Source organism: Malus sylvestris, chromosome 11, assembly GCF_916048215.2.
Source record: "Malus sylvestris chromosome 11, drMalSylv7.2, whole genome shotgun sequence".
NCBI lineage: Eukaryota > Viridiplantae > Streptophyta > Magnoliopsida > Rosales > Rosaceae > Malus > Malus sylvestris.
In genome coordinates, this window is record NC_062270.1 from 25448499 (window position 1) to 25592677 (window position 144179).

General features: G+C 36.9%; 6 protein-coding genes across 16 annotated transcripts; 4 read left to right on the forward strand and 2 right to left on the reverse strand.

The window, feature by feature from the left end:
- Positions 1-10293: 10293 nt before the first annotated feature.
- On the reverse strand, positions 10294-15079 carry LOC126591026 (protein TRAUCO-like). Of its 6 annotated transcripts, XR_007612220.1 has the most exons (4): positions 13972-15079; positions 11690-12246; positions 11481-11596; positions 10294-11366 (listed from the first exon to the last, which is right to left on the reverse strand). XR_007612220.1 is itself a non-coding variant. In XM_050256555.1 (2 exons), the coding sequence occupies exons 1-2, from the start codon at positions 14996-14998 to the stop codon at positions 11981-11983; spliced, it is 1293 nt and encodes a 430-aa protein (XP_050112512.1). In that variant the 5' UTR covers positions 14999-15079; the 3' UTR covers positions 10294-11980. The 6 variants fall into 6 exon arrangements, 2 of the variants coding, with proteins under 2 accessions (XP_050112512.1, XP_050112513.1); XR_007612219.1 differs by having other exon boundaries at positions 10294-11596; XR_007612218.1 differs by having other exon boundaries at positions 11481-12246.
- LOC126591029 (phenylacetaldehyde reductase) lies at positions 15061-87537 on the forward strand. Of its 4 annotated transcripts, none has more exons than XM_050256562.1 (7): positions 15061-15070; positions 82354-82475; positions 83441-83610; positions 84431-84622; positions 85700-85862; positions 86286-86472; positions 87103-87537. In XM_050256562.1, exons 2-7 carry the CDS (start codon positions 82355-82357, stop codon positions 87245-87247), a joined length of 978 nt encoding a protein of 325 aa, XP_050112519.1. In that variant the 5' UTR covers positions 15061-15070; position 82354; the 3' UTR covers positions 87248-87537. The 4 variants fall into 4 exon arrangements, 3 of the variants coding, with proteins under 3 accessions (XP_050112519.1, XP_050112518.1, XP_050112517.1); XM_050256561.1 differs by lacking the exon at positions 15061-15070 and adding an exon at positions 57586-57595; XR_007612224.1 differs by lacking the exon at positions 15061-15070 and having other exon boundaries at positions 82352-82475; positions 87103-87312; positions 87353-87537.
- On the forward strand, positions 30660-40192 carry LOC126591025 (NAD(H) kinase 1-like). Of its 3 annotated transcripts, XM_050256554.1 has the most exons (13): positions 30663-30840; positions 31455-31501; positions 31620-31773; positions 31875-31994; positions 34094-34231; positions 35147-35319; positions 36013-36126; positions 36233-36327; positions 36824-36930; positions 37853-37926; positions 38543-38621; positions 38786-39093; positions 39599-40192. In XM_050256554.1, exons 3-13 carry the CDS (start codon positions 31767-31769, stop codon positions 39905-39907), a joined length of 1524 nt encoding a protein of 507 aa, XP_050112511.1. In that variant the 5' UTR covers positions 30663-30840; positions 31455-31501; positions 31620-31766; the 3' UTR covers positions 39908-40192. The 3 variants fall into 3 exon arrangements, with proteins under 3 accessions (XP_050112508.1, XP_050112510.1, XP_050112511.1); XM_050256551.1 differs by lacking the exon at positions 31455-31501 and having other exon boundaries at positions 30660-30840; XM_050256553.1 differs by lacking the exons at positions 31455-31501; positions 34094-34231 and having other exon boundaries at positions 30661-30840.
- Positions 52913-57604, reverse strand: LOC126591028 (protein RETICULATA-RELATED 4, chloroplastic-like). Its single transcript, XM_050256559.1, has 8 exons — positions 56884-57604; positions 56717-56785; positions 55699-55830; positions 55537-55590; positions 55408-55452; positions 53871-54010; positions 53616-53741; positions 52913-53518 (listed from the first exon to the last, which is right to left on the reverse strand). Exons 1-8 carry the CDS (start codon positions 57421-57423, stop codon positions 53473-53475), a joined length of 1152 nt encoding a protein of 383 aa, XP_050112516.1. The 5' UTR covers positions 57424-57604; the 3' UTR covers positions 52913-53472.
- LOC126591030 (phenylacetaldehyde reductase-like) lies at positions 67754-71281 on the forward strand. Its single transcript, XM_050256563.1, has 3 exons — positions 67754-70228; positions 70587-70739; positions 70904-71281. Exons 1-3 carry the CDS (start codon positions 70159-70161, stop codon positions 71014-71016), a joined length of 336 nt encoding a protein of 111 aa, XP_050112520.1. The 5' UTR covers positions 67754-70158; the 3' UTR covers positions 71017-71281.
- A 15099-nt stretch (positions 87538-102636) lies between the features above and the next one.
- Positions 102637-104652, forward strand: LOC126590327 (NAC domain-containing protein 1-like). The gene is made up of 3 exons (XM_050255809.1): positions 102637-103045; positions 103506-103792; positions 104045-104652. The coding sequence occupies exons 1-3, from the start codon at positions 102637-102639 to the stop codon at positions 104573-104575; spliced, it is 1227 nt and encodes a 408-aa protein (XP_050111766.1). The 3' UTR covers positions 104576-104652.
- Positions 104653-144179: the final 39527 nt, after the last annotated feature.

Consider the following 144179-nt stretch of genomic DNA (forward strand, 5'->3'; position numbering starts at 1 on the left):
CTCATGTTGGATCGAATCAAAAGTTCATAGTCATCCTAAGGCCCTAAGGCAACTATATAGTCCATCAATATACTCTTGCTTTAAAAACCGTTTTACAAGAATAGTGGGAGTAGTATATACAACTAAATCAATTACATGGACCAATAGTTGTAATAGGACCAGATTGTTTTAATAAGATTAAAATGCATGCTTATATGTGATGAGACCTAAAACCCTCAACCAAACCATTATTAAGTTGATAAACGTGAGAGTGCTTTGAACACTCTTTCGTGGCCTTCCACCGTGGTAGGCTCCGATCGTTTGTGACTCGTACATCGACTTCACCCTATCATGGGGGAGTACAAAGTGCGTGCTTACACTCAGGAGGAGTTCTATATGCATACATGATGTTGTGAAGGTAGGCAACGAGAATGATCAACATCATATCATTGTGAGGTTGTTCTTGAACCCCTACTCGAACTTGCATGGTGGGAATGACTTAACTAAGTGCAATGGAGCCAACATCATATCATTGTGAGGCTTCATTCTCTAGAAGCCAAATAAGATGGGTACTTGCAAGAGATGCAAATGAGTAAGCGTACTCTCACATTATTATTGATGCTAGCCAACATCATATCATTGTGAGGTGGGCTTGGTAATGATGAGTCTCTCATACCCTACTAAGAGTTTCCTCCAAAACTCTCGAATTCCGATGAGGGATATGGAATTTGCCAAAAATAGTGGGTGGCGCTATTTGATTTAAAGACCCGGATCAAATGGCTTAAAATCAATCAATTTATATTCGTTATGTATTTATTTACCAATATATTTGCAAACGCTATCCAAAACTTGACAAAGAAAAAGCCGAAAGCTTTAGTTTCCGGACTTGGTATTAAAATCCCATAGATTGTCTATAATGGCTTGTATATGTACCTAAGTAGTCTCATCCTCACAATCTTCCTATTGATAATGTATCATTGGAAGAACATGTTACATAAGTCTATCATAAAGAGGACAACACTTTTAATGTCATAATTCTTCAATTACAAATTGTTGTATGAAGAAATAAGAGTTGCTTTGAACAACCCTTAGCTAACGCAAACATTAGTGCTTGTTTCTTTGTTACATGAACAAGGAACTTGAGAAGTAAGCACAAGGGCATGGACACTTTATGTGCCATGATTCTTCACTTACAAATTGTTGTATGAAGAAATGAGAGTTGCCTTAAACAACTCTTGAAAGTTTGTAATTATGTTTAGAACTTAATGGTTGGTTGAACAAAATAGTCCATCAACATGGACTTATGATGATTTTGAATCATTGAGTGTTGAAGTGTTAAACCTTCTAGAGACGGAAACTAGGCAATGACTTCACCTTTGTGTCCCTATCCAAATGGTTCACTAAGTTTATTGTAAACTATATAGTGAACAATAACCACACGCTCTCCAAATCGTTTGATGTGTATAACACAATTGAAATAAGTTTCAAGAGAGATAGTGGGAGTTTAGGGACCATGACTATTGTAGTCAAAGGAGTAGTCAAAGGAGAAGTTAAATGAAGAAGGGGAAATAACTCCAAGGGAACAAACTTTTTTTATGAAAGAATGGACTTTGGAAGGGGTATTTGCAAGAAATGTCTTGCAAGTGTCAAGAACACACCTTTCGAAGGTGTTGTAAAATTGTTCTTGAAAAGTTCAAAACAGTTGGTTCTTCCACTTTAATGCTTGATTTCGTATTAGTAACTATGTTTTACAATCGTTGTAAAAGTGTGGCTAATAAGAAGTAGAAGATTAATGAGAGAAGAGAAAGTACTTCACATTCGGAATGTGAATCAAATGTAGATCTCTGCGAAAGCATATCGTACATACTTCCTCATATGAACTACCAAAGAAATTGGAAAAACCAAAGATTGTCTTTACATTCCAATTTTAAGGAACTTAATTCCGTCACTATGAGAGATGGATGAATGTTTTGTTTGACAAAACATTGTTCTTTATTAATGAATGATTAGATTATTGTAATCTAATTGATTATCTCTATAGTAGAGATGATATGGTAGTGTTAACTGTTTAGAATATAACGATGCTTAAAACCCAAAAGGTTGCAAGGTAGTGACTAATCCCAACTGAGTTGTGATACCTTTAAAACATAAATTACGAGTTGGTCATAGATGGATGCTTTGGATCGTTAGATCCAGATTCAATGCCTTCTTGTTAAAATTGTATAGAGGCAAAATGTTTGAATCTTTATTCTTTTGGAAAGGAAGAAAGAATCACAAAGTTGTTGAGGTTAATTCACTTAGATGTTAGTGGCACTTGTCCATAACATAATACTACTCATGTTGTATGACATTCACCGAAGATCGCTCTCGGTTGGACTATCATTTATTTTGAATAAACACAAGTCCGAATACTTTGCAAAAGGTTTCAAAGAATTCAAGAAATGTAAGTTGATGAGTAAGATGTCTAAAGTATTTACCTCCTTAGATTTGATCCAAGGAAAGGTAACACTTTAGAACAGTTCCTTGAAAGATATCAAGGAAAGAAGCATCATAAGATAATGGATTTCTCCATTAAGAGAAGAACGAACTCAAATAAGATTTAGTTCGTTGGATGTTATCAATTACCCATATATAAGATATACACTTCTAAGACAATATGATTGTCAATTAGAAGATCTTCCAAAATTTTCATGACTTCATAGGATGTAGTTGGAAAGAAAGACAAATCTTAATCATGTTAAGATTTGGGGTTGTGTGCTAATAAGCAATATTTGTTTAAAGAATTATCTTGTGGGTATCCTTAAATTAACATTTGGATATCACTTCTATAAACCAACTAACAAAAGTTGTTTGTTGGGTAGTTCATTGTAATCCTACACTAAGATTTGCCTAAGATAGAGCAAATGAACGAGGGATAGAACTCAAAGAATGGGTTCTTTGAGAGACAAGATAGTGATCAACAAATATAACAACCTAGTTCCTATACCACAAGCTCCAAGGTAGTCGAGAAGGATTTATAAACTATCTCAGTTGAATGGTTTGAACTTTATGATTATGTCATAGAGTTACACCTCTTAATTTGAAAGAAATAAGAATGAAAATCCTTATGACTACATTGAGTGTATATACGACATATACTCAAGGAAATGGTAAAGTACCATTGGACCCGAAATAATGAAACATTTATAGCTAATTGGTAGCTTAAAGTGACTACAATCAAAGAGATTGGTTGACTTTGAAGAAACCATCTTTAACGTAGTCTTGGTTTTAATTAATTCGAAGATTGCTAGCTACAACTAACTGGTGATTCAATGTTTGGACATAATATGGGTTTCCGAAACCATTATCAAGATAGTCTTGATAATATATGTCTAAAACTATGAATCACAAGACATGTAAGTTGTAGAGATCCATCCATCATGAATCTTAGCAAGCTAGTGGGAGCTATAAGCGTCTTATGAGAGAAAAGATCAAATCGTTTGATTTCTCATAAAGATGTAAATGAATCTTTTGTTTACTAGGTTTACAAAAGATTAGTGGGAGTTAATCATGTTCCTAAATTTGAATATATATATATATATATATATATATATACACACACACATATATGATGTATTAATTTTGGAAATGAAAAGAATACTTCTTCGTTAAAGTTATGACTTTAAACATTCTATAACGATAGAATGGATATAGGAGACATAGTCTATATACATGGGATGGAAATCTACAATGATAGATTTCAAGATATAATTGGATTATATCAATCCCTAATAATAGACAAAAGATGCTAGGAAGTTTCTCATATGATGATAAACTTCAATCAGAAGAACAACTCTAGTGAGACTAGGAGGTTGCTCTTCTCAAAGGGAACGCACCCTTTGACTCCCAAAGAAATAATGCGTAAATAGAATCTTCTATGCATACGCAGAAAGGTGATTTACGTATTTCATTTTGTATGAAAAACGTTGATATGAGTTGTACCAAGATCGGTACAAGACGATATCAATGCAAGCCCATGATCAGAACCATGGCAACTGTCAAGTGAATCCTTAAGTATTTGAGAAATAATAAATGATGGATTCCTCAAGAATGAGGAAGAATTACAGTAACGTAATGGAAGCATAAATGTATTAGATTATAAATCTAATCCATCATTGGATGTTTCTTCATTATGAATGAAGAGATAATTAGATATCTCTTTATTATGACTAAAAAGATATTTGGATGGAAACATTAAAAGTAATGACTTTAGTGTGTTCCATTATGCATGCAAAATATATTGCCATAAAGAAGCTTACAACAATGTTGTTTGGATGAGAAAGTTCATTTATGAACTCTCTATTCGGTTCCAATCAGAAAGTGTCTCTAGTGTACCGACACTACGACACTAATGGGGCAATAGCTCAAGCCAGGGAATCAAGGTCTCATCATGATCCGAACTCAAATGAGAGACTAAACCACATGATTAAGAATCATGTATAATGGTGACGTCGTTATTCTCAAGGTTGCTTCTATGGATAACATATAGATATCCATTGTCTAGGCCTACTACTCAGCCATTTTTTAAATGACTACAGAAGAGGTATCATCATTGATGACCAAGTTGATTGGCTCTAGTGCAAATGGGAGATTGTTGGAAATGTGCCCTAAAACCAATCATATGATGATACTTTACGGACATTTCTCATGTTAAACTAATCTAGTTTAATATCAAGGGCAAAGATTATTGTTTTAAGCCATCTCATATAAATGTTATATGCTTAAACGATAAGTCCAAGGAATATGTAATTAGGAGAATGTAATTTAAAGAAGTTAGATTCATGAGACCATTCTCTATCGTATACATATCCTAAACGTTCCTGATCATATGATTGCCAATTCGGCATTGACAGTCCGTTAAGATCAGTACGTGATATGTCTTCTCTCAGGAAGAGTGACTGGTCTCGAGTCATTGGTGTGATTGACACCAAGATAAGCATGTAGGTGCTCAATAGAGAATGAGTCCACTGGACACGATCAACGAGGAGTTCTCATACTCATGTCACATGAGAACTCATGGTTGGGATAATGCAAAGTAGTCCTTTAACCTGAGGCATCATAGTTATCTTGTGGTTAAGTCTTTGATCTTTGACTATGTCAAAGTCACTCTGTCAGAGGTGTCCACGGCATAGTTGGGGTTAAGCCACTTAGCCATAGAGGCAAGTGAATGCGCAACAAGGGATCTCTAACCTTCAAACCGTTTGAAGGAGAATACTCTATGATATGATTAAGAATCTCTGGCCAGAGTATGAATGAGATTTAGGAAGTCGTTCCAAATCATATTCAAAGTAATCATATAAGTAAATGAATCACATTGGATAGTAGACATGAATAAATTATCAAACCAAACAATGTGGTCAAGAGTATTGTATTAGAGAAAGACCGTATTGCATTGTAATCCTAAACTGAATAGGTTATCCACCTCTTCTGATTAGCTTGGGTAACCATGACATACTGCTAGGTGTCACTCATGGTTTGTGAAAGCCCTAAACGTGTATAAACACTAAAGGGAGAATTAAAAGTAAGTTTCAATTCACAATCGATTTGAAAGAGTTCTAATCGCTCACTGTCTTGCTAAAAGGAACCTAATGGATCGTACACCGTGTAAGGTAGAGATTGAAGAAATAACGGAGATGAGTAAGGATAATTAAACGATTTAATTATTTATGGAAATGATTAATTAATATGTTAATTAATCAAACGAATAAAGTTCTTTAAAGACCTCGGGTTAGTTTTGGGCCTCAAGGCCCAATGGGCTTTAAACGTCAAGCCCATTGACTTAAGTTGTATGACAACTTAATGACTAAATATTCACAAAGGACCAAACAGCCCAATAACACCCTATGGCCGGCCATGTTGATAAATGAGTGGGTTTTGGACTTATTACAAGTTTGCCACTCCAATGAAGGTAGGTATAAATATGACTTTATAGCCTTTTCTTCATTAGGGTTTCTTTTAGAGAAAAAAAGATGAGAACACAATGTCTCTCCCTTTCTCTCTAAGATGCCGGCCACCCTAGAGGATTTTAGCTAGCAATCTTACTTCCTCTAGGTCACTCATCTCTTCTTCAACTCCTTCCTTGGTGTGGAAACATTAGAGGTTCTCAATTTTGGAAACTTGGAGAATCCCTTCAACCATCCTCATCCAAGAAATCCATGGATCTAAGAAGCAAGGAATGAAGGCCCTCTCCTTGGGTGATTAGCCTTTGCTTATGCAAAGAGGAATCAACATCAAATCTCTCGACTCACTTTGTTCTTGAGTTGAGTCTTGGTTCACCTTTCTACCAGGCTTTGAATTTCATGAGTAATGTTTTGTTTTTGAGTGCATACAAGCATGATTCTGCCTTTAATTGTTAATTGCATGTCATAGATGTTGCTCAAATGAACATGTCTTTCAAGAAATTTCCTTCATGCACCTACTGGAAACCACGAGCTGGTGACCCAGTGGTAAAGGGCAGATTACAAGGCTTCCTTAATACTAAAAACTGGAGGCTGCTGGTGTGGAAGCCAGACTTGTGACCAGGAGGAGGCTGAAATGTCTCTGTGAGTCTTCCCGAGCCCTGGAAGGGGTGGATAATCGTGGCTCGCCACCAGTTATCCCCCTTGAAAGAAAAAAAATGTGAACCTGCTGGGTGATTGCTCATCCTAGTATATTACTTGCTCTTCATGTGATTGTGTGTATGTTTATCTTTCTGCGCAATCCTTTTTATTGAAATCAACTCTTTTTTTTTAAATATTAGTGCTTTTTTTAATCGAAAGAAACTTATATAAAAAAAAAGGTCAAAAGCATACATACAACAGACATGTTAAACCTGCCTCTTACAACAACTCAAAAGACTCCACATGTCAAAAGAACATCATAACCCTACAATTAGAAACACTTAAAAATACAATACGATTCTTTTGTTAAAAATTTTGAGAAGAAATATCATTCTACATTGTCACACATCGTCACCGCCAAAATGTTCCCTTACTTTATAAGGTTTTGTCCTTATTAGAAAATGATTGGAGTGATGGACCATGAAAAAAAAAATTTGAGCTCAACATTGGATTTGAACTTTGGGGTGTGCTAATTAATTTATAATTAATATATATAATTAATTATCAAAAGACGGACCTTGGACCATGGAACCCGGGCTCTCATAATTAAATTCGTTAATTTATTAGTTATTTTTAATTATTTAATTTCGGATTTAATTTTTTAATTTAACAAACTCATCTTTTTAGATGAAGGCTGAAGCGATAGAAGAACTCCTCCCCTCTGAGAAGATGTCTACCAAAAGATGCATCCCATATTCATACATGTTGCGAACAGACATAACTTAATTATATATGTCACATCCCGGGCTCAACTCCGCCGTAGTACGATATTATCCGCTTTAGGCCTCTACCTCGCCCTCACGGTTTTGTTCTGGGAACTCACACGAGAACTTCCCAATTGGTCACCAATCATGGGATTGCTCTCGCGCAAACTCGCTTAACTTCGAAGTTCTGATGGAACTCGAAGCCAGCGAGCTCCCAAAATGCCTCGTGCTAGGTAGAGATGAGAATATACATATAACGCTTACAGGATCCACTCTCCTAGGCGATGTGGGATGTGAAAATATATACCTTCATCTGCAAGGCATTTAGAACATAGAAAAATTAAATTCATCTCTACAATCCCAAACCTTCTTACTGAGAGAACCACAAAGAAATTCGCCAGAAGTCTAGTTTTTCGATGCTAGAATCTTGACTTAGATCGTTGAATCCTGGTAAAGCAGACGTCCGTAGAACTACAAGCACAGTGTAGGGACGAAATTCTGTTTCAAGGATATTGGGGTACGCAAGCCTCGATCTTCAGTTTGTTTGTTTAATATTATTTCTTTTTGTTCATACTCCATTGAATTATTTATTTGCATTTATTATTTATTAGCATATATAAATTATCATTGATTGTTGATATTTATCCAACATCTTCAATCACGGAGGACCTTACTCCTAAACCCTAAACGCTAGTCACAAGGTCTAAACATTGCAAGCCTGAGAACTATATCATACATGCTCCATGAGGAGAACACCATACCAATCTCTGACTATTTTGCAAGTGCACAAACCACATACACCACCACCTCATATCTAAACCACTCTCGAATCCGAGATTGAACAAACTACAACCACAACCACAACCATGAATTGAAGGGCTCTCAATAGAATGAGAAAGTGACCACAGCTAGAAACAAAAAAGGGGAAAAAAAGAGATCAAGAAAGTTGCCGTCGATCTCAACGCCAAAGGCAGGGGCCTAGTGTTTTTTCGTTCTTTCTTGTTTTACTCTAGCGGTGGGGTATTTTTTTTTTTTTTATTCAAATGTTTATCCAAAGACAAATTTAAACCATATTTTTGCTAGCCCACTGTGAGGCTAAACCCACCCTCTTCTTTTTAGTGTAGATAAGTCAAGAAAAAAGTGTTAAAACTATTTTTACACAAGTGATAGGAGAAGACGGGAAATCGAAAACTCCGAATACATGAGTAAATGCTCTTAATCACTTGTATCATTCAAAAAACTAAACAATGACGCAATGCTTAGATGTATGATTTAAATAATTATCTTTTTATTTGGATTGGAATAAATACCATTTACATATAAGAGCCGAGGTTAAATTAGTCTAACAACATCAACAAGATGACATTTAAATTATGCATGCACGCTTCTCTTCCTTTTTCTGTTATTTGCAGGAATAAGATTACTAATAAGCTCCGTCAACTCGTACAGCTCCGAAACTGATCGAAACCTTTTCTTCCTCGGCCTGAAACTCACTTCCTCTTCCTCTTCCTCATCACCTTCAGCGATTAACGTTTTATATTTCCAGCACGAGGCCCCCTTTCCATTGCATTCATCTCCGCCGTTGTTTGTATCGCAGTCGGAGTACTCAGCTGACGCCGATGATCCGCTCAGTTGTACAAGAAGCTCTACCGCGTTCATTTCCAGCTCCGAGAAACCATTTGGGATCAACGGACTCTTTCCCCCGCCCTCGCTGCTAGCTGCTGCTGTAGAAGTTGTTGACTGCTCCATAAGTTAATAACTTGAATTACTTGATGTTAATGTTGTGTTGTATAATGTGTGTTAGTAGTAATTTAGTAATAACTTAATTAGTTGAGAAACGACGGCTATGAAACGAGTATGTGAAGAGGCTTCAGGTCCCGTTGGGTTTATATAGGCATAGACAGAGTCGGTTGGGATTTTGAATTTAAACCTTTTTTTTTTCTTAATTTTATTTAATTCAGCATTTCCTGCTTGCATTAGGAGGAGATTTATGATATCTTGTTCCTTACTCTTCATGCTAGCACAAGGAAAATGGACCCAGCTGGTTTTCAATCAAAAGACCATTTTGGCCCTGGGCTATTTTAGCCTCGTATGAGTTGTGGGACCATTGCCTTCTGCGCTCATGTTGGGTCAACTTTATTTTTTTTGTCCAAATGAGAGAATTTATTAAATACGAATTGAAATGTTTTACATCTTCTGCTAGAATGTTTCATCCTCGACGGCACAAAGACAAACTTGACATCTGGAATCCCGGAAGCAAGCCCCCATATATCGAAAATTAAGCATTCAATATTATCCGCGTCACAATCAATTTCCCGGTTTAGCATTTGAATTACCACCTTAGAACGAGATTCCATTTCCACACTAGTATAGCCCTGATTCACAGCAGCCACCCATCGCAGCTCTGACTGCAGCAGCCTCCGCTGCAATCGAGCTTAAAAACATCAGTTTCCCCGTGCCTCCCGCCACCTGCAAAAGCCCAGCAAAGTCTCTGGCCACCCATCCAATTCCTCCATGCATTGTACTTGCATTCCATGCACCATCGCAATTGAATTTGATCGAACCCAAGTCAGGTCGCTTCCATCTCACCGATTGACCAGCAACCACCAAGACTGCCATTTCTTGAACATACTTGCTAACAACATGCCCTGGTATTGCAGCTTTGAATTCATTAACCTGTTTTCTCATCGCCAAAGAAGCTGATCCAATCCATGGTGGTCATGTTGGGTCAATTTGAACTTACTCTAAGGAGATGGGGGAGTGGACTAAGCCTCACGATGAGCTAGCAATAATGTGATTCAAATTCAACTTTAACAAGAATCGAACGTAAGACCTCACTTACAAGTAAAGAATAATACTACTAAACCGTAGTACTAAGTGGCAATTTGAACTTTGCCTTTTAAAAGGAAAAGAGGGAGCTTATATAATGCAGGAGGTAATTTGTGGGGGTTCTAGGCACTCTAACATACGAATGAAGTGAACGACGATATAATAACCAAATATCAATGTGAACCATATCAACAATATCAACAAAACATTGATATCATATCAACAATATCTACCAAATGTCGATGCCATTTAACAATGACAGTTGAATATCGTTGATTCTGCTGAAGACTACGATAGTGAACACGAAGACGATGACAGAGGAGAACCCCAAAACGCAGCGGCATTCATATCAGATCTTGATCTTTGTGATATCAGCCACCATTGAAACCATAACCATGGCATTCTCATATCTCCATCGTTTCCACCTTCTCATATCTCCATCGTCTCCACCCTCTCATATCTCCATCGTCTCCACCTTCACCGTGACCACCATTCAAACCATTGCCACCCCGATCTTTAGCCACCATCAGGCCACCACGATCAGACTCCGCACCAAGATTCGGTTGCTTTGGGTTTTTTTCCCATGCGGTTGTAAGTGAAGCATCCATTGCATCTGCTCTAACAGCCTATATCAACATGGGGTAAATACTTCACGACTAGCCTCGGGTCGCCTATTGCAAAACTTAGGATGTGCTTCTCATAAACCGTTGTTAAAAAGGACCTTCAACCAAATCTTAGATTTAGAGAAAGAAAGCGTGAATCCGCCAATCTGATCATGTGCCCCGGGAGTAGCTTAAGCAAGGTCAATATGACGGAATAAAACCTAGCCACTAATGTTGCATATCTCAAACCAGAATACCCTCCACAAACAAGAATCCCCCTGTTCTGTAGCAAAATGTGCAGTTTCCTCGACATTCAGAGTTTAAAAACAATCATAGAACTACACCAACGATGGGTTTTGGAGCGAGGTTACCAGAAATTTGTTTCTCCAACATGACACTTGACTATGATTGCTCAGGAGAAACTGCTTAGAGTCCATCGATAGTTCCCAAAAATGAAACCAAACTCGACAGCTCTTCAATCTAAAAGAGATACGACCAAACGGAGGTATAACAAAGAATGTAATCCATCATTTTACTAGCCTCTGCAATACAGTTGAAGTAAGCGCTCAGCAATACAGTTGAAGTAAGTGCTCAGTGCTCAACGAACGAACCTCCTGTCACGAAAGGAAATATCCAATTAGATCAAAAATTGCAAAAAGATAACACAATAAGAGCATGATAAATATTCCATCTCATAGCAACCAAAAAGATCAATGACTAGCACTAACCAGTTACCAATTTCAGAACCGAAGCAGGAGTCAGAGATCAAGCTTTCTAAAGATAGACCAAACGAATAAATAAAACCATAGACAAGGTATAATTACTGAAACAGCTACGTTTGAGCCTGTAAGAATCCGAAAAGAAGTGTATATATATTAAACCAATGCATAAGGATCTAGAATCTGAAACATCATAACAGTAATTACAATGGACTTACATGATGCAAATGCACAATCACGAAGAACAGAGATATTTATCAAACAGAACAATCGGGACATTGTCTTGCTATGCAATATCATTATGTTTTCCATTAGAACTTGTCAGACAAAGGTCAAGAATACAATGATTATCAGTTCAGTTTAAAGATGTACTTTTAGCAGCAACTAAAATTACAAAGGAAAGTTAAACTCATATGCTTCTCCTAAATCCATGAAGGTTTTCCATTCTCTCATTTTGGCTATTGGAAACTCCAGAAACAGAAATATGGTTGAATTGTGCTGGTTTCTGGTTATTGTTTCTTCTCATCAGAAACTCCATTTTCAACTCGGTTTTCAAACCCATGATACGGAACTTCAAACATGGGCTGGGGCACTGGACGTCCATTGAAGTCTTCTGGAAAGAACTCAAAATCAGGGCCAAAGTTGAACTTGACAACACAATTTGGTTGATGTGGAAGAGTGTACATTGAAGCAGTAGGATAGTAACGTCCACCATATAGATCCTTAAAAGCAACTCCTTGACATACCCCATTTTTGAAAAATGATATCTCACTTCCTGCAAAGCAGATCAACAACCACTCCAATGTTACACTTCCAAGAAAATAAATGTAGGTTATATTAGCAGAATAGAAACCTTTCTAGTTGAACAGAAGTTTGAAAAAAATGCTCCTAAAACCCAGAAAAATTATTGAAGTAGCAAGTTGGTCGAAGAGGCGGCATGTACAATTGCATGCTTGGATCCTAAAGCAACTTACTATTGCACACAATATACAAATGGCAATGAATTGAATAACAAACTTGAGGACTGGTAATGGAATCGGATGGGAACACCAAACTGAAGTTTCCTTTTAATCTCAGGAAAAAAGAACGGTTAGGTAACAAATTGGCAAGAAGGAAGCGTTTTTCAACCATGGCAAAGCCAAAAATAATATATTCACTCAGATCAAAAGCAATTGGGATTTTTACTTGATACAGGCTGGCAATAATAAATGCAGGATACATAATGAGGAGTTGTTTTAAGATGGGTTGGGAAAAGCCCCACACAAATTCCCTACTTTTAGCCATTTGGAAAAGAAAATACAGATGTCTTCGGGTTTAAATAGCTGACGGTTTCCATTGTCTTTAAATTTTATAAATTTAAGTTAAATAATGTTTAGTTGCCTGGATCAGGTCCAGGTGTTCTCGGCTAAGACTATGCAAGCCCTGACACATAGATTCAATGTCCTGTCCCACAAAGATTCAATTTCCTGTTTCATTGAAGTAGAATACACATCTTTCACTATTCTAATTAGATTGTAACTGGATATCACATTCCAAGAGTCAATGCTTGCATGGCTTGTAAGTATATTATGAACTTCGAATAATTCTCATGCCGTGGAATCTACCAACGCCTACATACCCCTTAAACTCACGAATTACAGTTCAACCCAAGACTGCAGAGTCAGTTCTTCAATTTAATCATTCTGATTCCTCATTCCCAAAATTTTCCCATTACCTAGCTTTATACCAAGTTTTTAACTCATGCTATGACTTTTTGAACAAAGAGGGGGAAGAGAGACGACAGATTAAGATTCATAACTAGTTTCACTAAATAATAATATAGGAACAATAATACCATCCCCTGGAAACCATTTCGACCCCTTCGTACCTAGTTTGGCTAAAACGCACAAAGATAATTTCTCCCATCTCTTGCTTTCTTCTGCACAAGCAAATGTTACAATCACATGTCTCAAACCTCACTATAATTATAGTCTCTCTCGCAAGTAAAAGAACTAATAATTATAGTACATTCTCTTGGCTAATGTTGTTCCCCTGAACTTGGATACCGGAAACAATAAGTCAAATGTGCAGTTTAATGCTACAAACGTTATAGTGCAGAGATAAATAAAGACTAAAGTCCCAAGTTCAGTTGTTTTGATCATCTCTTAGTCTGAATAGGTGTAATTCGATCAGTCTTCATGCAAGGAATGTTTTGTTTTATGCTGAGTGGAGGTTTATCTTCTATGAACTACTAAAGACACTCATTCTATTTTCTATCAACCCAACATCTGTTCAGTTCAACTCGTTCATGATTCCAATTAGAACCATAGGGAAAGAGTGCCATAACAGTTGAACTGTGCAAGCGGATTTGTATTCACATTCATAAAACGAAACAAGAATGCCTATGCAAGAAACACAATGCTCTGCAATAAATTTCAGACCAAACACAACCACAACCACAAAATCACCGAAAATAAACACTTGAAAACATCAACACCACAAAAACCAAACAATCACTCACCAGGCACTACTTTCGGAGGATCCTCCTTCACGTCAGGGGCACAAGCATACCGCTGACCCTTGTACCAAACCAAATGGGGCGGCTTTGGGGCATACGAGCCCCCATCAGGCAAATTTATATAAAACCCAATAACATCACCTTCCTTGTACCCTTCCTCCCCATACTTCTCCCTCAAAGCCTTATGCACCTTACTCCCATCAATGTCCCTATACCCAAAACTATTCGCATCATAACCGACGGGTGCCTGCAAGTCCCCTTTCTCAGTGGACCAGCCAAGCCTTGTGTGGCCACTCTCTCCCAAGTTCACCACCTTTATTTCAGAATACCAAGCCCCCTCAGCCACTCCCCTGGTGGCCCTAACCATTCTGTACCCTTTTGTGCTACCGGCACTCATTCGGTCCTCACTCACCTCCACTTTCTCGGCCTTGTACACCTTGGAGAGGCAGATTGTCATGTCCGGAGTGTCGTCAGTTTTGTCCGGGAACCGCGTGACTGGAGTGATCAACACGGTGTCGTCCGCGGGGGCATTGTGGTTGTTGTTATTGGCCTTGCTCTTCTTTTTCCCCTTGCGGGTCGACTTAGTGACCCACACATTGTTGTTCTTCTTCTTCGATTTCTTCGAATTGGCGGCGGTTGGGGCGGCGGCGACAGCGATTCCGTTGGAGATGGGCAGGGGCAGTGGGGTTTGATCTTGGTCGGGAAAGGGCTCGGTGGTGAGGGAAGAGAGCTGCTTTTGCTTCTTGGGAGGCGGGTCGTCGTCGTCGTTGTCGATGTCGATGTCGATGTCGATTTCGATTTCTTGGGATTTGACGGACTCGGAGAGAGATTCGGAGGCTTCGGTTTCGGTTTTACTGCCGTTTTGCGGGTCGTTGGAAGGTGGGTTTAGGGTGTCGGTGTCGGGGTCGTCGGTGGTGGGTTCGGGTGGTTCGATGGGCTCGGCAGTTGGGATTGCGGCGGCGGCGGTTGTGGGTTTCGATTGTTCGTCTTCATCGTCGTCTTCGTCTCTATAGGTTCGAAGGTTGTCCATGTCTTGGGGACGAAAGAAAGAGAGAGATTGAAAATTTGAAATGGGGATAGAGGAGAGGGGGGGAGAGAGAGATGGAACTGAAAATTGGGAAGGAGAAATGTTTGAAACCAATGAAAAATATGTCGAAATATTGGATTGGATTGAATTGGGCTATATGGACTTGAAGTATTTTTGGAAGCCAATCTAAGTTTTAAGGCCCGGTTCCTGCCGACCCACCAAACGGGACCTTCATCCCCCCATAATCTTATTAAGAGAAAATAGGAATACAATTACGGGGGGACATAAAGTCAAATCTCGTTTATGAGAAAAACATAGCAGGTAATACGACAGGAGAATAAAAAATCAACCCTACTTACAAAGAAAATATATGATAAAAATCATTTGAAACGATAGTTGATAGAAGTAGAAAGATCATGAATATAAGCAGAAGCTACACATGATTGAATGTTAGACCTTAGACCACCAATAATATACATCGTGATCTACACCAAATTAGCTGAGGCCTCAACCCCAGTCGCCCTTGGGAAGTATATGGGAAACAGAAACAGCATATGCCTAATATGCCATAGGCAATTGCTCCAATCAACCAGCAAATACAAATTAATGATAGAACTATGAGAGTTTAACTAGTGAATCACCATACTTGAGTCCATCTCCAACCAAAAGTGATGCCATCCACGCACCCAAGCAACTCGAATAGCCTCAGCAACAATCGAACTATAAAAATTTGTGGACGAAGCAAAACAGCCCAAAGAGATACCTTGATAATCACAAAATACATCACCATAACTTGCGTGACCCATTAGTAATTACATTGGTCCACCCCACCATAGGAGGTTTTCAGACAACAGGTATGAAACACGGGGCAATAGACAACAAAGAAGAAACACCTAAAGTTTGAAAAATAGAAGGACTTGATGCAAAAGGAACCGAAGAAAAACCAAAGAGGCAAATTCTTTAGAACACATAAAAATATTGGCCTTGGTATGAGCGATACATAGCTTAGCACCTTCAAAATGGATCTTGTTTCATAGAGACCATAAATACCAGCTCAAATACTCATGATTAAAGAGGTCATTTAATAACTATTTCATTTTCACATTTTAGTTTTCACCTTTTTGAAATTAATGAAAGTGTTTTTTGTTAAAATGTGTTTGGAATCAATCTTTAGTAAAAATACAAATGAATTTTAAAAAGGCACTTGAAGTGCTTCCTACAAAAAACATATAAGTGGTGGTTCTTGCAAAAAAAATACTTTAAGTGCTTTTGGAACCCAAAAACATTTTTTCTAAAAATAATTTCAGTCATTCTAAAAGCACTTTCAAATTAGCCGTTCTCATTTTTCTTCTCGTTTTCATGTTGTTGTTGTTAGGCCTGGCAAACGGGTCGTGTCAGTCGTGTTCGTGTCGTTTTCGTGTAACACCTGTTATCTTAACGGGTCGTGTCGTGTCACACCTGTTATCTTAACGGGTCATTAACAGGTCGGGTCACTTTACCCAACGGGTAAAGTGACCCGACCCGTTATGACCCGTTAAGAAAAATATTATTTTTTTCTTAAATTTGCACATACAACACATTGTCACATAAATATTACTTCAAAACATTAAAACACATTTGTCGTTTAAGTACTATATCTACACTCGAAAATAAGAGCCTCATAAAAAATACATCCATACACTACTAATCTATTACAAATATTAAATGTGCAAGGATATGCAAAATGAAAGCGTTTTTGTTTTCAAGATTGTGAAGCCTTTCTCAAAAGTTTAAACCTTGCCAATGGAACTCAAAACTTAATGAAAGTGACCCACTAGTGTGTTTATTCGTACTTTCATTAAGTATAACATAAGATTTTGTGGTATCCACTAGTGTTAATATTTTCAATTGAAGATCGAATTCATTCATTGTATTCATATAAGGTCAAGGAGTGTAGTTGTAAAAAATCATCAAAATCGGAGTTTAAATAACCGTTAAATTGTGATTTTTCGTTTATAATCGTCGAAAAGTTTTGTCCCGTTACTTAATCTTTAAATGTTTGTTTTTTGCAATTTTTGGCGTATGCGATCTCGAAGCATATACAAACAAGTTTGACGGTTAGATCATTGAAACTAGTTTCGTAGAATGCGTATCCCATTAAAACAATAGATTCATTAACACTTAAGAGTTTATTCTTACTTTTATTAAGTATAACATAAGATTTTGTGGTATCCATTAGTGTAAATATTTTAAATTGAAGATCGAATTCATTCATTGTATTTATATAGGGTCAAGGAGTGTAGCTGTAAAAAATCATCAAAATCGGAGTTAAAATAACCGTTAAATTGTGTTTTTTCGTTTATAATCGTTGAAAAGTTTTGTCCCGTTACTTAATCTTTAAATGTTTGTTTTTTGTAATTTTTGGCGTATGCGATCTCGAAGCATATACAAACAAGTTTGACGGTTAGATCATTGAAACTAGTTTCGTAGAATGCGTATCCCATTAAAACAATAGATTCACTAACACTTAAGAGTTTATTCTTACTTTCATTAAGTATAACATAAGATTTTGTGGTATCCACTAGTGTAAATATTTTAAATTGAAGATCGAATTCATTCATTGTATTCATATAGGGTCAAGGAGTGTAGCTGTAAAAAATTATCAAAATCGGAGTTAAAATAACCGTTAAATCGTGATTTTTCGTTTATAACCGTCGAAAAGTTTTGTCCCGTTACTTGATCTCTGAATGTTTGTTTTTTGCAATTTTTGGCGTATGCGATCTTGAAGCATATACAAACAAGTTTGACGGTTGGATTGTTGAAACCAGTTTCGCAAAATGCGTATCTCATCAAAACAATAGATTCACTAACACTTAAGAGTTTATTCATATTTTCATTAAGTATAACATAAGATTTTGTGGTATCCACTAGTGTAAATATTTTAAATTGAAGATCGAATTCATTCATTGTATTCATATAGGGTCAAGGAGTGTAGCTGTAAAAAATTATCAAAATTGGAGTTAAAATAACCGTTAAATCGTGATTTTTCGTTTATAACCGTCGAAAAGTTTTGTCTTGTTACTGGATCTCTGAATGTTTATTTTTTTCAATTTTGGCGTATGTGATCTCGAAGTATATACAAACATGTTTGACGGTTAGATCGTTGAAATTAGTTTCGTATAATTCGTATCCCATGAAGTTCAATGGTGTGTGTGTGTATATTTATTTATTTATTAAGTAGATTTAAATCTATTTATTTTGTATGTATAATTATTATAGTTTTTAGGGGTATAAAATTTAATTTAAAATTTAATATATATATATATATATAATTATTATAGTTAATATTTTGGGGGGTATAATTATTACAGTATATATAATTATTATAATTATTATAGTTAATTTAATATATATATATATATATAATTATTATAGTTTTTAGGGGTATAAAATTGTTAAATTAATATATATAATTATTATATTATTTTTTAGGGTTATAAAATTGTTAAATTAATATTCTGCTTATCGTGTATCGTGTTACCCACGTGTATACCCAAACCAACCCGTTATCTTAACAGGTGCTTATCGGGTTACCCGATAACGACCCGTTTCGTTATCGTGTTGACCCAAACACCTGTTAATTTCGTGTCGTGTCGTGTCGGGTTATCGGGTCGTGTCAGAAATTGTCAGGCCTAGTTGTTGTTGCCTAATCTTATGTTTGATCTTTCATTAAATAAGGAACTGAAGCCATCTCCAACCAAAGGGTCTAGGCAACAACAACAACAACATGAAAAAGGGCCAAACATGGGATTAGGCAAAGGGCCAACCAGCTGGCCCAACCCATCCAACCCCTGGCTGGGCCACATTTTCAAACACAACGGCTAGCTAATGTCAGTTACCATTGGGTTTGAATTTTTTTTTTTTCCGGCCATAATTTTTTATTTTTTATTTTTAAATTCTCATTTTTTTTCCTATAAATACCTAAGTCATTCCTACACCATTTGTCACATAATTTTCACAATTCCATATCATCATTCTATTTCAATTCTTCACATTCTATTTTCTTACTTCTTCCAATAATCTTTCCTTCAATTTTTTCAATAATTTTCAAATGGCCTCATCTGCAATGAAAGGTAGGGCTTAGACCCGAAAAGAAGATGAAGCTCTTTGCAAGGCTTATAAATGGGTCTCGGAAGATAGTGTGAGGGGGATTTCTCAAACAAGTGAAAGTATTTGAACTCGTGTGTCCAAAAAATACTATTAGTTCTACGAAGGCACCACTCCACCGAATACTCGAAACCACTAGAGTTGTTTTTCAAGATGGAAGAAACATCTTCATCCAAGTTTGAATAAATGGTGTCAAGCATTGTTAGCAGCCATAAGTAGACATGAAAGCGGCGCCAATTACTACGACGAAATAAGTGTTTTCACAATTTATTTTAAATATTTAATTATATTACATTTAATTTTTGTAATTATATTACATTTAATTTCATAAATTAATTTCTTTTAATTTTTGTAATTATATTTTCTAGGTAGCAGAGGAATTGTATATGAAGGGCAGCTCGAAACCCTTTCAGTTTCACGGTTATTAGAAAATTTGTAAAAGGTGGGTGTTATTTGAAGATCCACCTCAACATAGAGTAGGTCCTACGCCGGTATTCGGAACTCAATCCTCAGATGTAGATTGGGATGAAGATGGATCTCCTACCATTCAAGAAACAAGGATAGAAAATTCGTCTTTGGGTGATGGGTGAAGATTCCATACCTAGGGCTATGGGACGAAACAAGGCCCAAATGTTGAAGGAAAAGGGTAAGGCAAAAGATGATTACGCCGCTCAACAGGAAGTGGCAACCTCATTGCGATTAATGGCGGAGTAAAATGTCTTTGTCGCAGAAGAAATGAACCGTAGGCATGAAGAACGGGCCAAACAAATATAAGAAGAGATGGATGATAAGAATATGCAAAGGAACACTTCGGATTACACTCCAATGAGTAAGGCTTATTTTGATAGGTAAAAGAGGGAAATTATGATCCAGCGGCAGTTGTTTATCTCCGACTATACTCTTACAATGGCGGATGATGAAGATGATGTTGATTATGGACTTTAAATTTAAGTTGTTGTAGTTTTTAAATTTAAGTTGTAGTTTTTAAATATAAGTTGTAATTTTTAAATTTAAAAGTTGTTGTAGTTTTTAAATTTAAATAATAAATTATGTTTGGCCCTCAGTTGGAGATGATTTTTTGTCACAAGGCTATGTTTGGCCCTATGACCCTTTGGCCCTCGGTTGGAGATGGTAAGAAATATAGCCCTGTATTGTTCATTAAAATATTAATTTCTTGGAGGGCCAGATGGCTAAAATGAGTTATCTGGTCCTCCTTCGATTGGAGATGGCCTGACTCATTCTCTTGAGTCATGACAAACATAGGGCCAAAACCCCAATAAATGGAATCAAAGTCCTTATTTTATTAGGCTTGTATTTGATTTTCTTCCTGAACTTTTGTACACTCAAAATCGTCTTTTTTTCATTTGTGTAAAATCCCTATTAAATAGAAATTTTATCCCTCCTTTAATCTGCCACATTGATACCAAATTGTAGATAGCATTAAATTTGCGCGTAGCTTGACTTACATGTATTAAAACTGCCATAACACCATCTAGAAAAATGATTGAATCGTAAAATTCTACAGAAAATACACATCCGTATCTTTCCAAGCATGTATGAATCATCATCTGGTTCTTCTTGAGTCGGTACATTTTATTTCGCGAAGTCAAGTGATCTGCACAGGCAATGCTAACGGCATAGAATTTTTAAAGCCTTTTAATCTCATTATTTTTTTCTTTTTAGCTCATTTTCTACTCTTTTCTTGTTACAACCTAAAAACCATAGAAGGAAAGTAAACCTATATAGAAAATTTCAAGGTATACAAGATACACTCCTAATTAGAACTTCTTTATATCTTGTTGATGCACAAAATTGGGTTGACTTTGGATCAACTTAAATCCGACCGTAAATTACATAAACATACAAAAACACATGATGTATCGTGGTTGACATCGAGTTTTCTACCTTCATTTTTCTTCCATTTTTAAGTAAAATGTTGTAAGTTCCGATTTCGACATGTTTGATATCAAATTGCTATCACTGTTTTAGGATTAATGAATAAATAACAAAGAAAAAGAACTTGGCACTCCATCTTTTTGGGTTAAAAATTCCCACGCCCACGCAGACGTCAAATTCAGATCTCCGGGGCTATCAGGTGGTTGGTTGACTAATTGGTCTCGTATGTGGGTTTGCCAAGGGAATGAGATGCAAAATTTACTTCTAACGCACGCACTGAGCTAAGCGCTGCCACGCGATAACTGTGGGCCCACACCTAAATCTCACTTTCTAGAGAGAGTAGTAGGTGGGAACTTTGAGTTTTAACGATAAAAACAAAATAAAGGATAAAGTGAATAATACTAGGATTGACTTTTTAGTGTAAAAATATGGTTTTTCATTAAAATGAGCTTTTCGTTAAAGTTCCATTGTTTAAAATGACGTCACACTTACTATGTATTATTATTGGGTTGTTTTATTTACATTCCATATATTGTTGAATACACTCCACATACTAAGTACACCCCACATCATCTTTTTCAATCAAAATTTATCTTAGTACATCCCACATACTTTCATATACTGCCCTCACATCCCAAACTTTCTACATACACCTCACATTCTTTACATACATTCAACATTCTCTCATTGTTCGTTCTCACCACACCTCCAAATTTCAAGACTCTCACTAAACATGTAAATGCTAATTATGAGGTGGACTACATAATATTCGATTGTTGGTTTATTTTACTAATAGAGAAAAAATCCAAAATTTGTATCCCTCTTTGTTACTCCTCTAAAGTTAATCTCACAAAATTTTGACCCAAAAATGAATGATAGGACATGGGTGAATTTTTTTTTTCTTTCAAAATTATAATGGGAAGATTATAATGGGTTCAATTCTTTTTACTGTACAAAATTTAAAAGAAAGTAGTGTCAACTGTCAAGCTTACCACTTAGAGAAAAATTTGTTTATGTTATAATGGATTCATTCAATTTTTTTTTTTAAATCAAAAATTTGTTTTGGAGTAGTTATATGTTTCTATCAATTTGGGGGTATTTGTCAATTAGGGGTTTTAGGATTTTAGGGTTCGGGTTTAGACAACCAATTTAGAGTTAGGGTTCATATTAGTAAATAATTTGTGTATTCAATTTTTTTTTAATTTATTTTGGGGCTAAATAGTCATTTCATGCTAAGATACATGAGTGATTTAATAATACATATTTATGTGGGGCGTGTTCAACAATATATAGGGTGCTAATAAAAAAACCTATTATTATTTTGTATTATCTCTTTAATAGAGATAAGTCGACTAACACATATGATTCTATCTCTATTATAAAAATATACGAATGATGGTACAAATAATCGGTAATAATAAAAAAATTTGTTTCTTATGGGTTGTAATGTTTTTTTTTTCTTTTCAAAAAGTAACAATCCACCATTCCGAGGGTAAGTGTGACGACCCGTCCCTAATTTTCCTATGTAATTTCTCCTCGAGTATGTGTATTGACGGTTATGCCCTTAGTGGCGAACGATGTGGACATGTTTATTTCCTCCTTATTTATTTTATCGTCTTAGTAAATAAATTGTTCACGTTATTACGAGACTACATAGATTTTATCAGTGTGAAAACACTATTCCGGATAGATTTTTGATTTCCTTTCTGTACAAAATCTAAAACCCTATCCCTAGCCTTCTATTTAGCCCATCCCATGCACTCCACCAATCTCATCCATTCCTTTTTTGCAGCAACCAATCAGAAAAAAAAAAAAAAGGACTTTCTCTCTCTCTCTCTCTCCCGTATACTCTCTTTCTCTGCAAACCCCTTGAATGAACCCTAAACCTCACATGTCGAACCCAAAAACCACTCCATTGTACTCCTTTCATCCTCACGAACACAACCATGTTCTTGAAACCCAGAATGGACGAGTTTTCAACGTCAAACTCGTGAGGTTCGAACTCAGTGATTTGAGTTCATCAGATTTCAGGCCGAGTTAAGAAGTTTTGAGGTAAAGGAAGCCTTCCCACAACTCCCCAAGGCCTCTAGGACATTTTTGAATAAGCTTGGATGTCGAAACAACCGAGTTTCGAGGAGTTCACTTTTGGCCGGAACTTTCGAGGCATATTCCAGCGACCTTCGTCCACTTTTTGGACTCCAAACAGGTATAACGCTATTCTACTCTTCATGAGCTTCAAATCCATATAAAGTAGGTCGAAAATGGTTGAAAATTGAAGAAGTTGTGTAACTTTGAAAATTTCCCAAAAATCCAGCAAAAATCAGGTTGCAGACGGCGACGACGACAAGGGTTGCCGGAGAATGTGATGGAATTTTCCGTCAAGGTTGACGGAATATTCCTGACGGCTTCAGGTAACGCTGTTAACTTCCGTTAGCATTTAACAGAATATTTATTGGAATATTCCTGACAGTGTGAGGCTAGCTGACGGCATTGGCCGTGGGGGCGTGTCTGGACGTGCCATTGCCGGCGCATGGGGGCACGTGAAGGGTCCAAAAAAATTTCTAAAAATTTGGGGATGTTCATGACGTCGAGTAGGTCACGGTGGTATATTTAAACCCTAAGTTTGAGCAAACTATAGGGGTTTTATTTAGGTTTACGTATATGTGCTTTAATTAATTCGAAATTAGTTATTTCACATATAGGGGAAACGTATCCCGAGGACGTTCGAGGCCAAGCTAGGCTCGGGGGCTATGACCCAATGACGTACTTGTGAGTGGGCAGTTTATTTTTTTATATCTATACGTATTAATAGTTTCCAAAATTGCATAAATACATCACTTTACGTTTTTAGTGCCAAATAATTGATAAATGCGATATAATTGTGATAAATGCTGTTATATGGTTGAAATATTATTGTCATGACATTCATACATATTTGTACATGCTCATCTTGTTGCATTGATGTTAGTACTTACCCTAAGGCCAGGACCAGTCTTTCACGTGTATGCTAACATCGCACCGTTCGCTAGTCTTGGATCCAAGTTAGGTGCCAGTCATGTTGGGTAGATTGCATTAAGCAATCCGACTTGTATGTGACCATGCTTCTGCACCAGCCTTCACGTGATCGTAGTACTAGAGCATATTGATTACACCTAGTCCTGTTCGCGTCAGAAATTATATGTTCGAACTCGTGTGTTAGCTTAGATGGATGAACACTTAGCTATACTTGATTATCACATGAGTATATTATTGTGGCATTTGATACATCACGACTTGGCATATTTATGGTTATAATATTGTTACAATGCTGTTGATTTATTGTTTACATACCTACGTAGTATGTTTTAAGGAAACTATACTTGTTTTACAGCGAAGGGTTAGTATATTCAAAAATAAAGGATTTCGTATAAGCATTCTTTTGTTGACCCACTGAACTTTGTTTTTCGCCTCTCCACGACCTAAATAGCTGTACTCTTTGTGGCACTTGAGGAATCTCGGCAGTTATGACATTCCCTTCTGTTTAAACGTATGAACTTATCACTGTTGTGTAATAAGTGTACTTTAGTTACTTTGACTACTCTTCTGTAGTCTCACTGTCTATTACGCTCTGAATAATTGTAGTGGGTTCATCCCACGATTTCGCCCTTCCAAAAATCCCATTTTCCTTAAAAAAATAATAAAAATAAAAAGGCCCGGTTCCAACTGACCCACCAAACGGGACTTTCATCCCCCCATAATCTTATTAAGAGAAAATAGGAATACAACTACGGAGACATAAAGTCAAATCTCGTTTATGAGAAAAACATAGCAAGTAATATGAAAGGGAAATAAAAAATCAACCCCACTTACAAAGAAAACATATAATAAAAATCATCTGAAACAATAGCTGGTAGAAGTAGAAAGATCATGAATATAAGTAGAAGCTACACATGAAGGAACGTTAGACCACCAGTAATATGCATCGTGATCTGCACCAAATTAGCTAAGGCCTCGGCCCCACAATTGCCCTTGTGAAGTATATGGGAAACAGAAACAACATATGCCTAATATGCCATAGGCAATTGCTCCATTTAACAAGCAAATACAAATTAATGATAGAACTATGAGAGTTTAACTAGTGAATCACCATACTTGAGTCTGTCTTCAACCAAATGTGATGCCATCCACGCACCCAAGCAACTCGAATAGCCTCAGCTACAGCAAGAACCTCAACTGCAGTCGAACTAGAAAAATTTGTGGACAACGCAAAAGAACCCAAAGCAATACCTTGATAATCACAAAATACATCACCATAACTTGTGTGACCCATTAGTAATTGCCTTGGTCCACCCCACCATAGGAGGTAAAAAAAAAAAAAAGAGGCAAATTCTTTAAAACACATAAAAATACCAGCCTTGGCATGATCGATACATAACCTAGCACCCTCAAAACGAATCTTGTTTCGTACAGACCATAAATACCAGCTCAAATACTCATAATTAAAGAGGACATTTAATAACTATTTCGTTTTCACTTTTTAGTTTTCACTTTTTTGAAATTGATGAAAGCACTTTTTGTAAAAATGTTTTTGGAGTCAATCTTGAGTAAAAATGCAAATGAATCTTGAAAAATCATTTGAAGTACTTCCTACAAAAAACACATAAAGGGTGGTTCTTGCAGAAAACACTTTAAGTACTTTTGGAACCCAAAAACATTTTTTCTAAAAATAATTTCAATCATTCTAAAAACACTTTCAAATGAACCGTTCTCATTTTTCTTCTCGTTTTCATGTTTTTCATATTTTCATGTTGTTGTTGCCTAATCCCACGTCTGATCTCTCATTAAATAAGGAACTGGCTCCTTCTCTTGAGTCATGACAAACGTAGGGCCAACAACCCCAATAAATGGAATCAAAGTCCTTATTTTATTAGGCTTATATTTGATTTTCTTCCTGAACTTTGGTGAACTCAAAATCGTCTTTTTTTTTCTTCATTTGTGTAAAATTCCCATTAAATAGAAATTTTGTCGCTCCTTCTGCCACATTGATACCAAATTGTAGAGAGCATTGAATTTGCGCGTAGCTTGACCTGCATATATTAAAATTGCTATAACACCTTCTAGAAAAATGTTCGAATCTTAAAATTCTACAGAAAATACACATTAATATCTTTCCAAGCATGTATGAATCAGCATCTAGTTCTTATTGAGTTGGTACATTTTATTTGGCGAAATCGAGTGATCTACACAGGCAATGCTAACGACATAGAATTGTAAAAGCCTATTATTCTCATTATTTTTTTCTTTTTAGCTCATTTTCTACCCTTTTCTTCTTACAACTTAAAAATCATAAAGAGAAAGTAAACCTATATAAAAGAGTTAAACAAGGGTGTAACACATGGAGAATTAATATGAATGAAATGTCGAATTTATGAGCAAAATAGCCCCTAATCTGAATTCCTAAGTTCATATGGTTCATATGAATATAATTTATGACTCTCTCTTAATTATATTCAATACTCTGACCATAAATTCTCAAATCATACCTTAAAATATTCTTTTTTTACCAAATATAAAGGTTCTTTGTTGTACACTCACATGCCTTCATAAATAAGTTAATGATCCCAACAATACATGCATGTGCCCTAGGTGGAGCATGGTCTTATTGAATTGTCAAATGATGATGACGTATCTATAAGATAACTGTGGTTTTTTAGGTCCAAGGATTAATTGCATAGTTGCAACTTTAAGAATTCCTTATTTGATATATTAGTAAAGACTTCCATAAATATATAAAAAATAAAAAAAATTCCATTTGGTCGAATTCAATAAACTCACTCTCTATTGAGTACCTACACATTTGTCTTGATGTTTTTTGCATGAATGACTCCAGACTAGTCATTTTCTAAAGTGAGAGAGCATATTATGTATTGATTTTTGGAATCAAATTTTTGCACATCCGTGTGTAGAAGAACAATTGCTAGAATCCTACAAGACAAACAAACAATTGTAAAACAACCTAGGCACCGTATGGTACTGGCCAAGGACTCTATAATGGTCAAGTTAGTAAAGTCTTTTAGAACTCAAACGATGATAGAGAGCGATAGTATGTAATACTTTTAATATGAACCCTAGGGGTGGATTTATACTAGTTCATATAGGATCCTTGTTAGGATGGTAACCCTTATTAAATCGGGTTTAGAGATCCTTGTTAGGATAGTAACCCTTATTAAATCGGGTTTAGAGGAAACATAGATTTCCTTCTTATTATGATTGTGATTTCTTGCATAGTATGCCAATCCTATGAATATATAAATTTAGTTCTTAATTGGAACTTAATTAAGTTCCCCTTTTGAGGAACAATATGGTCCTTCTGGATAAGACAAATCCTGCCTATGGAAAAGGGCTCATCGGAATGACTTGCTGCATAGTCCGTTACAATATATTCAATCGGGACTATGCGACGCGTTAGGAAGCTTATATGTCGCTTTGGTCATTTTGGCCACCTAGATTCAATAGTCTAAAAATTCACGGTTCCACACTCATCTTAGTAGATTGCCCAATTGGTAATCTTATGATCATAAACATTCATGATATGTGTATAAGAAAGAAAAGCCTAATAAATCCAACTTCTTTATATCTTGTTGATGCATAAAATCGGATTAATTTTGGATCAACTTAGATGCGACTATAAATTATATAAACATACATAAACACATAATGTATCGTGGTTGACATCAAGTTTTCTACCTCCATTTTTCTTTCATTTTTAAGTAACATGTTGTAAGTTCGATTTCGACAAGTTTGATATCAAATTGCTATCACTGTTTTAGGATTAATGAATAAATAACAAAGAAAAAGAAATTGGCACTCCATCTTTTTGGGTTAAAAATTCCCACGCCCAAGCGGACGTCAAATTCATATCTCCTAGGGCTATTGGGTGGTTGGTTGACTAATTGGCGTCGTAAGTGGGTTTCCCAACGGAATAAGATGCAAAATTTGACTTATAACGCACGCACTGAGCTAAAAGCACTGCCACGCGTTAACTGTGGCCCCACACCTAAATCTCACTTTCTAGAGAGAGAAGTAGGTGGGGTCGTCGGTTGGGTTCTTCGTTTTAAAATGATGGAAAATGATTCTAGCGGGATTTTTTTTTAGAAAAACTAATGAAAATGGTTTGAAAATTTTGAGTTTTAATGATAAGGACAAAATAAAGGGTAAAGTGAATAGTACCAGATTTGACTTTTTAGTGTAAAAATGTGATTTTTCGTTAAAGTGAACAGTACCGTGAGCTTTTCGTTAAAACTCCATTTTTTTTTTAGGATCTTAGGAATCATGTGATCACGTGATCGTTTATCGTACTTACGATCAGAAATTATTTTAAAATTTAAAATTTAAAATTAAATGTGAATATTACTTAATGAAAACTAACCGTACGATATGCGATGAACGGTTACGATCACTGTATATCTAGGATCCCTGCAAATCCTTTTCTTAAAATGATGTCACACTTACTATGTATTATTATTTTGTAGGGTTGTTTTATTAACCCTTCATATTTTGTTTATTACACCCCACCTACTGAAATAATGCGCTCACTTGAGGACTTCTTACTCCGGCCATTCCATCCCATAATTACTTTTGAAATTAAAAATTATATTAATATACCCCGTTTAATTTCCTATACTACTCATACACCCCACATAAGGAATAATAAAGGTGGTTGCTACCTTGCTGGGAGATTTATCCAGTCTTGGAAAGAATTGCTTCTGTTTGTCGAATTCCAAGAAATAAATTAGCCTAGCTTCTAGTTTACTGCTATCTATATAATTTAGATGTTCTTGTTATCGGAGTTAGTCTATGACTTGACCTCTTAGGAGGCGTTTGTTTGCCCTTACTAAGTGGGATTGGACTGGACTGGACTAGCTGTTAGTCCAATACTGTGTTTGTTTCATGCTGAGACTAACATTAATGAGACTAAAGGGGATTAGCATGGACAAAACCCTTCACTAAGAGGTCTTAACGAGACCCCCCAATAACCATGGGACTAGCTAAGACTATCCTCTCTCATCCTCATCATGCTCAACAACCACTCCCGATAGACTTCTCGTCATCTCCGGTCACCTAGATCATAATAAAATATTAATAATTTATATATTAAATAATATAATATTAGAATTTGTTATTATCCAGCTTTTTAGTCCAACATTGCACCAAATGCTTCACTAAGTTAGTCTAGCTTAGTCTAGTCTAAGCTAGTCCAACTTAGTCCTTGAAGCTACTTCAGTCCGAGATAGTCCGGCGCAACAAACGTCCCCTTACGTTTTTATCCTATTTTGCTCTGGGATTTCAAACTTCAGCTAGCTTTCATCTTTATGAAGTCTCTTCTTTCAGCCGGAAAAAAAAGGAGAAATGAAACTTTTTCTTCCAGGCGTTCTTAACTGCCTAATGGAATCAGTTTCTGATGCATAGTCACTGATTATGCATGTATCAACATCAATCTATTTCCCTTGCGAAAAATCACATGGGTTGCTTGCAACATTTGCGAATTGCGATGCGATACGAAAAATCCCATGGGTTCCCCCCAAAAAAATCTTTGGAAATTGGTATCTGAACTGTAGAAAATGTTTTCAAATTTGAACCCTTAGACTGCAACTCAAAAAAAAAAAAAAAATCTCAACATGTTCTTGAATTATTATTAGGTTTGCTGTTAAAAGAACTTGGGGAGTGTAATTTTTAGGGCTTTAATAGTCATTTTATAATAAGATATATGAGTTATTTAATATTAGAATTTAGGTAGGGGTAGTCAACAAAATGTGAGGTGTCAATAAAAAAACCCTATATTGTATTATCTCTTTAATAGAGATAAGTCGACTAACACATATGATTCTATCTTTATTATAAAAATATACGAATGATGATACAAACAAATAGTAATAATAATTTTTTTTTTTCTTATGGGTTGTAATGTTTTGTTTTTTTATCAAAAAGTGACAATCCACCATTTCGAGGGTAAGGAAGATTCACATAGCATTTAAGTTTTTATTAGTCATCATCGTGTGATTCACCATTACTAGAAATCGAATCAAAGACGTGTTGTATGAAATATGATGCGATATTTCTTCCTAAGCCTTGGACCCGTGATGGTTGTTTATATAATGTTTGGGTTGTGGGTGAGAGAGGAGGACGAGAGAGGTGTTGGCATTGTAGTTAGAGCATCTCCAAAGAAAATATCAAATGTTAATTGGATGGTTGACGCAGAAATATTAGATTTTATATTTTTCCAACCGATATTTTTTTTTGTTATAACTAATATGTGCATGACCTATTTTAAAAAAGAAATCAATAAAAATCAATTTTCAAGATCTATCCGCACAATAAAATAATTAAAAATTATTTAACATCACATTTTCTCATATGTTAAATTTGTTATATGAAAACTCATATATCAATTCACATAGGAGTGACATATCGGTTGAAATTTGCTCATACCTTCAAATTTAATTACATGACATTCCACTTAGGATTTGACATCTCTTTTAGAGATGATCGTAATAAATCAATCTCCAAAAATCCCATTTTCCTTAAAAAAAAAAATTAAAATAAAAAAAAATAAAAATTAGAAAGTCTGAACCTTTGTGTGTGGAAATACCAAACATGGAGTAACAAATCAGAAATCTCCTATCTCCAACATTTGTAGGCTCTTCCTTCCTCTTGGAGAAAGAAGAAGAAGAGGAAGAAGAAGAAAAAGAGGAATCTTTCCTCCTTTTTTTATCAGATATATTTTGTTCAACTCAGCCATGGCTCCCAGCAAGCTCAATTCTACTGTAATCACCTCTCTCTCTCTCTCTCTCTCTCTCAATTATGCTGTAATTAATTAATCAATCAATTTTCATTTTAAACTCCATTAGATTTTGAATGTGTAGTGTTGTTTTTGGTGCATGTTGCATTTCTAGGAGAAGCTAATGAGCTTATATATATATATATATATATATTATATAATTCTGAATTTTGTGATTGCACTCAATGGCCAGTATTGGACTGATTCTGCTTGAGTACTGGTGTTTGGGCTGAATTTGTTAATCATTGTTATCTGGGTGACTTTGGATCAATCCAAAATTCCAATCTTTGAAGGAAATTGCTTAATAAGTACTTTCGTTTCCTTCAGTTTCCCCATTTGTAAAAATTGAATCAAACAACTTATCCAAATCTCAATGAAATCTGAAGAAACTTGATTTGAGTGTATTGCATAATCAATGCTCAAATACGGACACGGTCATACGAGTTAAATAGATATGTAATTCTATTGACACTACCCAAAATGAGATAACTTATAGTCGGAGTGGTGGCGTGGCGCTAACAGTTCCTTCTTGTAAGAAGCCTGAAGTAGTGATAACGTGATTCTTCTCCATTGATTTATGACTTTGTGCTGATCTATTAGGCCCGAAACTAGGAAGTTTTCGCTGAAATGAATTTATCGGAAATTCGGTAACTATACTTACCTATGCATCATACAATAATAACTATGCTAGCTCTATGTTGTTAACAAGATATCCTCGGAGCAGACGAAGTTGTGCTTCTTATCTGATATGCTTCCTGTGGACAGGGCGAACCAAGTGTTTCATGCTCACAGCCAGAGAACGGTTTTCTCAATTCGATTTCGCTTTTAAGTTCAGAGAAAGCAGTCCAGGAACTTTTTCATCAATCTCCCTTTCAGAGCACAGATGACCACCTCATAGAGTTCTCGGACGCTATGAGAAGTATGGTTATGTTCTATTCTCAATTTTTTTACACTAGTCAGTGAAACAATTATCATTAATAATTAATATACATTGCTTATATTACATTCAACTTTCTCTAGCTGTTGAAAAGGCCCTGAGACGGGCTGCTGAATGGAAGGCTTCTGCTCAAGCTGAGGCAGCTGAATGGAAGCGTAAATATGAACTGGAGAGGGCTCGCAATCTACATTTGGAACATAAAGGTTTTTCAATGATTGAACAACATAATATAATTGTCATGCTGCTTTTGTTCTTTCACATAGATATACATATATTTGATATATTAATTTCTGGTGATGGAAAACACAGTTTTCAAATATTTGCTGATATTATTCTAGCACAGTTAGAAGCCTTAATACAAATACTTGGGTTCATCTAAAAAAGTACTTAGTTTCCGTCAGTTTTTGTCAAAGCCATTTTTCCTTTTATCCCTTTTTCATTACCTAAGAGCCCTTTTATTAGTGCAAAAGAATTCTTCTAGCACTTTAACCATTGAACTGGAGCATCTTAGTTGATCATTCTTCATTACTTTGGATTTTAGCTTCTTGCAGGCCTTTTCATTGCTTTTGAAATTCTGTATTTGTGTAGCTTTTGTTTCGATGGTAACTGAAAAAACAAGATTACACGCAGTGGCTGAAGTTTGAGAAAGGTCATAGAATAAATCTGTATCCTGGTCCCAGAATTAGGTAATGCTGTTTACACTTTTAAAAATCAATCTAGTTCATATGGAAAAGCTTTTCTGCTACGTATACTCGACCATAACCACAAATAGTACTACTTTAAATTGCCCTACATTGAGTCAGTTTGAAAATCATTTGGCCTCCCTGTTATCCTCTCTATCCCCTATGTTAGTTAAATGAGAATTAATTTATTGATGATGAATTTAAAAACTTCTCGACTCTAAAGCATATAGGTTTGCGTTCTTGTGTCATTTTCTAGTGATATGTTGTTAACTAATAGCTAATGATGTAAATTGACGTGATAGGGCCTTACTCTCATACCTTGTAGAAAGTCTTTTCATGTTTCTAAAGAATTGTCCTAGAGCACAGATTAGACTCTTCAAAGAAAAGTACCAGAGATTCAATGCTGGTATCTCAAGCCCTTGGGGTTAGTTCAAATGGTGATGGAGGGAAAATGGGATAGGATTAGGATAGGTCAAGATTCAATCCACTCCAATTTAACAAAAACAAAGTACCAGAATCTAAAACGACTCTTCTAAGAAAGACGCCTTTGTGAAAGAGGTTACTGAAATATTCCTTAACAGAATATCATCAACGTAATGTGAAAAATTACATGAGATTAAAGCATACAAGAAAAGATAAAAGTACAGAACTTTTTCTTCGAAAGTTCATGGCCAAAGTTACTCGTTGAAACAAAAGACAAAAGGAGAAACGCTCTAAGCATGAAGTGTCTTCTCCCCCCTGTAGCCCCTATCTTGTGGTAGCATGGAAGAAGATGTCTTTAAATGTTAAAGGGGGTTTCATGTTCTCAAAATATTGAAATGAAGTTGTAGAAACGAATCTTCATAAGTGAAGGCTCTGGATAATTCAATGTTCGATGGGTTTCCATTTTCCTAAACCAAATTGCTTCTGTGTTTAACACTTTGTATACAGTTAAGCCTGCAGCCTTAAGCTGTAAGCGCACCTTAGATATACATGTGTACATACGTGCAAAACTATACATACATATAGTTGATGTTACTGGAGAGGGACATAGTTAGCACCTGTTCAAATAGTAGAAACACTTTCAAACTATGCTATAACACATATAGGCAAACAACAAATCTCCAAGAGAGAAAAACTAATAATGTAAAATCTATTGTTGTTTTACCACAAAAATATGCTAAAATATTTCAAAAGTGCCAAGGGTGCTCCGCCACTGTATATACCTAGTTCAATAGAGTCACATTAATTCATTTCTTCTCCCATCATCTTTCTCCATTTTTGGTAAACAGGAAACTTTCGTGAAGCTTTATGAAATGATCTTGTCTTAGACGGTCCTTCATATCATATGTTTTCATTTTGCAATTTTCACAAACCTTTTGTCTTTTCTTCCCTTTCCTTCTGGACGAGATCTCCATTTATTGTTTTTGCTTATCCATTTGTAGTGCTTATCCCAGAAAAACCTTTTACTTCTCTCGGAATGCTTCTTGTGGTTGACAATCTTATTGGCCATAGTATTGAGTTGATTTCTTCGTGATACCTCTGCAAATGGTCAAAACTAGATCAATTGCTTGGTGTTGCTGGTCTTTCTAATCATATTTGGACTCATTATCATCAGATTGTGGGTATTCCACTATCAGGTGACAACTTTTATGAAAAGCTACGAAGTTCGTGGGCTCTGAGTTCTCTATGTAATGCAATGGGAATGATAGGATTTATGCTTCCATGTGTATTCTGCTTGGAAATTTGCAAGCAACCGGACAGGGAAGTTTCTGAAGGTACTTGCTTTGTCTTGTACACAAATAAAGTCATTCCGATGCGCCCACAAAATAAAACTGCACATTTCTAACAGAAAGTAATTCCCCTTTCTAGTTTTTTGGGGTCAATTTAAATAATTAAAATAAGTAGAGATATATAAAAACCTCTTTCCTTGAGATGCCAGGATAGGAGAACGTTGTTAAGCTTTGAGGTCATTTGATCTTTTACAACAATACAAATTACTAACTACAAACTGAGGAGCTGTTGTTAATTTGAGTTGATGGTGCTACGAGGACAAGGGCTAGTTGTGCAGGAAAGTATTAGTAACTGTCCCAGAGTAATTTCCAATACGCCTTTATTGGCTGAACAGACCATAACAAATTTTATTTGCGTAAACTTTTCCAACAATATATTAATGTGCCTAATATTTCTTTGTTACAACATAATGTGAATGAACCTCACGTTATTTTTCTAAACAGCCTTCAAAACTACTACACTTTTTCTCACATCAAAAGTTTTCCCTTCCATAACAAGAGACTTGCAAGAGGCTTGGAGTTAGTGATGTTTTGGCTTATATATTGTGAATGCATTTGGGGTTTTTTCGTGCTTAGACTCATGCATTTGTTGGTTAAAATTATGTAGTTCGTGGTAATTGATTTATTGCATTTTCTCCAAGATTATTAAAGTTTAGATGCCGAAGGGGTGTTTGATGTGGGGGTTTCCCCTGGTTACTGTGGTTGTTTCTCAGTTGCACCACTGTTGTGGTATCATTAGTTTTTTTCTTTTGTGCATGGTACTTTGTGTTGTGTGCTCATTCGCATAATTCGATGTATACTTTGTTTCATCTTAAACTAGCATATGTGATGTTCCCCTGAGCTTCTTTGTTTCACCTTATTCATACCTTAATAGAAGGGATTTTCTGGCTTATGTTACAGAGCAATCAAGTAAAGAGAATAACTGCATGGATGAGAGGACCGAGAACTTGGGCAGCCAATCAAATGAGCAATCTGAACAGTGTTGTGGGAGGAATGGGATATGCTCCCATGAAGTTCTTCGGGATGAAAGCTGTTCTGATTCCAAGGCATTTCTCAATATATATACCAGAAAGGTACCCTTTGTTTTGTGTCCTTGCCCTCCTGTTCAGCTAATCTCTGGCGTGTTTTGTACACCATGATTAAGGGGACTATTTAATTTCTAATAAAAGTATCACTCCAATTTGGACTTGGATGGAGTGAAAAGTTTTAGGTTGGAAAATGATTTTGCTGATCATCATTCTGCTTCCGACGTGAAGTGTTTAAACCATACAGAACCACAGTAAAGGGAAAGTAATAATCCTAGTAGTTACAGGAAATTAAAGCCAAGCAAAAGCTTTCCCAAACAATTCAGTCAACAGTTGGACCTAAAAAACAACTATTCAGTCAACTATACAGCTCTACACGTGCCAACAGATAGTAACCACATGACTTTTTGTATCATTTATTAACATTTCATTATGAACACAACTTAGCGTATATAGATAATGTGCCTCAACAATTCTAACAACTTAGCATATGGTCAAAACTTAAGATTTACACATGTTCTGTAGCCTAATATCAAATTATTTTTTTAGTAAGATGTTCTTAGTTACCATAATTTTTTTCTGAAATATTTTATATTTATACCACTGCTACTACCACCACCACCAACTGAATGCGATTTTCTTTGGCTGTCATAATGCATTGTTCATGTTAAACATGTTGACACATTATTACTGCAATTAATTTTACTGATTATATCATGACATCCATGTTTCTTGAGACAGGCATCATTTAAACTTTCATGGTGGTGCAATGGCGATGAGAGTGACCAGCACAAGCATGACATTGTCTCTTTTGAAAGGGGAAACATTACAACTGCAGAGCGTAGCAGTAAACAGGTATAACCTATTCTATATATGCATGTTGCTTGTTTTTTCCCACTGTTTTTGCGTCTTTCGAATGGCTCCCATCTACTATCTATTTAAGATCTCGATTTCATTTCAGATTGCTTTGAAGTGGGAATCTCAGCCACAGACTGTGATTATATTGACGAAACCAAATTCAACTTCTGTTCGAATTCTATGTGCAGAGATGGTCAGGTGTGGATCTTAAGATTTCTTTAGTCTGTCATCTCTGATACCAGATTTTGTTTCCTGCATTAGCTGCTTTTTCATATTATTGTAGCTTGAGCTCTGTGACCTCAACACATTATATTCAAGAAATGACGACTTGTAGTTAAATCTTAAGTATGGCAATGCTGCAACATTTTCATTATTACAATTATTGAGGTTGATTACTCTGCTTTTTCATCGCTAAGTTGGATATTTTAAAACGATGTTGCTTTTTCATTCACCTTACATATTAGCTCCCATATGGTTATTTAAAATAGCCCCCCGTCATGCACTGAAAAAAAACGCGCTGACGCACAATTTCTCAAAATAAAAAATGGTCATGTACATTCTTGTGAAGTCCCTCATGCCAAAATTCAATTTATAGATGATGCTGTATCTTTACATTCTTGCATGCCTATGTAACTTTGTACTTGAATGTTCGCACATGTTTTTCCTTTCCTCAGTCTTGAATTTCCCTCTCCAGATGGTTGAGTGAGCAGAAAAAGTTAAATATTTACGTGGAACCACGTGTAAGAGCTGAACTTCTAACAGAGTCATCTTACTTCAACTTCGTCCATACATGGAAGGATGGTGAGAACCATAGAAGATTGTTTCTTTTCTATTATATTTTTTAAGACACTTCAATCTTAGAGTACATGCAACAAATTCCGAGACTTCTTTTTGTTATGCTTTTTACAAAAGATATGTTTACAGACTTTTGCGCTACATGCATATTTCTGTGTATGAAATTCTTCTTCTTGTTTTCTTTTTTCTAAATAAGAAATAAATCTTCTATTGCTAGTAGAGGGTGAGTGTAAAGCAAGGAAGGACTATCTGAGGCTAACAGAAGAACGTTAAACAAAACAATTCAAATCATTAGGAAGATACTACAAGATCATGGGTGAAAATCATTAGAATTACACTGACCAAGTACTTGGGAAATAGCCTTCTAGGGATGCTTGGAAGTCATTCTACCAGCCTGGATCATTTTCGTGCAATTAACATGTTTCATTATTACATAGTCCACAAAGATCTGTTGTTAATCCTTATCGCATTGATTTTTTCATGTTGGACAGAGTTATACATATGCAACTTCACTTGTGTGAGTTGTGTCTGTTTGTTTTTTATTTGAGTAATGATCTTACAAAATGTCCAGCCACAGAGCGCTTTATGCATGCATATGTTCTTTCTTTAATTCCCAGTTATGGTTTAAGTGATAACAAATTGGGCATACATGTAAGACTTTTGCATAATATTGATCTCAGGTGCTTGTTTGTAAATTATAAATTAATAAACAAGTTTTGTTTAAGGGAACTGTTATTAGCACTCCAAAAATCTCATTCTACACTCCTCACAAGTGTATTTTTCTTTCTAATTATAGAAAGTTTGGAGTGCCAAATCAGATTTTAGGAGTGCCAGTAACAATTTCCTTGTTTAATAATATATTACTAGCTTGCTACTTGTGCTCGGGATTTGCTGTTTACTGTTTAGAGCTTCATCTTTTGCTTGACAGAGACCGAAATAATGCTCCTGCACACAAAAGTGGACCTTGTGGTAACTCTTGGCGGGGATGGAACTGTCCTCTGGGTAAGTGCATATAATTTTGAGCTTTAACTTGATTACTTCAGAATGTTTTAGTGCATTAAACTATTTGGGTTGAGGGAATTAAACATGTATCGGACCACCTTTCAGTTCATTTTAGTGCATGTGTGCTCCTGTTAATAGCAGATATCTGAGTTCTGATTCATGTATGTTATCCCTTGTTTTTAGGCGGTATTTATCTTCCAATATGGTTGATATTTTATAGTCAAAGAAGTTTCATAGACGGTTCATAACTTCAAAACCCAGCTACTGGAGTTTTGTGTCACAGATCCTACCTTCCCAATAGCATGCAGCCCCTTGGACCATGTCAAAAGGACAAAAAAAAGAAAAAGAAAAGGAAAATACAGAAACAAAATGGTTTGACAATATACATGATGCAATCGTGCAACGGAGGGGTTGGAATTAAACACGATCATATTGCTCTTTCGTTTTTACAGTTCACAAGAATTTATTGTCACATGTATTTATGAATCACTATGCCATGGTTAAATATGTTAGACGTAATCAGTTTGTTGATTAGAGAGATCAATCCATTAACAGACAGGCATACAATTGATTAAGATTTTGTTGGCAGTAACAACTGTTTTCATTTAATTTGCAGGCAGCATCTATGTTCAAGGGACCAGTTCCTCCCATTGTGCCGTTTTCATTAGGGTCACTGGGATTTATGACTCCTTTTCGTATCCTTTTGTCATCTCTTTTAGAAGAGTTCCTTTTTAAAATAAGCACTCTAAAATTAGTTCCTAAAGTTACTCTGAATGCTTACTTGTCTTTTACGGGATCTTATTGTGTTACTTTTTACTGTTCCTGTATCTCATTCAAAGTGATCTTTAACATGCTTCAGACAGTGAACGCTACCGAGACTATCTTGATTCAATTTTAAACGGTCCCATTAATATCACGTTGCGACACCGGTTGCAGTGCCATGTTATTAGAGAAGCAGCCAAAAATAAGTATGAAACTGAAGGGCCAATGCTGGTACTAAACGAGGTTACAATCGACCGTGGGATATCATCATACCTCACAAATTTAGAATGCTATTGTGACAATTCTTTTGTCACATGTGTCCAAGGAGATGGGCTAATATTATCAACAACTTCTGGCAGTACCGCATATTCATTAGCAGCTGGAGGATCAATGGTACATCCCCAGGTTTGTTTTTATACTACTATCAGTGCCTGTTTACAGCTATCTATGTTATATGGTAGTTCTGTACTTTATAGTGCCTGTTGCTTGGTGTATTGGTGGATAAGATAAGACTACTGATATGTGATGCTGATAATCTTGACGTTACTGTTTGTGTTGGAGACGTCACATGAGTGATTCTAAATCAGAGCTACCGGGAAGACAAAGCAAGTTTTTATCAAATATATGTTATACTGCAGCGTATATTAGCCTCTTAGCGCACTCTGCATGTTGTGGGAGGGTTTTCTTTAATGAGAAAGGGTGAAAATATAAGAGCAAAACAATCGTCGTTATAAAATGCTCGAAGGCGTGAAGTACAACGTAGATGATTAGCAGAGAAACAGAGTTGACGAAAACTGTTCCTAGGATATTTTAAAACTAATCTTGTTAACAATGAAATACTGCTCACAAGGTTATCTGGCTGATCTTTCGCTGCAACATTGTAATTATGATTTTTTCTTCGTAATTGCAGGTGCCTGGAATTCTTTTTACACCTATCTGTCCACATTCCTTATCGTTTCGGCCTCTGATATTACCTGAGCATGTGACGTTGCGAGTGCAAGTACCCTCCAACAGCAGAAGTCATGCGTGGGCGTCCTTTGATGGAAAGGACAGGAAACGGTTGGCTGCTGGCGATGCACTTGTGTGCAGCATGGCGCCTTGGCCTGTCCCCACTGCATGTCAAGTTGATTCCACCAGTGACTTCTTGAACAGCATCCATGACGGCCTCCACTGGAACCTTCGAAAGACTCAGTCTTTCGATGGCCCTCGGGATGCATAGTGCGTTTTTTTTTTTTTTTTGTATACTAATTTTCTAGTTCGCAGATCCCCATAGGATCAAAATCTAACGTGTTATTAAGGGAAGAAGGTGGAAGGTCAAGAGCAAATGTTTATCTTTCATGTGTATGGTCTCCTCCTCAACTACGTTTTCTCCTCGAATAAGTTCAAGGCTTGAAGCAGAGCACTTGTTAAATGGTTGCCAAAAGATTAATTTTACCGCTTTCGTCTTAGGAACTTGAAAACTGGATCTTGATCACTGAACGAATATATACAAGAAATTTAGAAATTGTCCAGTCTACGAATTCATACTCTCTTGCATGCATTTGTATTGCTTCACATTTATGCCTGGTTCGAGCACTTTTGTAAGCATTTATGCTGATAAGCGCTTTTACTCGCTTGCTTCAATTTTATTTGAATCGTGTCAAACAATTTTTAGCAAATCGCACCATAGCAATCTAACCACCACTTTAATTCAAGTGAGAAACATACAATAGTGGGACCAAAGTCTAAAATATCGATAATATCGGAAATATCGGTAGTCTAAAAATACGGAAATTTCAATGGAAATATCGGGATATTATCGATATCGATAAAAATTGAATAAAAACCACGGAAATTATAAGAAAAACTTGGAAATTTTTATTGAAACTTTGCAGGATGTTTATTTAGTCAATTATTTATTAGTTTATCACAAAAAATTGGAAGGAAATGTAATGCATGATGGATTTAATTGATTTAAGTTGATTATATAGCGAGCTGGCAAACATTATGAGTGTAAAAAATATGTAGTAATTAATGAAAGAAGTTTAAACACACCATAATCATTTATATATAATGAATTAGTACAATATTTTACACTTTATACATTGCATGGTAAGATACATGAGTGACTTAGTACCACATAGACTTCCTATCAAGGTCTAAAATATCGATGATATCGGTAGTCCAAAAACACAGAAATTTCGATAGAAATATCGGGATAATATCGATATTTTAGACCTTGAGTGGGACACACCTCTATTAAAGACGTGATCAATAATGTGATCAGTTTTGTATGTCAAATCAGCGTTATTTATAACTTACTATATTACTCAAAGGATTGTTTTACAAACCATAGATTTACTCTATTTTTATCTTTTGAAGAAATAATATTATCTACATTAATAAGAGGGAGAGAGATGAGCTTAGTCTCACAATGGGCTAGCAATAATGTGATTCAAATTCGTTTTTGGTGAGAATCGAACTTGAGGCCTTTAACTTACCAATAAAAAGGAATATAGTACTAGCTGACAGCTTCACGCTAATTTATCTGCAAGGAAATGCAAAGACCTGCCTAATGTGTTCATCTTATTTGAGGTATTTTGTTTGGAGAGAGAAATCACGTGCGTGCATGGGTCGAAACAGCTTCTTACGTCCTACTCCATGCATACACCACTCCAACTCTATAACTGTCATTCTCCAAACGTCTTTGCGTAATTTGTGTGAATTAAAATGTCGAATTCATGTGAATTTACCCTAATGGGAGTTTCCTGTTTTAAAATTAAACAAAAAAACATGTCAAGTGAAGTTGTAATGCACCATTATATTAAGATTATTAATAACTAAAACTTGTTTTATCTGGGCACAAAAGGGTGATCACCCTAGCTAGGTTGCCCTATCTTTTAACTTTAAGAACATGCGTGAATTATGGGATTTACGTTACTCGAATCCTACTCATCCGTACATAACTCAACATATGTTTGGATGACGGGAAAGTGGTGAAAGTTAAGAACAGAGTTCAATGTCCCAACCGGGAGAAACTATATTGTGTGTAACTGTAACCTCACGTGACATGCCGATATGGTGTTACCAATCTACCTGAGTAAAATATTGATAACTGTGTCAGCAAAAACCTTTACCTCTTGGAGCTTTATGCAAAGCCGTAGCTATCTCAGGAGTAACCCTATTGTTTTTCTACATATTTTTGTTTGAAAAATTATCACAAAACTACCAATTAGCTTCAAATTTATTCAAAACCTTGAAAGAAAGCTTTCCGGTGACTACTACTCCCCTGAGTCCCCCTTCTACCAATCTAAGCCACATTGTTTTCGGAATTGTTGGCTCCAAGAACACATGGAAGACGAAAAAACCATACATTGAGGCATGGTGGCGACCTAATGCCACCTGAGGATACCCCTTTTTAGACAGAGCTCCTACGCCGGAATTTCTACCTTGGCCCTTGTCTTCTCTCTCTTTTCGAGTTAAGGAGGACATCACTAGATTGAAAGTTTACCCGGAAGTTCGTATGCGGGTCCAAGTACGCATAGTACGTACAGTCCTGGAGACGTTTAGAGAGGGTGAGAAAGGTGAGAAATGGTATGTAATGGCGGATGACTGTACTGTCCTCTTTGTTGATAATTTAGTTGAGGTTCTAGCAAAGTAGGACCATAACAAGTACCAGTAGTGACGATAGAGGAGTCATGGAGATATATATATATATATATATATATATATATATATATATTGTTGTAGGCATAATTTACTGAACAATTATGGAGGCCTTAGAGAGAGAGGGGGTGCGGCAATAGAGAGAAGAATAGAGAGATGTGTAATTGTGGGTATGTGTTATCTCACCCCATTGTGCCTTTATTTATAGTAGTAGGAAGGGTAAAACCTTTCCCTTTAGGATTACAACATTTAATAGGTAATCTAATCCTAATAGGAATATAAGATACATTCCCATATTTCCTAGGATTTACACAATCACATTCCTATTCTAAATAGGACTGCAACACTCCCCCTTGAGTGTGTAAATACTCAAGTAAATGGCGCATCAAGTCTTCATTGATGAAGTAAGTACAGTTGATGAAGTCGTCGGCACAATGGGCAAATGCGAGTCTCAAATCAACGGAAGAATGCATAAAAAGTAAAACTCACAAAACCTCGCTATGGTAAAACCCAAGATGGGAGAAAAACCCATAGTCTAAGGAGAAAAGTGAGAAGTTGCATTAAGTCAAAACTATACGTTTTGTGGACGCAAGTAGAAGAGCTCTCAAGGGTATGATCAGCCCAGGATGGGTGCCTCGTTAAAACCTAGTTAGGTAGCAAAAACCCAGTGGGAAAAATGCTCCTAATCGTAGGGAAAAAGAGTACATTAAGATCAAGTGAGTATACTTCTGGATGCTCCCCCTAAGTTTGACATAACTTCCAAATGAGAACTACAAGCATTGCATATGAGTAGTTAGGCATACCAATTCCTCGGACAAGCTTCTGGAAGGTTGACTTCGACAGTGACATCGTGTAGAGGTCGGCAAGGTTGTCTGGGATCGGTTTGCATGACTTCAATCTCCTGATGCTTTGCTGATGTAGATGTAGACGCAATATGTCTTGGTGTTGACTTCGTTGATGTATCATAGCTTGGTCGGGTTGATACATGTGGCATAATCTTCATGGATCAACGTTGGGACTCAACGATGGATGAAAATATAGCAAGTACTTCGAATATGCTCAACAAGAACTCCTAACCATGTCTCACTTGTGGCATAGTGAAGTAAGGTGAGTCTTGGAACGATTCGAAAATTTTGCAACTAGGGTCATATCGTGGACCTCCAAGATATTGCGATATCCCTAACGGTAAAGATATAACCATTCGGGGATTTTGCCTTGTGCGAGTTTGATAAGTAACCAACGTCAGCATAACAAACAAGGCAAACATCATTTCGAGGATCAGGGGGGTTAGATCCGCTCAAGATGCGTTGGGATTTGCCCACGTAATACCTTCAGGGTACGTCTTTAATACCAATTCAGTGGTTGCGTGTAGGCGCGGTGCTGCATCTTTACCAAGATCAACAGCGAAGGAGATGTCCTGTCTAAATACAATGAGCTAAGTACAACGAAGTGCAAAGTTGAACTTTTAGATATGGAATTTCGGATTCCATAGACTATTCAAGAATCTTATTTGCATATAACGTATAGACGATCATGGGTATACTCAAAGGTGACGCATTCCGGGTGTAGTTCAACTGGTAGACCAAAATACCGTCAGAACAATGCTTCAACTTCAGGTCAAGGCATAAACGAGTTTTCCCAAGATCCTTCATCTCAAATTCCATCTTCAAGTGCGAGGCAGTTTTCTCAAGCTCTTCCAGAGTCTTAGTAAGATTCGTGTTAATGACATAAACCGTAACTCTAGCAATTTGGAATAAGACTTCATAGTTTAACACGCAAGGGCATAATTCATATCCTTGACTGATCAAATAATCACTTAGACGGGTATACCACATCCATTGGATTTTTCAATCCATAAGTGAACGCCTCAAAACGAGTTAAGAGGGTATTCCGTGGTTTGGAACTATTTGAACCAGTCCATGTAATTCTTCGGGAACTTACACGTAAATCTCCGTATTTATATCCCCATGGAGAAATACTAACCACATTTCATAATGCTGTTATCAATCACATGACGTTTTGAGATAAACCTTGCGTCGTAAGGCGTGCATCATATCGCACTATTTTATTCATCTCATAACGTTTCCTTTCCCACTTGTAACTCAACAGGGTTACCTTGGGTAGTGTAGGAACGACAGGTCCAATACACACTTTGGTAAGGAATTTGACCTGGATTGTAACTTTAGTTGTCCAATGAGTTCTACGTTGTCACTTAATCAACGGAACACGGTTCGATATCGTCACTTTTCATTTATGTCGGTAGCTACCATATAAGTGAAAACATCATCGATGATAATCTCATTTCAATTCCATTTTCTCATCCAAACTAGTATACTGGACCAAGAACTTCAAGTCTCGGGAGTAATTCGGATTAATCTCATGAGATAGAAATGATTTGAGACAGCGATCAAGTTTAGATTCATTGTTGTGCCGTGTCTTCCTTTTCCAGGGAAATGAATCCTACGAACCGAATGATATGTCGTGCTCCAGGCCAAGACATATTGATTGGCTATCCGTCGGTGTACCGGACCGTCAAACAGGAGCGTCCAAACCGTCCAACAGGGGCGGCACACCCTCCAGGGATGTTGACTCGACGTCCGTTAAGTACGTCTATCCTTGCAGGCATGTTTGCAGCTGGTATATGATCTCGTCACTTTAGCTAGATCAGAGGAATGCGTCTGGAGTAACATTATGAAATCTAGAATTCGTCGCACTTGCTTATCACACTTGTGCGGTATGGGGATCGAGATGAGACATAGTGGGCAACGTCCATGCAAATTCGCGCCGTTCTACAGGAACGTTGACGTTCTTATCTCCCCCTAACGGCGGGAAGACTATCTCATTAAAGTGACAACCCGTAAATAAGCGGTAAAGAGATCGTGTGCAAGGGCTCGAAGAGAGCTAGTGTGAAGGAGAATCATGATCGACAAAAGATACACATCCTTCTTTGAGGAACCATAGTGGTACGTTGCGGCGGTGCAACTTGGCACATGGAATGCGCACCCAAATGCGTAAGTACGAAAGTCGTCAGGTTCGTACCCAGTAACCAACTGTAACGTCATATAGGTTGGGTGGCAATGGGCCTCAAGGCGGACTAACATAGCTGCGTGCAAGATTGCATAGCCCTAGGCAAAGACCGAAAACTTGGTACGTTTACCAAAATTCGGGCGATCATTTAAATTGCGCTTTATGATCGCTAGGCTAGGCTATTTGGGGTGAACATGGGAATGCGATGTTCAATTAAAAACCCAAAATGACATGCAATACTTTATCGAAAATCGTCGATATAAACTCTCTAGCATTAACCAGTCTTCTAGATCTTAAGGGATAAGTAGGGTGGTGAATCCTTAATCGGCCAAGAGGTTTAGCAGTAATGTGTGTGGACAAACATGTGACCAGTTTTTCGATTCATCAACCAAAAACCATAAATATTTATATGGTCCGCATTTTGGTTGGATTAGTCCACATATATTCCCTTGAATCCACTGCGAAAATGGAGTCGTGTCGTTTCTTTGCAAGAAATGATATAGAAAATCAATTTCCCTAATGAGCAGGATTGGCAAAGTGTGCTTGTAGGCACAAAATCCTTACTTCAGATAAGGAGATGCGTTGTAGCATCATTGTTCGACCTAAGTGTCCCAAAAGGTCGTGCCAAAGCAAGTAAACTGCTCAATCACCAGGCTATAGGTCGGCCACATGTGGTGTATTCCCAGTTGGTAGACAACCCATTGGCCCCAAATCAAAGCTTCATGCTCATTTTTTTAGGTGGTGCAAAGATATTTCACTCTATTTTCTTCAGTGGTTTCATTTATGATCATTGTCACCTTGAATATCCTTAAAAACTCAACGTCAGGAAGAATTTAAGGTCCTTTAAATGATAATTCAATATCATTCATACAACAAGGAGTGTGCCAATGCTCTTAATCAGGTTGGATAGACCTGAAGTCGTTGTTAGATATGTGATTTAGGTGTAAAGTTAGCGTGCGTAGTACGCATTCATCCAGACAACTAACTTTCCCACATTCCTACCTAATCACGTGTTTAATTGAATCGGTCACATGTATTAAGAAACATGATTCAATTAACTCATATTCGAGGACAATATCAATAAGATTATCCATAAGTAAAACATACACCAAACTTGTATCCAAGAACATGGAAAAATGTTCACAAAGTAAACCAAAGTTACTTTGGTGGATTCGGCCAACAAGGCCATTCATGTCACAATTTTGCTATTCCAACGATATTCGGTGGAGCAAAATCAATCTCACATATTGACTACTAGAATGGTACTCCTCAACAACATTGGTAGGGGCACGGACAGGTGCATAACCAATGGTCTATTCCATCAAGACGGAAGTAGATTATGCAGGGTTAAGGTTTGGGAATATTATCCCGTATTCTTGAAGTTTTAGGTCTTGGGTGCCAAGGATCACACGTCGGGCATGATGCCACACCTTGGCAGGCCTTGATTCTACCATATGTTTGTCAAAACAAACTCAAAATTGGATTGTGAGAGAGTATGCCATTCAGTGTATCCTTGCCGAAGCAGTGCATCTCCATTTGGTAGGCTTTGACCAAATTGGGTCCATACCTTTCTCTCACGTTTGTGGTAGTAATCAGATCCGAGAATTTGATAAACTTCTGCTATCTACACTGCTGCTTCAGGAGCGAGCTAGAAACAAGGAAGGACGAGAAAAGTATTCTCCAGTCAAAATTCGATCGGATTTATAAACTTCAGAATTGTACTCATTCATAGACGTAATCATGGTTTGCTTTGGGTAATATCTTTCATGATTAGACAGTCCGTAGAAGCGAGCCAAAGAGCCATGGAATCCTCGTTCGGGAGGTACTTCCATTTGTAATGCTTTGAGCATAAGTCTTCGAATGAAGATCATGACGGAGGCTTATTCAGCTCTTCCTTGCCATTGTTGGCATCAATGGTTTCTCAGCTTCTTGATAGTCAAGTGGAGATTCACATCTTGTACCCCACCTAAAGTGGTTTCTATTAGAAAACGTCCAAATCAGGAAAATCAAACTTGTGACGGTTCGACAATCCACTGAATTTGAGGGAACAAGATTGTGATTGGTGCTATGGGAATGAATCATCCATAAGCATCAAAGTTAGAACATTCGAGTTCTAAGACATGGTTTTCATGAAAAACGTCGGGTTTTCATGGGTGTATTGTTTTATGAAATATTCGGGTTTCAAAGGCACTAAATTTGAAACTACAGGTTCAATTTAGTTTATGAACGTTTAGTTCATAAAAGAGAGGTTCCTGCAAGAAACTCAGAATGCAATATACTAACTTAGTGTAGTGGATTTGAGTTGTATTCGGGAACTCAAGTGTGAGAGCTTCGTTATTACGAAAGTATGTGACGATTCAAAGAAGAGAAATAAATTATTGAATCGTTAATGTCCAAAAGTGATATTCAGGTCAATAATTTTGGATTCATTATCAGATTAATGGACTGCAGGTCACTTTTAATTAATTCAATAGATCGGGACCATTCGGGGTCGATCGTAGAAGCAAAATAATATTAAAATAATATTATTGGATCGAAAATAGAGCCCCAAAAATAATTAGGCTTAATGCTGGGGGTTAAGAGGCACGGGTTGGGTGCCTTAAGCATAAGGTGAGGCCCAAATGTTCTTTTGGTGGTGGCTACAGGCCATGGGTGAGAAATGGGAGACCCTAGTCGCAGCTGGGTCGTGTTTTGGGCCACAAGGGAGTGCACGGATAGGTCTAGCGCAAGCTGGTTTGTGGGTTGTCATGGGGATCCCAGGGAAGGCTGGTTGCGTGAAAGCAGCCCCATAGTGATTGCATGTCACGGGCTTGGGTATGGGTGGCGCAATGACAAGCCCAGCATATGCTAGCTATATGTATGCGGGCTAGAGCAATAAAACCCAGCAACCAAAAAGGTTGCAGCATGTGTATGGGAGGACAGCCCAGACAATTGGGCAGGTTGGATGGTTGCGGGCCAAGGCTAGTGTGTATAGGCTCAGGGCTGCAGGCCCTACTGAGGTAAAATCCAGGCCTAGGCCTGGTGATTATTTGCACAATGATGGTGCGGTGGTGTGCCGCACCATATCCTGATTCTCCCATATTTTTTTTCAAATCCTTTAGGGTTTAGGAAAACCTGAAACATGCTTCTAATTTAATTGAATACTTTGACTCACAAATTCCACATAGCAATTATTGCGTAATGTATGAAACAAATATATATATTGACCAATATATGAACATATACAATATATATATTGGAAGGTAAATATAAATGTAGGGGTTCATGCATCATAGGGAATGTTTTCATGCTTCATGGGTCGTTTCAAATATCTTTCTTTATTTTAAGCGTACCTGAGTAGTAGAAAACAACAAAAGCCTTTGAATTTATAGAAGATCCTTCTTGAAAGCCGGAATTCTCCAATGCATTGTATTATGTTCAACACAGAAAAATTAAATTGAATCAATAGCATGTAGATCAATTTAATAAAATAATAAATTAATCATGAAAAGAATGATTAAAACGTAATACTCCCCAAATTGAAGATCAAACTCTCTTGTTAGCATAGTGTCAAGAGCGTGCTGATAACGTGTTGTAGGCATAATTTACCGAACAATTATGGAGGCCTTAGAGAGAGAGGGGGTGCGGCAATAGAGAGAAGAATAGAGAGATGTGTAATTGTGGGTGTGTGTTATCTCACCCCATTGTGCCTTTATTTATAGTAGTAGGAAGAGTAAAACCTTTCCCTTTAGGATTACAACATTTAATAGGTAATCTAATCCTAATAGGAATATAAGATACATTCCCATATTTTCTAGGATTTACACAATCACATTCCTATTCTAAATAGGATTGCAACATATATATAGGGGTATTTTAGTCTTTCAATGCCCAAAATTTCCTATAATATCGAGGAACGTGGAAATTTTCTACTTCTACACTGCCCTCTTTAAATTTGTTATATTCCGTCTAATTTCCCATTTGTTTAAGCCTAGTCGCGAAAATGATTATTATTATTATTTTAACCATCGATATAATTTACACTAAGGGGTGAGGGTGGGCTAAGTCTCACAATGAGGCAAACCATAATAATATGGTTCAAATTAGTTTTTGACGAGAATCAAACTTAAAACCTCTCATTTACAAGTGAAGAGGAATACCATTAGACTGTAGTACTAAGCGGCTAGTCATGAAAATGACTTAGATTGCAAACTTAAAAAGACATGTTGACCAAATTGAAAGAAATAAAAAAATGCAGTGACCGAATTAGATTCTAGCTATAAGTTCTGATCATTTATGGCCCTAAATATTTTATATTCCAGATAAGGGTGTGATGCTAGGGATATTAAATTTGTAGAACAAATTTTATAAATTAGATGACATGTAAGTTAATGATTAGATTATTATTAAAGTGTTTATTTCTTATTGGTGATATATCATTTGGTTTGCAAATTTAGTATACATCTAAAAATCATCTCTCCAAAGCCACTTAGTACTACGGTTTAGTGATATTCATCTTCACTTGTAAGTGAAAGGTCTTAGGTTTGATTCTTGACAAAGGCGAATTTGAACCACATTATTGTTAACCCATTGTGAGACTAAACTCACTTCCCCACCTTCTTAGTGTAGGTAATATTGTTTGTTAAAAAAAAAAACCATCTCTTTAATAAAGGTAGGATCCACAATACAAGAAGGTTCCACCAAGGAATAAAGTTTAGGAAACACGTTTTCAATTCCGATTTTGGATGACTCAGATCAAAAACAACATTTGTAATTTCCGTTCCAAAATTTCAAAATCAGATCAGACACAATTTTCCAATTCGAAAGTTTTGAAATCAGAGTAATCTTAAAAAATTTGAAACATAATTCGTAAACTCATATACTTTATAGATTTTTTTAATATTCTCAAACTTTTTTGTTCTTTCTTAATATTTGGTATATATTTATATATATTTAATTACTTTTTTGCTATACTAGTATATTTATCCTTTTAATATATAAGTGTATTCGGTCTGGTGATATTCTTCTTCAGTTGGAAGTGAGAGGTCTTAAGTTCGAACCTCGTAGATGGCGAATTCGATCCCAAATGAGGTTGCCCATTGTGTGGCTTAGCCAAACTTCCCCTCTCCTTAGGCCATCTCCAACTGACCTGACCAAAGGGCCATAGGAAAAAAAAAAGCTATTTTTGACACGAAAACTGTCTCTATCGACGGCTAGGCCTAAGGGCTCGGAGGCCCCACCCAACCAAAAATTGGAGAACCGCCCAGCGGGGAGCAGTCAGCCAACTAACCAGCCCTATAACCCATCCCAAACACATGCTACCTAACGTCATGCTGATGTCAGGTTACTGTTGGGTTTGAATTTTTTTTAGACGAAATTAAAAAAAAAAATTCTAATTTTTTTCCTATAAATACCTAACCCATTTCTTGTAACATCACACATCGTCCAGGAGAGTGGATTTTGTAAGCCTTATATGTATATTCCCATCTCTACCTAGCACGAGGCCTTTTGGGAGCTCACTGGCTTCGGGTTCCATGGAAACTCCGAAGTTAAGCGGGTAGCGCGCAGGAGCAATCCCATGATGGGTGACCCACTAGGAAGTTCTCATGTGAGTTCCCAGAAACAAAACCGTGAGGGCGTGGTCGAGGCTCAAAGCGGACAATATCGTGCTATGGTGTTGCGAAGCCCGGAATGTGGTGAGGGACCGGGCTGGGATGTGACAATTTGGTATCAGAGCCAATCCCTGGCCAGAAGTGTGCCGACGAGGACGTCGGACCTCTAAGGGTGGTGGATTGTAACATCCCACATCGCCTAGGGGAGTGGATTTTGTAAGCCTTATATGTATATTCCCATCTCTACCTAGCACAAGGTTTTTTAGGAGCTCACTGGCTTCAGGTTCCATCGGAACTCCGAAGTTAAGCGAGTAGCGCACAAGAGCAATCCCATGATGGGTGACCCACTAGGAGATTCTCGTGTGAGTTCCCAGAAACAAAATTGTGAGGGCGTGGTTGGGGCTCAAAGCGGACAATAACGTGCTATGGTGGAGCCAAGCCCGGAATGTGGTGGGGGCTCGGGCTGGGATGTGACATTTCTACCTCGTTTCTCACATCATTTTCACCATTTCATACTATCTTATCTCATTTTATTTCGATTATTCACCAAAATTTCACATCCTTTTCATCATATAAAGATAAGAAATCCGGTGGCTTATTAATTTAGGGACAATTGGCACTAAAGATATGTTCGAAAATTTTATTTTAATATGGTAGTTTAATTCAATTAAAATAATAAATTATTAAGGGGGCTAAAAAATAGCCCCCTTCAGTTGGGATGGGTTTTTTTTGTCAAATGGGCTATATTTTGGCCTATGACTCTTTGCCCCACTCAGTTGGAAATGGTATAAAATATGGTCTAGCAATGTTCCTTAAAAATAATTTCTTGCAGGGCTATAGGGCTAAACACGGCCCCTTGGCCCCTTTTCGGCTAGAGATGGCCTTAATGTAAAAATATACCGTTGTACTAATATATATAAAAGTGTATTTTAATCACTGTTCTAAAAATATCTGCCTAGGCGCTAGGCAGCTAGGCACCGCCTCGATTAATGGTTAGACGTTTGAAAATTAAGAAATGGCGCCTAGACCTGCTGAGGCGCCGCCTAAACCGTCTAGGCACCCACCTAGCTTGCCCAAACCTGCGCTAGACACCTGCTTAGGTTGCAACTCACTTAGATAGAAAATAGATCACTTTCCTTTTGCATTGTATTGTTTCCAATAAATTGTAAGAGACTTATTGAACACTTAAATAAACACACATTATATGTTTGCTCCCCATATTTTCATTATGTTCCAATACTTCATTATATATATATATATATATATCATTCTATTTTCTAGTTTACAATGAAATTATATATATTTTTAGTATAAACATACACTTATTTACACGAAATACAATAAGTTTACTTAAATCCGTCTAGTCTGTCTAGGCATTAGACCTCAGCTCGCCGCCGACTAGTGCCTAGCGTCTTTTAGAACCTTGATTTTAATATAAAAACAATGAACAAAAGATATCCAAAACCAACAATAAAACACAAAAATTGATTATAACATACATAATTTGAGTAAATAACTACCAAAAATCAGAATATTCACAACTTTTTTTATTGGAATAGGTTCAGAACACTTCAAGGGGAACAGAAGACGCCTTTTGTTTTCCCCCCTTCGTCGGGTCAAGCCGGACAGCCCATAAAGTGGCAGCCGGGATAAAAACCTAGGTGTCCCTTATTAGGAAGGAAGCCAAAAAATTCAATATACGAAAAATATTCTAATTCAAAATTTTCGAGCTCAAATTTAGAATGTTTACAATCAAAATCAGAAATACCATTCCGAACTTGCACCCCTAGTCCCAACTTTATTGGTGAAATGATTTAGATGTGATCTCCCAAGCATTTTCCCTCCACTAATTACTATTTTACATTTAATAGTACGGTCTAATTGTACTTGTAGTGAGATGTCTTATGTTCGATTCTCACCAAAATCGATTTGAACCACATTATGCCTAGCCCATTGTGAAGTTTAGCGCATCACCTCCTCTTCGTGTAGATAATATCATTTGTTCAAAGAAAATTACAATTTTACACAAGCACAATACAAATCTGTAAAGGGATGACGTTTCTATACAGCATTTTCACCTTCAGCACACCCTTCTTATTTTGACCCTTTGATTTGTTTAAACCAACTGTTGATAAACAAAGGGCATGCAAAGGTGAAAAAGTGTGCAGATATCATCTCCCAACTATAAAATCCTTTTCCTGCTGTTCAAATTCTTGTAGCAAAACCCTTACAACATCAAGGGAAGTAAAATGAGAGAATGTGTGAAAGAAAAATGCAAGGGAAAGTAAAAGAACCAAACACAAAAAGTTAGCTCAGCCATGAGCGGTATAAATATATTTGCGGAAAAAAACCAAATTAACCTAGCACTTTTAACCCGCGTTACTTCAATTATCTCAGTTCTGCCCGATTTATGCGACGAATTGAAATTCAGCAAACCGACAATGAGTCCTTTAAAATCCTTTGAAATCCAAATTGACTACACCCCCCCTTAATCAAATGTGGAAATGCTCCCATTGGTATACTAATGAGCCTTTTGAATTCCTATGAAACGAGCATAGTCGACCCACCTGCAAAGAAAAGTAGTAGTAAGAGGTGAGTCACAAGGGTGGTGGTGCGGGGAATAATTCGATGCAGTGTACAAATTTAAAGGGCACAAGTTCTCACAATAATGAACCCAAGAATGTGTTTCCAGTGCGAATGGCAAAGCAAATTGCGCTTAGCATGAGCTTGTTTTGATGTAGTAGTGGTTCCAAAAACCTTTGTTCAATAACACCAGCCAACACTTGGTACCTGCCAAAGAATTTTGCATTTTATTATAAGCTTGTGTTGGTGAAAAGCACAAGTTATTGTTCCTTTTCCATGAGCGTTGTTATTATATGCTTATGCCCGACAAAATAATACTGATAAAAATTTTAGTACCTGAGATTGCTAGAAACTGCCATGTAGACACCATATGCTACGCTAGTGGATACTATAGGCACATTCTCAAGTTCACCTGCTTTGTCCTTATCAACAGCTTTCCTTGCGTTGATCAAGGCATTTGTCACAGCTGTGCCAACCTAGTGAAAGACAAGATTCATTAGTGCTACTGAGTCACATAAGTTAGCATAGAAGTAAAAACTTCTGTAAGAGATTTGGATGGACTCATAATTAAAACTGCAAACGCATACATACTAGCTAAAAGTAGTAAGGCATCCAAAAGCCATGTCAACTTTCAATAAGATGTATGTTTGAGCGTGTGCTTGTGCGCTACATATCAAATACCCATGGCAGTTGGGGAACTGTGCAGATGTCGTAGAGGTTAAACGTAAGGCATTTGAATTCATTCCTCCCTCCCTCCCTCCCCGAAGAGGTTCAAATTGGGTTTCTCTAAACATCGTTGGGTCTTCTTAGAGGTTTTCTATGTTGGAATAGAACACCACCAACAAGAAATGCCCTCCTTAAGTTTCGGTTGCCTTAAATTATGTCTTGTCCACCTGCCTTCTCTAAACTCTAAAGATGCCTCCCCGAAGAGGTTCAAATTGGGTTTCTCTAAACATCGTTGGGTCTTCTTAGAGGTTTTCTACATTGGAATAGAACACCACCAACAAGAAATGCCCTCCTTAAGTTTCGGTTGCCTTAAATTATGTCTTGTCCACCTGCCTTCTCTAAACTCTAAAGATGCCACAATGGTTGGTATATCATTAATAGATAGGTGACCATGTGGACACTAAAAAGCAAGAAGACAATTACTCAGCTGTAGCAAGGACAAATCCATTATATATCTCAACCTAACCGAAGCATGAGGTCCATGGGCTTCCAGGCAAAAACAAAGGGGAAAGAACCTAAAATTGGGTCAAATGCTCAAACACAGTGCATGTCGGCTGACTTCACCTTGTGGACAGCCAAAGTAGGCTCTGTAGTACAAAAGATCACCACTGATCCAACCCAACCGCAAAAAAAATTACTCCTCATTTGCATGCTCTTAGGAGCAATAACATTATCGCATTGGGATCTAGGAAAAAGAAATTAATACGCTTTCATAAAGACGGAAAAAACAAACTACAAGTACCAGGGCTACACAAAGAGTTTTCTTTCAATCAGCTATACCTTCGGTGCTTCACTACAATTTTAACAATTAAGATGCCTTCTCACCACGTCCAGCACAAGGCAGAAGAATCGACTCAACATAATCTGAACATTTTGCTTCTTTACTTTATCCAATTGAATGTGATGTGAAAAAATGCACAATATGATAAGCTCGTTGTGAGCTTTACTTTACCAGCTTTACAAGATAATGAAATTTACAGGACGTGTCTATGATGCATGAGAATTGCTGTCACCTCAAATTGAAACAAACATGCAGAGACAAATGAACATGAAAACACACCAGTGGATGGACATGTGGATCACTTCACTAATCAATACGAAAACAATTCTCGGAATCACCATTTCCAAGGAGTTAAAAAGTACTAACCAGTGATGAAGCAGTACCAACAGCAAATAGCTTGGCCCCATTTCTCTGCCAAAACAATTTAAATATGTGATTTCATTCTTACCTTCAAAATTCAGATGAAATGAAGGACAGTTACCAAAAGTATCTTACCACTACTCCACCAATCCTCTGTAATAATGAGTATGATGTTCCAGACATAGCGATCTGCATAGAGAATTTCATAATCATTTTAAGTAACTGTATCTGGCTTCTGATTTGATCTAACGAAAAAAAAACTGTCAGTACAGATTCAGGAATTCATAGAAAATAAACCTGGAAGGCATTGTCGGGGCAGCCATGGAAAAACCTAGTGATTGCTCCTGCATTGAGCCCAAGTGGAGGTCGAAGAGAGACAGTTGGGGCAGGAAGATAAACAAGCATGAAATCTGCAAGTATGGCCATTACCTAAGAGAAATACACTGCAAACATAAATGACAGAAACTAAAACATATATAAGACGCATTATTGATGTTAACTGAAGATATTTCAACAAAAAAAGGCTATTTGCTGACGATTATGCAGCTAATACACAGTAAGCATCAAACAAATTTCTTGTCAATTAATCTTCACATAATCATTTGAATTCATCACTACGAAAGTCCAGTACCCACAAATGGATCGAAAAGCATCAAACTATCTCACTGTGGCTTACATTATTCATCTACAAATACAGCAAGGAATTGGAAGAAAATAGATTGCTTATGAGCTCATGCATTATAATCATAATTTGAGGACTATAAAATTGATCATGTGCTTCGCCTTCAATTATCATGCCGAATAAAAGGTTATGGACTTAAACATGCCTACTCACGACATATAATACATGGAAAGCAGCCAGCTCTACCCGAAAATACCCCGTAGCTAAGCAAGCACTATAAAACTACTTCCAAATCAACTTCCATAAGCTAGAATGTGTAGCTTCAAGCACACCAAATGCCGTTAAAAATTAACAACACGGCCAAGTTAATCATTGATATGCATATAAAAAAACAACGATGAATCACGAAAGTAAGGGCTTGTTTGGATGTGCTTTTAAAATGACTGAAAACGCTTTTAGAGAAAATATTTTTAGGTTCCAAAATCACTTAAAGTGCTTATGTGCTTATTCCAGGAAGCACTTTAAGTACTTTTTCAGGATTTACTTCTTTACTAATAATTGGTTCTTAAAACATTTTCACCAAAAGCGTTTTCAATCATTTCAAAAGCAAATCCAAATGAGCTCTATGTCGATATCGAAACAATGTGCAATGTAGCTAAAACCAATGTGATTGGCAAAAAGCAAAATTCGTACCACATCTGCAAAAACAACTTCCAGCTCGTTGAAAAAGTTCTCTCTCCGCCTCTCGTACTCTGCAGCAGTCTACAAAAACCGAAACAAAACCAATTAAAATCGAAAAAAATGAGAACTTGAATCAAATTTGAATTAAAGAAAAAACGGAGGAAACAGAGAGAGAGGACCTTAGTGAAGAGACCAACGCCACATTCCATGAAAACCTTAGCGAAGAAAAGATCATCAGCGAGCAACCTCTCTCTAAACCCAGCGAATTGCATCAACCACCGGAACAGACCAGACTTCTCCAGCTCAAAGTACCGCCCCACAACCGACCCGGGGATCCGACCGGCCTGGACCGCAGCAGCCAAGTCCTTGGGCAAGCTCTCCAACCCCCGCTTAGACTGCCCCAACACCATCAACGCCTCCGCCCTGTTCTTTCCGCCGGCATTGTCGGACCCCCCGTCGCTGTCGCCGTCATCTCCGCCGCCGCCTCCTCCTGAGGAGTCACGTCCGTTAATCCCACCGTCGTCATCGCCGGCGGAGAAGAGGATGCGGCGGAACTGGCGGTGGCGGTGGGTGAGGGAGGGAGGGGTGACGGTGAGGCGGAGGTGGAGGAGGGGCGAGGAGGCGGAGGCGGAGAGAGATGGACGGTGGGGATTGAGTTTGGAGAGAGAGGAAGAGGAGGCGGCGGAGGAAGAGGGAGCAAAGCAGAAGGTGATCGCCATTGTTGGTTAGAGTTTGTTGTGAGGTTTGGGGTGGGCGGAGATTTTATGCGGGAGGGCGTGTGGGTTGGCGGTGGGCTGCGCGCTCTCTCTCTCTCTCTCTCTGTTTCTCTCTCTTTTGTTTTGGTGGGTTGTGGGGAAAAGGCGTGAGTTCAGAGGCAGGGAGAGAGAGAGAGAGAGAGAGAGAGGAGGGGAGGCGGAGAGAGGTTTATTTAAGTAGGGGTTTTTGGCACGCTATACCGCCAAGTCAACAAAGAGCGCAAACGACTTTCTTGTAGGCGTCGAGCGCGCATTGAGTTACTCTGCAAATGTATGGAAATTTTGACTACCAAATTTTGTACTTTTTTTTTAATGAAAAAAATAAAGGAATTATTATTATTTTTTTAAATAAAGGAAGTAGTTTAATCAAATAATAAAAAAAAAGTCTAAAAGTACATTATTACTAATTTATTGCGAATATAAGCTCATCTCCGTCCTCTTAGAGCATTTCCACTGTGGGCAATGGCCTTGTGCATTGGCAACAAAGTAAATCCAATCCCCCCCACCTTAAACCCCTCCAGGCTCCAACCCACTTCGGGCAAATTGGGCTAAGGGGAGCCTAACTAAGAGGTCAAGCTAAAATCCAAAGCCGACTGCTTGGATGGATGTGATGCAAGGCTAGCGTCATGTGATGCAAGACTGACGTCAACCACATTATTAAAAAAAAATTGCGTTAGGTGTGTGGGGCTGCGTCTCTTACATATTTGCAGACGGTGGGGCCCCGTGTCAGCCCCACTCAGTTACAGTTGAACTTGGACCGTTTGATTTCTAGATCAACGGTCCATGTTTTTTAGCTTAAAAAAAAAAATCAGAAATGTTATGGTGGGCCACCAATTTGGACTGTTGGATTTCAAATTTTTGTAATCCAACAATCCAGATTAATAAAGTTAATAAAAATTAAAAAAGTTAATAAAAAATCTGAAAAAAAAATTCAATTTTTTTTTTTAAATTACAATTTTTTTTTTCTTTCTATAAATACATTACCATTTTCTCCCACCTTACACCACATTTCAATATTTTCAACGATTCTAACAGGTAAGTACACGTTGCTCGACGAAATTGGTTAAAAATCTTATCAAAATCTATCTACAAAATTGTACTTTCGGATAATGACACGTGTCATGACGAGATCGGTTAAAAATCCTATATGAAATTAAAAATAAAATTATTTATAAAATAAAAAAAATACTAATATTTTAATACGAATTGCCTGAGCTATTCAATATAGGGGTGGAGATGTAATATGCAATTATTGTTCATTAAAGACAATTACTATTCACTTGAGGGGATTGAATTGCTTGTTGCCAAGGGGAGCCTTTACACACTGAAATTGCTCTTATTGTAGATAATATCGTTTTTCAATTTTTTTTTTTTTAAGTCTCGAGAAGACACAAGACTTCTAGAGTCAAACAGAATACAGTTTTTGGCTTGGGAAGGGATAACCCCATCCCAATACACATAATACTAGTATGATGACTTACATAAGTAATAACACCCGCTATAAAATTCACTTCTTTGAAAACATGGTTTCATTCAGCTGACTCAAATGAGGATTCCACCCAAGGCGCACTTGTTAGCTACAATTCCCATCTGTTTTGTAAGGAACTAGAACTCGAACTACCCACAGTTACAGCTCGTAACTATAGTTACTCTTGCTCATGAGCTTCCAAATCCTTACTTCAAGAGATGCTTTTATGTCAGAAACAGAAGCCTAAGCTCATAGATTTGTTGATCTTGTAGCGACTGAATAAAAAGAAAAAATAACAAAAATTTCAAAAGAATCGGTGATTTGAGATTTTATCTTCTTACTAGATTTAATATTCTATTCATTAATATATTAATATAGCTTTAGTAGGAGTAGTGACTAGCATTATAGGTCATTAGGCGGCTAGAAGGTTGCCACGAGTAAGTTAGTTTGAGGATTGAAGGGTGCACCGGGCATGTAACTTATCGAATCCAGTAGCTATAAGAATGGGAATGCATGCTACGAAAGATAGAGTCGAGTTTTATATATCAAACGTCTAGTCAATATCATTCTATGAGTCCACAATCAATACACGAGATAAACCTTGGTTTGGTCCACATGCAGGGAGACCCGCACGTACGATTTTTAGAGGGGGATATCTAGTCGAAAGACAGGCCGGCGCCCACCCGACTAAAGGGACTGAGAAATTGATAGAGTACAAAACTTATCTTTAAGCTTTATCTTATTCTGATCATTTAGAGGGCAATCGTGGAGTCATTAAATGAATTCCTTTGTTTCTTTTAGAGGTGCGGGCCCGTGGCAAGGCAAAGATGACTAAGTGAGATATGTAATATGGTGACGACAACATGTCATAGAAGGAGATAACAGGTGCCTTATCGGCTACCTTGCTTAAGGAATAGTTTCACAAAATAGAGACGAACTGGCGTAACGTCCGATCTTGTTTCTGGGTTGAGTGGAAAAATGATCTCTGAAGTTCACTATGTTTCTCTGTGCATCTCTATGATGGGTAAATCCCCATGAAAAAGGGGCAACTTTCGTGTAGTTTGTGATTGGATGTAACTGTTAAGATTTTTTCGTGTAGTTTGTGATTGAATGTAATTGTTAAGATTTTTTCTCAGATAAATCTTTCTCTTAATAGATCTCTTCTTGCTCATCAATCTTCGGAGAATGTGGTGTTATCTTATTGTAAGTTCTCTGTTCCAAACATTTCCTGAAAGTAGATGACAAGTTTTAAATCTTAATGCAGGCACGACATATCTCGTTGAATCAGTTTTTATCAAACCTGAGATTCATCAATTTGAAACCATGTGGCTAATTTAATAGAAAATTTCCCATTAGTGAGGACCCCAAATAAATTCATCCTCCTTATGCTGCAAGGGAATAGGAATAGCCAAGATTTTCTCTGGTTACATCATTAAGAACAAGTTGACAAATTAACTCACTATTCCACATTCAATCTGTAATCACATCACTAACTTTAAGATCCCAATTTAAAGATCTTTGTAGCTGAGTATGGATGAGATTTGAAAGAGGGAAGGAAAAACTTAGTTATGGGTCCAGAACATAATATTTTGACCATTTCCCATAATCCATCTCAAACCTTTATGAAGAATAATTCATTTCTTAAGTACTTTGTTTTCACAATTTGAACCTACCAATTGTTTTCATTAGTTAGGATTTTTCAAGCAAGTTTTATTAAAAAAAGCAAGGTTAAAATGTTTAGCTTTTCTCCACTTAGTACTACGGTATAGTGATATTCATTTTCACTTGTAAGTGAGAGGTCTTAAGTTTGATTCTCGCCATAGGCAAATTTGAACCATATTATTACTAGCCCATTGTGATGCTTAGCCTACTCCCCTCCCCCTTAGTGTATATAATATCGTTTGTTAAAAAAACATGTTTAGCTTTCTGAATCCCCTAAACATCCTTCCAGGCTTTTGGAGAGAAGTTTGACTTTTTACTCCAAAGAGTAGTGGTGACTGTGGTGGCCACCGCGGTGGTTGCCATTGTAGAATCCCGTAGCGATGGTGCCGCTCCTAAGATCACATTTAGCCTCGTGGATCGTCGGGGACCCATTTCTTGAATATTGGAATTTTCATTTGTGGAATTTTCTAAATTTCTAGCCATTGTCTTTCTCTTTTACGTTTTATCAAGAAATGGGCAAGAAAATAGAAAAACCTTTTAATGCGGGAGTCTTCTATGAGTGTGTGACTCATTTCTCAATGAAAGCACCAATTCGTGGATGCAAATTTTCACCTTCTTCTTCTTGGACAAAAATGCACCTACAAAACAATTAACACCTTAAGTCAGGCCAAGAGCCTCACGCTCCCACGATGAATTGGGGGGGGGGGGCTTTGGTCAAAGAACCTCCGATACCAAAATTAGAATTTAAAGAGAAAGTGTTTGAGAATTTTAGAGAGTTTTTAGCTAGAGAATTGGAAGTGAGTTTTGGAGAAAATGTGAGGCTTTTTATATGAGAATGGCCGGCCTCTTTGGGTGAGAGAGGACCGGCCACCTAGCTCCCTTTGTGGGCTAGGTTCTTGATTTGTGATGATTTTGGGAGTTATGGAATAATTAGCTAATTAATTAAAATAATTACCTAATTATTAGCTAATCAATTTCATAAAAAAGGAAAGATGTAGTAGAAAAATAAAAGGTGTCCCTTGGGAGAGATGGTAACCGGCCTTTGGTGAGTTTTTTTGGGTATATTTGGTGATTTAATTGGTAATTAATGGATTAATTAGGTAATAAATCCATTAATTAGTCAATTAACATAATTTTAAAAGGAATGTTTTGGAGGTTACCTTGTGGATAAGATATAGAGGATGGATGAAATAGGTTTAAGAATAAATACCTATTTGGGCATCTTTAACTTGATTAAGGGATGATTGTCCACTGCTCACGTGTAGGAATCCTAATGTGCCTTGAGGGTAAATTTGTCCTTTTAAGCCAAAAATCCACGTGTCGCCTTGTGATTATTTTTGGCTCCACAACATGCACATCTTTTAAAGTTCAGTTGACTCATTCATTTTCTGATATATATAACCTTCTGAAATATATGGGTACATATATATGCGTATGTATATATCTTTACATGGAACATGAAACTATGGTTTGCAACAACTGAATTAGTTGGGCCTTTAAGGGTTTATAAGTATTATAGAGCACATTGTGGGAGAAACTTCCCCGAGTCTGTTTTCCATATTGTAAGTTGAAAAAGCAGCATATATGGTTACCATGGTAGTTGTTGTTGGGATTAGCTAGAAAATCTAGTTACGAATGAATAGCCGAAGAATAGAAAAAAAATGAGAAGGATAACAACAGAAGGATTTCAAAAGGGTTCTCTCTCTCTGCAGAATCTAGCTGAGCATATTCATTTTCACCACACTACAATTCATACACTCGATGCTTACATAACCGTTAGAATCCAAGGTGGATTCTCTCTCTTCATAAAACAATCTCAGCCTTACATCTAGCTAGTTGCTAGGATCATTACACTTGAAACACATAATTTTTTGTAATGGCGATGGCAGATGTGTTATCACAGTGAAGACGGGTTGCATCAATTTGTAAGTCTCCAAAATCTTCTTGAACAAACCTTAACCATATTACCTGAGTTGTGGCTTTATATGCACTTATGTATTCAGCCTCTGCAGTTGATAGTGCGACACAACTTCGGTTAACTGAAGCCCAAGAGAATACACCACTGCCAAAAGAGAAAGCATACCGTAATGTACTTTTGATGTCCTCCAATGAACCACCCCAATCATTGTCACAATAACCAATTAAGCAAGCTTTTCTTCTCTTCACATATTCCAGGCCATAGTCTAGAGTCTCCTTGATGTATCTAAGCACCCTCTTTGCAGTTCCATAGTGTCTATTAGTATGACAATGCATAAACCTAGCTAATACATTTGTTGTATACATTATGTCAGGCCTTGTGGCAGTGAGATATTTGAGACTTCCCAAAATGCTTCTATACATCTCTTCATTCGCAGGTCCACTTCCATCATGTTTGGTTAGCTTCTCAGTTGCTACAAGAGGGGTTGTTACAAACTTTCCTTCACTCAATCCAAACTTGCTCAGCAAGGAACTTACATATTTTTCTGGTGAATGAAGATACTTAAGTTAGTTTGGATTACTCGCGTCCTAAGAAAATGATGGAGTCTTAAGTCTGTCACCTCATATTTTTTCTTCATGTCTTCCTTGAACTCTTCTAGCATTGATTTACAATTGCCAGTGTAGAATATATCATCCACATATATAGAAACAATCAAAATGTCTACTCCCCTTGCCTTTATGTACAATGTTGGTTCACTCAAGCTTTTCTCAAAACCACACTGTGAGAAATAAGTGTCTATTTCTCCATACCAAGCCCTTAGGTGCCTGTTTTAAACTATAAAGAGCTTTATGTACTTTGTAGTATTTGTCTTCCTTACCCTTGATTATAAATCCTTCAAGCCGCTTAACATAGACTTCTTCTTGTAATACTCCATTTAAGAAGGTTGATTTTATATCTAACTGGTACAATTTCCAGCTCTTTTGTGTAGCCAATGTTATTAGAGTCCTAATAGTATCCAACCTAGTAACTGGACTATAGGTTTTATTGTAATCCAATCCAGGCTTTTGTCTTGCAACCAACCTTGCCTTATTCTTCAACACTGAACCATCAAGATTTAGGTTGATTTTGTAGACCCATTTAACCCCTATTATAGGTCTTTCAGTTGGTCTATCAACCAGCTTCCAGGTACCATTTTTCTCAATCATGAACAGGTCATCCTTCATTGCCTTTAACCAATACTCATCTTGCATAACATCTTCATATTTCTCTGGATCCATGATACACAAATTGCATTAAGCCAATACCTCATCTAGTTTCCTTCATCTCAATGTTGTATGATCAAATACGTAAGTGTACTTCTCATCCTGGCTTAATTTGCTGGTGGATTCACCTGAAGGGAACATCTTAGATTGAGTTTTAGAGTCTTCAATACTAAGAGTTCTTCTAAGTGAAGGTGATGTAGGTGATGCAGGAGACAACATCACACTTTCATTGCTTTCAGCACTAGAACTACCATAAACAAATCTTCCAGCAGTGAAAGGAGGTTGATTTGAATTCTCTTTCCAATTCGAAGCAGCTTCTTCATAAAAAGCAATGTCTCTTGACAAGACAAGTTTCTTGGATATTGGATCAAACACCTTATACCCCTTTTCACAGGTTGCATATCCCACAAATACTCCTTTGAAACTTTTAGGCTCAAGTTTATGTCTTTGTTAACTTGGAACATGCACATAACATAATGCACCGAATATCCTCAGGTGAGCAATACTTGGTTTTCTTCCAGAGTAGGCATCAAAAGGTGTAATGTTATCCAAGGCCTTTATGGGACATCTATTCAGTATATACACTGATGTATAAACTGTTTTAGCCCATAAATAATATGGCATTCCCTTCTCATGCAACATGGATTTTGCCATCTCAATCACTGTTCTATTCTTCCTCTCCACTACTCCATTTTGATGTGGAGTATATGCTAGAGTGAACTGTCTTTGTATCCCTTCTCTTTCACAAAATAGATCAAATTCAGAAGACTTGAACCCTCTTCTCTATCACTTCTCAGGCACTTAATCTTGAATCCACTTTGCAATTTTGTCATAACTTTGAACTTTCTAAAACAATTGAATGTTTCAAATTTGTATCTCAAAAAATATACACAAGTCATTCTGGTAAAATCATTTATCAAAAACATAATATACTTATTTCCAGCAATTGAATCATTTTTCATAGGTCTACATAGATCAACCTGAATGAGTTCAAGTGGAGCATTGGCTCTTTGCACTTGATTTCTTGGAAACTCTTCTCTGTGTTGCTTCCCATATTGATAGCCTTTACAGACACCACTATGGTTTGCAAGTTGAGGCAAGCCATAAACCGTGCCTTTGTTTCTCAATTGCTTAAGACCACCAAAATATAGATGTCCTAGTCTCCTGTGCCAAATCTCAAGGGAATGAGTGACACTAGCTTTCAATGCAATTTGATTCGCAGGTAAGAGAGTCATTGGATAACATCTGTTCACTTTCTTTTTCACTTTAATGACCAAACAATCCAATGATGGACCATCAAACACACTGCACATTCCTCCACCAAATACTAAGAAGTATCCATGTTCATCCATTTGACCAACACTAAACAAATTTTCTTTTAAACCAGGGAGATACATTACTTCTCTGACATACTTTTTGCCCTTGTTTGTATCAATAACCAAATAACTCATTCTTGCAACATTTACAAGATCTCCAGTTGGCATTTAAACCTTGTCTGCAATATAGGTTCTCATATCAACAAGCAGCTCCACATTCCCTGTCATATGGTTGTTGCAGCCACTGTTAATGTACCATTCTCCATTTACCTTTGTCTCAGTAATTGCATTATTGGCATAGAACAAATTCCCAAACACTTCTATTTGATTTGCACTATTTGCCTTTTGCACTACCTTTCCTGCAGTACACTCTCTAGCCCAATGCCCAAACTTGTCATAGTTGAAGCATTTAGGTTTTCCTTTGTGCCTGCACTCACCAAAATGATACTTAGAACACACCTTGCACATAGGTTTTGTAACCTCTTGGCTCATTGATTGAGGTGAATTCATATTCTGATAGGTATTCACAGTAGATCTATGCTGAAACTTTGGTTTTGATTCTCATTTTTTACCATTGGGATTCCAATTTTTCTGAAATATGGATGAACCATAATGAGCACCACTTTTGTTTTGCTATTTTGGATTCATAGAGAGTGACGCAAATGCTCTCTTAGTTGTGTCAACAGTGTGCAAATCGAACCGTTGTTCTTGGCTATTTAGAATTGTAATAACCTCCCGCAGTTCTATAGTCTCCAAACGTTTTGTATTCTTAATAACCAGACATATAAGATCATATGGTTTACTAAGACTAATCAAAGCCTTTTACACAAATCTCTCATTAGAAAGAATTTCACCAAATGTTTTCATCTAATTAATCAACTCATTTAGTCTTGTATGATACCTAGACAGAGACTCATCATCACGCATCCTAGCATATTCAAACTCATGCCTAAGGTTTTGCAGTTTTACAGACCTCGCTTGGTCGCCACCATGGTACTTTCCATACAATAGATCCATGCCATCTTAGCTGATTCAACGTTGGCAATTCAAGGAAAAATTTGATCAGAAACTGCATTTTGAATCATTCCTAGAGCCTTTGCATCTTTCATCAACACAGCAGCCCTTTCTTCATCGATCTCATCCTTCGATCCTTCAATCTTCTTTTTCTTCTTCGAATTGAGAGTTATAACTCCCTTTTTAACTAGATTCCACAACCCATGTGATTTGAAAATCGTCACCATCTTGATTCTCCAGAACTCGTAGTTCTCACCGGAGAAAATTAGAGTTTTCACTTCCGAGCCTCCAGATCTAGACATCTTTGGTCTGAATGGGTTGCATATACTTCTCAGATGGTAACGAAGCTCCAACAATCTTCACGAGCTTTGAGTGAGCTTTGATTCATCTCTGAAAATTCACAGTTTTACACCCAGATTCAAATGATCGAACCTGGCTCTGAGGCCATGTTGGGATTAGCTAGAAAATCTGGTTATGAATGAACAATCGAAGAACAGAAAAAAAAAATGAGAAGGATAACAATGGAAGGATTTCAGCAGGGTTCTCTCTCTCTACAGAATCTAGCAAAGCATATTCATTTTCACCACACTACAATTCACACACTCGGTGCTTAAATAACCGTTAAAATCCAAGGTGGATTCTCTCTCTTCACAAAACAATCTCAGCCTTACATCTAGCTAGTTGCTAGGATTAGCATTATTTGCCTTACTAAATTAGAGCTGCACACTTGGTATTTTAAACTCAAGTGAATACACCCATTTGATACACAACTTCTTTTTTCTAATCAACTATAGACTTACAATTCAACAGTTGTTTCTTATGTTGTGATGTCTTGTCATCTTAATCTCTCATTCTTATTTTACGTTCTGCTATGTGCTTGCATATACTCAATCTATATCTTAATCTCTCATTCTTATTTTACGTTCTGCTATGTGCTTGCATATACTCAATCTATGTACTCTGATACCTAAGAATCTGGTGTAATACTTGTGCTTCCGTGTTGAATTTAAGAAATGAGATTTCTTCATTGTTTAATGGTTAATACTCAAGATTTCGTGTTATTCTCTTCCATGGGCGGAGCCAGTTTTTCGTGATTGGAGGTTCCCATGCCAATAGGTATAATGTAGTCACCAAACATGTAGGATTTTGATGTGTTCTCAATGCCATGCATTTATTTCATGTTATGCCAGTCCTATAAAGTTTTAACTGCCTCGTGAAAGATTTTATTGGTTTTTGCATTGATTAGCTTTGGGATTCTTTACTATTTCGCATTAATAAGGTGGTGAATATTTCATTACTATGTAACAAAACATATTTTCATTTCTTTTTTCCCTTAATTTCCTCCAGCAATGATATGTTCTTCCAAAGACTTTGGCTGAGGATGATGCCTGGAAATTTGTAGAGAAGGGGATTGACTTGGTTACAATTTAATAACTGATATAACAGAAATGCCACGTGGTATTATTCTAGTTGTTGAGTTTGTTCATGTAGTTAGAAGGGTATTATTGTAATTGAAATATATGCCTATATAAAAAATTGTATTATCATTTTCTTAAGTTCAGTTATATACATTTTCTCTAATCAATCAATACAATCTCTCTCGTTTATATCTACCAATTTTTTCTCTTCGTCTGTACCAATTCTTCAGTTTTTTGCTAACATGGGATCAGAGCCACCAAATTTCGCGCCATGGATCTTAGTGGTCGATTCCACTTCTCTCGTTACTTTCTATCTTTCTTCATTTCTTTCGTTTCAAAGAACTTGATCGTTTAGGCTTCCGTATTCATAGTTCTTATTTTTGGTCTCTGGATTTTTCCGCCGAGGGTTTTTTGTTTAGTTTTGGGCTTTTTCCTCTGGGTTTCAAGATGAAGCCGGCGAGATCAGCAGGGCACCACTACTTGACCTTCACATGGAAGACGTCGGCCCTCTCCTCTTCCGTCACCTTCGGAACAACCACCTTCAACACGCCGTTCTTCATCTCCGCTTTGATACTGTCAGTCTTGAACACCTTCTCCGGCAACTCAATTCCGGTGTTGTACCTCTGAGCCAGGAACAGAGAGTAGACTGAAGCTGATTCGTAGAGCAGGTAGAGCGCCATCATGAACACGAAACGGCGGCGTTCAGGGCTTCGGCTTTGTCTGTGGATCTCTCACTTTCTCTCTTTAGAACCGTCAGAATCGACGGTGGAGAGAGGGGAGGAGAGCTGAAGTTCATGGGGGTTAGGGTTTTAATGAAGATATGCTTAGTTTCAGAAATTGGGAATATGAAATTCGAAAGAAATTAGCGATTTGAGAGAGATTTGGGCTATGAACAGAGAGTGTCGGTCAAAATCTGGATCGTCAAAAGATTACGTTGCCGAGATCCATCTTCTTTCTGCTGTGTAAATCTCAATTCAGTGGTGATTTTTTTCTGTTGTTCGTCTGGGAATTTCTCTTCTGCGTTGCTGATTGGAAAGTGGGATCTTGGACTCGGTCAGGTTGTTTCTAGTATCTGTCATTTTCTTTATGCATATATGGTGTTTGTGGAATTGCCGCAGAAGATAAAGTGTGAGATTTTATACATGATTAATTGTGAAGGCCATTGACATTAGTTGAAGAATGATGAAATATAGTTTCTTGATTGTTTGCCAAGATAATTAGGGTCTCTTCTTGGTGTTGTTTGCATATCAGCTCTCTGGGTTCTATATCTGCCACTTTGATCCATGTTCTGTTCTCTGTTGTGGAGAAAATTTCTCAACTTTGTGCAGTCCACATGTTTGAAGAAATGCACAGCTCAAGTTGTTTTGTGAAGTTGGTGAAGACACATGTTTGTCAAGTTGTTTTGTTGTTTTTTGATGAATTGTCTAAACATAAACTACTATTTCATTCAGTGATTTGGTTGGATTACAAGATTTCAAGAAAGTGTCATTCTTTCTTGATGGTTAAGAAAGTATCATTCTTTCTTTGATTCCATAGAATTTTCCAAGAGTGTCATTCTCTTGTTGCCTTAGAATTTGTCAAGAGTGTCATTCTCTTGTTGCTTTAGAATTTGTCAAGAATGTCATTCTCTTGTTGCCTTAGCATTGGTGTCAAGAGTGTCATTCTCTTGCTGCCTAGAAGAATTTATCTGTTTTGATTTCTGGATTGTACTTGTGTCTTTCATCATGGCTTCACCAACAGCTAAAGTTGTAGTCTTGTGTGATGATAATGGAGTGAGCAGAGGTTTTGATTTGTGTCTCAACTCTTCAAGAAGCTACAAAAGCTCTCAGTAATATTTTGGTCAACAGTTACAAGGGTGTCATGGTGTGCACTTCCAATTGTGGGTTACTTTATATTTTCGAGATAGCGGGGTTGTCCAAAAGTCAACAAGAGTGTACCGATGATAATTTGGCATAATACTCAAACTTCAGGCTTGGTTTCGTCTTTGTCATCTTCTATCTCGGGAGCCAAGTAGAACCTAATGTAGTCCATCTCTGCAATCTTGTATTCAACCACAAATGGAAGTTCAGAAGACAAGCTGATTGTGACTGTGTTCGACAATGTTGTAGCCTTTGTGAACGAGTTCATGTACCTCAGATCAAATGTCAACAACTGCAGACTATCATACACTGCTCCAAACTACAAGAGACAGGGGTTTGGGGTTTCCTCTAGTGTTTAGCTTCATGACAGTAATTGCAGATGTATTTACAAAAGGATTGCACAACCCAATGTTCTTGAAGCATTGCATACATCTTGGTCTCGTAGTTCCAGATCAGTCTCAAATACTTGGCTAGTTCAAACTTCACTTGGATACTCCAAGTTTAGTTTGAGGGGGGAGTAATAACTGATATAACAGAAATGCCACATGGCATTATTCTAGTTGTTGAGTTTCTAAATATAGTTAGAAGGGTATTATTGTAATTGCAATATATGGCTAAATAAGGAATTGTATAGCTATCATTTCCTTAAGTTTAGTTGTATACATTTTCTCTATTCAATCAATACAATCTATCTTGTTTCTCTCTACCAATTCTTTCTCTTCCTATGTACCAATTCTTCATTTTTTGCAATGTAGTTAATATTGGTTACAATTAACCCCGCAATGGTGATAGGTCCTCTGTTACAGCCAATACTTAATACAAGTGCTGCAGCAGTTTTGAACGTTATTAACGGTAAAGTTTCTTTATTGGTGTATCTAATATTTCTTCTCATCAACGAGCAAAACGTTTCTGCTCAAGGAACTAGAAGAAAGACTAAATGTCTTAAATAGAACATTGTATTTTAATTTAAAATGGTTGTTTCTTCATGTTGAGTCGAGGTGATGCTCTATCGTCACCTTCCTTCCTATTAGCGTCCCAACCAGAGGTGTTTCATATATGAACTCCCAGTATCTAAACTGGATACCGTCAGTGAAACAAAGAGCTTTCTGTTAAATACATAATAAAAAAAAATTCCAAATATTAGTAACATTTTGTGCGCGCTTTCTCCATGAAGTACCTGACTATTTCTTCACTTTTTTGTGCGATGCAGGAGCTGGAACATTTCGAAATGCAAGTTCTGGATGGATTAATGTTAACGATGTTGCCAATGCACATATTCAAGCATTTGAGAGACCTACCACTAGTGGCAGATATTGTTTGGTTGAGAGAGTTGCCCACTTCTCAGAAGTTGTGAGAATTTTATGTGAGCTGTATAACTTTGTGATTGGTATTAGTCACTTCATTTTTTTCGACAACTATGCTGTCCCCCGATTCGGATACTAATTGGTTTTATTTGTTTTCATGTTGTGGTTCTATGGAAATTAATTGCGTGATTTTCTTTTTCAACTGGCATTCCCAGGTGTGCAGACGAGAAGCCTTTTGTGCCAACATATCAGGTGTCCAAGGGGAAGGCGAAGAGCTTGGGTGTCGAATTTATTCCACTAGATGTTAGCCTCGAGGAAACAGTTGAAAGTCTGTAGGAAAAGGGTTCTGTCAATTTCTGAGTCACTTCAGTACAGTGAAGATCTTTGAAGTAAATTCAGTCGCGGTAAAACATATTCTCTGCTTCCGGCCAGAAGAAAAGGAACTATACAGTCTTGCCTATGTTTCAGTTTGTGTTTCCGGTTGCCGACTTAAACTCCGGCGTCTGTTTTTCGGTTTAAGACTTGCTGTCCAGCTTGTTGATGAAACTTTATGTGCGTGCAGAATAAAGAAGACATGAACTTTTTGAATAAAATCCTGGAGTAGTTTGAGTAAAAGTGCGTTCATGCAACTTTATTCCCTTTGATATTAGTGATCTCCCGTTTTCCTTATACTGCTAGTATTCCAAGTTTCCAACATTTCTCAAAACTTAAAAAGAGTGAAATTAAGAATTTTTTACACCTATATTTGGGTTTCATATGAAGTGATAGTAACTCACTTTTATTACCAAGGTCAGTTCTGAGATTTTTGAGCCTAGGGCACCGCTAAAAAAAATGCCCGAGCTAACTTCATATAAGAAAAACTATTTGTTTTTACACATAAAACTTATACTTATTAAAGTACTTCGAGCTTAATAATTTAGAAACACAGAAAATCCAATTTATTTGGTATTGAGAGAAGAGAACATAAAAACTCCGGGCGTACAAGTAGATAGTGAAGAGTTTTGTTTCACCTTTATCTGAACTTTTAAATTTTACATCATAAGGTATTTTTTTTCTTATTTACTAACCATGTTAATACGAGACTAAGAAAAATTATCATATTCTTGAGTCTTTAATTGATATGTGTAAGCAATGAATGAACACCAAATTAACTCCTAGCAGGCTAGTATTGGTAAAGACATACATACATTAATTTTGTCACAACTCACCTGGTTGCCTTCCTATGTAACACACTATAAAACAATATTGAGAAAATGAAAAAAAATATTATTACAGATACAACGTTATACTGTTTGGGCCCAAATGTTATTTTGGGCCGAATTTAGAAATGTTCTCGGCCTAATAGCATTGGTCTTATCTTGTTATGGGCCGTCCGGTATGGATCGGCCAAATTATATTCTAAGGAAGTTTAGTGCAAATAAAGATGAAATAATCGAAACCTAGCACAACAAGGAGTTTTGAGGCTAATGACGTTAAGAGTTAGGGATGAATCTGGTTTGATAAAGAGCTTGGTTCAAAGTTCTAGTAGGGTAAGGATTGGCCGAGACTGAGTCAGATTGGGATGAGGAGTTCTAATCCAAGTACAATTATAGCTCAGTTGTGAAGGAATTTGCAACTATAAATAGAGGAGGGAGCGCATCATTCGAGGCCTCTTCAATTCAATACACAAATTGCCCTGCGTAAACCTCTCAAACATCTTGAGATTTTTATTTTCTTTTTCCGCCAACACATCTTCAGTTTGAATAAATAGCATTGTGAAGGCAACCGGCGACATCTTCAGTTTAGATAAACAGCACTGGAGCCGTAGAATCAGCAGATCAAGGAGCACCTTCAGTTTGGATAAACAGCACTGCTTCTCCATCGACTCGTTATTTATCCCAAGTCTCGGTCGACAAGGATTTTCGAGTCCTTGTTGGTAGAGGTCATCTCATCAACCTTCTCGACGAAGTGAGGTGCTACAGGTTACTACATTCGGCACATTGAAAGCCGAATTTGATATTTGAACTTCTCAGAACTAGTAGCCTTGTCTTCAGGCTCTAGAACCTGAAGGTCGAGACGTGTTCCTTCCTCAGCCGCAGTCGCGAGATCAAGAAGTCAGTAGCGCGCCCAACGCCACATCAACATATTTTACTCCCTGGCCGAGCTCGGTCGATGAGTTGGCACGCCCCACACATAACTGAAGGACGTAGTTAGCTCATTAGTTACTCGGCCTGCGCGCCACGTAGACATGATAATTTTTAGGGTCAACATATACACACTAACACCCGTAAAACTTAAACTGAATCGACTCTTTTTCTAATATAGTGGTTTTTAAGTTACATTGTTCTTTCCTCCTTACTTTTAAATAAGAATAAAGGAGGAAAGCCTAGAAAAATAACACTTCTTGTTGTAAGTGTGGATGGTCTCACATGTTTGCTACAAAATATTAAAACAATCCATATGATGGGTTGGTGGGTTTTAGTGCAGAAATGCTAGCTAGCCTTTGTAAACTTAAAATTGGTTAAAGTCATAATCCCCAATACATGAGTCAGGATCTTGAACTTCATGATTTTCACAAATGATTAACGTGGGATACATAGAGTATATATCTTGATACTAGCCGTCAAATATCATATACAATCTCTATCTTGAGCGATCCACAGATGAGTCGTCAGTGTGGGAAAATTAGGTTTTCTTTCTCTAGCCTTTCTTGCACGTTAAACCTTAATATGTGTTTTTAATCAGTGTATACATTAGATGGGTAGTGCACTATAATAGGCAGAGAGATGACCTGTTTCCTAATGAAGCCCATAATTAATTACCACCCATCATGGTGATAAAATAGGAAACCAATTCTCATAAATTGATTAGCAGGATTGCTTACAAAACAATATTCATTAAACGAAATATATCACACATGGGTGATTCTTATAACCTTTGGTCTATAAAACCATGAGCAGCAAGTGTTCTATTGCAGAAGAAAAATACCAGTGAGCTATATCAAGGCTAGAGAGAAGAGAGAAAAATAGTGAAAATTATCGTTGTACTCCTGTTGATTCAGATAATGAAAGAAACTACTACTACTGCTCCGAAGGTGGAGGCATACTTGTCGAACCTTGTAAATTGTGCCTTATTTACTTTATATGTCACTACACATATATTGTCTATTTCACAACACATTATTAGCATGAAAAACTCTTGTCTTAGTGGAAAGCACGACACTATCTTTTGTTGCTCCAGTCGAAAAGACATCTTCAAGAAAGTTGTTCGTTAACTCGTAAACTACAACATATCCAAATTTGAGATCCATGAGAGCCGTAACTTCAAAAATTAAGGTATGATCAGTAAATGTTCATCACTTGTCTAACCTGTTGTGAGCTTATAATCACCATTTTCTCTTTGCTCACATCAAAATACTTTCTTCATAAAAGTTTTTCCTTATTCCCTCTCCTATAACATATCAAAAGCTTAGAAAGATCTAACGGTAAATTCATTCCAAATCTTTGAAATACTAAATCATTAGAAATTTGACAGTCATTTTACGAACTTTGAAAATCCAAATTCTTGTTCTCAAACATAAACTTTATCTTCACAAAAGTTATTCCATATCTTATCCCCCATAACATATCAAAATTCCAAAGAGATCCAACAGTGAATTCATTCCAGATCTTTGAAATAATATTATAGACTCAAAATACGCAGAAAAGCTGATAGCCATGTTAACAACTTTTAAACTCCAACTTCCTTACCTTGGATGGAAATGATTCCTTCATCGAAGTTGTTCATTATCCTCTCATTCATACCATACTAAAATTTGGGTAAGATCCAATGATTTTATCTTCCCATGTTTATGAGATACTACTCTTGACTCCAAAACTGAAAATAATTAAAATCGCTTTTAGTGAAAATGATTTTGGAACTAATCCTTAATAAAAATGCAAGTTAATCATGAAATAGCACTTGAAGAGATTCCTACAATAAACATGTAACTAGTGCTTCTTGCAAGAGACACTTCAAGTGCTTTTGGAACCTAAAAATATTTTCTTTATAAGTGTTTTCAATCATTTTAAAAGAACTTCCAAATAAGCCTTATATTATTAGTATCACATTCAATTAAGAAAAAGGTTTAACACAAACAATCTTTGTAAGTGCTTCTTGGTATGGGTATAGAAGTTGATATGAATTTAAAGGAATAGAAATTTTCTATTAAGAAAAGGGTTTATCACAATAGTCCTTGAAGTGACCAAACTCTTTATTTTGGATTCACAGTTTAAAAATTAATCAATGTTGTCCTTGAAATTAATTCTCGCGCAGTAATTTGGTCATTTTGTTAGAGTTTTGTCAATTATTATGTTAGTATGCTAATGTGACATATATTTTGACACACCCCGTCCTGAAGGAGGGCATGCTGGCCGTCACGTGAGAGTGACGTAACCATTTACACAGTTCGGAAGCTTTAAAGATACAATTACTAAGATGTAACATCCGAGGGTGAGTCCTACTTTTGTGAATTCTGTCAGAACACCGTTGGATTCCTCATGGCCACCAAAGCTCTGGTATCTTGAACCCGAAGGGGCACAAAACAAAGTTGAGTGGGTCAGTAAAACAAAGTTTTTCGAAAATCATCTCATTATCAAAACGCTAACCCCTTGCTGTAAAACCCGTATACTTTCCCATAAATATGTAATACGTATACTTGTCTCAAAACCATACTCAGAAGTAGTGATATGTGAATTATATGCCATGCAAAATATATGCCTAATTATTTATGCATTAGTAATTGCATACATGCATGATTGGTGTTGCGGACGCACAAGTAAGTGACACACCCCGATCCTAGAATCAAGTCGTGCTGGCCGTCACGTGAGTGTGACGTAACCAAAAGTGTGACGCGGAAGCAATAGATAAGAGAATTACGAAGAAATAAAACCAAATACTAGCAATAATATCCAACTAGCATGCTAGAGTGAATTTAAGTGTGAAACACACATATTCAGAGCGTAAGTACTAGGTGCAGTCAAGTAGGACCATAACTAAATTACAACACCCGAAGGTGAGTCCTACATTTATGTAGTCTGTCAGTACGCCGTGGAAATCCTCATGGGCCACAACGTTGCTAACTAGAACCTGGAGGGGCGCAAAACAAAATTGAGTGGGTCAGTAAAACAAAGCCTTTTTGAAAACATTTCAATTAATAACATTTCTAACCCCTCGCTGTAAAACCTGTATACTTTCCCAGAAAATAACATAATATACATATAAATCTTCATATATCTCAAATCACCAATCTATATCAAAAATCAGAAAGTATGCCATGCATAAATGTCAATAACAGAATAAGGATGCATCAATATAACATGTGAAATAATGAATCAACCGGAGACCCTGCAGTTGGTCTTGTACGGTTAATTCTAAAGCTCAATATCCAATCCAACCGGAGTCTGAAGGGAAATTGTGAGATTTCATGTGGGATTTCTAGTGACTAGCATGCATATACAATTCAAAATTTATATACGAAAGCAACGGAAGCATGTTATCAAATAATATCAAAGCTATAGTCATGCAAATCCCCTTCAAGATGCATAGGTTTATGTAAGATGCATCAAAACAATTTATTGAAGAACAAAGTGTAGGAGTAGTTTTATACCTCTTGATCTAGACTTTAGACCAAGGATGGACCACCTCCAAGCCCATTGTTGTTGGAACTCCTTGAGCCTAGCCTCCCTCCTTGCCTCCTCCACTTTGTTAGAATGAGTGCTCCTTGGTTCTCCTTAAGTCTCCAAAGTTGAAGATCTCTAAAGATCCTCACCCATTAGAGTAATGAGAAGGATGAAGGAATAACCAAAAGGGTGAGAAGATGATTAGCTAAACCCCCCTTTGGTGGCCCGCCCTTTGAGTGTTGAGAGAGATATTTTCTTTTTCTCTTTTGTTGTTTTAACACTTCAAAAAACCCTAATGAAACTTTGTGTTATAAAGTTCCTTTTATAACCAAAAAGAAACAAGTCAACATTTGACTCTCTCTCTCCCTCCTTTGGCCGGGCCCTTTAGTGTTGTTTGGGCTTTGGGCTTTTATTATTTCAAGTCATCCTATGCTTGAATAAAAGCCCAATGGGTTTAGGCCCAATGAGCCCAATTAGACCCGAACTTTTTTTTTAAGCCCAAAACGATCTTTTATCGCTTTTATGATTTCTTTAGACATTCTAATTAATCACAACACTTAATTAATCCAATTAATTATTTCCATCATCCATTAGTTACTCACTACAAGAGTGTATTGGTGAACAATCATTTTAGGTTCTAATTAGCAAGGCAGTGAGGTGATTGGCACTAATCCAATTGATCATTTTTAATCCAATCACTTAGTGAATTAAAACTTACTTTTAATTCACCTTCTTCTTTGACGACTACATTTAATCATCTAGAAGAACTCACAAGTCATGAGTGACATCTAACCATATATGGGGGTAAGGCTAGCCGACATTCACCTCTCCCAGACCCTGCGTAAAGCGGGAGCCTTGTGCACTGGGTACGACCTATATATGATTCATTTGAGTCGTATAGGAACGCTTTCCTTTATTACGCTCGATACTTCGGCCGAAGATTCCCGAATCATATCTTAGAGTATTCATCCTCTCTTAACGAGGATTAGAGATTCCTTGTTGCGCATTCACTTGCCTCCATGACTAAGTGGCTTAACCCCAACAATGCCGTGGACACCTGCGGATGGAGTGACTTTGACATAATCAAAGATCAAGTACCTAACCACAAGACAACTATGATGCCTCAGGTCAAAGGACTACTTACATTATTCCAACCATTAGAGTTACTTGCTTGACATGTGAGTAGACTTCCATGCAAGTACTCTCGTTCGATTGTGTTCAGTGAACTCATTCCCTTAATGAGCACCTACATACCTGTCTTAGTGTCACTACACGAACGGGACGAGACTTTCCATCCTTCCAATTGAAGCGGACATAGTATGTACCGGTCTATGCATTGTCAGTATCCCTCCGACAATCCTATGACTAAGAACCTTTTGGACATGATGGTTATGTGAAGAAGGTCTCTGTAGTCTAGCATCATTAGATTACTTCTTCCATCAATCCATTGTCCATGGATTCACTATTTAGGACATATATCGTGTGTTGAGATAGTCCTAATTAGTATCTTTGCCATTTGATGTACAAGAATCATCTATACATCCATTCATTGTCCTGAAAGGTTTCTTCCAAAGATTGACTTTCAGGGCATATTTCCAATAGAGTCACCGCAGTGACCTGTATGGCGCTACTCTGCACATAAATCGGAACTACCTGAAGTAGTCTGTACGATAAGAAAGGTGTAAGAATAAGCTCTAGTGCTTCTCTCATCAACAACTGTATAATAATCTAAAATCACCTACAGTCGGAACCACTCTATGGTCTGTACGACATGTCGGAACCCTCTCATGGTCTGTATGACATGCACCTACTTGGATCCAAGGTGAGCGTGCGGTGCGGGGTGAATAATATAAGCACTAACACCAAGGGTGCAGGTTATGAGCTCTCAACACAATTCACATCATCAATAAATCATATGAACAATATAAACTCACCTGATACTCACATGTGCGTCCACAACACCATTTCACATATATATGCATCAATTACTAATTCATATAATTCATAATATGCATGCATGGCATTTTAAAAACATTTAAATTCAATTTCTGGGAAATTCAGTAGTCTATAGGTAATAACAGAAAATAACTGCCCACTCACTGGTAAGTCAAAGGGTCGTAACCCCCGTGACGTCCTTGAATGCGCTCGTCCTCGTGATAGGTATCACCTATATGCAAAACAACTATAAAAGCATTAATTAAAGCACATAACCGACAATTTGAAATAACTTCTCATACGATGCTCAATTTGGGTATATGAATATACCACAGTGACCTACTCGACATCACGGACGTCAAGGTATTTTTAGAAAAAAATTTCGAGGCTGCACGCGCCCCCACGCGCCGGGAGGGGCACGGACCCACGCGGCCCCACGCGCATCACCTTCTTCCTCCAGTCGCTGGAAAACTGGAGATTTTTCAATCTCTTTGTTCTCCGTAATTTCTCAACCATTTTTCACGTATTTTATATCAAAATGAAGCCCTAAGCATGAAGAATCACATTACACTACTTTAAGGTTAAAAAACATACGAAATCTCACCGGAGAAATTCCAAGAAAATCGGCCAACTTCGAACCCTGCGATCCCGACGTCCAAAATCTTCAAACTAAACACTTCGAGCTTCCTTGGGACCTCACTAAGCTCTCTGTAAGCTTAGAATTCCCTGAAATTCAATTCAACAATTCACGTGTGCATGAACAGTGATTTCAAAATGAAGTTCGGATTTCACGTGATTTCGAAGGTTCTAAGTTCCAAAAATGGTAACATTCAACTCAGGAGGTTGCAAGGATGAAGAAACTCACCTTATTGGCGTCGATCCGTGATGTTTTGAGGGATTTTGGGTTCTTGTCCGTACGGTTCGAGAGAGAGAAAGAGAGAAACTGAGAGGGAAGAGAGAGAGCACGAGATAAGAGAGAGAGAGAGGAGTCTGATGGTGAGGGTATATGGTCCACCTAAGTCCCTAACCACATAAAAATAATGCATACAATTTCAATCCAATTAAATTTCTAAAACTTAGAAAAGTATGCACTATTCAAATAATATGTCACACATACCTTAGCAACCTCTAAGGGCAATTCTGTCATTTCACACCCACAATAACCGAATTTTTGGGACGGGCTGTGACAGTAATTGCCAGGTATGTTCATAAATTAAATTATGTAATTGTTGAGTTGATATGATTGAAAGCTCATAAACCTGCACTAGGGTGATTGTGATTTAGTAGAGATGGTTCAGGCTTGTATATATATAGTCACCCCCACACCATATGCTCACAATTGGATCCAATTTAGGTGTCACATCCCGGCCCAGGTTCCACCACATCCCGGGCCCGATCCACCACCGTAACACGATATTGTCCGCTTCGGGCTTACCATTCCCTCACGGTTTTGTTTTTGGGAACTCACGAGCAACTTGGGAGTGCTCTCGTGTGAGTTCCCAGAAACAAAACCGTGAGGGCGTGGTCGGGGCTCAAAGCGGACTATATCGTGCTACGGTGGTGGAGCGGGCCCGGGAAGTGATCCACCCCGGGTCGGGATGTGACATATTTAGAGTCCATAAGTTCAATAATATAGTGCCACATGAATTATAAAAAATAAATATTCATTTAAATTATTAGAAGTCCTAAATTTGTAAAAAATAAAAAAGGAAAAAACAAAAAATTAAAAAGGCAGAATTTTACAACGCTCGTGACCTAGGATTTGCTCCTGAAAGCGTCAGCGCTGCCATCTCTGGAAGAAGTGACGAAATTGGTCTCAACCGTTTTAAACATTCCAAATAAGTACCCAACTTATTGAAAATATCACATTCGTTAAGCCCTAGTTCTATTAAATTACCTTGTCTAATAAAGAAGATGGTTAAGAATTCAAATGAGGTTTGAAGGAGCTTATTTCTGCTCATGTGATTTCCTCATAAGTTGATTGAAGATGGTAAAGTCGAAATCAACGAGGGCACAACTATGAAAAAATTAAAGCCCAAGGCTCGATGATGGGGTTATCCTATTAAAAGATATGTGGCCACATATGAGAGTCCATTCCATTTCAATAACCTCCATGACCTTCTCTCCGATGTTGACGGCTAGAGGTGATGGCATGATGGGGCTGATGGTGACCGTTCGTTAGTGGATGCTCACCCTTCTAATATAATTTCAATATGAATCTATTTTCAATTCAATTCAATACCCGTTTGTTTATTGGGTTACATATTACATAATCTATATTTGAAATTCAAATTTTAGTCCGACTAATATTGTTGACCATAATATACCCAATTTGTGGATTTTGGGCATAATTTATGTTTAGAATATTAATTGGGCTTAACGAATGTGTCATTTTTAATACGTTAGATTCTTGTTTGAAAAATATTTTAAAAAATTAAGACCAATTTAGAATGACAATAAAAATTAAGGTGTTTTTAGTCATAAAAAAATTAACAAATTTTAACAATAATGACTAAATTAATGTGGGTGAATCAATTTCAAAGGCGACATTTATGGATTATGAGATTATAGGACAAAAATAAAGAGTTTAATCACTTTCAGATACGTTTTATTAAAAAAAAAACCTCCTTTTTCTATTTAAGTTTCAAATGAACTTCACAGTTTTAAAGTGTTCTGAGAGCAGACAGGTGTCACAAAAGCTAGCCAAAGGATACAAAAGGGCAGGGGCATTTGGAGAATTCCATCACATCACACAATTGATATTGTGAGATTACGATCCTATCCGGATCTTTATGGTGGGAATCCGGAGAATTAATCTATTGTATTTATTTATCGTACATTGTACGGTTGTAAATTATTTTAATTTTTTTTATTTAAAATTGAACACAAATAATACTAATAAAAATTAATCGTACGATATATGATAAATAGACACGATTAATTGATTATCTAGATCTCCATAGAAAGGGTTCGAAGAGAATCCTGTTTGCTATCTAGTAAGGTCAGACTTTGCCATCAATTAATTTGGTACCAATGGCTTGGTGACAGATTTTTGTCTAAATGAATAAATAAATAAACACTATTAAATTGTCAATTAATAGTGCGATTTAGTAGTATTTCGTATTCTTTGTAAGTTAAAAATTTTAGGTTTGAAGTGTAAATGATGAGTTTGGAACTAATTTGTTCCCCCACCCCTTGAACTAAAAATAAAACACTTGATTGCTACCATTTGAGTCGGGACACTCAAAAGTAGGTCATGTAGTGTGACGATATGATCTAATGAAGGGGATTCGTATGTAATTAGTAGTGTGTGATGGGATACAATTATATATTTACATTAAAGAGATGAAAATCAAATTGGTAACAAACTCATTAGACCATCTCCAACTCTTGGGCTAAAACCTAAAATTTTTTGCCTAGAAAATTTAGGTTTTAGCCTAGAAATAACTTTTCAACTCCAACCCTTCTAGCCTAAGATTATTAAAGAATAAATTTAGGCTAATTTTTTATTTTAAAGTAACTAAAAAAAATTATGTACACTATCATAATTTAATTTTATGAACATTTTAACCTAAAATTATTTAAATTTCGATAAATATTGAAAAATCGGGTAAATTTGGGTGAATTTTGAGTTAAATAATTTTTTAAATTATTTTAGCCGTTGGATTTAAATTTGGGTCAGTAGATCTTTTTTTACCTTTAGATTTCAATCTTAGTGGTTGAATTCAATAAATCCTGAGAGACATGCCCATGTGGGTGAGGTCCTGTTGGTGGTGGCCACACCATTTTCTAGGCTAAATCAAGAGGAGAATTTGGCTTTTAGTTTTTAGCCCACACACTTAATATGGATTAAATTGAGTTTGGGGGAAATAAAACCTAAAAAATAGCATTTAGCCCAAAATTGAGTTTGGTCTTATGAAAAAGTAAAGTATATATTAAAAAAATAAAAGCGAAAACGAAAACGAAAACGAAAACATCGTTTATAGCTTGCGAAAGCCATTGCGCAACAATTCACAAACCGACAAAATTCAACTGTAAATAAAAGGAGCTTCCAAATTTCGAAACGTAAAATCTGCAGAGTGAGGAGAGAGAGAGAGATGATGAGCAGCGGAGCAGGGAAGGTCGTGTGCGTCACCGGTGCGTCTGGATACATTGCTTCATGGCTCGTTAAGCTTCTTCTCCAGCGCGGCTACACCGTCAAGGCCTCTATTCGCGACCCAAGTCTGTACATTTCTCCCTCCCTTTGCTCTCGTTAAGTTTCGGTTTTTCTTGTTCGTTTTGGCGTGTGATCGTATGGATTCTTGCAATTTAGATTAATGCATGCGGAATTGGTGAATACCCATGTTTCAGAAATTGTAATATTTGATTGATTATTCTTTGTCTTGATTGAAGATTTTGATGGTTTTCTGGGATTTTGAGAACCTGTTTGTGGGTATTGCTTTGAAATTGATGGGTCCGATTCTTCATTTCTTGAGGTGTGGAAGTGAGGGAATTGCAGTTTAGAGATGTGTTCTTAGCTTTTATGGGTATTATTTTTTGCAAAATTGATCAAGTAATTAAGTCATTAACTGCATCAGAATGAATGGAAAATCGGAGATATGGACATGACTGGTTGGTTTTTCCTCTTCATGTAAAACCGTGCTTGTTTGTGCGTACCGAATTTTGGGTTCGACCTTCAACAAAGGATTTGCTTTTATGTGCCCCTTTTGTTACTTTAGTATAAGAACTGGTGAAGTATTCTAGTTATGGAAAGTTCGATTAGCATGGGTTTAAGTATGCTCGAAACGAGGTGACTAACTTTAAGAACGGGAGGTGATGCTAGCTTTGATATAGTTGTCTAGTATGTATTAGGCTTTCCATCTTTTTTTGCTCTCTATAGTCTAAGAGCCGTTGAGCGTCCTTAGCTTATAAGCATGTGTTGCAGTGCCAAGTTCTATGCATGGACGTGAAATATTTCTGTTTGCTATGGTTTTATTGGTTTAGATAGGATAGGTACAGGTTGGTATGATTATACTTGGATGCTTAACCAATACCATATTGTTTGGTTTCAAGTAAGATCACATTAATTGGGTCATTCATCTAAATGAGAGGCAAAACTTGATTCTGACTTCCTGTTTATAATTTAATAAATGCGGCTAGTATCAAAAAAAATTAATTTACCGATTTTATTTTGTATTTTCACATAGATGATCCAACTAAGACAGAGCACCTGCATGCGCTTGATGGAGCCCAAGACAGACTTCAACTTTTCAAAGCAAATCTGTTGGAAGAAGGTTCTTTTGACTCTGCTGTTGAGGGTTGTGAAGGCGTATTCCATACTGCATCTCCCTTTTATCATGATGTCACAGACCCAAAGGTTCATCCACTAACACTTTTTCAAATGAATTATGATCTTTTTTGTCTGTGCGTTAGATTCTTCTCTGTTCCTGAAGGTACTTAGCTTCTTTCTTATAAGTTATATAATTCGTAGTATAAAAAACTTTTAGTTACCGACAACTAAAGCCCATATTAACAATATAATTATTAAATTCATCATTATGCATCTACTTGTTGAAATCATAAACACTAGGAATTAGACATGCACTCAAGAAGACTTTTCAATTTTATCTCACAATTAAATATATAGCCGTGAAGTCAATTGTGGCATCTACCTCATAGGCTATGTGGTTCAGCACCTGTAATGTCCTCTTTTAATCATAGGGTGATATAAGGCATATATATCATAAGAGAGAAATGGTAACTTCTCCAACAACATACTAAAGATATATTTTCTCATAATTGGAAAATGCCCTTTTTTGTTCTTCTAACTGGAGTATTTGAATGCTTTTTCATTCAAAACATACAAGAACATCTATTTACATATCTACTTAGTTGCGTTATGAAACAAACTCAGGAGTTTGATAGTGTTTTTGTGTTAAAAAAGCACTTGAAGTGCATTTTGGAAGTACTTGAAGTGCATTTTGGAAGAAGCACCAGTTGTTGGAAGCGCTTGAAAGCTTTTCTAGGATTCACTTGCATTTTTACTAAGGATTGGTTCCAAAAGCACTTTCATCAAAAGCACTTTCAACCATTTTAAAAGCACTTCCAAACATTTTGTTAGCATTCTGCTTTTGCATAATAATAGGTAGCTGGTTTGTATGGTTTTTAACTGCTACATAGTTGTTGCCTCATTTCAGGCAGAACTACTTGAACCTGCGGTAAAGGGGACCCTTAATGTTCTTAATTCATGTGCGAAATCACCATCAATCAAACGGGTGGTTTTGACATCTTCTATAGCCGCTGTAGCATATAATGGAAAGCCTCGAACTCCTGATGTAGTAGTTGATGAGACTTGGTTTACAGATCCAGATGTTTGTAAGGAATCAAAGGTATGCATATTATCATTCTTAGTGCTCTTGTGAAAACAAAATATGGTGATACATTGTGAGTCATTGTGTTGTAATGGTACAGCGGTAAGTTAGTATCATTTTTTGAATTTGGTTTCTATTCCCCGAGAGTTAACCAAGCCAGAATAATATGGTTGTGACTTGTGAGCCTACTTGTGTATGAACGAACAATGGATCTGTTTATAATATGCAAGTTTCTCTTGTTCTATTTAATGGTTGATGAAATGTACAGTAGAGAAGAGGATTTAGAAGTGAATGGAGAAACTGGTTCCTTTGTCACATGCACATTTTGAAGTTCAGTTGACTCATCCATTTTCTGATATATATAACCTTCTGAAATATATGGGTGAGTGCATAGATGTGCGTTTATGTCTTTACATGGAACATGAAATTATGGTTTGGAGAGCTGAATCAATTGGAACCTAAAAGATATATAACTCTTTTCCTTCTTACCAAATAAGGGTTTAAAATTATTATAGAGCACTTTGTGTGAGAAACTTCCCTGAGAGTCTGTTTTCCTTATTGTAAGTTAAAAAAAGCATATATGTTGACCATGTTAGTTGTTTCTTATGTTGTGATGTCTTGTCATCTTAATCTCTCAGTCGTATGTTACATTTTGCTATGTGCTTGCATGTTCTCAATCTATGAACTCTGGTACCTAAGAATATGGTGTAATACTTGTGCTTCCGTGTTGAATTTAAGAAATGAGATTTCTTCATTGTTTAATGGTTAGTACTCAAGATTTCATTTATTCTATTCCATGGCCGAAACCACTTTTTCATGATTGGAGGTTCCCATGGCAATAGGTATAATGTAGTCACTAAACATGTAGGATTTTGATGTGTTCTCAATGCCATGCATTTATTTCATGTTATTGATGTGCATCAGGAAATGTTATGCCAGTCCTATAAGGTTTTAACTGCCTCGTGAAAGATTTTATTGGCTTCTGCGTTGATTAGAATAGGGATTCTTTACTATTTCGCATTAATATGGTGGTGAATTTTTCATTATTTTGTAACAAAATATATTTTCATTTCTTTTTTCCCTTAATTTCTCCAGCTTTGGTACGTGCTTTCAAAGACTTTGGCTGAAGATGCTGCGTGGAAATTTGTAAAGGAGAAGGGTATTGACTTGGTTACAATTAACCCCGCAATGGTGATAGGTCCTCTGTTACAGCCAACTCTTAATACAAGTGCTGCAGCAGTTTTAAATGTTATTAAGGGTAATGTTTCTTTACTGGTGTTTGTAACATTTCTTCATATCAATGAGTAAAACTTTTCTGCTCAACAAGCTAGAAGAAGGACTAAATGTCTTAAATAGAACATGAGATGATAATTTAAAAAGGTTGTTTCTTCATGTTGAGTCCAGGTGATGCTCTATGGTGGCCTTTTTCTCCCATTTTCTTCTACTGTATATATTTCAAAACATAATTTCAAGTTTTGTTAGTTATCTCTTACCTATTAGCATCCCAACCAGAGGTGTTTTATATCTGAACTCGCAGTATCTTACTTGGATACCGTTCAGTGGAACAAACAGTTTTCTGTTAAATATATTGATAAAAGTGTTCCAACATTTAGTCTAACACTTGGTGCTCTCTTTGTCCATGAAGTACCTGACTAATTCTTCACCTCTTTGTGTGATGCAGGAGCTCGAACATTTCCAAATGCAAGTTTTGGATGGATTAATGTTAAAGATGTTGCCAATGCACATATTCAAGCATTTGAGAGGCCTACCGCTAGTGGCAGATATTGTTTGGTTGAGAGAGTTGCCCACTTCTCAGAAGTTGTGAGAATTTTACGTGAGCTGTACCCTACTTTGCAACTTCCAGAGAAGTAAGTCTGTGTCCCCAGCCAATTTAAATTTGGGTATAACTTTGTGATTGGTAATAGTCACTTCATATTTTCCACTGTCCCATGATTCCGATACTAATCGGTTTTATTTATTTTTTTCATATTAAATTGCAGTTTACGACATAAATGAGCATTGCTGTATTTGAAATTTTATGGTATTATTGGTTTTACCGGTTATTTTGCGTTCACAATATGCCCTCTTTTCGCATCCTTCTCACCTTTCAATCACTCTGAAGTTGAAGTTGCTGCACTTATACTGCCTATAGATGCTCTTCATTTTGCATACCTTTGTCAACCAAGTTTGATTAAAGCACACATAATTGTTGCTAATTTTTTCACCATATAACGGGGATCAAGGCAATAGATATTTTTCATAATCCTTCATTTTCATGCAATTTGCAGGTTAACAACTTCGTTTATATAAATTAAAAGTAAAATATAAATTCCTAGCATGACCTGCATTGTTCTTGATAGTGTGTGTTGATTCCAACATTCTTCTTATCATATGCTTTTAGAGACAATGTTAAACCCCGTCATTTTCCCGGTTGTTTTGATGTGGTGGTTCCATGGAAATTAATTTGTGTTATTTTCTTTTTCAACTGGCATTTCCAGGTGTGCAGACGACAAGCCTTTTGTGCCAACATATCAGGTGTCCAAGGAGAAGGCGAAGAGCTTGGGTGTCGAATTTATTCCACTAGATGTTAGCCTCAAGGAAACAGTTGAAAGTCTGAAGGAAAAGGGTTTTGTCAATTTCTGAATCATTTCAGTACAGTGAAGATGTTTGAAGTAAATTCAGTCGCGGTAAAACATATTATCTGCTTCCAGCCCGAAGCAAAGGAACCATATAGTCTTGTCTATGTTTCAGTTTGTGTTTCCGGTTGGTGACTTAAACTCCGGTTTCCCTTTTTCGGTTTAAGACTTGCTGTCCAGCTTGTTGATTCCTATAGATCACCATTGTGTGTGCAGAATAAAGAAGAAATGAACCTTATGAATAAAATCTTGGAATCGTCCGAGTAAAGTGCGCTCATGCAACTTTATCCCCATTGATATTAGTGATCTCCTGTTTTGCTTGTACTGCTACCATTCCAAGTTTCCAACAATTCTCAAGAACAAACAATATTCAAAATAGAAAAAAAGGGAAACTTAAAAAGAGTTTTTAACTAACGCCTTTTAGTAGAGGTGCCTGTTTTTACTTTTCATACATTTTTTTTCAAGTTTTGACGGTTGAATCAAATGAATTGAAGAAAATTAAAAACTAAAAATTAACAAGAGTGCGTGGAAAGTAAAAGTAGGTGTGTGAATAAGATTTTCCTTAAAGTAGAGTCTAAAGTACACTAATGGGGTGTGCTTATCCTAGGCCTGGCAAACGGGTCGTGTCTGTCGTGTTCGTGTCGTTTTCGTGTAACACATGTTATCTTAATGGGTCGTGTCGTGTCACATCCGTTATCTTAACGGGTCACTTTACCCAACGGGTAAAGTGACCCGACCCGTTATGACCCGTTAAGAAAAATATTTTTTTTTCTTAAATTTGCACATACCACACATTGCCACATAAATATTACTTCAAAACATTAAAACACATTTTTCATTTAAGTACTACATCTACACTAGAAAATAAGTGCCTAATAAAAAAATAATACATACACTACTAATCTATTACAAATATTAAATGTGCAAGGATATGCAAAATGAAAAAGTTTTTGTTTTCAAGGTTGTGAAGTTTTTCTCAAAAGTTTAAACCTCAATTTACAAAATCCTCGATTTACTTCCATCATCATGAAATTGTATTGGAACTTTGGCTTGATCTCAGCCAATCCAATGGTCATCAATTTTTTAAATTTAATTTAATATATATATATAATTATATTATATAATTATTATAGTTTTTAGGGGTATAAAATTGTTAAATTAATATATATATATATATATATATATATAATTATTATAGTTTATTCATACTTTTATTTAGTATAACATAAGATTTTGTGATATCCACTAGTATAAATATTTTAAATTGAAGATCGAATTCATTCTTTGTATTCATATAGGGTCAAGGAGTGTAGCTGTAAAAAATCATCAAAATCGGAGTTCAAATAACCGTTAAATCGTGATTTTTCGTTTTATAACCGTCGAAAATTTTTGTCCCGTTACTTGATCTCTGAATGTTCTTTTTTTTGCAATTTTTGGCGTATACGATCTCGAAGTATATGCAAACATGTTTGACGGTTGGATCGTTGAAACTAGTTTCGTAGAATGCATGTATCTCATCAAAACAATAGATTCACTAACACTTAAAAGTTTATTCATACTTTCATTAAGTATAACATAAGATTTTTTTGTATCCACTAGTGTAAATATTTTAAATTGAAGATCGAATTCAATCATTGTATTCATATAAGGTCAAGGAGTGTAGCTGCAAAAAATCATCAAAATTGGAGTTAAAATGACTGTTAAATCGTGATTTTTCTTTTTATAACCGTCGAATAGTTTTGTCTCGTTCCTTGATCTCTGAATGTTTGTTTTTTGCAATTTTTGGCGTATACGATCTCGAAGTATATTAAACATGTTTGACGGTTGGATCATTGAAACTAGTTTCATAGAATGAGTATCCCATCAAAACAATAGATTCACTAATACTTAAGAGTTTATTCATACTTTCATTAAGTATAACATAAAATTTTGTGGTATCCACTAGTGTAAATATTTTAAATTGAAGATCGAATTCATTCATTGTATTCATATAGGGTCAAGGAGTGTAGCTGTAAAAAATCATCAAAATCAGAGTTAAAATAACTGTTAAATCGTGATTTTTCGTTTATAACCGTCGAAAAGTTTTGTCCCGTTACTTTATCTCTGAATGTTTGTTTTTTTCAATTTTTGGCGTATGTGATCTCAAAGTACATACAAACATGTTTGACGGTTGGATCATTGAAACTAGTTTCGTAGAATGAGTATCCCATCAAAACAATTGATTCACTAATACTTAAGAGTTTATTCATACTTTCATTAAGTATAACATAAGATTTTGTGGTATCCACTAGTATAAATATTTTAAATTGAAGATCGAATTCATTCATTGTATTCATATAGGATTAAGGAGTGTAGCTATAAAAAATAATCAAAATCGGAGTTAAAATAACTGTTAAATTATGATTTTTCGTTTTATAACCATCGAAAAGTTTTGTTCGGTTACTTGATCTCTGAATGTTTGTTTTTTGCGATTTTTTGCTGATACGATCTCAAAGCATATACAAACAAGTTTGACGGTTGGATCGTTGAAATTAGTTTTGTATAATTCGTATCCCATCAAGTTCAATGGTATGTGTGTATATATATAAATTTATTAAGTAGATTTAAATCTATTTATTTTGTACATATAATTGACCGGTACATGGAGTAGTACATCACGTGTCATTATAAAAATAGTGGGATATGTCATATGTGTGATAAAATGTTAATAACTTAAAAAAATAAAATTTCTCACCACTTTTATTAATTTTCATTTTTCCCTCTCTTTTTTGTTTCATTTTCAGCTTTTCTTATAATTTTCATTTTTCCCTCCCTTCTTTTTCTTCAAAGGGCAGCAGCCTACCCATCTTTCTCTCTCTTTTTTTGTTTCCTTTTTAGCTTTTCTTATAATTTTCATTTTCCTTCCCTTTTTCTTCAAAGGGTGCGACCGAAATGGAATGGAATTATGGAATCAATGGATGCATATTAATTAATAATTATTATAGTTTTTATAAAATTTAATTTAAAATTTAATATATATATATATATATAATTATTATAGTTAATATGTTGGGGGTATAATTATTATAGTATATATAATTATTATAATTATTATGTTAATTTAATATATATATATATATATATATTATAGTTTTTAGGGGTATAAAATTGTTAAATTAATATATATATATATAATTATTATAGTATTTTTTTAGGGTTATAAAATTATAAAGTTAATATTCTGCTTATCATGTATCGTGTTACCCACGTGTATACCCGAATCAACCCGTTATCTTAACAGGTGCTTATCTAGTTATCCGATAACGACTCGATTTGTTATCGTGTCGACCCAAACACCTGTTAATTTCGTGTTGTGTCGTGTCGGGTTATCGGGTCGTGTAAAAAATATCAGTCAAAGAGAGCTTATAGTGAAACGGGGTCATAATGACCTGTCATTAAAACCCATTGGACCGGACAAGTTCTATTTTTAATTATTATTATTATTCTTAATAAAAAACTCTCCCTCCTTGACAATGGTTACATTTGCATTAAACTTGTCGTCTCCTCCGCCCAAAACTGTCCAGCTAACTATTTCAAAAAAAAAAAAAAAAAAAAAAAAAAAATTTCATTCTTCCATAGCGTTTGAAACTCATATGAAGTTGTCTAGCGTTTTTCGTCTCCGATGTGGCGTTCAAAACTCAATCAACTTCCACATTGGGCATTTGATATTCAGAACTAGTTTGTTTGAAATTGATTCGTAATTTGTCTAGTCGGTTCAACAGAAAGGATGTGATGTTTGTTTCCTTCTGGTCACGTTCAAAGTCCTTGCTTCCACAATACTCCATGCCATACTTCCTTTTGCCAAATTCAATTTGAAATTTGGTAAGTTTAGAAAGTTGAAACCCTAGAAACAAATTTTGTTATTTCATATGAAATGATAGTAACTCACTTTTATTACAACGTATTATTAGCAAAAGTATTTATTTTGTGAGTCTAAAATATATTTATTAATATAAAATTATAGAAAGACCATCCTTGTATCGTACAATATTTTTCACATCTTTACTATTAGTAAATAACTATGTATAAAATGGAAGAGAGAGAGAAACACGTCTGTGTATAAATTAGTAGGGGTTATATTTGAGTGACTTTAAGAACTTGGACATCCACTACCTGCAATGTGGGAATGCTGATAAGAGAGAGATAATTGACAAATACAAATTTTGAAAATTAGTAAATAATTATGTAAGGGTTTGCTTGAAAATTCTTGTCTAAAATCAAATTTATTAGACGCACACATATGTTTTCAATAAAAATGCATTAGAAATTTACTTGAAACGCTTTTTGTGACGACCCATCCTGAATTAATATACATTTTATCCTCGAATGTGTGGAAATGACAATTATACCCTCAAGTCGTAGTGATGTGGATGTACGTATATGGTTTTAAATTATTTTCCTGTGGACGTAATTAAAACATACTCGATGTCACGAGAGCGTTGACGCAAATTAGGATCAAATCGAGTTCGTAACGGAAATGTTACGAGCAAATAGGTGTAGATGAATAAGTTTTGGTTTTGCAACTAAACCTACCAATTATTTTCTTTTCTTTTCCTACAACCTTGGACCAATTGTTAGGCCCTAATTCCATAGCCCAATCAAGGCTTTGTTTCTTTTATTTCTGCCCAATCCCGTACCACACATATACACTCACACATGCAAACCTTCTGTTTCTCTCTTCTCTCTTCTCGACTCTTCTCCCTTGTCCGTACAATCCGAGCATTGAACTCTCAAACACCATCCAAACTTCATCGATCAAGCTTGAGCTTTACACCAAAGTGTTCCTAGTGACTTCAGTACCATTGGATCAAAGAACAGATCATAGGAACCCAAGAACCTAGGAGCTCCAGTGCGGTGCTCTGTTGCTCCGTCATGATCGTGGTCATTTCACGGAGTTTTAAAGCTTAAGGGAGTCTCAAAACTACTCCTTAGAGACCTGGGAACAATTTTTGGAAGGTTTTGGATGTCAGGATAGGCCAGTTCCTCAAGTTGCAGGTTGATAGGAATATTCAAAATATATTCTGACTATATTTTGTCCATTTTAGGACCTCTGAGAGGTAAGATCATGTTCTACTAGTTCAGGGCTTCAAATTGATATAAAGTTTGTGAAATTTGGTTGAAAAACGAGGAAGATATTAAGGTTTAAATTTTTTTCCAGAAACCGGCAACGCAGTAGCGACCAGCGACCCACCGGATAAGAAATGAGAATATTCCGTCAACTTTGATGGAATATACTAACGGCATCAGGTATATTTAACGGAATATTCTCTAACGGCGTTTAAGTTTCTGTCTAACGTGCCAGGCACGTGCCTACACGTGGCTGGCGCGTGGGTCATCGAAAAATTATTCTAAAAATATGGGGATGCTTGTGGTGTTGAGTAGGGCACGATGGTATATTCAAACACCCCAATTGAGCAACGCATGAGAAGTTATTATACGGTTTTGATTATGTGCTTACATTAACGTTAAATCAGTGGTTTCACATATAGGCAAGAAGTTCCTGGAGGACGAGTGTAGCCAGGCGAGACTCGGGGGTTACGACCCAGCTACATACCAGTGAGTGGGCTTTTGGTTTTCTATATATATATACGCGTATATATGATTTACATTTTCCCAGAAATCGTTTTAAATGAAATTATGTTTTAAATGCCATGTCAATTGCATTACATTTTAGTATATGCATTAGTATAGATACGCATATTATTGCATGGTGCTGCAGACACACAAGTAAGCTCCAAGTGAGTACATATTGATGATAGTGATTGCAGTGTGTATGATTATGTTGAGATACATTTAGTGCTCATTATCATACACCCCGGTGTTAGTGCTCCGCTCTAGGCCAGGGCCTAGCCTTCACGTGATCGTTCACCTCCCATACCACACGCTCACCTTGGATCCAAGGTAGGTGCCAGCCTGTTGTACAGACCACATTAGGTGGTTTCGACTCGTAGGTGACTTGCGATACTTCACACAACCTTCACGTGATCGTAGCACTTGAGCGTATTTATTTACACCCAGCCTGTCGTACATACCACATTAGGTGGTTTCGACTCGTGTGTAGAAATTGGTTATGAGTGATAGATTCAGCCGTATAGGTCACGTTAGGTGCTCCGGTTGATATATCATTTTATTTTGATTTACATCGCCTGACTTACATATTTATCATTGAGATACTTGACATGGCACATACTTTGGTTTTCATTGCTTTCAAGCATGATTTCTATATACGTATGTATTATTATTTTCTGGGAAATTGTACGGGTTTTACGGTGAGGGGTTATTATTTTTGGAACGAGAAATGATTTTTAAAAGCTTTGTTTTTGCCCACTTACGTTTTCTGTTTTGCGCCCCTCCAGGTTTTAGTTAGAGGTTCTTGTTGGTGGCTCATGAGGACTCTACGGCAGTTCTGATAGACATCCATCAATGTAGGGTTTTTTTTTCATATCCTGTATAATTAGTATTTAGCCTGCTGGACTGCACCTTGGTAACTACGCTCTTATTATGTGTATCTACACTCTAACACTTCCACTTGTACTTATATACTAGTCTAGTGTAAGTTAGCTAGTTTGGTTTTTATTTACCTAACATTCTCATATCACAATCACTTCCGCACTGCGCATATGGCTATATCATCACCACATGATGGCCAGCACGCGTCGATTTAGGTCGGGGTGTGTCAGTTTGGTATCAGAGCCTAGGTTTGGCAGTCCTGCATATTTTGTGAGTATTCTAATCATTTTGATGTCTTGTGGGAGAACCATGCCACCTCGTAGAGAGCCACGTACTTCTTCTGAGTCTAATTTTTCGAATATTACCCAACTTAGGGAAGCTCTTGCTAGTGCTATCTAGTCCTCACTTCGTCTTCCTCAGAGAACTCCCTTTGAGACTGTTTATAACCTAAAGTTGAATATCTTTGCTGGTACTGAGGGGCCCAAGCGAGCTGAGCGGTGGCTTAATCATGTCGTGAAAACTTATCGAGTGTTGCAGAGGCAGAAGAATTTCCCTGAGGATAAATGGGTTGAAACGACTACTTGGTTTTTAGGTGAGGAGGCTGCATCCTGATGGAGGCAGGAATCTTTTCAGTTGTCACTAGAGGAAATTGCTGATTGGGAGATTTTTAAGCAGTTATTCCAGAAGACATTTGTGCCCCCATAGTATATAGATTATAAGAAGCAACAATTCACACGTCTAAAGCAAGGGAAAATGTTAGCTAATGAGTATTATAGAAAGTTCACTGATTTATCTCAGTATTGTTCGGATATTGCTAAGAATCCTGCTGAGATGCTTCGACGATTCAAGTGGGGTAATCGAAAAAATGACATTTTATGGTGACCACGACTCCTTGCTCTACATATAAGGAGTTTTATGAGATTCTACTACGGGTGGAAGATTATGAAAATATGCCTAGTGACATTGAGGAAGAGGAAGAAAAAGATAATATCAGAAGAAAAACAATAATAAAGATAAAGGTCAGTCATCACAGGGACCTCGTAAAACGCAAAGTTTTAAGAGAAGTGGTACTAGTTCTGGTTCTTCTAGTGGGGGTTCGAATTCCACGGTGCCACGGAGGGGTGCCGGTTCAGGCGGTTCTCGCTTCTAGGGACATAGAGGTTTTAGTGGTTCTGGTGGTCCATTATGCCGCAGGTGTAATAGTCGACACTTTAGTGAGTGCAAGCAAGGTAACAAAGGATGTTTTATTTATGGTCAGATGGGACATCGGGCTAATTAATGCTTGTAGAGCCAGTAGAAGCCCCATCCATTTGCCTTGCACCACCGGTTCATATTTAGCAGATTCCCGGGCCTAGTGGTTATACCCAGATGGGTTATGGTGGAGCATATCATTATCAGGGTGATGTAGCTCCATATTCTGGAGGACATTATCAGTACTTGCACGATTCGTATCATCAGAGTGGTTATGCTCAGTACTTAGGAGGTTACAAGCCATATCTGTCATATCTAGCTGGTGGATCACAGTGGTATCCCGGAGGACAATTCTAGAACGTTGAGGTTGCTTCTAGTAGTGCAGGATCATCGAGGTAGCTTAACCAGCCTAGTTAGGGATGAGGTACATAGGGACGTGTAAATCAAAGTAACAGGGATCATGGAAGACGACAGTAGCCACATGGCCGTGTTCACCATATCACCTTGCAGGATGGTCAGAATAACCCAGATCTGATTATGGTTACGTTAAATATTCTTGGCCATTTTGCTAAGGTATTAATTGATTCTGGTGCCACACTCTGTTATTTCTCATACGTTTGTTTAGACGGCGTAACCCTACCCTACACCTCTCGGTTATATGTTAAAGTTTTCAATGCCTAGAGGTGAGACATGTTATGTTAGCTGGGTATACCAAGGATGTCCTGTTCTGGTGGAGGACATCATTATGCCAGCTAATCTTGTTCCATTAGATATTGTTGATTTCGATGATATTTTAGGCATGGATTGGTTACACTACAATTGTGCCAAGATGGATTACTATAAGAAGACAGTCACTTTTCATCGCCCGGACTTGCTTATGGTTACATTTGTGGGTGTACGTAGTGGACTAAGGCACGAATTATCTCTACTATGAGGGCTAAAAGGTTATCGAGGAAAGGTTGTCAGGGTTATTTGGCTCATGTGGTATTGAATGAGGATACTCCTATCTGTATGGATGATGTACGGGTAGTTAGGCATTTCCCTGATGTTTTTTCTTGACGATTTACCTGGATTACCACTAGATAGAGAAGTAGAGTTCATTATTGATTTACTTCCAGGTACAGATCCTATTTCCTTAACTCCTTATCGAATGGCTCCCGCAGAGTTGAGGGAATTGAAAACCCAGTTGCAGGAATTGGTTGATAAGGGTTTTATTTAGCCTAGTACTTCACCTTGGGGAGCTCCAGTTTTATTTTTACGGAAGAAAGACGGGACCTTTAGGCTGTGTATCGATTATTGATTGCTGAATTGGGTAACGATTAAAAACCGTTATCTGTTGATGCGTACAAATGATTTATTTGACCAGCTCCAAGGTGCGTGTGTGTTTTCCAAGATTGATTTGAGGTCCGAGTATTATCAATTGAAGATCAAAAGTGAAGATGTTCCTAAGACGACTTTCAGAACTCAATATGGTCATTACAAATTACTCGTGATGCCATTCGGGTTAATGCACCCCCAACTTTTATGGACCTGATGAATCGAGTATTTAGGCCATACCTGGATAGGTTTGTTATTGTCTTTATTGATGATATTTTGGTGTGTTCTAAGTCTAAGGCAGAGCATACTTGACATCTCACTTTGGTTTTGAAGAAATTGAAGGAGCACTAATTATATGCTAAGTTTAGCAAATGCTAGTTTTGGTTAGATCAAGTGGCAGTCTTGGGGCATGTAATATCAGCCCAGGGTATTTAGGTGGACCCACAGAAAGTAGTTGCAGTTGAAAATTAGGAGCAGCCACGAACCGTCACTAAGGTACGAAGTTTTCTGGGCTTAACAGGTTATTATCAACGGTTTGTTAAAGATTTTTTAACCATAGCTTTACCACTGATGAAGTTGACTAGAAAATATGTTAGATTCGAGTGGGACGATGATTGTGAGTGGAGTTTCCAGCAGCTAAAGTATTGTCTCACTCATGCACTTGTTTTGGAGCTTCCAGACGACGGTGGTAATTTTGAGATTTACAGTGATGCTTCTTTAAATGGCTTAGGCTGCGTATTAATGTAGCATGGTAGGGTGATTGCATATGCCTCGTGACAGTTGAAGCCACACGAGATGAACTATCCTACCCATGATCTCGAGCTAGCAGCCATCATTTTCACCTTGAAGATTTGGAGACATTACTTATATGGAGAAAAATGCAAGATTTTCATAGATCATAAAAGCCTCCAGTACCTATTCACCAAGAAAGATCTTAACCTTCGACAGGGAAGATGGATAAAATTACTTAGAGATTATGATTGCACGATTGAATATCATCCTGGTCGTGCAAATATGGTGGCAGATGCACTTAGCAGGAAATCTCGAGGCCATATTAATGCTTTATATGCTTGCCATATCTTTCTTCTCATAGAATTGAAATCAACTGGAGTTGATTTGGGAGTGATAGATTGGGAAGAAGCTTTACTTGCTAGTTTCTAGGTCAAACTGATTTTAATAGATCATGTGCTAGAAGCTTCAGCGGAGGATGAGGAATCCTAAGAATTAGCAGGGCAGTGTCACGAGGAAAAAAGAAAGATCTCAGAATTCGGGAATTTGATGGCATGCTTATGCAAGGAAGTTGGATGTACATGCCAAATATTGCAGAATTAAAGAAATATATTCTTGATGAGGCGCACATATCGGCTTATGCGATGCATCCTAGGAGTACCAAGATGTATCACACTATTTGACCTTTATATTATTGGCCTGGCATGAAAAGAGAGGTTGCTGAATACGTGAGTAGATGTGCAATTTGCTAGCAAGTCAAAGCTGAGAGGAAGAAGCCTTTTGGACTGATGCAGCCACTTCCTGTTCCCCAGTGGAAATGAGAAAATATTACTATGGATTTCGTGTACAAGCTTCCTCGTACACGAAATGGTTACGATGGCATCTGGGTTATAGTGGATCGGCATACTAAATCAGCACATTTTATACCAGTTCGAGAGAATTATTCTTTAAGTCGAATAGCTGAGCTATTTATATCAGGGATTGTTAAATACCACGGGGTTTTGGTTAGTATTATTTTTGATCGGGATCCTAGGTTCACTTCTAAGTTTTGGGTGGCATTTCATGAAGCTCTTGGTTCGAGATTGCATTATAGTACGGCGTATCATCCATAAACAGACGGGCAATCTAAGATAACCATCCAGACATTAGAAGATATGTTAAAATCTTTAGTGCTACAGTTTGGAGACGCTTGGCATAAGCATTTAAATTTGATGGAGTTTTCCTACAATAACAGTTACCATTCTAGTATTGATATGTCACATTTCGAGGCACTTTATGGTAAATCACTCTTCTATGTTGGTCAGAAGTTGGTGAGAGGATGTTAGTGGGCCCAGAGATTGTTGATGAGACTACTCAGAATGTTCAGGTAATTAAAACTAACCTGAAAATGGCACATGATCGATAAAAGAGCCTTGCTGATAAACACACCACTGATAGGGTGTATAGAGTTGGAGATTGGGTATTTTTGAAGCTATCTCTGTGGAAAGGCTTTGTGCGGTTCGACAAGAAAGGTAAGTTAAGTCCTCGCTATGTAGGACCGTACCAGATCATCGAACGAATCGGGTGAAGTTGCCTATAGACTTGAGTTACCTCTAGAATTATCATGGTGCATGATGTTTTTCATATTTCTATGCTTCACCATTATGTCTCCGATCCATCACACGTGATACCTCCTCAGCCACTAGAAATTAATCCAGACTTGACATATGATGAGGAAACAGTGACGATCTTAGATTGGAAGGATAAGGTTCCTAGGAATAAAATTGTGCACATGGTTAAAGTTTTGTGGAGAAACCATTTTGTAGAGAAGTCTACTTGGGAGACGGAAGATCGTATGCGAGATTTATATCCACGTTTGTTTTATGGATATTGATATGTTGTATGCTAATGTACAGAAATTTCGGGGACGAAATTTTATTAAGGGGGTAGGTCGTGACGACCCGTCTCGAATTAATATATATTTTATCCTCGAATGTGTGGAAATGACAATTATACACTCGAGTCGTAGTGACGTGGATGTACGTATATGGTTTTAAATTATTTTCCCGTTGACGTAATTAAAACATACTCGATGTCACGAGAGTGTCGACGCAAATTAGGATCAAATCGAGTTCGTAACAGAAATGTTACGAACAAATAGGTGTAGATGAATAAGTTTTGGTTTTGCAACTAAACCTACCAATTATTTTCTTCTCTTTTCCTACAACCTTGGACCAATTGTTAGGCCCTAAAACATACCAATTGTTAGGCCCAATCAAGGCCTTGTTTCTTTTATTTAGGCACAATCCCGTAACACACACATACACTCACACGTGCAAACCTTCTGTTTCTCTCTTCTCTCTTCTTGATTCTTCTCCCTTGTCTGTACGATCCGAGCCTTTAACTCTTAAACACCATCCAAACTTCATTGATCGAGCTTGAGCTTTGCACCAATGTGTTCTTGGTGACTTCACGAACCCATCCGTACCATTGGATCAAAGAACGGATCACAGGAACCCGAGAACCTAGGAGTTCCAGAGTGGAGCTCTGTTGCTCCGTCATGATCGTGGTTATTTCACGGAGGTTTAAGGCTTAAGGGAGTCTTAAAACTACTCTTTAGAGACATGGGAACAAATTTTGGAAGGGTTTGGATGTCAGGATAGGCCAGTTCCTCGAGTTGCAGGTTGATTGGAATATTTAAAATATATTCTGACCATATTTCGTCAGTTTTAGGACGTTTGAGAGGTAAGATCATGTTCTACTCGTTCAGTTGATATAAAGTTTGTGAAATTTGGTTGAAAAACGAGGAAGATATTAAGGTTTAAATTTATTTCCAGAAACCGGTGAAGCAGTGGCGACCGACGATGGAATTCGGCGACCCACTGGAGAAGAAAAGAGAATATTCAGTCAACTTTGACGGAATATACTAACGGCGTCAAGTATATTTAATGGAATATTCTATTATTTAATGGAATATTCTCTAACGGCGTTAAAGTTTCCATCCAATGTGTCTGCGCGTGGCCGGCGCATGGGTCATCGAAAAATTATTCTAAAAATATGGGGATGCTTGTGGTGTTGAGTAGGCCACAATGATATATTCAAACTCCCCAATTGAGTAATGTATGAGAAGTTATTATACGGTTTTTTATTATGTGCTTAAATTAACGTTAAATTAGTGGTTTCACATATAGGCAAGACGTTCCTGGAGGACGAGCGTAGCCAGGCGAGACTCGGGGGTTACGACCCAGCTACATACCAATGAGTGGGCTTTTGGTTATATATATATACACACACGTATATATGATTTACATTTTCCCAGAAATTGTTTTAAATGAAATTATGTTTTAAATGCCATGTCAATTGCATAACATTTTAGTATATGCATTAGTATAGATACGCATATTATTACATGGTGTTGCGGACGCACAGGTAAGCTTCAGGTGAGTACATATTGATGATAGTGATTGCAGTGTGTATGATTATGTTGAGATACATTTAATGCTCATTATCCTGCACCCCGGTGTTAGTGCTCCGCCCTAGGCCAGGACCTAGTCTTCATGTGCTCGTTCACCTCCTGCACTACACGCTCACTTTGGATCCAAGGCAGGTGCCAGCCTGTCGTACATACCACATTAGGTGGTTCCGACTCGTAGGTGATTTGCGATACTTCGCGCAGCCTTCACATGATCGTAGCACTTGAGCGTATTTATTTACACCCAGTCTGTTGTACATACCATATAAGGTGGTTCCGCTCGTGTGTAGGAATTGGTTATGAGCTATAGATTCAGCCGTATAGGTCACGTTAGGTGACTCTGGCTGATATATCATTTTATTTTGGTTTACATCCCCTGGCTTACATATTTATCATTGATATACTTGACATGGCACATACTTTGGTTTGATTACTTTCGAGCATGATTTCTATATACGTATGTATTATTATTTTCTGGAAAATTGTACGGGTTTTATGGTGAGGGGTTATTATTTTTGGAAAGAGAAATGACTTTTAAAAGCTTTTTTTTTGCCCACTCACGTTTTCTGTTTTGCGCCCCTCTAGGTTCTAATTAGAGGTTCGTGTTGGTGGCTCATGAGGACTCTACGGCAGTTCTAACAGGCATCCATCAATGTAGGGGTTTCTTTCATATCCTGTATAATTAGTATTTAGCCTGCTGGATTGCACCTTAGTACCTACGCTCTGATTATGTGTATCTACACTCTAACACTTCCACTCGTACTTATATACTAGTCTAGTGTAAGTTAGTTAGTTTGGTTTTTATTTACCCATATTTTCATATAACAGTCACTTCTACACTGCGCACATGGCTACGTCATCACCACGTGATAGCTAGCACGTCTCGATTTAGGTCGAGGTGTGTCCGTTTTTGACGGAGCATACAACACTAACAGGTGCGCTTTTTTTTTCCCTTTCAAAAAGCAGTGCAAGTGTTTTTTGTATACCACAAAAATATCTCTAACATTTTTTTTTTGGCCAAAAATTGGCCAAACCGCTTTTGATAATTTGAAAATGTAATTTTAAACACTTAAAAAAATGTACAAGAGTGAGTAGTAATTACTTTATTTGTAAAGAAGAGATATCATGTGTACGTGTTATGAAAATACTAACTTTTGATCTCAACAACAATACTAGGATTAATAAAAAAAATTAATACCAGCCGGTGTTCAGAATTTGATTGGAATAGATATTCACTATATTGAATACCAAGACTTGATTCTCAAAGGCTCAATTTATTTTTTTTAGTTGAAATTATAAAACGTTGATGCCATAATTTAATTTATTCTTTAATAATTAAATCATATGTTTGTTGATGCCATTCATAAAACACCCTTACCCAGAATGTTTACTTGGACTTTGAATCCAACTGTGTTGGTTGATACCACAAAGGTGACAAAGCCATAAAAAGTGGTGATGTGAAAAATAAAAATAAATTTAAATCTAAAAGTGACTAAATGCAAGTGTGCGTATGTGAGCGAGATTGAATCCATTTCATACGTGATGTCAAAACATAAGTAAAGTATAGTAAAATGTGAATAAGAGTGCGCATGTGAATGAGATTGTATAAGTAAAGTATATTAAATGCAAGACTGCGCATCAAAGCATAAGTAAAGTATATTAAATGATTGCTTGAAAATATGCAAGAGTGTGTTTGTGAGCAGGATTGAACCCATTTCACCTAGAAACGAAACCATTTATGTAAATATATAACGTACTAATGTAAATTTGCGTATTCGTATAAAGTATGGCTAATAAATGAACTATTTTAAAATTATCGGATTTCGAAAAAAGGAGGACGGATTCTGGTTCAAAATGTGGAAAAAAGGGCGATCTTGGATTCCTCCACACGTTGTATATTCTCCTGATAATTATCATCAAAATTCATTTTCGAAACTCGAAAGGATATTCTCCATTCACCAACCAATACTATTATACAGGTGATAATTATCATAAAAAAAAAATTCAATTTCGAAAATATATCCTTTGACCAATCAGAGCTATAGCTAGGGTTTTATCTCAACATATCTAGTAAAAACAGGAGTTCGTTATTTAAATGTGTTCCAAAGTAGAACTCTTCCGCAAAAACACATTTTCTCAACGAGAGAAATTAAAAGAGAGAGAAGTAGTCAGTCATACTTACGTCTTTGTCAATGTCTTCTCCCTCAAAGAGTCCAAGTATGGAGCCTGTTGGGCAAAGTCATCCGCATCACAAGGCTTTTGTTGCTACTATTACTCAACAGGTGGCTTCTTATAGCCTTAGCCCTAAGAAGCGGTCACCTGCACAAGGTGATCAAGGTCAATTCACTCCGGCGAACGAGAGTGGTGCTTCTTTGACAGCCAACGTGTCCGCTGCCGCTGATGGTGCGGATCATGATCTTTCAGAAGACGAGGCAAACAGTTTCAATAACAACCTGAAAAAGGATCAAGATGAGTTTTTCAATTCCTTCCCACCTGGCTATAGGTTCAACCCATTTGATGGTGAACTTATTGTGCATTATCTCATGAAAAAGGTCTTGGATCAGCCCTTGCCGCCCAACCGGATCTTTGAAGTTAACCTATACCGCCACAATCCCGAAGTGCTTGCTGGTATTGTATATGTTCATAAATATATATGGTTCAATTATATTTTGAATTAATAATCTTTCAAATGGTGTACACATATAAGAGAGAGATTTTATGAACAAGTTTTGCTGGGGAAGCCAGATCGATGTTATTTAGTACTACTTTGTCATCCTTTACTTGTTTTAACAAAGGTTTGATATACGATTGCTATGCATTTAAACTTGAATGTTATAATTGATTACGGTCCTTATAGTACTACTTTAGTTAAAGTGTAATTACTTTCTTCATGTTAGTTTTGCTTAATTTGTTTCTTTTGTCATTCACTATTTGATTAACACATCAAAACTTTTCACTTTAATCTGAGATTAGATTAAACTTTAGTTTACTTAAAATTTTGTTTGATATATTTATGTAATTGGTGAAACTTTTAGATTATCAGAATTGATTACCATATAATAAATCTGTACCGGTTTGTGTAAAACAGAAAAATATGAGAAATATGGGGAGAAAGAATGGTATTTTTTTACTCCAAGGGACCGGAAGTATCGCAATGGAAGTCGCCCAAAGAGGGCAGCTGGGGATGGATATTGGAAGGCGACTGGAGCTGACAAGGAAGTAAAGTCATCTGATGGAGCTGTTGTTGGATGGAGAAAGGCTCTGGTTTTCTATAGGGGCAAACCCCCAAAGGGTGACAAGACCAACTGGATCATGCACGAGTTTCGAGTCAAGGATTCTCCTGTTCGAAGCAGAAGGGGTGAGAATGACATGAGGGTACGTAAATTCTCATTTTTCTAATTTAATTGAGTTCACAATGTTTTGAATATATAAGCATCATACAATTTTGGACCTGCATTCCATATGTGTGTGTATATATATCTTCAAATGCATGTACGAAATATATAAGGGACTCGTATTAAAAGTTAGTATAATGAAAAAACATGGATTCCCTTGTACCCGGAAAAAAAAACAGTATCCTTATATAAGATTTTTGGTGCTTATAAAACTACATTTCATGTTTTGCAGTTGGATAATTGGGTACTCTGTAGAATTTACAAGAAAGACAAAAATGGCAAAAGATGTGATAGTCGAAATCATGCTGAAATAATTTCTCCATTTTCGCATAGAATGAATGACGAAATCATGGAGATTGAGATGAGGGGCGATATTGTTGATCCATTACCTGAGTATGATCCTGCACTGGAGTATGACCACAAATACTCAAATAAAGGATATTCCCATATGGCATCCCTGCCAAACATTTGCGGTGGGATCCCAGTTAACATGATTTGCAATAATCAAATTCAATCAGTTGATGCAGCCTCTATGAATGCTAGCTGCTATGCAAATATGGAGCACTCGCAACCACTATGTGTTAGACCTCCATCGATGTCTTCTGAGAGTGTTCTCGGGCCTTATAGATATATGGATCAATCAACTATACTTCCAGATTACATGATGTTCGACATGAAGGGGTTTGGACATAGCCCTTACAGTACAAATAATTATCCAGCGCAATTCTCATCTTTGGATCATGTTTTTCCTTATACGGAGTAACATCCTATCGTTGATCTATGGCACTTATCAACTTCTGTTGTTATCGTCTGCTTTTGCTATGAATTTTAGGGTTTAGGTCGGATTTAGCTAGTCAGTTAGTCTTTGGAATGAGTCTATTATAAGTAGCTCTCAACCATCTAACGGAAGTATATTAAGGTTTATATATTATGCTACTTGGATTTATCTATGATGAAGGTACTTTATTTGTTTTTATATTACTATTTACCGCTTGTTTGCTATGAATTATGAATTCCAAATGTAAAAACATTTTACAAAAGATGCCCAGCACAAAAGCGCAATACTATATGGGCAGAAATTATTCATAGGTGAATTTCACCATTGTGTATCATAGTAGTTGAAACATGAACGAAATTCACCTATGAATTTTCTGGCCATGTTCGGCACTTACACACCATCAAAGCTTAGCCTTCTTGACACCTCATGACATCAGGGTTTATCCATCTTAGGTAAGATTTCTCCCTTCTAGGTATTTTGCCCCACTCAGTCTGTCTTTCTATGCCTCACAAGGCTTACAAAAATGTGCAGAGGAGACATCCCATATATGGCCAGTTTTTAGTTATTATTTTAGCTTCTGTTTGGTTGCTAAGGAAGCTCAGGTGTTTGGTTATTATTTCATTGTTTTGTTCTTTCAGCTTGTACTAGGCTCTATGGCCTAAAAAAGTTTAGGTATTTGGCTATTTTCTTTAAGCATCAGTGGCAAATTTAGGATTTGAATACTGGGGGGTCACAGTGTTAAGGGTCTAAATTTTTTAATAAAAATAGAACATGAAGCGTGCAAAAAAATTTCAGTTATTCATTGAGACATTTTGTTGAACATATGGTGGACTTGTTGTCGTCAGGCAAACCATGGTATGCACCTGCCAACATATATCAACATATGCTGAAGCATATTGATGCGTGTTATCTAGAGAATTTGTCAAGTGCTATCAGCGCAACCTGCCGAGTGTTGCTGAGATATGCCTAGCAGACATTAAATCAACACTTGGTGGGCACAAAAGAGACCCATACCAAACATTCGAAGGGTCTTCAGAAGACCTTCACATGTATATTTTTTAGACTCCAGGTGTACCTTGATCCCAATGTATATCTACCTGCATTTCATGTCTTCTAGCCTTCTACTTCTATTAGAGAGGTGGTAAAAATATAATATAAAAAATGTAGTAAGTTTATCATTACATAATTTTAACATATACTTGTGTTCGTAATATACATGACAAAAACTACCGTATGATGACAGATTGAGGCAATACAAGTAAGGTAAATCCATCCTAGCTATAGTTTATTTTCAAACTAGGAGTTCTATCCTTGCTCACTTGTATTAGAGAGATGATCATCAATGTGATCAACAATAATGATCGAAATAACTTATGTTATTCACTTATCTCATACTCATCCCACCCCACCCCACCCCACACTTCACTCCATCTGAATTGTGCGGAGAGGTCAATAAGCTTCACGTAGTATAAAAATAAGTTTGGTAAATTTTTTATTTGATAATGCTTGCATTCTCATTTGGGGATGCAAACATTTCTCCACTTGCAAATAACTTATTTTTACCATATAAATTTCATAATCGTAACTATTCAGTCTCTCAATCTTCATTTGAAGATCAATTCTACAAAAAAAATCATTTGAATCTAACATGGTTTAGTCATCTAAATGCATCATAAAAATCAACGGTTCATTAGGAATATATTATTTGGTACCTACACTACAAGAAAAATGACATTTAATGACAAATTTTATGGCGTTTCAGAAAAAACATGTCATTAATGTATATAACACTGAGGTGTTTAAAATCTGCATCATTAAATATATATATATATATATATATATATATATATATATATATAAAGGAATTTAATGACGTTCATAAGAGTATCTCCAATGCAAAGACTTGACGCAGTAGGCATCCACCATTTTTCTGCGAAGCATTGGAGTACATGAGGGAATTTCTCAAGAAGTATTCTGCTAATGACGTATACAGCCTTCCCAAAGAATGTCAAGAATCTATTGATTTGGCATTAACCAGTTGAGCCGCTAAGCAAATCATCCAAAAGGAATCTTATTCGGCCATGAAAGCCAGGTTCCAGTACATACGAGAGGCCAGGGTGTTGGGATTCAAGGTAGATCCATATGTTGACTTAGACCCCACAAAACTGCCTTTCTCTTTGGATGACTTGCAATATCTTCGAGGTTATTTTCAAGTATTCTCAACCGTCTCTTTGTTTGGCCTCACTACAGAGGAAACAACGTGAGTGGAACGTTTGCATACATATCTCGATGTTTGAAATGTTGGAATAACCTTAGTTATTAGCATGCATACTAGGTCACGATTTGAAATTAGATAAGAAAGACTTACCTAGTGCAGCCATGGTTACTGTTAACACACTCAAGAATTCTTCTACTCACTCAAGACCTTATGTTCCAATGGTGATAGAACCCTAATGGCAGAATGTATTTCTCTGTGAGCAGGGAACTCTTGCACTTATAGAAGCAATGACAGCCAACTCCCATCTATCGTGGAGGGTTGGTTATTTTCCCATTGCTTCAAATCCCAATCGTGTAGAGGTGGTTGTGATTATTGCTTCCTTTCAAATGCATGATGAAAGTATACCCCTCATTATATGATGTAGCTTTCCACGTATCCAAACTCTTATTAATTTGTATTATCAACATATTATTTCTCCTTTATCTTTAACTAGTTGAGTCCGCATAGGATTCTTACATTCTCCCACATGGACTTTAACTAGTTATAGTCTGAAATAATATGTCCATGACAAATTATTCCTTAGCGATCACCTTTGAGTTTATCGCAACTATCATCATATACACATCCATCAATATTCGTTTGAGACTTGAACCCTAGAAAGCAACCCTAGAAAGCAATGCATGTACTAATACTGCACGCACCCTAGAATCACAATCCTCAAAACCATATCATATGATGCAATTGATATATCTGTATATATACATTTCATACAAGTAATTTACTACTCATATCACAACCAAACCCCCACCCCCCCCCCCCCCCCCCCCCCCCACATTTTAACCCAGTATACCTTTATAATCCAAGTTTCAAGACTTCATTCTTAACCACTGGACATTAGCCTCTCAGATTCCTGCATAACAACTAAATCAATATGTTCTTTGGAACAATGATTAGTTATTTAATTGCATGTAACAAAATTAAACTAATATGACATTGTCAATTCTTAGCTTGCAGGAAAATTAACCAAAGTCTTGAAATAGAAGATGTAGCAAAACATGTAGTGGCTTCCTTTACTCCCACATTTCAGCATAATCGAAATAGTCAAGAACTCCCATTTTCGACTTGCTATTTAAATATGACAAATAAAATGATGAATGCATCTTGTAACATGTATCTAATGCTACAATCATCTTCGGTCATTTATCAAACTTCAATGAGTTTGCCTAAATGCTTTCAATAAAGCCTCAATTCTGCCTTATGCAGATGAACTAGTTATTCACTAAATAATCATGACATGAAGTAGAAAATAAAGATGTACTTTATGTGTCTGCCAACATCTTCATCTTATGATCAATTTCCAACAAAAGTGCTCAATGCGTCAAATGAAGCTGACCCTAGCTGTAAGTACTGCTAATAATCATACATACATGAGCACTCTCAAAATGCAACTAAATAAAGGCTTTAGTCTCACAAAATTGTTTCAAGAATCAAACACTCATGAATAAATATGAATGAAAAATCACAACAGTATCACAACTAATCTTTCATGCATAATATTTCTTTAACATTCATCTAAACATGTATGATGGATACACAAAACCATACCAAAGACAATCAAGTGGTACAAATCAATTAGACCATAGTCGGACCGATATTTAACATTAGTTCTTAATGCCCTCAAACTCTTTATAAAGACCAACATGTAACCCATCCAATGAAACCATATGCATGAGACAAGGGAAGATAGACAATGCACATATACATCATATCTACATTATATATATTCATGCAATGTAATCATGTTGTATATTAAAGATCATGATTTAACTCAAAATCTTCATCAACCAGTTTCAAAATATTATACATTTCATCAGAGAAGGAAAATTTAGCTTTAGTTCACTCTTTCAAGTTGATTGTGACAATACATGAACAACTCCCACAATCTTTTAGAGCTTAATATATGTAGGAAAAGTAAATGAGCGTGAAGCCCAAAATTTCTTTTACTTATTCTCCCACATGGGCAAAACACTTATTAATTTATTATTTCACGAAAACTACGAATGATAGTTGCTTAAAATTTTAAACAACATAGATTAGAAGTCCAAAACTAAATTCCAGGAGTTAGTCCCAATTAGGATAGGATTTACCATAATTGGTTTTTCTTTTCTATACAAACAAACAAGAATTCTTGTGCAATTCAGAGTGCGGATGGGAGAAAGGAATCAGCATCCTCATATAAAATACTTAAAAGAAATAGCCTTCAACTCTTTTCACAGGATAAGAAAAAACCATCGAATAAAAGCTATATAAGAAAAGAACGGTCAAACCAAAGGCAGACAGGTTTCAAGGAAACTAAGGGCTGGTATGGTATTGCTGTACTTTAAAAAAAAACTGTTGTGAGAATAAGCGGCTGTGCTGTGAGAATAAACGGTTGTGAAATAAATCAGCAGAGTGTTTGGTAAACTTTTTTGTAAAAGTGCTTTTGGAAAAAAAAAGCAGTCTGATAGTGGCTCTTTTCATTAAAGGAGCACTGTAGCTCCGTGTGCTTTGAAAAAAAGCCAGTTTTCCAAAGTTACAAATAGCAACTTCAGCTTTTTCCTTTGAATTCAGCTTATTCTCAGAACAGCTTCCAAAATAAGCCTTTTTTTTTTTCAGTTTACCAAACACCTAAAACCCTCACAGCTTTTTTTCATGGGTGCTTTTTTTTAAGCACCTCACTCCCAAACCACCCCTAAAACTGGTCATCAAGTTCCAATAACCGGAAAAAGCAACCAACACGGAGATAAATTTAACTTCTAGAGATGGGCAAAGGAAAATGCAGTTTATTGAAACAAATTATTCCAGCAAGTTCCAGTTCACATACCAATTGAAAATTTTCAAACTAGTTTGACTAAGTATGAAAAGTATGCACAACATCATCCAATAATTACTCGACCAAGAGTCCTGCCTATAAATATGGTTTCACACTTTGACCCGCCAATCTCTGTATTATTCAAGGCCAATACTAAAGTAAAAGTCAAGATTTGTTCTGCTAAAAACAATTATACTGCAGACACCCACTAGTACCCTATGTCATTGGACTAGAACATGAAGTTGTCTCATAATTTCATTAAATACCGTACGGTATATCACAGTTTGAACCATTTATTATGTCTTTGTTTGGAAAGATTAGTCTCATGTAATAAACTGTTGGTCACAATTTCATTTAAGAAACTCCTTGAACAAAATTTCCTAATAATTCCCATTTTGGTGAAAAATTATATAAACATTTGTTCAAGAGTGATTTATCATTGTTATTGCTCCTACAAAAACTGTTAGTTTCACTAACCTTTGAGCTGAGTTATTTTTATCCTTATGCCTTTCAACCTGCGTCTGAGAAACTTTACACACATGAATAGTGATCAATATTCAAGACTACAAGTCCAGGATCAATTTAAGAAAACAACTTTATAAAGGGTATGATAATTCATTTAAGGAGACAACAGACTATCAATATCCGAAGAAATTCAAAGTTCATAAATGCATGTTCGTGTCACACCTTTGGGCAAGAAACACAAACTGCCATTTATTGTTTATGTATTCATGTTTTCTTTCCCCACAACCAAAACTAATACTGAAAAGACAAAACCAAACTTTGAGGCAATCAGTCAGAAAAATTAAAACAAATTATGGCATAATTATCATACTTCAGCATTTATATCGAGCTTAGTAGAGTAAGCTTATAACCCAAGTAGGAGACCCTTTAGACATCACCCTGACTACATTCAGGGGACGAGTGCCTTCATATTAGTTGTGCCAATCCTGATTAAGGCCATCTAGATCATCGAGACTAGTTGATGCTTAGAACTTGAAAGGAGAAACCAAGCTATTTCTGGAACCTCGACTACAAATAATTGATAACTATCCTTACAGAGAGCCATATGAAGTATTAATTGCCCCATGTATATAAAAATAGACTTTCCAAACCAATGGAACATAATGGCTTGCATTGTATAGCGGCATACCACCCAAACAATATTAGGAAGCTACCCGAGTCAGACCAGTGAAATCTTGCTCCTTGTGTCCATGTACCATGAAATTCAAATAAAGTAAGCATGTAAAGAGTTATCACAGGGGGCATTAAACTGATAAGAGAAACCCAATATTTTATAAAGCTCCAGTGAAGTGGAAAGCGTGATGCTTACGGAAGGCTAAGTGAAACTAAAGTCCCAATCATCACATGTGATGGGACCTGCCTTCGCACCCAAAACACAAACTATATTCTCAAAAACTGGACAATAGCCGGCCGCGATAAAACCCAATGAATAAAGAACAAAATACCCCTGTGAACACGGAAAATTCCTGAAACGAAAGAGACAAGAACGACGTGCACAAACAAATATTTGTATTTGATGATTTTGGGTTACAATCTCTCTTTATTTTGATCATCTGATTCGATCTCCGTAAGGTGTTGATTTATGGGTGTTTCGTTGATCCAAGGGCCGTCGAGGCTTGATCTTGGATGAACAGTTGGAAGTTTCTTCAAAGGGCCGTGGGCTTGATCTTTGAAGGTGGATTTGAGCGGATCTTCAAGGGCGTTTGGGCTTGATCTTGAAGAACAGTGATGAACGGATCTTAAAGGGCTTTTGGGCTTGATCTTGAAGAACGGTTGGATGTGTGGATTTGTCGACGTTTGTTGATCCAAAGGGCCGTTGGGGCTTGATCTTGGATGAACGGATGATGAATGATGGTGCTTTCTTCAAGGGCCGTCGGAGCTTGATCTTGGATTGGTGGATGATTGTTGATCCAAAGGGTCGTTGGGGCTTGATCTTGGATGAACGATGAACGAAGAACGAAGAACACTTTCTTGATTCTTCGGGATTTGCTGGATGCTTGAGAGCTTCAGAGTTTCAGAGCTTCCGAGCTTCAAGGTGTAATATGAATTGGTTCCCCCCCCTTAAATGAATGAAATAGGCTTGTATTTATAGAATTTTCCACTGCCTAATTTTGAATATAATATCCCAGATGAAATAAGTCGTTTCTGCCAGGTGTTGACACGTGTCCTATTTGATGACTTTTCCAACTCATTTCAATTTTCGTTGAGTCACACGCTACGTGTAAAATTTATGTAATACATGAGCGTTGACACTTTGATTTATCGGTCAACGTTTATTTACCGAAATTTCGATGTCTACAACCCCTGAGAATAAAGAACAAAATGCCCCAAGATCAACTCTCAGATCATTGATATTGAAGGGATCAAAACAGCCAGTGCTCAATAGATTCTTCAAAGAAAGAAAAAGACACCCAATTCCATATACACTAGTATAAATCTTGAATGATTAGACTACTAAAGTAAATAGAAATCACCTAACCTATGTGATTAGTAAAGATTAAAAAAAAGGAAAACTAATGAAAAGAGCTTGAAAATTTTGAGTTTTAATGATAAGGACAAAATAAAGGGTAAAGTGAATAGTACCAGGATTGACTTTTTAGTGTAAAAATGTGGTTTTTCGTTAAAGTGAACAGTACCGGGTGTTTTTCGTTAAAGTTCCCTTAAAAAAATGGGCAAAGCCAAAACTTGCTTGAATCTTGATTCGACCTAATCGAGCCAGTTATACCCAAAAGCACATACATTTCATTCCAGCTAAAGATATAAACTTTGGTAATTGAAGCAGAAAACCAAAAAGCCTCACATTGCCTCAGGTGCATGCGTATGTTTGATGAAACCTTAATCTTTACCATGAACTTAGATCACAATGATACAAATAGAGCTAGAAGACATACCTGACGAAGCCAAGCTAACATTGTCAGTGGTTGTAAATGCATGTTTATATCACACCTTTGAGCAAGAGATATAAACTGCCATTGTCCTTTGTTGTACAACCATCACTATAGGATCTTATCATGCAATTATATCATGTCTTTGGACAAGAATGTAGCCTGATCAATATGATGCTATACACTGATTAAAAACACCTAACAACTTATACATTCTCCTATTTGGAAAAGAATGTGAACATTTCATGGGTTTTTGAACCACAATGCATGTAAATAGGAAATTGGTTATTCCTTTTGAGTAAACCTTCATCTTTCTGAGCAACAAGCCGTTGTACAATCCCAGCGGACCTTGCTCTCGCACGATCTCTCCCAATGTCAGGAATGATGGGTTGACCCAGAAGACAACGACTCGCCGTTCAGTTGGAGCATCGTCTTCGTTACGTCTACCAGAAATGTCGTCTCCGCCACCATGGCCAAGACCGAGGCCAGAAAGATCTTCCTAAGGCTTTGCGATCTTCGCTTGGTTTCATCGTCAACAAGAGTAAAAACCTTAGAAATTGAATCACTCAATGCATCATTTCCCAGACCAAAATTTCCATAAAATCCCCAACTCCATAAACCAACACAAACACAAAGAAGAGAAATACATATTAGTGGAAGAGTTATAGTGCCCACGATAAAAAGAAATAAACTGCAGCAATCACCTTACAAATTTTATACATTCTTAAAGCATTAGGATCAAGGAAGAAAATATCGGTAATATCGGAAATATCGGTAGTCCGAAAAAACGGAAATATCGATGGAAATATCGGGATAATATCGATATCGATAAAAATTACATGGAAACCACGGAAATTGTAAGAAAAACTTGGAAATTTTTATTGAAACTTTGTAGGATGTTTATTTAGTCAATTATCTATTAGTTTATCACAAAAAATTGGAAGGAAATGCATTGCATGATGGATTTAACTGATTTAAGTTGATTATATAGCGAGCTGGCAAACATTGTGAGTGTAGAAAATATATAATAATTAATGAAAGAAGTTTAAACACATCATAATCATTTATATATAATGAATTAGTACAATATTTTACACTTTATACATTGCATGGTAAGATACATGAGTGACTAAGTACCACATAGAGTTCCTATGAGGTTCAAAATTTTCACTATCTTCATCATCACTATGTGCAGAGTAAGTGTATTGTGAAGAGTAGTTAGCAACCATGGCAATGGCTTTCAAGAACCGAAACCCAAAAGTCAATAGGAAACCGAATACTTCGGTATTTTTCGGGATTTCAGGATTACCAAACAAATGGGATTTGGAAACCAATCCCATATCGAAAATTTCGGTATTTTTCGGGATGGTTTTGGTTTGGGACTTTTTCGGTTTGGTTTGGGATTTTCAGGAATTTTTTCCAACCATACATGTAAGTGACCAAATAAAAAATAGAAAAATTAAAAACCACATGCCATTGACTAAGTAATTAATTGACACAATTTAAAATATAATACCACAAAAAATTTGGAATATGTGCAAATTTGTTTCTTGCAAAAAGAATTCAAAACAAAACCATATATATAAATAGTTTAGCATGTTTTCACAAAAACGTAAGTGGTATAGTGGTCAAGTCGCTAAAGGAGTTAGATGGGAGGGGTTCGAATCCCTTTATGTGCATGTTTGAGACTTTTCAGAAATTTTCAAATATTTTTATGTTCATCTCGCGATATTATATATAATATCGCGATAATATCGATAATAATATCGATATTATCGCGATATATTAACGATAATTAAAAAATACTCACGAAATATCGTTATATGAAAAAAACTATAATATCGGCGAAATATCGCCGATATTATCGATTTTTAAATCTATGATTAGGATTTCTTATTAATTCATTGGATCTAGGGTTTGCTAACTAGGCTCTGATACCAAATGTTGGAATAACCTTAGTTATTAGCATGTATACTAGGTCACGATTTGAAATTAGATAAGAAAGACTTACCTAGTGCAGCCATGGTTAATGTTAACACACTCAATAATTCTTCTACTCACTCAAGACCTTATGTTCCAATGGTGATAGAACCCTCATTGCAGAACGTATTTCTCTGTGAGCAGGGAACTCTTGCACTTATAGAAGCAATGACAGCCAACTCCCATCTATCGTGGAGGGTTGGTTATTTTCCCATTGCTTCAAATCTCAATCGTGTAGAGGTGGTTGTGATTATTGCTTCCTTTCAAATGCACAATGAAAGTATACCCCTCATTATATGATGTAGCTTTCCATGTATCCAAACTCTTATTAATTTGTATTATCAACATATTATTTCTCCTTTATCTTTAACTAGTTGAGTCCACTTAGGATTCTTACATGAAATGCCAAGATTGCTTTCCAACGACAACTTTATAAGGAAGCCCAAGCAACAGCTGTCAAAACTAGCCAGAGGCTGATCGACAAGCAAGCTATTCTAGAGTCCGCCACTGACAATACCGGCAATATGCCTAAGGCCAGTTCTACATTTGTGTCTGGATTCCCAAACAATTCGGTCGTGCTAATAGTTACAGGGACTACGGTTGTCCCGGCCAATGACAGGGAGTCAGATGGAGACAAGGGGGCAGACACAATTTGGCTGATAAGGAAATTACCACAATGGGGCCTTCAGTCCTCGACAACATGGAAATCAACATGGTCCATGTTCTTTCCCCTGAGTTCTAACCAGCAGCACATCAGCCAAATTTCTTAGAAGGGGATGTGACAGTGGAAGAATAGACACAGGTTGACTAGCCATGAGGACAAACTTAAGGTTGCCCTAGTTGAACTCTTCTCGTGTAGCTCGGCCACCAACCTCTATCATCTAAAGTCTTCTTACATCACTACACATATCGAAGGTTGCCCGATTTCAAAGGTATTCGTCGATTGTGGGGCAACGATGAACATTATCCAGTATTAGTCATGAAGGCCCTTCGCCGCTCGAAAGACGAGCCCATTTGGTCTGGCATCACCATGATTAGCTTTGTAGGAGACAAGCCTCAAACCAAAGGTGTTCTACCTTTAGAAGTCACAATTGTTGGCCGTCCTCACATGACATTGTTTTTCGTTATTGATTCAAAGATCGAGTACAATGCCTTGCTTGGCCGTGACTGGATTCACTGGAATAGTTGTATTCCATTATCTCTTTACCAGGTCTTGATTTTTAGGGATAACAAGTCAGATGTGGTTCATCTAGCCGACAACTAGCTATTTGAAACTAATATGATTCACACCGGTTATTATGATGAACATGTAGTTACATTACCCTTCAAGGTTTCAATGATTCGGGATGGCTGACACATATCTCTGTTAAAAAAGCCATTGAAGTTGGCACCGAAATCATTTAACAGGATTTGACGAGACTTAAATTGGCTGATCTTTTTTATTTTTCCAATGAATAGTACAACCATTAGCAATCGTCGACAGGTCGCAGTTTTATGCCTTGTGGAACGTCTACTGGCCCATTAGTACACCATTTCAAAAGAACCCAACATTGGCGTTAACTTAATTGAGTTTCTCACCTAAGAAGAAAATGGCGCGGCTCTTCTGCTCAAAAAGGTCAAAGCAGCTCCAGCCGAGCTCGAACTTACAAATTATGCTAGAGATTTCTGTTTTAATGCATGCATGCTCTTGGTGCATTTTTCCAGAATCCGGCAAGGGACTTCGGCCAACTTCCTTTGAATCCAAGGTAGATTCAAGCTTCATTAGTCCAAATTTGGGTTTAGGGTAATTCCCTAGGCCTTAATTCATGTTTCAAGGTTGTTTTGGAGTGTGAAATCGTTGAAAACGAGCTTGGGGAAGCCCTTACAACATTCTGGTTCTTTTTGCAATTTATGGCAAGGTTCTAGTGCTGGCAAGTAGCGGCAGACGGTGGTCTCCGCTTGGGTTAACGGTGACATCATCGTCTCCGTTAGATTTAACGAAATCTTATAATGGAAAAGGTATATTCTGTTAACTTTTAATTAAACCTCACCACAACGAGGAGTGGCTCCAGCGACGACGAGTGTGACATCTACTCACCCAATCATGGCGGCTAGTACAACGGAGCATTAGCCAACAACGGTGGCCCACGGCGGTGCGTGTTTCCCGGCGCGTGACACAATCGTGGCAGTGCGTGGTTGGAGCACGACGGTGCGTGACAAACCTAAGACCTAATCCTAGGTTTTTTGGTGTTCTAAATCACGTGGTTCCCTCCATTTGTGTAAATTCTATATCTAAATGGTAGTTTTGGGAAATGTCCCGTAAATTGATGATTAAAGCTATTTAACTTATATTGGCTATCATAGGGTTATTATAGGATCGAAAGGTTACAGGCAATGAGCCTCTTTGCGAGGGACGCTCTGCTTACCTGTGAGTGGACCCCTTCGAAAACCAAAATGTTTTTACGTTATATATATACATATGTTTATATATGCTTAATAAGCGGATGCATATTAATATTTTGGTCTTTAATGAGACCTATGATGATATTTGAGAACATGGTTAGATCTTTGGTGATTTTTTTCACCACATGGTCATCATGTGATATTTTGAATAGCTATCTTCGGCCGTGGATTACTTGCAAGTGATATTTATCCTAGTAGATGCTAGGGTTGTTGATTATTACAGGTATTGAGTTTAGTTAGTTGACGCTAGTATTCCTTGCTTGCTATACTTATGCTAGTGGATGCTAGTATGATTGATTGAGTTTAGGTATGATTTTTGAACTTGGACTGAATGTTTTCGATTGTAGTGATTGATGAGCTTTTACTATTATGGTAGTAAATATTATTATATAGTTTTCGCTATATATTTATTCAAAATGGGGTTATTATGTTAAACGATGATTTTATAAATGTGATAAAATTGGTCCACTCATGTTTTGTTTAATCGACTATTTCAGGATGTAACAAGAGTAAGGATAACATCGATGGTGACTAGTGGGCTTGGCAGTGAAGCTTTCATCCTTTTGGGTGATGGTTCATTTACTGTAGTTTTATCTATGTTGTAATAATGGCATGATCGTACTTTTGATCCTGTATAGCATTGCACTTTTATGTGTTTACTGTTGTGTGAAACTTCTAGTTGCTTTGATATGATGTGATAATAACGGGGTAAAACCCGAGATAATTTGTGACCCCAAGTGGGGAGGATGATAAGTGATTTGTAGCAGCTTTGATTAATTCTTAATGAACATTTTTGGTTCAAATTCTTACACATCATAAATATCTTGTTGTGGCTTCGTCATTAAGTTGGCTTGGGACATCGTCTCCGGATGGGGTCATATAGTCAATTTAGTGTCAGCCAGCACACCATGACCTCGTAACTTGTGTTATTGGGGTTAGAGTGTGTTAGTCGGTGCATAAGTCACCGATCATTGGAAAGTTTCTAAAAAAGTACTATCCCATTACTCGGAAATGAGGGAATAAAATTTCATTGATGTCACTAAAGCATTACAAGATTGAGTGAAATCATTCCGGTCCACATTTCGGCACTAAAGCAACAAATTAATTATGGAGAGGAAGGCATAAATGCTTGCAGAGACGCCTTGACTTACAACTATTTCACCTCATTTGTGGTGATTTCAGCCTTCAATTTTTGGATACTCTTCACCTCCGCTGCATACTCCACCAGTCGAGGCTTATGAGCTTCATAGTCAGTCTCTAGTTGAGAAGTGATTGCAGTTCGGCATAGTTGAAGCTCAACAATCTGATGGTCAATATCTGCCACATCCATTTTCTTTTCTTAATTTCTTCAACGATGGGCAAGACAACATTTTGACTAGCTACAACGTGTTCTAGTTCTTTCTTGGCTTGGAAAGCTTTCTTAAAAACAACAAAGTGTTGTCGAGTCTTTTTTAGCAAGGTTGAGAGGTAAAAGATGCTCTCATTATCAACAAGACCCTCAGCCGCGAGGTCATTCAGGCTTTCGCCAAGGGAAATGAGGTTGTTAGTATCTAAAATCTCCAGTGCGGAGAGGTCCAAGAGCTATTGTAGCTTGGTCAGAGCGCTAGATTTGGCGAGAGTAGTAGATGAATTGACTTCTCCTGTTGTACTAGCTAGGAAGGAGGGCGTCAAGTTCGACCATCCAAGAGGGAAGAGGTTGCAGAAAGCCGTGGTGTTTAGACCAAGTAAAGATAAACGGAGAGAATCAAAGGAAATATTTTTCAACAATCCGAGAAGAAACATCAGCCATGTTTTATGGTGTGGTGGTTGAACCTAGAAAACTTAATGGCTGAGCACAATATTTAAGGTGACTCCTTTGGTCAAACAGCTGATGAATATTCGAGGGCCACTAAGGTGGCCAGGAAATATAAACAATGCCTTTCAGCCCGTGAAACTGTTGTTGTTGTGATCATCTTTGCTTGACATGCCCCGATCCCAATATCCTCCAAACACCAGGATGGGCACATGCTGGCCAACACCTGTGTGTGATGAAACCATTTTAACATGCATGCAAATTATGAAGAAAGAACGAACTAAATAAAATATGTAAATTTAAATATAATGAAATAAGCAAATGAGGGAACGTGTTCGGAGCATACAATTAATCAAGAATACTATGAAAGGAATATTATATAACAGTGAGATTACAAAGAAAAGGGGGTCCTAGACCAAGAGGACTTGAAGGTACTGATACATGAATGTATCAACGCCGGGATCATATGCCTTGATTCTACGTCCTTAAGGGGGCGCAAAACAAAAAGGTGAGTGGACAAAAGTTTATAATAATAATACTACGTAAAATCATTCTTCTTTTAAAACATATTAACCCCCTATTTTGAAACCACATATAGTACTACATAGTAGGTTTTCTGAAAACCCTAATATGCAATAAAACCATTGTAAACCGTGTATGTATAAAACAGTGCTCAGTAATGGTAGTCACCTGAAAGAAAATCCATGAAAGCTTTGTAAATCATATAACAATGTACTTAAATAGGGGTATCATAGTCGCCTGAAGACATATCCATCACCCGAGAGTGAAGCTATACGACACTGGATTACACCAGTGAAGAAATATGGTAGGTCCCATCACCCAAAGGTGAAGCTGTACGACTTACGCCAGAGAAGAAAATATAAAATAACACACCGACACTAACCGTGGCTAGTGAAGTTGTCCAACACTGGTTTTGCTAGTGAAGCTGGGAGTATGTCATAAATATCTCACTACTCATCCACTGTGTCCTATGGCCATAAATGTCTACATACTCGTGTTGTGGGTGTGTTTTGTATGATTACCCACTAAGTATGGAAAACATAAATCACATCTTTCACATCAAATCATCGAAGCTAAAAAACTCAAGGCATCATATCATAAATCCATAGGAACATTCTAGCTCAAATCATCATATATCATAAAACATAAATCCAAGAAATCATAACGTTTCATAAAACGTAAATTCAATAAATCATAGATATATTTCATGAAACGTAAAATCAAGAAATCATGCCTTTTCATGAATGCAAGCCTAGTATTTAATAAAACTATGTAATTAAGAAGGGGTCCACTCACAGATTCTTGCGAGGTCGTAGCCATTCGAACTAGGAAAGTCGGAGTCTCCGATAGTATTCGCACCTAAGCATAATATTGGGATCTATTAGTAAAACTCAACCAAAATGATTAATTTGGTAAAACAGAGTCGGAATTTGAGTCAGGGTGTCGAAATATCCTGGGGGGGTCCCGAAAAAGTCAACCGAGCCGTCGAGGCGGTCAACTATGTTAAAACATTGGAATTTCACTAAATGGATGTTAAAAATAGACCCAGGGCATTGAAATTAGCCTTAGAGAGTTCCCGAGAAAATTTCATAAAAGTTGATGCAAAGAAAATTCCAAAGAATATTACAGGAATATTTCAAAGAATATTCCAAATAATATTCTAAGAATATTTCAGAGAATATTCCGTCACCAATTGCCAGTCTCCAGAATTTGGGTAAACTCGTCGAATTTTCTGGGAAATTTTCCACTGGCCATATCTCTTTCATTTATCATCCAAATTGACCCATAATATATCAAAACGAAGCTAGAGAAGAGTAGAACAAGATTATACTTATTTGGAAGCCAAAAGGTGGTTGAAAAACGCCTGCAAAAGTCACAGTTCTCATAGGAATGCAAGGGAGGTGATGGTGGTTGTCGTTGCTGTTGTTGTACCGAAATACCCCTAACTTTTCGAATTTTGTAAAATCTTCGTTCTAGCTCCAAATTCAATTCCGCTTACGCCCACTTGTTTGTAGTGACAAATATTACAAGGATACGGCAAGGAAATGAGCCTTACGTAACACGACAAGATGATCAACAAAAGTCAATTGAGGGGCATTTTGGTAAAATCACACCTTTAAAATTACAAAAATTGTAAAATTAGAGATTGGTTGTTACATTGCCTCTGACAGTTCAACTTAGTTTAGCTCTAGTTCAAAAGGAATAAGGAATCATGGGACTAGAATACATACAAAAGCTGAGGCAACTTCTTGCTTTAAAATCCTTATTTCTTGATCTTGGGGGTGACATCTTTCTTTACCCCTCTACAGGAGGAACCTCAAGATTAACTAAAAGAGGATCAGCTGGCTCCACTAAAGGAATGTTCACCACCGGAGTTTGGATGGCATTAGCTTTCTCTTTACCTTTGCTTTAAGGCAAGGGAGTTTCAACCTGTTTTTCTCTTGGTGGAGAACGTGTCTCTTTCACCATAAGAGTAGAGTCTTCTTCACCCACCTATATTTGAGCGAAATTTAGAAGAAGTAGTGAGATATAAATGATTTCCTGATATAAAGGAAAATATACCTCTACGTCAAGAATGATTAGCCGAGATGCAGTAGTTTTTGGATTTAGGGATGGTGTTGACTTCTGGAATGTATGGCCGAAGTCGAAATAATAAACAGCGGTTGACGTACTTATCTTTGGCTTCATCCCAATAAAAAGGGGAATTGGGCAGCCCTGGTGGTACCTTAGCAGGCCAAGAATAGGAGACAGTGGATCAGCAAGAATGATCCTCAATTTAATCGGATCTTAGTATCCACCGTCACATCTTAATTTAATGATGGGAGTATGAGAGAAGCAGGGTATGACCTTTGGCGACAAACAAGAAATTCGTCTTTAGTCAAACTAAGAAGTATTGGAATATATCAACCGTCAAATATTCTGAGGCCGCAAAAGGGCTACTTGAAAGCCCATTGCTTCATCATCCTTGAAGGCTGTGTAATCAGGCTTCAATGGCACGATGTATATTTGGAGCCATGATTGGAACAATTTAAGATGACCACTTTGACGAGGGTCCATCTTTCCAATTATGATGTCATTGAGGCATTGAAAAAGATTGATAAGAATGGTAGGATTAAGAGCTAGAAGTTGACAGCTCGCCAATGCCTTAGCCATTTGCATGTTTTCGGTCAAACATTTGTTCGACCAAGAGCAGGAAACAAACTTGTTGTACTAGTAGAATACGAAGGCTTCATGTTTACCTGATTAATAAGGTGATGAAGGCGTAGTAATTCAAAATCTTCTTTACCTTTTTGGTGATATCATCTTTCGACCATTCCATCTCAATGTCTTGTTTTCCAAGAACTTTGATAGCTATTTCCTAAAAAATGGTCTGTTTCATACTAGTAGGATGGAAGGGTGGCACTTACTGGGAAACTAGAAAGATAGGTGCCAAGAATGGCAATGCCAAGAATTGTGTGTTCCATAGGACTGAGAGCAAGACTATTGTGTTGGTGGTCGAGCACCAATAGTCGATGGTTTCCATCAAAAGTTCATAGTCCATGCTGGTTTCAATGTTCAAGATTTTAATTGCATCAAACAAGCCGAGATGTTTCCAATCACAGTTGAAGAATGGTTTCAGCCAATCAACCCATCAGGCCGAAGCAGTAGGGACTGAAGGTCAGGCCACTTGGGCTTGGTAATATCCCATTTAGCCCAGGCCCGTTTCAAGAAGAAAGGTGTGATGAGGGTTGTCTTCATTAGAGAAATGATTGAGTCTGGAACATCATCTTTGAAAAGTGGGCCAAGAACCTGGTGTTTTGCCTTTTCTTCATTAGGAAATTGGAAATGTTTAATGGTATGATGGTTTATGAAGTTTGAAACTTTCTTAAGTTCATCAGAGATCATTTGGCAGAAGTTGGCTGAAGACATTTTTGTAATAAAAATGGGCTTCCGAATTCGAGAGAAACTTGGAACTTGAGGATAAAATGGTAGAGTTTTTAGGATTTCTGGAAAGCGTGAAGAAAAATGAAGAAGGAATGGTTTTATATAGACAAAAGAAGGGGGACAGTTCGAGATTTTAATATTTTTTAAGTGGATCTCAAAGTGGTTCCCCTAATCATCATGAATTCTAGAAATTGGAAAAGTTTAAGCCGTCATTAAAACATCCTACTACACACAAGGGTGGCGTATCCCGATTTTCTAGGCACATCTATTGTGGAGCCAAAAATAATCAAGAAGAATATGATGACGACACATGAAGTTTTAGGTAAATAAGACAAAATTACCCTCGAGGCACACCGGAACTTCCACGCGTAAGAAGCGGACAATCACGACTCAATCAAGGTCAAAAGTGATCAAAATATGTATTTATTCAAAACATATTTCATCCATTTTTATCAAATCATCCCCACAAGGTAACCCTCAATTATTCATTCAAATTAGGATTAATTACTTAAATTAATTGATTAATTTCCTAATTAATTAATCAATTTCCTAATTGATTGCAAAATATTTTGACATAATATCTTGCAATTACACCCAAAAACCACCATAAGTGGCTGGATCAGGAAGAAGAAGGCAGAAATTTGTATCCACAAATTGGTGCTTTCATTGAGAGTCTTGATTTATACGCTCGTAGAAAACTTTCACATTCAAGGTTTCTAATTTCTTGTTCATTTGTAGATTTTTCGTACATTCTTATTCTTGGAATTTTTGTTTATAAAAATTCTTTGATAAGACCTAAAAGAAAATTACAATGACTAGAAATTCTGAAACTACAATGAATGGAACTATACAATGACTAGAAATTCGGAAACTACAATGAATGGAACTTCCAACATTCAAGAATTTGGACCACGGCGATTTACGAGGCTCAAGAGAATAATGAGTGGAGCGGCACCACCCCCACGGGGCACCACCGTGACAACCACCATGGTAGCAACCACGACAGCAACTCTTGGCGAGCCCACTGCCCACGAGGAGTAGGCCACCTCACAGCAGCAGGCCCAAGTCCGTGCCACCGTGACAACCACCCCCACAGGAGAACAAGTAAAGAAGATCAATTCAAAAGGAAAGCATGCTGGTTTTGCAAGGAAGACACTTTGGTATATCTCAAGTTCTAGTATTCCTTATCCATCCTTTCATAACCTCTACCATAAAAACCTTACATTACAACCTTATGAAAGACCTAGCTGATCTTTGAGGATGTATTCATGGATGTTAGTAAGTATGTTTGCTATCCTATTCTTAGTATTTGATTCCTTTCATAAGATCTGTCCAGAAAGTTCTTTTGTTTCTAATTGAATTATGTGTGAGAATATGTTGCTTTCCATTACATAACCTCACTCACATATACTTGTTTAGAGCAAGCCCTAGGAATCAAGTGAAAGAGTGAATCTGTGAGATTAGAATTGAGACGAATCTTATCTTTCTTGCTTGAGCTTGTACCTTAGTAATAGGTTGAATTTGAGCTCGAACACCTCGCTAACATGCAGATTTGATTGCTGGAAAGGTAAAGTCAAAGTTAGGAATGTAAGGCATAGTTGAGCTTTGATTCTTATTATCTTATTTCACAAGTGCTCTAATCGTTATTTTGTAGGTTGTTTAGGACGTTTATGGGTACCGTCATTGCTAAACCCTTAGGAGACACAACTCATCCTACTAGGGATGCCTAGAGGTTTAAAGGCTTGATGCATAAGCTGAAGGCATTCGTCTCACCAACGGAATTGGTCTTAGATTAACTTATGTTTGTCTTTTGTGTTGCTTTTGTTTCTTTTAGTTTTGGTTTGCTCGAGGACTAACAAAATCTAAGTTTGGGGGTATTTATTGAGTGCATAAAGTTATATTTTTATGCCCTCTTTTACTTAGGTTTTTTACTTAAAATCTCTATGCATCACAAGGTATGTTGTTGTTTATATTGTATTTCAGAATGAAAGTAAGGGCTTGAAGAAATCATCTTATTTTGAATATTTTAAGAGCTTAGAATGGATAGTTTGAAGCCCAACTCACCTAAGACAGGATCATAGCCCACAAGTAGCCTAAGATCTGCCAAAAAAGACCCTTGCAGAATAGCCAATTGCGAGCTTTGCCCTGAAGTGCTCAGAGCGAATTAGAAAATGGGCTATATATGGTTAGAAATCCCTGGAAGTCTTCTTTCTGATGGTCTTTACAGATTGTAATTTGGAGGTTTCGACAAGAAGTTATGACAGAATAAAGAGGAGCTGTTCAGATACAAATTCTGATGACAGCTAGTTTTCAGTTACTCCTATACTAAAAGCTGATTGTAATGAGCTATAAATAAGAGTCAATTCAAGGATGTAAATGTGTCAGATGTTAGAAAAACTCCTAAGCCTTTTAATAGGAGAAACATACACAGAATCAGAAGGAGAAAGAAAAGGAGAAAAAAAAGAAAGAAAAAACACAGAATCTGGAGAAAGCATGAGTCTTTATCCTTAAGCAGTTTCTAGGTTCTAGCTTTCCTTTTATGTATTTTGTTATGTTTTTAATTTAGTTTATGGATACTTAGGGCTGCTTTGAAGCCTTAGATATGATTGAATTAATGTTATGATGCAGTTTTAGGTTATCAATTTCATTTGCAAGCTAGTATAAGTTTTCTGTCTCAATTATTTAAAGCACATATATTCAAGCTTAGCTACCTTGTTTATGTTTGCTTTCTGTTAAGATGATAAGGATGACTGTCATATCTTCTTTCATTCCTTAGCAACATGTGGTTAGGTTCAGAACTAATCATGTAAATTGATTCCATGAAGTTCTAGGATAAATGCCATGTTCTAGGGTTCATGTAATGTTCATAATCCTCTTCGTTCTTAATGAGTTTCTAGGTCTTAAATCTGAGTATATGCCATGCTAGGTTGCATCTACAAATATAAGTTGTATGTATATGCCATGCATCTAACATGCAAAGTAAGAAAGGATTCATACAATCTAGTTATATGCCATGCTAGATATGTGAACATCTTAGTTGTGCATTTGAAATGGATAAGTTAAAAGATCATCTCATTGATTCATGAATGTTTAGGGTAGGGGAAGGCCTTAGCTCATTTTAAGTTAGATTTATGTCCTAAAAACATTTCTAACTTATTTCATGCATTAGGTTTATTTTTAGATAGTTCTAATTTTTCACTTCTCTTTCTATCTTATTTCTTTTCCAAAATTACTCAAACCCCCCATTTTAAGTCATAGGAGTCATTAACTAGTGCTAATTTGTAAGAGTCAAAGGTTTTACTAAGTTGTTTCTCAATCCCTGTGGTTCGATACCCTTACTTGTGTCGTTGAACTATCCTTATATTTCCACTTGAAAGGAACTTCAACACAGCAGCATGCCCAAGCCTGTGCCATAAGGTAGCGAGCCCATATTCAAGCCCACGGTGCTACATTGGCAACAGAGGCCCAAGCAGCTGCAGCAATAGGAGTAGCCCAGCACTTGTGGGCCCAAGGCAAGGGCGAGCCCACACATTCCAAAGCCGAGCCCAAGCCGCACCGAGGAAAGCCCAACACCTTTGCGCTTCAATGGTCAGCTACGCCCACGGTCCGACTCGTGCCTACGATCCGTCCCGTTCCTGCAGCCCAAGTAGAAATCCAGCCCACTCATGTGGCTTCCCAAGCAATCCACACCGGTCCAAGACCGATTTAACCATCCCTGCTTCAAATTTCTGGACCGACAATTGAACCAGGGGCATTTTCACCGAATTTTTCCATAGATTTAACATTTCCCAACTCAAATATCAAGCTCGACGTCCATTACACTTCCACTACTCAATAAGACATATACCATCTAAGCTTTTCCAACCCAAATGGCGAACCACACTTGTCTCGACAAGTCGTAAAGTTGACAAGCACCACACACATCAGACGACCTTGGTGAATTAGTTCTTGCAGCGTGCCAAGATGCAGTGTTTACAACACATTATCAGCACGAGAAACTCTCATGTCTGTGGAAAGCACAATGCTATAAATACGGTAAAACACTACCTACCTCTCACCTATGTCGGCTAGAATCTCATAGATAAGAAAATCCTTTCATTTCATCTTCATGTCTATGTATGACTAATTTTCTTAAAGTAAATATACATTTTGTTATATAGCTATTATTATTGTTAGTAGAAAATCTGACAATCATGTAAATAGCCTTTGAACTCTAGCTTACTAACCTCGGATTGAGATAGTTCCTTCTTGAAAGTTGTTTGTCCGCCCAGTACCTATAACATATCGAAATTTCCAAAAATTCCATCGGTTCACTCGTTGTAGATGTTTGAAACACCAACCCAGTTTCCAATTCCGCAAAACATAGGACATCCATCTGATGAGTACCAAAACTCCATTTTCAGTAGCTGAGATTGAAACCTTTTTTTCACTAAAGTTGTTCGGTATCCTCTTATCCATATCATACTAAAATTTGAGTCAAATCTAACAGTTTGATCTTCTCATAAGTTGCAAACACTACTCTTGACTCCAAAACTTATGGCAACTGTTTTGACTCTTTCGAAACTAGAAGAGAGATAACTTTTCTATATATATATACACGTGCATACACATGAGTTACAACTATAGAAATAAACAAATAGGGGGAGCCTTCATAAAGGTTGCTCATGTGAAGCCTCAATACTTGGCAGTATTCCAGAATAGGGAGGCACTTGAGATTGCTCATGTGAAGCATCATTACTTGGCATAACTCCAGAGGGGGGAGACATTGGAGATTGATCATGTGACATCCCAATACTTGGCAGAACATTAGAAGAAGGGGGCACCGAAGGTTGATTATTTGAAGTCTCAATACTTGGTAGAACTCTAGACGGTAGAGGCAATGACTGCCTTCGAAATAAAGCCACAAACCTTCGATGGTCAATTTGAATTCGATTTTCAGATTCCTACAGCTTGTCGAGCTTTCTCTTCATGCTTGTCGAGTAATTATTTGCAAGCATGTGCAACTCTCTATTCTCATACTTAAGCCTTCTAATTTATTGTTTAATTCTTACTACCTCAGCCATTAGTGATTTAACTTGGCGAGTTCAAGCTAGTAGACGTTGGCCCATATTGGATACAGAGGTCGCAAACTGAATACTGAAATCCAAAGAGTCTTGAATAACCAATTCATCTGACCTTTTTGAAAGTATTCTTTTGTCTTTGGGGGAAAGAAGATTTCTAGCTACTACTATGGTAGTTATATCATTCTTCATCACAGAGTCTCCAACTGTAAGAGGACAATTAGAGGATAAGAAGGATGGGGAAGAGGCACGTCAACATCTTCCATAACATTCAAATTTAAATGACGGTCAGATGAGCTAGCCATTTTTAGAAAAGATGAAAGAAAAGGAAATTAGATAAAGTGAATTCTTAGAGGAAATTTTCACAGGAAGACAATTTTCCGAGTGTGCTTTTGGATACCATTGATGCCTCTATAAAATGAGAGGCAACACGACCAGTTGTTTAAAAATCAAAGAGACATCACTCTCTGAATTTCAAAAGCCGGATTTTCTTGAATTAAGTTTGTTGGCACTTTTCATACATAATCTCAGCTTTCTGGATATCAAGAATAACTCTATCAAAATTGAAACACCTGAATTTTACTGTTCCAACTACACCACTGTTGCTGACAAGGGTGAAGGAGATGGTCCCAACAACACCACTACCTGCTATTGGGAAATCCCTATATATGTTGACCTTCATCATCCATAACAAGGCAGAGCTCAAAAAATGTCTAACTCTTCTTGTTTGTTGAGAATATATCTTCAACCAAGCCTCACAAAATACCTAATCCTTCGTTTCTCTGAATATACCTCTTCAACCAAGTCCCTCAGAATGCCAAATTTAATTTCTTAGCAACAAAATTTGATCGAGAAGCTTTACATCAACATCAAATCCTTCTACTGTTTTTCTTCAAGAGTAAAAGTATCTCATATCTTCAGGGTCGAGAGCAATCATATCATGCTCTTTCCCTATCTTTTCCTTTGCCCTTGCTCGTACTTGCAAGACAAAGAGAAAGAAAGCAATTATTTGAATCCTGAAATCAAACTTTCGGTTTAGAACTGATTGCTTGGAACCTTTGCCTGGTTGTTTACCTTGCATTGCTCTTAAGTAGTCATCTTTAACTATTGTTGGAGCCGAGTTTCAAGTCACCAACGTCGCAGAATAATTGGTATGATGTTAGCTCTTTACATTGAAGCTGGCAAGTATGGATAAGTCACCAAGAGGTGATGCTTTGAAGGACCATTCAAAGGCAAAGGTTGCGCACCACTTCTGTTGTGCAAAAGGTTGAAAGACCAATGACAAACCCATAAAAGTTTAAAAGGAGAAAATGAGTTGCTGACCAAGTGAATGGAAGACCAAAGTTCAATGATGAGAATCCCACTCACAGCCCCAGCAAACTCTACCAGTTTATATCATTCACATGATGTAGAAAAAGGTAATCCAAATTTTGAAAATTACTAATTAATTACAGCTTACAGAGATGCCGCATAGATTGAAGAGATGATTGTTCTGGAAGAGACAATGTAAAGCCCCTGAAGAGGCAATGATATCCAAAGTAATGAAATGCTTATAAATATGCATGTGCATGAGAATTATAGGATCACGAATTGATGATTACCAATGTTAATTTTGGTTTTATAGTAGCTACTAAATTCATCAACGAGTTGTGTTAATATTGAGCCATGTTCTTTTGGTCGTCGACAAACGGAAAAGTTATTGGCCAAAATGGAGAAGGGCAATTGTATTAAAATTTAGTAAGAATGTGAAAAAATGGACCTATAGTACAAATCGCCAAATAATGTTGAACCCATAAAGTTACATATGGGCATTTTTAATGTAGTAAACTTACATGGTATGACACAAGGTTCCTAGTTGAAACCTAAAATTTTAATACACTCCTGTAAACTTGATTTCCTATTGTGAAAATTGTTCATTTCAATGGAGAATTATACGTATTATACGAGGCTTATGAAATGCCGAAGCATATCTCCATAAGTAAATCTCTCAAGTATACATGGAACCAAGTTGCTATTTATAAATTCCAAAGGAGAATGCATCATGAAGTGTAGATAATTCCTGAAGGATTCAAATTTCTTGAAGAAAGCCGTAGAAGGGTAAAGCATAAATTATGTACTCAATACCAATGGATGGTATAAATTGCCTTAGTGAGTACTATCATTATGATATTGTTGTAACATACTAAATCTCTTACAAGAGTTGATATTAGATTGAGACTCCTGAATAGTCTAGAAAGACTATAAAGTGTTGAAAGGAATATCGTCTCGGGCTGCAAATTGAGCAATATGGCAACACAAGTCTTATCCATGATGCTTATGGTATTAAAAAACCATATGGATTGAAGATCATGAGGTGAACACTCAAATGGTTATTTAATATTTAGACACTAAGAAAGATCATTCATCATCGTGAGGGAAATGATGAATTGATATTGGGTCCAAAAGTACCACATTTTAGTGAAGTATGTGCCTTACTATATTTTGCCCATTACATTGAATCAAATGTTACATTTCTAGTGAAGCACAATACCAACATATAGGTACTGGTATGCGGTGAAACTTATCTATTAATAACTCCAGGAAATTATAGACATATGCTTGTTCTATTCCAAAGAACTCACTAATAACCATGATCTTATTGGGCAAGCAAAATCTGAATATCTCTCTAACCTACATACAGATCGCTCACAGAGAAGATTTGTTGCATATGGAAATAGATTGATCCTACAATGATCAAGGAAGTAAATATTCATTGCTACATCTTCATATCTCTCAAAAATACATCTCCAAAGTTTTTCAGTGCACATGAGCTTTAGAAGGCCAATGTTATTGAAGTCAGACAAAATCGTTCCAGCAATAACCAGGCAGATTTCTTCACCAAATCTCTACCAAAGTGTACATTCTAGAAGTTGGTACATAATATCATACTACATCAACTTTGTAATAAGTTAGATTGAAGAATTTGAAATCAGGGGGAGCATCCAAAACAGATCAAGGTTTTAATGAGGCAACCGATATGGGCATCTAAGGGGGAGTGTTGTAAATGGAGGTGTGAATGCCCATTGTAATAATTAAGCAACTAAATATGACTATACTTTGTTGTCAAGGAAAAAGTCTTTGGTAGGTTTGAAAAGTTTGATAGGTTTCTTAGACATTTTGCCTATAAAAGATTGAAGAATAAAGAGAGGAGAGACATACGAAGGAAAGAAAAAAGGAAAAGAAGAGAGAAAAGAAAGAAGAGCTATGTAGGAGAAAATATTAGTGAGCTAGGCTAGAGAGAAGAGAGAAAATAGTGAGGTTATTTTGTATTCCTATTATTTTAGATAATGAAAAAAAGTAAAATTGATGCCTTAAGAACGTAGGCTGTCACATCTCGACCCGGGTCCACCATATCCCGTGCCTGTTCCACCACCATAGCACGATATTGTCCGCTTTGGGCTTACCATTCCCTCACGGTTTTTGTTTTTAGGAACTCTCGAGCAACTTCCCAGTGGGTCACCCATCCTGGGAGTGCTCTGGCCTCCTTCTCGCTTAACTTCGGATTTCCTATGGAACCTGAAGCCAGTGAGCTCCCAAAATGCCTCGTGCTAGGTAGGGATGGGAATATACATTTAAGGATCACTCCCCTGGGCGATGTGGAATGTCAAAATCCACCCCCTTAGGGGCTCGACGTCCTCGTTGGCACACTTCCGGCCAGGGATTGGCTCTGATACCATTTGTCACATCCCGACCCAGGTCCACCACATCCTAGGCCTGTTCCACCACTGTAGCATGATATTGTCCGCTTTAGGCTTACCATTCCGTCACGATTTTTGTTTTTTGGAACTCACGAGCAACTTCTCAGTGGGTTACCCATCCTGGGAGTGCTCTGGCCTCCTTCTTGGTTAACTTCGGAGTTCCTACGGAACCCAAAGCCAGTGAGCTCCCAAAAGGCCTCGTGCTAGGTAGGGATGAGAATATACATTTAAGGATCACTCCCCTGAGCGATGTGGGATGTCACATAAGCACACTTGACGAACCTCGTAAATATTGCGTCTTATTTATTTTATATTCCACTGCACATATATCCTCAATTTCACAACACTTTGTTATTTTTTCCATTTGCTCTTAACAGTTATTTTTCTAAATTTCTCAAAAGTCCCAATCTTTGTCATCTCCTTCCCATCACAGCAAAACCCAGAGGTTGGAGCTAATAGGGATTTTACCACACACGCGAAAGGGTTAAAAACACCTATAATACTTGCAAGAATGACAAGGATATTGTGGTATAAATAGTCAGCAAGGTCGTTCTCCATAAAGATCATTAAATAATTCAAAATAAACCAAATTCTAATTAATTATTGTAAAGCAAAGATTTGAGATGATTGATTTTATGACCTAATTTAATAAAAATGAATTTAATTAATGAAAGTAGACAAATCTGCAATATTAAAGATAAGGAAAAAGGAAACAGTTTTGGAGAAATCAAATTAAGAAGCACTAGAGATCCATCGTCACCTTAAAAATCATATAGTCCTCTCAATTACTTATGATCTATACATGCATATTTTGAAAGTTAGGTTTTCCTAATATATGCCTATTTGGATCCTCAATATAGAGCGTATATCAAAACATGCAATCCGTATGTGGTATTCAGATCAAATCTAAACATGCATGATTGATTAAGTTTTGTGAAACCTTTTGAAAAACCATGCAATCCTTAAGACGTGGTATCCATGCAATCCTTAAGACGTGGTATCCATGCAACCCTTAAGACGTGGTATTCATGTCACATCCCAGCCCGGGCCCCATCACATCCCTAGCTCAACTCCACCGTAGCACGATATTGTCCGTTTTGGACCCCGACCACACCCTCACAGTTTTGCAGTGTTCTAAAAAACGGCCTAGGCGGCCGCCTAGGCGCTGGGCAGAGGGTGGCCGAGGCGTTTTAGTGCAAAACGGTGGGAAAAAGCGGTTGGGCTCTAGGCGGCCCTAGGCAGCTGGCAGAGCTAGGCGGATTTACAACTTCCGATTTCTTACGTAGCAGCAGAGCTCCGGCAAATTTCTACAGCTTGTCTCCGTGAAGATGAGGGAAGAAAGAGTGTGAAGAGAGAGAGAGAGAGAGAGAAAGAGAGAAAGCATCTTTGGAAAGCAGTAGTCGTTCGGTTTGTTCAACTGTGGCCTCACCAACTCTAGATGATCTGATTCTCTCTGTCTGTGTTTTGAATCCTTGATCAAAAAATGGGGTCGGGCTTCCAAAGAAGTTTGTTGGGGCTTTCAGAGAAGTCTGTGGTGGCGCTTTGAGATCCAATTCTTGAAGGGTGAAAAGAAGAAAAAGAAGAAACGAATAGGTCTATGTTATACAAATGATTGACATTCCACTTTCCCCACAAAAGACTTGATCTTTGATGAGAGAGAGAGTGTTATAATAATAAATATACAGAATTATGGATGCGGGTTGTCTGAAAAAGAAGGAAAGGTACTGCTTGAAGGGCCAGCTAGCTTCAAGTTGTTTTTTGCATTAAAAGTGAGAAACCTGGGGTGATGTGAAAGATGTGAGGTGACCGGCTATTGCAGTACTGCTTGGAAGGGTCATGTTTTAATTATGAAAACCCACTACGTGGGTTTTTTATATTTTAAAAAGTTGTCTAAGTTTGAGATCCACCCACACTACGTGGGTGTTTGATAATTTTAAAAGTTTGAGTATATATCTATATAAAGGTTATATAAATTATGAATTATTTAGATAATATTTTGTTTTTTTTTCCTAGACAAGAATATTATATATGTACATAAAACATTCACATATGTACGTTCTTCTATAAGAAATAACATATTATTCAATAATTATTTACAATTGATATAGTAAATTTAATTAATCACAAGAATCCACTCCCTGGTCGATGTGGGATGTTACAATTGATCCTAAGTGAACTTGCAAATATTAATCACAAGAAACCTTTGTCAATTTTAGGGACCGACCTCCGACTAAAATTGCATCAAATTACTTTTCTAAACATCCTAATGGTTGTGAATCATCAAGACTCTTAGACAGTATAAATTGGTGATTAACAATTCAAAAACTTACATGCATATAATCACAAGAAAATTGAAGAGAAACTACATGTTCATGCTAAGGCTCGTGGCCTCACCCTAGCAAAAAGGGAATTAGTTACGCATATTCATAATAAAAATAAAAAAGTTCTTTATTGAAATAATAAAAGATCGAAAACACCTTGAATGTAAAAGTCTGAAAATCTTTACGCTTGGCAAATTTCCTCTCTCAAAGAACGCACAGAGAAGAAGTCAATAATTAGGCCTGGCCAAGCTCTTTTAACCTACGAAAATAAATCCTCCTAATAAAAGATCTTCCAATCGAACTAGGAAACCAAGTAAATAAAATAAAATAGGAAACATAACCCTAAATTAAAAGGGATAACTCGCCTACCATCTGCACAACCACATTTTAGACCCATATCTGCTCCAAAACTGTGCTAGAATAGCTAGATTTAAAGCTTGGAATATTCTGAGCACTTCTCCAGAAGGCCACGAACCCATCAGAGGTCATCTTGGGCTCCAAAAAAATACAATTTTAAGCCCATCAACATCACTTTCCAACATCGCGCACTGCTACTTTATTCCATGGCTAGAAAATAATCGCTTGGTAGAAAAATCCCAAATTTTGATATTAACACGCCAAGAGACACACAAGCGTCCTACAATTTGAATCACTCCAAAATTCATCTATTTGATCATGTTTTACTCCAAAGGAATTCGAATGTCCTATATTAAAAATATAAAGTATCAAAATTCTACCAAAATAATTACCAAAATGTACTAAGAATGACACACCCCGACCTGAATCAGGACATGTTGGCCATCACGTGAGGGTGACGTAGCCATGTGCATAGTGCGGAAGCAATAATGATAACAGAGAATACGAATAATTAAAAACCAATTCATATGAGTACTAGTTAAGGTAAGTGCTAGAAAATGTGTGAATACACAATCAGAGCATAAGTAGCCTAAGTTCAGTCCAGAAAATAAGTACTAATTAAACGACACCCAAAGATGCCCTACATTTATGATAGTCTATCAAAACCTCCAGTCAATCCTTGTGAGCCACCAACGAACAAGCTTATTTAAAACCTAGAGGGGCGCAAAACAAAAAGTGTGAGTGGGCAAAAACAAAGCTTTTCAAAACCATTTCATTACCAAATACTCTAACCCCTCGCCGTAATACATGTATAATTTCCCAAAAGTGGAATATAAATATATAAGTATATGTATGCATATATTTCAACTCATGCTTCACATATCCATTTTTATAAGTATGCCACGCCAAAATATAAAACAGAATAAGTAACTCAGATGAAAATAAATTCATGAAAAATAACATATTAGCCGAAACCCCCGCAGAAGTTTGTACGGCTGAATTCATAGCTCATTAGTCAATCTAGCCGGAGTCACCACAAGTGACCTATACGGCATTACACTGCACATAAGTCAGAACCATTGTAATAGTCTATATGACAAGACTGGGTGTAATATAGTTATGCTCAATGCTACGCTCTCATGATAGCTGTGCGATAATTCGCTAGTCACCTATGAGTCAGAACCACCTATGATGGTCTGTACGACAAGACTATGCACCTAAATTGGATCCAATGTGAGCATATGGTGCGGGAGGTGACATCATAAACAGACCTGTACTGTATCTTTGGCTAAATCATAATCACCCGAGGCGTAGGTTTATGAGCTCTCAATCACATCTCACATTATCAATATCTCACATAACCAAACATAACTCACCTGGTACTTACTTCAGCATCCACAACACCAATTCATATTATGCATCATATACTAATTCATATGCTGAATATAAATTTATATGCATGGCATTTCAAGCATACTTTCATTTAAACACATTTTCTGGGAAAATATCAATTATATAAATATATACTGAAAACCAAAAGCCCACTCACTGGTATGTTGAAGGTTCGTAGCCCCTGAGTCGCCCTTGACTGCGCTCGTCCTCGGGATAAGTCTCCCCTATATGCGAAACAATTATAAAAACGTTAATTTAAAGCACATAACCAATACTAGCTAATAACTTCTTATACAATGCTCAAATAAGGTATATAAATATACCAACGTGATCTACACAACCTCACGAACATCCCTATATTTTTAGAAAAAATTTCCGACTACCCACGCGCTGCCTATGCTCGGGCACGTGCCAAGCACACTGACGGTAACCCTAACGGCGTTAGGGAATATTCCGTTAAATAATAGCATATACCATTAAAACTAACCTGACGCCGTTAGAATATTCCATCAAGGTTGACGGAATATTCGCTCGTCTTCTTCCTTCGACTTCGATGACTATTGTCGTCGCCGGAAAATTAGGAATTTGAAAAACCTTGATATTTCAGTCATTTCTTAACCAAATTACCTCAAATTTGTCCCAAAATTAATCATGTAACTATAAGAACAAAGTCTTACCAATTTCAAGGCTTGAAATCTACAGAATCTCAACGGAGACAACTCGATAATCCGACCAAAACTTACAACTCGTCAAACTCGCCTTCCCGATGTCCAAATTACTTGGTTTTTCTTCTCCGAGCTTCGTGAAGACGTTCTAAAGCTTCCTAGAGGCTTAAAAACCACTGAAACCTTCACATTTACGTGTGCATGAACAGTGCACCAAAACTGGGTATCTCGGGTTCACAAGTTTAGAAGGTTTCACGACCAGAAAAGGGTATGGTTGAGCTTATGACGATGAGATGAAAATGATGATGGTAACTATGAGCTCGATCCGTCACGGGAAGTGAAGTTTCAAGGTTGTCCGTATGACTTGTATGGAAAAAATAAAAATCCGAGAGGGGGGGAGTCAACGGGAGAGAGAGAAAGGGTATGGGTGTTTGTGTGTGTGTGTGTGGTCCTAGTTGGTCATAGTTCTAATTGGTTCCAAAATACTAGGGACTTAACAAATCAGTCCAAATCCAAAATGTAAACCACACAACACCACAAACGCCCAAGGGCATATTTGACATTTAACACCTAAAAATATAATATTTCGGGAAGGGTTGTGACAAAGAATATGATCAAATATATAATATGAAATTGACTCATCAAGAGCCTCATGCAACATTACAATTTGTTTTTGGAAGACAATCATCTCATTTATTCTCGGTAACCACTAAGCAACAAGGTCTCCCCCATTTCTTTCCATCTTGCATTTCTCATTGTTGAAGATTGAAATGTATTTAAGTACACGTTAAAATCAAATTGGGTTCGATTTGTAATTGGGTTCGATCTGTAATAATGATTTACACTCTAGTACTACAATCACATGAAGGTTGGCGCTAAGGGGTCACATAAGAGTCTTATTTACCTACAACAATCTAGGGAAGGATTGGCACCTACAATGGATCCAAAGTAAGCGTCCGGTGTGATGTGAACATACACATGAAGACTGGCCCTAGCCCGAGTGAGTACTAACACCAATGTAACATGCACGATGAGCAGTTAACATATATGATCATGTCACGGTAATTCAATAATTCTAGTCAACATAATACTATCCATGGTCATAAATATAATTAAGGCATCCCATAATAGTACGCATACATGTGCATCCCGAAGGATATAGGATAATTTCATAAGTTCCGTCATTCCGCTAATTCTTATAAAGTTAGTATAATCTAGGCGTAATGTAGAAAATTCTTTATTAAATGTATATATGAAAACTAAATAAATATATAATAGCTCAAAGTAAAGCCCGCTCACAGTTACTTGCGAGGTCACATCAGTTCAAACTAGGAAAATCAGAGTCTCCAATAATAATTGCACCTAAGCATAAAATTGGGGCCCATAAGTAAAACTCAATTAATACGTTTGAATTTAGTAAAACAGAGCTCAAAAATGGAGTCATCGTGTTGAAATACCCTAGGAGGGGTCCCAGGAGAATTTTTTTAAAAAGTCAACGCTAGTCAACTAACAGTCAACATTTATCCTCAACGGAATATTTCGTCATTCGATAGAATATTCTGTTAAACTTAACTGGAAGCTAACAGAATATTCCTCAGAATATTTTCTCCAAATTTTCTGAAAGCGGTTTGAGTTAGAAGGTCGGACCCGGGTCGGATCCAAGTTTGGATCCAGTTTAGGGTTATCGGGTCTGGTCGACCCGGTTTCGATTGCAGATCACCAAATTCGAAGAAGGAAACTGGAACTTCAGAGGCTTCGTTCAACTTCAATACTTAACCAAAATCAATGTTCTAGTAGTCAAAATGAAGCTTGAAGAGTAAGGAACAAAATTATAATTATCTTATGGCCAACCGTGGTAGGAGTTGGTTAGAAATATGGACTGAAAGTGGCGGGTCAATCACCGGAAAACTAGGGATAAATTCCCCCTTGTCATTTGTGCATCCAAACACCACCAAAACACATGTATAAACCCAAAATTTTACTTAGAAGATCAATCTAGGGTGATTTAGATTGATTTCCATACTTACCTTCATTGAAATTGAATGATGGTGGTGGCACAATGCATCTGTGCACAAAGAGCAGAGAGGGAGAGAGTGACATTAGGGGAAAGGAGAAAGAGAAATGGTGTAATTGCTGCGTGAGCGAGTCACACAATGGCTCCCAACTCTCATAAAATGGCTCGCCATAGAGTTAAGCAAAAGTCATTATGTCATTCCTCAACTTAGTAGTCTTCGAAGGAAAGAATAATTTTTGTAAAAATTTGCTTGCCAAGTCATACCAAGTTGTAATCAAGTGGGGTGGAAGGGATTGGAGCCAAGTCTTCGCCTTGTCTTTCAATGAGAACGGGAATAAACATAATTTAATGGCTTCATCCGTCACATTATGGATCTTCAGTGTGTCACAAATCTCAAGAAACTCATTGATATGCAAATTAGGATCTTCAGTTGACAAGCAATAAAATGACGGCATCATTCAAATGAAAGATGGCTTCAACTCAAAGTTGTTCATAGCAATTTGAGGATGAACGATGCATGATGGTGTGGTTGTCACAGTAGGAGACAAATACTCCATCAACGTTCGGTTCTAGTTCGGATTAGAGAAAGCCACTTCATAAGTTGGTTCTTGTGGCTTTGTGTGCTCTCTCCGTAGGTGTGGGAAGGTTCTCTCAATTTAGACTTCAAGAACGGTGATCGTACATAAACTTCAAAACGTACTTGAAAAGAAAAGAAAACAAAAACAAAAGTTAAAATCAACACAAATAAGGCAACGGTACCAAAAACTTGTTGCCAAAATTTGATTAATCGAAATTTAACCCAATTAAGTTCAAATTTTAATGTTCGCAAGTGTACGAATCGTAAGGTAGTATAGTAGGCAAGCACAAGATTGTTCCAACTAAGATTGATATAATTCTAAATATCTAACTTAAATTTAAATTGCACTTGAATTGGAATTGAAAGATTGATGATTTGAGAAAGAACTTTGAAATTGTAAATGTAAATAAAAATCAAATGAGCTTAAATAAGTGAGGAGAACAACAAAGAAATCAAATTATAAGTCAAATGCAAAAGACACTAGAGCATCTGATTCACCATAGCCATTCCAACTCAATTCTAACAGTTAATCATTAACGAATAAACATCCAACTTGACGGTTTAGTTCCTCTAATTTATATAGTATCCATGGCATCTAGATTACTACGTATACTCCTATGTGCTAATAATATATGGCATCTAGATTACTAAACACATATGAATTCATTAGTGATTTGGGAACTAACTAAATGACCGATTAAACCTAGTGTATGGCATCTACATCAAGGAATTCATGGTACCATTTGCAAGATGCTAAAACTGAATTAACAACATCACATTTGCTTTAACTCGCATCACATACGCTCCATTCAAACCAAAGTGGTGACCAATCGCCAAGATTAAAGTCAAGCTCATAAGCACAACAAAATGATACTCAAAGTGAATGAAAATTCATAAATATTTAAACTGAGAAATTAAGAATTCATAGTTAGGCTACATCATAACCCTAGTGAAAATAAATTATTTCCAAATCATAATCGGAAATATTATTGAATTCATAAGAATTAAGAAGAAAAATTAGTTTATGCTCTGCCGCTCCTCTTCTTTGCCGTCCGTTTCTTTCGTTTTTGAATGATAATCCTCCTTTTTCATCTTTTTGTTTTCTCTTCTGCTTCATCATTGATCAACCCCAATTGACTAGATTAATGCCCAGCCGTTTCTCTTTTTCTTCTTTGTCCTCCCTCTTCTTGCCGTAGTTTTTTTTTTTCCGGAACCAACGAAGGTTTAAAACCAAGTTATTGCCTTGTGCTGCTTGGATTTACTCAATGCAGTCATAGCCTCCCAATCAGTTTCCTTGACTCTCCATTTGATCAGTAACTGAAATTTTATCTCCCAATTCGACTTCCAATAAATCTAGAAGTGGCTTGATAGGATTTTTACCACCTGAAAAAATAAGGATAAAAACACTTAAAAATACTTACAAGAGAACAAGATAGTTGTAGTATAAACGGCTAAAGCAAGATCGTTTTCCACCTAGATTGAATTAATAATTTATGTTTAAATCCAACTCTTAATTAATTATTTAAAACAAAGTATGGAAAATATTGATTTTAGAATTTAATATCATAAAAATGAATTTTAAAATAAAAACAATTAAAGAAATTAACTAGAGAACAATTTAAAGAAAATCAATTTGTAAAAGCCCTAGGGTTCAATCGTCACCTTAACAATCCTACGTAGTTCTTCCAATTACTTATGAATTACTCATGCATATTCTAAAGGTTAGGTTTTCCTAATATATATTCTACTTGGAACCTCCAACATAGAACGTATGTCTAACATGCAACTCGTCTGGACGTTCAGATTAAATATGAACATGAAAGACTAATTAAGTTTTATGAAAACACTTTGAAAAACCATGTAACCCTTAAGACAAAGTGTTCATCTCAAGAGAAATTACAATTACTAACCACAAGAAGCCAGCGCCAATTTCAGAGAACATTTCGACCAAAATTGCATCAACTTACTTTTCTAAATATTCTAATAGTGGCCAATTATCAAGACAATTAGATAGTCTAAAACGGTGATTAATAATTCAAAACATACATGCATAACATCATAAGTAAATTGAAAAAAAACTACATATTCTTGCTAAGGCTCGTGGCCTCGCCCTAGCAAAAGAAACTAGCTACGAACAATCATAAAACAAAATATTATTAAAAACAAGGATAGAAAACACCTTGAAAATAAACTTGAATCGTCAAAAGTTAAGTAGTGCGTTCTCTTCTCCTCCTCTTTTTTCTAAAACCCTACCTCGAAAAGGACTTAGAATAATACTAGGAAACCAAATAAATTAAAATAAATTAGGAAACATAATCCTAATCAAATATAGGAAATCTGCCCATCCACAAATTAGCCACGTTTTTGGACTTCTAGGGCTCCAAAACAGGCCCAAAATGGATAGAATTAAAGCTTAAGATGTCCCGAACATAATTGCAGAAGGCCTCGAACCTAAAAGACATCATTTTCGAAGCCAAGGAGCCCAAAGAAGCTCAAAACATCAGTTTGACAGCACTTCGCGCTGCTCCTTTATTTCATCGCCATAAATAAACAGCTAGGTAGAAAATTATGAAACTTTGACACAAACAAGTCAACAGACTCACAAATATCCTCCAATTGAAATCACTCCAAAATTCGTTTATTTGACTACTTTTTGCTCCTAAAGAAGTCGAATGTCTTACATTGAAAATACATAACAAAGTATTAAAGTTCTTCCAAAATAACCAATAAATTAATACTAAGAATAAGAAAAAATATATGATATAATATCAACTCATCCTGGCTAAATCCTCAAATCAATTGGCACCAATAAGTAATGGCCCAATAACCTAAACTCGTGCTCCTGCTAAGAACCCACGAACTGAAATTTGAAATGTAAATTTGGGTGCCCATCTTTCTGTATCATTCGCATTCTTGAACTATGTTGTCGGCGTGGTGTGTATATTAGAAGAGAAAGCAAAGCTTTCTTTTGTCTTATATGTGCAAATTTAAAGATAAGGACTAGCCCTTTGTGACTATGAGTGACGTGCTCTTTCCTCTTTTATTTATTTATTTATTTTTTTTTTGGCAAAAGAACAAATATTATTAGATATGAATTGAAATGTTTACATCAGAAGCCAAAGAATTAAACATCCACTCTGCTTCAAAGCAATCCTACATATGATAGCCCACCACACACGTGACATAAGACGCCACCTGATGCGCAGACCCATTACAGGCATAGGGAGTGAAAATAAACTTAACCGAACATAATTGCTGCTTTAATTGCTAAATGTCCCAAAGAATACCTTCAATGGCGACATATGGTTGTAATACTCCATTTAACATGTCCACCATAACCTTCGAACCTATTTCCAATTGAACTACCCCAAAGCCTTTCTCCACACAAGCCAACAAAGCCGCCCTTATCGCTTCCGCCTCTGCCATCAAACTAGACTCAAATAGGATATTTCCCACCCCTCCAACTCCTTTGAATATACCAGCAAAATCTCTGGCAACCCACCCAAAATCACCCTGCCCAGTTTGCTTACACCAAGCCCCATCACAATTTAATTTAATTGTTCGAAATGATGGCTTAGTCCACTTGCCCCAATCTCCCTGCCTCCTTGAACCTGTCGGCATGACTGCTGCACTTTGTCCCCACCACACTCCTCAATCTCATGTCATTGTTGATGCAAGAGCTCCAAAGTAGCATGAGGCTCCACAACAAGCTTTTCAAAAATAACACTATTTTTACACTTCCATTTTCGCCAAAAACCACATACAATCCAACGCATTAGTTTTTCACCATTCTCAATGTTGGAGCAATAATAGAAAATATGGAAATAACACAAGAATTCCAATAATAATAATATAAAAGAAAATCACAACATCAATTGTATACAAGATTAATATAAACAATTAGAGAGAAAGTAAGAAAGACTAACAGACTTGGAGATTGAGGCTTGCATAAATGCAATGTCCTAAAGACAGAATTTTGCCCTTACTCTTGTGCTTGTAATTCAGTAGGCGTTTGTCTCTCATGATTCAACAATTTATAATCCGAAGTCAAAGCACTTCAATCTTCGGACTCTGGTGAATTTCATATATTCTGTACTTTCAAGACACGACTTGGAGTTTGACTAACAAAGAATAAAAAACATTGGAAAAAACTCTTTTCTTCGATTCATTAGACATGTGGGATGTTTGAGTTTATATAGAACTCAAGCCATCCCTTTTGAAACATTGTGACTGTTCCCTAAAGTTCCAAAGAACAAATGCAACTCATGAATTTGAATTCAACTATAACATTTGACTCTTATTTTTCATTCATACAAAAATTAAATATTATAAATAATTTCCAACAATCCCTCACATGAAATAAAAATTGGGAAGAATTTGAGAGTATAGGCAGACAAGAGATGCATCGGGAGAGGTGTCTTTTAGACTTGAACCTACCCTAGTGAACACTTATCAAATTTACTTGGTGACGCAGTGGATATGGAATCTTGAACTATTCACCACAACAGTAAACCGAGACAATAAGCAACATACATCACTAATCCTAATATATTCTAGTTCATACGGTTGTGTTCATTTTGGTCCTGAACAAATCCCGAATTCATGAGAGGTTTGGATAATTTAGCCATCTCATACTCATAGAAGCGATCCACTTCTACTCTCACATAGGTGACCACTGATTAAGAATACTATGCGATATTCCTCTTATTTATAAGATATCACTATCATTAAGTATAAATATACATCCTAAAACTTCTGTAGACAACACACTTCTTCCACCATAGGAATAAGGTATATACTGTGTTAACTTCTTTGAATCATGCCCAACCAGTTTGCCTATTGAACTTAGATCATGGGATCTCCAATCAACTAAGTTAGGTTTCCGCCCAGCTAATTCCTTAGTTATGTTGGCTTTAGCCTCATTCCCCTCAACGATCAACTTACTCTCTAGTCTAACCTTTAATAATTGGATCCACCACTAGGTTGACTATCATTAATGGTGTGCACAATTCATCTTATGAAATTATATTTCATACGAGAGTAGTTATTTGACATTGTTTGAAATGTCAAGTCCTCAAAATTATATTAAGACTTAATTACTAAGTAATTTACTAACACTTGGGTAAATGCCTCCACATTTAAGGTACTTTCCAGAAGGTCTCTAACCTTTCAATGCCTTAAAATACCTTCTGGAGAATCTTTAAAGTTCTTATGGCTAGTGCCTTGCTATAGGATGCTTTATCTTTACGAAGTATGTCTTGACGCTCACGATTCAATCGTCAACGTTTCAAGTCAAACTCTATGATTTGACAAAGAACCACAACTTTTT

Bases quoted from the DNA above. Each gene is read 5' to 3' on its own strand.
- LOC126591029 (XM_050256560.1), top strand. From the start codon at position 82,352: ATGATGAGCAGCGGAGCAGGGAAGGTCGTGTGCGTCACCGGTGCGTCT. The intron at 83,611-84,430 runs GTTCATCCACTA...GCCTCATTTCAG, and splicing joins ATGATGTCACAGACCCAAAG to GCAGAACTACTTGAACCTGC. The intron at 86,473-87,102 runs GTAAGTCTGTGT...TGGCATTTCCAG, and splicing joins ACTTTGCAACTTCCAGAGAA to GTGTGCAGACGACAAGCCTT.
- LOC126590327 (XM_050255809.1), top strand. From the start codon at position 102,637: ATGGAGCCTGTTGGGCAAAGTCATCCGCATCACAAGGCTTTTGTTGCT. The intron at 103,046-103,505 runs GTATTGTATATG...TGTGTAAAACAG, and splicing joins CAATCCCGAAGTGCTTGCTG to AAAAATATGAGAAATATGGG. The intron at 103,793-104,044 runs GTACGTAAATTC...CATGTTTTGCAG, and splicing joins GGGGTGAGAATGACATGAGG to TTGGATAATTGGGTACTCTG.
- LOC126591030 (XM_050256563.1), top strand. From the start codon at position 70,159: ATGGTGATAGGTCCTCTGTTACAGCCAATACTTAATACAAGTGCTGCA. The intron at 70,229-70,586 runs GTAAAGTTTCTT...TGTGCGATGCAG, and splicing joins AGTTTTGAACGTTATTAACG to GAGCTGGAACATTTCGAAAT. The intron at 70,740-70,903 runs GTGAGCTGTATA...CCAGGTGTGCAG, and splicing joins AGAAGTTGTGAGAATTTTAT to ACGAGAAGCCTTTTGTGCCA.
- LOC126591028 (XM_050256559.1), bottom strand. From the start codon at position 57,423: ATGGCGATCACCTTCTGCTTTGCTCCCTCTTCCTCCGCCGCCTCCTCT. The intron at 54,011-55,407 runs GTTAGTACTTTT...GTCTTTCACTAG, and splicing joins TTGGTACTGCTTCATCACTG to GTTGGCACAGCTGTGACAAA. The intron at 53,742-53,870 runs GTACTAAAATTT...ATTCTTTGGCAG, and splicing joins GCAGTTTCTAGCAATCTCAG to GTACCAAGTGTTGGCTGGTG.
- LOC126591025 (XM_050256551.1), top strand. From the start codon at position 30,814: ATGGCTCCCAGCAAGCTCAATTCTACT. The intron at 31,995-34,093 runs GTTTTTCAATGA...TTCCACTATCAG, and splicing joins TCTACATTTGGAACATAAAG to GTGACAACTTTTATGAAAAG. The intron at 35,320-36,012 runs GTACCCTTTGTT...TTCTTGAGACAG, and splicing joins TCAATATATATACCAGAAAG to GCATCATTTAAACTTTCATG.
- LOC126591026 (XM_050256555.1), bottom strand. From the start codon at position 14,998: ATGGACAACCTTCGAACCTATAGAGACGAAGACGACGATGAAGACGAA. The intron at 12,247-13,971 runs GTGAGTGATTGT...TCTGCTTTGCAG, and splicing joins TCCTCCGAAAGTAGTGCCTG to GAAGTGAGATATCATTTTTC.